The sequence below is a fragment of the Martes martes genome (assembly GCF_963455335.1).
Source record: "Martes martes genome assembly, chromosome: 2".
In the NCBI taxonomy this organism is placed as follows: domain Eukaryota; kingdom Metazoa; phylum Chordata; class Mammalia; order Carnivora; family Mustelidae; genus Martes; species Martes martes.
This window is the reverse complement of record NC_137889.1, coordinates 86,539,977-86,661,872: the sequence shown is the minus strand read 5'-3', so window position 1 is coordinate 86,661,872 and position 121,896 is coordinate 86,539,977. Positions and strand designations below refer to the sequence as shown.

Below are 121,896 nucleotides of genomic sequence, written 5' to 3'. Positions count from 1 at the left end.
AAAATTGAGTACTCTTTCTATTAAGAGGATATCACCTTTCAACACACACGTTCCCTCATAACAGACATATGGATCCCAGCCCTGAAGGTGTCACTGGAGACGCTGGCGATGGGATACAGATAAGACGCAATGCTTACATAGCTGTGGTCAGTTTGTAAACATTAGCTGAATGAACGAATGATTCTCCAGTGAGAAAATGGCACAACAGAGTCAAAATATGATTTGTTTCAATTTTATTTTCCTAGCTCAGTTTTCGTAAAAGATTCAGAGAACTTGACACAAATCATAAGTTATCTTCCACCCATATACAGTATATGTCCACTTTCTACTTTTTTCTTTTGCACTGAACAAGGTGATACTGTCTTTGTTCAAACCAAAGTCCCATGGAAGAGAGATGATAAATGAAACGAAAAGGGGGTGGGGAGTAATAGGTGTGGTCTTTTTATTCACAGACAGTAAATGTATATGTATCACCACGAGGGGAAAAGCACTGAGGAAACATTTGCATCCCACATATTCAAAAGTCAAGCAATTAGTACAAGTACAGTCCCTCCAAAAATAGCAAATTTGGAACAAGTAGCCATTACTGTGAAGGAAGTTCCCAGTCTTTTATTTTCCTTCCACCACATTCCCACACTGGAATTTAAGCTCTCTTCACAGCATGAATATAAAAATGATTGAAGTCAGGGTTTTATGGCAATCTTTTGCTAAAATATATTCTATTTTAATATACATGCTATAAAAGTACACTAAAAAGGTCAATCGTTAGAGCTCTGTTAAAATTAAGAATTTACTTTTTTACATATAGAATAATGTACACCCAACTCTAAAAGTATATTTGATGAAAGCTATTACTGTGACCCCCAAATATTTCTATCTTCATATTTTGTTTGTAATAGGATTGATTTTATAATACATGTATTCAGTAATGCTCTCTTATAATTCTGCATTGCAGTGCCTCACCAATCACTTTAAAGAAAGATGCGGAGGGAACCACGTATCCCCAAGCAGTTCTTATTGTGCAAATCACCAAGTTTTCAATGTAAGTTCCTGTGGCAAATTTTTCATCGTATTTTTTAACCTCTGCTAATCTAAATTCTTTTACGATCAGCATCTGGAGCTTTTAATGAGGCAAATATAAATGAGAGATGCTGAAAATCAAACCTGCAGGTAGCCTGACTCGAAAAGGAATCATTCCCTCCTGTAATAACATTTCCAGTGCCAATTCTAGGTTTTTACGGGACGGTCCGAAATAATGCTGACTGAACACATCCCGTGCAGGCGAACTGACTGCGTGCGTGCCAAACCGAGAACTCAGATCCCCGGTACGGAGTGTAACTAGATCTCCTGCAGTCCTGTAGCGCACAGATGAAGCTGCCAGTTACCGACTCACATCCACGGATCCTGGGCAGATCCATCATCTCTTATTCCAGGTACTGGAGGAGAACGGAAATAAAAAATAACTGAAATCTGTTTCTGATTTAAACAAAAATATTACTCTTTTCATTAGCAAAACAGTCTTGAAAATCTCTTTTTCTCCTCTCTGAACAGTTCGCCATGGAACACGAGGCCACGTCCCGAAGGCTCTGTGCGCCCCCCCCACCCCCCACCCCGTGCTCTACAGCAAATACGGTCACGGAGTGCACACAGGAAGTGCAGCTTATTTACAGTCACTGATGAGAATACACTTCTTATCTGGTTAAAGTGTCCAGTCCCACAGAGGAAAGGTTTGGCATTCGTGTGCTTTTGGTTCTTGATGAGAATCACTTCTGCTTGATTTTCATTCTTGGAAGAAAAAAATCATCAGCTGATGTCCTCAGATTTCATGACATGATGTACAAGAGGAAGGGAGCAAAGTCGAGCTGTTAGCAGGGAGTGGGCCTGGGCTTGAGTCTGCAGTCTGATCTTCCTCCTCACCAGGTGAGTGTCCCGAGGGCCAGCCCAGGGTGCCAGCAGGGAGGCCCCCCGGCACACAGGCCTACAGAGCCCCAGCTGGGGACGGGCCCCTCTAGCTCTCCGTCAGCCACCACCCCTGCTCACTAGCCCCTACACTGATCTTACGGGCTCGAGGCTGCAGAACTGATGGACACCAGTTCACTGGGGACCAAGGAAAAGCAGAGGATTCGACCAAGAGGTGGCCCAGGGCCTTCATCACCATCCTCGTTCTCCTGAGCTGTGATCGGCTGTGGAGAGAATCTGTGAAAGATGCCTAAATCGTGTCCTTCAGAGCAGAATTCTCCTTGTTTTTCTTGAACACTTTTTTTTTTTTTTTTTTTTTTTGCAACTGTCATGTTTTTCCAAATGATTTTATCAGGAGTCGAGTTTGATGTCTGCTCTTTTTGAACCTACCTAAAAATGGCATGTTTTCCCCTGGCAAATGATTACTTATTTCTTTGAAAAACGGACAAGATATTTTTTTTCTTTTTTGAATCCAACTCAGCCCTTCAGAAAGGATTTCAGACTGAGAGGAGGAAGTGCAGGAGAACTAACTTCCTATTGTGCCTTACACAAAAGATTTTGCTAAAATTAAGAGCAGCTCCAAGTACAAAAGTAAATATTTGTGCAAAGGGCACAATGCCAGATGCAATCCTAAGACATCCTCAATTTACTCTTTTTCCGTTTGACTCTTTAAAACACAAGTCTTTGACATTATGAAACCTAGCAAGTAGGGGGAAGGAGGTTAACATCAGAAAATACACTTTAGAAAAAGTACAGGATTTTTTTTTGCTGATAATTTGCTACTTATTTCATAACTTAGATCAAGTAAGTGTTAAATATTCACAGTAATTTCGAGAAGAGACATTCGTGTCATAAAACTTCAATCTATTGCATTTTCAACCAGTTTTCTGTGCAATTAGAAAATTTCATCGGTCAGTGCTTTCCTGTAGAACTCCTTATGGTTAGTTCTTCCCTTTCTGGATCCAGCTATACCTTCAAGGTGGGCTGTAGAATTCCTTTCTCAATCAGATGAGTCTTCAGGGTTTTATATATATTTAACTGCTGTTCCGGTTGAAGCACCAACAACTGCTGTAGCACTTTGCTGGGATTCGGACCCCTGATAACAAAGCAGAAAAGGCCAAGTTCATGCTATTTTGAGAGACCTAAAGGAAGCATATACCTCCAACTGAAAATAAATCATGCACGTAAGTATAGAGTAACCACGTTTACTGATCAAGCTCGCTTTAGTGCCCAATGTTAGTGTCCGAGGGACAAAAAGCCCCATAGATATTCGGCACCGAGAGGCATACAGTAGATTTGGGAAGAATGCACAAACACAAAATGCCCGAACAACAGTAGGCAATCTAGGGGGTGGAGATCTAAGTTCTACAAAACTTCTCAAAGGAGCGACCTGAGTTAGAGGTGGGGACAGGGAACGAATCCTGACTGGTCAAGACACAAGAACCATCCTTTAAGGAAGGGAGCAAAGTCCCAGTGAATGAAGATAAGCTATAGAGGACATGAAAATATACCTGAAATTTTTAGCTTCAGAGAAACTTCAAGAAGTGCCCCTAGGGTATTATGAATGTTCAGGAGACAGGACACAAATGTGCAGACCTGGCACTGAAGCCCCTACGCGGGATCTACAGTAGATGCCACAGCCTTTGTCCAAATAAAGTCTTCGGTGAACCCCAATATAGGAAACAAAAGTGGGTTTTTTCTAGTTGAAAGGAGGACGAAGAGGCGGACAGCCTGCCCTCCTCACCCACCTGACAGCAGTTCCAGTGGAGGGGAAGTGAGCCCGGGGAGAACCAAGGCAACAACGAGGCAGTGGTGTGGTGTGCTCCCCCTTCTCTCCCAGGAACGTCTCCTCCAACAGCCCCCCCTTACCTCCCCACCCCAGCCCTCTTCTTCCCACCCTTCCATGTTGCACTTGAATCAGAAAAGGTCCTAAACAGGACTCTAACCCTTTCCCTGCTCTGACACTCATATAGTCAGGGGTTCGTAACTCCACCCCCCCCACCGATTCTGGAACTCAACTCATTTACACCTGTGTGATCTTCTACAGTGCTATTTTGTCAAATTCAGAATGAACAGAATTCCAGTATCAATATATACGTATTGTTCTCTGCAATTTCTACAGTCCATCTGAATATGAAAAACAGATTATGGTTCACTTCTTGGAAAGAGACATTAGTAAAATCCAATGGAAAACAGCAAGACATAAATGATATATGGAGAAGGGCACCAAATTCTGAGAAGGACGCTTACACAGGTAACTAAATTTCTTAGAACTGTTCAGTTCAAATGGAATTCTAGGAAACAGAAAACCCAGTAACAAGGAAATGTCTGCTATTTAGGGATATCCCAACAAAAGGCTTTGATTAAACCAACCACACCACAGCACAGATCATCCATCCCCTGGGTCACCTTTGTGCACGAGGATCAGCTCCACTTCTGCCAGAAGTGCGGCCAGATGTCTCTCACTGCCACTATCTACTCAAGTCAGGGCACAGCTTGTCTTTGCTGAATCAAAAGATTCAGCAACTTCATAACAAACCCAGAGCAGGGACCCACAGAGGAAAGGAAGAGTATTGTAGCAAGTTCAGCTAAATACAAAATTATGTCAGCAGGTGCTCTCAGCAAGACGTACCCTGGCACTAGCCCTGTATTTCTATTAGTCTAAATAATTGCTTTCAAATGGTAGACAATGTAGCTCAGAATGACTTTTCTCTACTGAGAGAAGAAGTTAAAAAAAAAAAAAGTGATTTAATGCCCAGAAGCTGCCACCATCTGAAAACAGAGTTCAAAGGATTCATTAATTACTAATACTCTGATATATCAGGAACTGCCATATAAATGGATTAAACACTCCAATTAAAACAATAAAAGTTAGGGACACCTGGGTGGCCCAGATGGCTAAGTGTCTGTCTGCCTTTGGTTCAGGTCATGATCTCAGGGTCCTGCAATCTGAGGTCATGATCTCATCGGGCTCCCCGCTCAGTGGGGTATCTGCTTCTCCCTCTGCCTCTGCCCCTCCCCCCACTCATGTGCGCAGACGTGCGTGCCCTCTCTCTTGCGCGCTCTATCTCAAATAAATAAATAAAATCTTAAAAAGAAAGAGACAAATGTTGTCCTCTGGGTTATTTAAAAAAAAACTAAGATCAAGCTATATGCTTGTTAGAAGAGAAACACGCTTTAAATAAGGATAAAAGAATGCTAAAAATAAAAGGATTGACAAGCACTACATAAATAGTAACCAAAAGAAGGCTGATGCCATTATTCTAATATCCAACCAAATAGGCTTTAAGCAAATGGTATATAAAGATGGACGTTACAGAATGCTATTAGGAGTGATTCAACAGGGAGATAGGACAGTCCTGAATGTGTATATACCTAAAGCCACCACAGAATACATAGAGCAAAAATTGGCAGACTAGGAATAAGTAAATTGACAATCACAGTGGGGGAGGGGTGCCTGGGTGGCTCAGTCAGCTGAGCATCCAGCTCCCGATTTCAGCTCAGGTCATGATCTCAGGGTCATGGGGTTGGCCCTGAGTTGGGCTCCATGCTGGCTGTGGAGGCTGCCTGGGATTCTCCCTCTCCCTCTGCCCTCCCTGCTTGTGCTCTCTTGCTCTAAAATAAATAGATAAATGTTTAAAAAGAAATAAACAATCACAGTGGGATATTTTGACAAAGCTCTCTTCCTGAAAAGATGAAAAATGTAAACAAACAAACAACGAGTACAGAAGATGTAGCTAACACTCACAGCCCTCCATCCCCACCACGCAGATGCACACGTGCTCCACGGGCACACAGACACGTACTCAACAGACAAGATACTGGACACAAAACAAGTCTCTATAAACAGAAACTGAAATAATAAAGAGTATGCTTTCTGACCCTGTGGAATGAAGGCAAAAGTCAATAAAGGAAGGAGAATGAGGAAATCCATTTGTTTGGAAAGCCATCAACACACATCTAAATAACCCACATGCCAAAGCAGATATCATACTGGAAACCAGGAAGTATTTGTAACTGAGAATGAAAATGCAAACATAACATGTAAGGTGAGAGTAAAGCAGTACTTAAGAGGGAATTTATAGTCTTGGATGAACATTTCAGACAAGAAGGCTGAAAATCAATAAACTAAGCTTTATCTCAAGCAGCTCAAAAAGCAACAGCAAATTGTGTCTTAGAAAGATGAAGGAATGAAAGATGCAAGCAGACATCAATGAAACACGAAGTTAACAAAGCCAGAATTTGATTCTTTGAAAAGATTAACGAAATAAACTCCTAACAAACTGCTCAAGAAAAATAAAAATTAATACAAAATTCCAACATTGCTCTGGATGTATTTTTTTTTTAAAGATTTTATTTATTCATTTGACAGAGATCGCAAGTAGGCAGAGAGGCAGGCAGAGAGAGGAGGAAGCAGGCTCCCCGCCGAGCAGAGAGCCCGATGCGGGGCTCAATCCCAGGACCCTGGGATCATGACCCAAGCCGAAGGCAGAGGCTTTAACCCACTGAGCCACCCAGGCACCCCAACTCTGGATGTATTTTTAAAACATGTGCTTAGGGATCTACAAATATGAATTTCTAAATACTCTCTGAAGGAAATACATGTTTTCTGTGGTCAGCTACTCTGTAGAGACTGTGGAAAATGAAGTTAACGTGTGCTTGTGGTGGTTTGTTTTCATACCACAAACTAGCATTTTAGGGCAGATCCCAAACCTTATGGGTTTTTTTTAAATTTTTATTTTTTGAAGATTTTATTTATTTGACAGAGATCACAAGTAGGCAGAGAGGCAAGCAGAGAGAGAGAGAGAGAGAGAGAGAGAGAAAGAGGGAAGCAGGCTTCCTGCTGAGCAGAGAGCCCGATGTGGGGCTCGATCCCAGGACCCCGAGATCATGACCTGAGCCAAAGGCAGAAGCTTCAACCCACTGAGCCACCCAGGCGCCCCCAAACCTAATGGTTTAATAACAAGAATAAACCACCCTATGGAAAAAAGCAACACCCTCCATTCACCCCACTTCTCCATACCCCCCGACTCCCCCACCCTACCCCCGTACAACCATAATCCCCTGGCCTGCTTTATTTTTCTCCATGGCACTTACCACGAGCTAACAAACTAGATTGTTTTTTGTCCTTTTCTGCCCCTTCCCTCTCCAGCTCCCCAATAAGAACATAAGCTCTGAGGATAGGGACTTTGTTTTGTTCTTTGCTACATCCATGCCTGGAACATTCCCCAATACTTCACAGGCGCTCAAGCAATAGCTGGTGGACTGGATGAATTATTACACCCTCCTCCTTTTTACTTAGTATTCACTATCATTGTATACCACAGAAAATGAGAAATCTGATGAGTCTATTCAGTACCACCCACATTACCTAGATTTTACCTTGGTCCTATTAAATACCATGATATATACTATTACTTAAGTTATGCAAATGTGTGTAAAATAATTATAATTTAATCATTTCTTCTTAATCATATTTCTCAGGGCTACAATGTGACGCAAACTTCAGGGGCTGCCATTCCCTTTTTATATTATAAATTACCACAGACAGAAAAAGTAATTCGTTCAAACTAATGCCTATGGAAATGAGAACTCAAAGAAATCATCTTAATAAAACATTTTTAAAAATCTAAAAGTACCTTATAAAACTTGTGATGTACACGTGCACAAAAGTTGCCATCAAATACTGACAATCAAATCTGTCCATTATCCCGCCATGTCCAGGAATGGTGTTGGCAAAATCCTTCAGAAACAAACAAACATATGAGCAAATTTTCAAAAAATCACCTGCTATAAAACTCCTACCTGTAAATGTCTCTTGGCACCAGGGGCCTGAAGGAAACTACTACTGGATTTCCTCACTAAATGCAGACTTACTAGAGCACGTCTCGCAAGTTAAAACCACATCTTTCAAATACGTACCCACATTCAAATGATTAGCGAATTGACTAAAAGCAGTCAAGTAATACTAATTAAATATTAATTAAATCTAGTACTAACATTTTTAGTTGGTAAAGCTTTTTCTAAATCAAAAGTGCTACTGGCTATTATTAATCTGATACTGTTCTAGCTTACTTTTCTGTTTACCCAGAAATTATTTGAGGAGCTCTTTTTAGTGTTGTTGACAGATGTACAACCAGTTCTAACTCATGATAATCCTAATAGTTTTTACTCTGAAATAAATATTTTGCTACTATAATGTATATTCTTCTTTAAGTACTGGGGTAAAAGGAAAATCAAAATAGATCATGTGGGGCACATTAGTCCATTAAATGCCCAAGTGAAAGAAATGGTTAGTAAGTCTCTCAAGTGGACTCTCTAGATATACCCACTGTCTGGGTGCTAAGGTCATGGAAATGACGGAATGCTCTTCTAGCGTATGCAGGCGACCTATAAACATCTAAACGCAACAGCTATTATACCTTCATTTTGGACACTCAAAATAATCTATCATTCAAGAAGAAACCTCGCATTAGAGACTACTAAAGAAAATACCATCCTAAATGTAACATTTCTTTGTTTCAAACAATTACTGAAAAATTCTTTGGTTACTTTTTTACAATGCATTTCCTTCCTTCTCCTACCTACTCTCAGAAGCAACAAGAGAACCATAGTAACTCAATTCCACTCTGCCGTTTGCAGCCTCGACAGGACAGTCTTCATGGGCAGCTCTTGCTGGGGTTCACTGTGGGCACATGTTGTCTCCCCTAGTAGGTGGTGAGCAACTTGAGAACAGAGACATTTATACACTTCTGCATACTGCATTCCACCGAACATAGTGTCTTCTCCATCTTAAGCGCTCACCGAATGAGTTTTTTTTATTTCCCTGGCTTCTGTGGCCCTGTGTGATCTGGCCCCCACAATTTCTGCAGTCTGATCGCTGCCTCTCTACCACAGTCACAGTGTTCTCACTCCCCTTCAAACAGGCTAAGCTCCTCCTCTCCTTTGCACTCACTGGAACTCTCTTCCTTGGATTTTTCTATAGGACTCCTTCTCTTCTCAGGCCCCTGTTCAAATGCCACCTCCTCCAGAGAGTCCTGCCCTGTTCACCCCACTTTCAATAGCTATTCTCTGACTCCCAATGGCACAACAGCTGAGATAATAAATACATGTGACTTTCTGAGAATCCAAATTAAATGAAATATAGGGATAATTTTACGTATCATGAAAAGAGATCAGCAAACTGTCCCATAGTCCTGGTCTAGCCCACTGCCTGTTTTGTAAATAAAGTTTATTAAAACCCAGTCATGGCCATTCATTGACATACTGGCCACAGGGCTTTGCATTACAATGGCAGAGTTCAGAGTTGGGTAGCTGCAATAAGATTAATAAATGATTTCTTCCTTTACAGAAAGAGTTTACTGACCCCAGACCTAGTAGAATGGATGGTTATATCCAAAGGTTCTCCTGCTTGTCTCTTTAAGTGAGACTGTGGCACAACACATAAACTTCAGACAATTCATAGCTGGATTTTTGGAGGAGCACTTGAAGGACCAAGATTCTGCATTTGTCCCAACATTGACACATGCCAATTCTATAAATGTGACTGACATAACACTTTAAAATGTATTAACATGGCCTGTCCCAAATTTAACAAGAAAGAATATACTCAAGTCAGCCAGGATGCATTTCTCTGAAGCTGAAACAAATAGAATGTAAAAGTTTTTGCCCAGTGGCTTAATGTGGGAGACTAAGAGAGAACGAAATTACAACTATATTATATTCTCTACTTATATTCTCTAATAATAACAAAGATTCTAAACACATACCTTGATTTTGAATGCTCTTTTAAATCCACTGGCAAAGAAGCCTCCAAAAGGGCCAATCAAAGATGCAAATGTTGAAAGAGCAATGCTGTGTATCTGGAAAGGATACAAGCTCACTGTTTCCTAAAGAGAAAATAAAGGGGGAAGGGATTTAACTGCATTAAAATTGTATTTGAGCATGCCACCTACACTAAGAACCATGATATAAATATTAAATCAAACCATTATACCACATTTTTGGTAACTTCATAAACTTTCAGGATCACGGGAGAAAAATGTGTTGTAAGCTCTCATTCCCATCCTCTACTTAGCCAGTACTCTCCATTCCCCCTCTAAGCATACTGACAGCACCTGGCACACTAAAATCTTTCAATTGGCAGGATACTCTAGTTCATCTAGAAACTTCTACAACACTTGAGTTGTAGCTTTCCCAAGAACCAGTTGAGATAATTTCTGAATTTGTTTCTTACCAGAACTGTATAACTTTTGTATTTTATTTCACTTTAATTGTATATGACAAAATGAGGGAAAAGTTTGTCTTTTACTTAAAAAAAAAGACCATCAAACTGAGCATCAGCAAGACAGTCATAAAAGATTCAGGGAGGAGATAATAGAAATTGAGAATAATTCTCCATACAAATTATTTAGTAAATTCTTGGTTCTTGCTCAACTTTAAATAGACTGAAACTACAAACTGCAGACAGTACATAAATAGGTAGGCTTTAAAAAGATCATTCAGAACACCAATCTCTGGACCTGTTCTCAAAGCAAAGGCCTTGTCCCAGTCAAAGACTGGTAGTATCAAAAGGTTTTATAGCAGATAACAGATGGCTTGGACACTGAAAAAAATTCTTAGATTCAATGTATTGCATACTCGAGGAGAGAAATAATTTGTTGGTTAACCTCCTCCTCAAAAATTATCGGCTTTAGGGCGCCTGGGTGGCTCAGTGGGTTAAAGCCTCTGCCTTTGGCTCAGGTCATGATCCCAGGGTCCTGGGATCGAGTCCCGCATCAGGCGGGCTCTCTGCTCAGGGAGCCTGCTTCCTCCTCTCTCTCTGCCTGCCTCTCTGCCTACTTGCGATCTCTGTCAAATAAATAAATAAAATCTTTAAAAAAACAAACAAAAAATTATCGACTTTAGTTAAAAATATTTCAGACACACACAGGTACACAGCACACACATGCAACTATTTGATTCCTTACTTTAACCAACCACCCACCAGTCTTGATGACATAGATCAGCAGGGTTCTAATGGACAGCATGTCAACATCCTTCAGTGAGAGACCTCAAACATTACCTTCAAATGGCAATAGTATGCTTTTCAAAGGGAAACTGATTTTTTAGAAGTAGCAGCTTTCTGTACTATTAAAGGTCCCCTAAAAGTCAAGGAATCTTTGAGCTGTTGATTCCTTTTTAATTAAGCTTTAAATTGAGTCCATTCCTACCAGTTACAAGTGAAGCTCACTGTAACCCATTTGATTTGCAGAAATCTAAGGAATACTGAAAAATGTTTTCGAAACAAATACAAGATAAATTACCATCAATAATCATTCAAACCACTAGGTAAGTAAATTCCTAACAGACAGCTGGTTTGTGATAGTAATATTCATTTTATGTTCAAGAAAGGAAAATCACAAGGTGACAGAAGTTTAGTGCTACTTTTAAATGAACCTTAATCTTTGGGATACAGGATCCTTAACTATATTTATCTTACCCGTCTCAACACTGCCTTTAGAAAGGGAGGAAGTGAATAACTCTGAAGCCTGAAAAGTTCAGAGGGTTCACATTCTGTAACAAAGGAGTTAACATCGCTTCGGTATTCCACTGGGCAGACAAAGTACTGGTATTTGGATAACATGTAGGCAGCCTGAATAACAAAGAGTCCATGAAACAGTGAATGAAAATAATAATAATTATTTATATGCATATATATATATATATATATATATATATATATATATTCTATAAAAAACTTAAACTTGGGGCACCTGGGTGGCTCAGTGGGTTAAAGCCTCTGCCTTCGGCTCAGGTCATGATCCCAGAGTCCTGGGATCGAGCCCCACATCGGGCTCTCTGCTCAGCGGGTAGCCTGCTTCACCCCCAACCCCCACCTCTCTCTCTCTCTCTGCCTACTTGTAATCTCTATCAAATGAATAAATAAAATCTTAAAAAACAAAAACAAAAACAAAACAAACAACATTTTTGTATACTTATCTTTTATCCAGCCATTTTATTATAACCTTCGATTCTCACAAGACCTCTTTTAATAAAAACCTAAATTCTGTAACTGTACACTAATTTTTGAAACATTAACAATATCTGTTATGCATATCTAAAAGTAAATGTCAATTATTTTTAACAAACTTTTCCTACAAGTTGGGCTCACAGCAGTACCCACTAAGTGAACTAGCCGGTATGCATTAAGGAGGCAGAGTTCTTCAATATCATTTGCATTCTCTGCTTTACTCAAAGCCACTACTTGTCCCAGTAACTGGGTCCCCCTGAAGGCAGAACTGTTAGAAACTACCAAAACACAACAGCACAGAAATGGGTCTCAAGCCTAGCTGTTCATTAGAATCAGCTGGGGGAGTTAACTGACTTGGGATAGGGCTGGGACATAGACTTTATAAAAGATCCCCAGGTAATTCTGATATGAGGCCATGATCAGAGCTACTGGGGTACAAAATTGGTTCTGCTTAGTGGGTTTTAATAAATACATTATTAACATTTTGTGGTTCAGTTTTTTTAGGTTTAGAACAGATTAGTAAAATTTGCCATCATTTTCCAAAATGTAAATAAAAATCCCAGCAAAACTCACAATGAATCCAAACACGACTGTGGAAAAGAAACCTCCAATAAATCCTTCCCAAGTCTTTTTAGGCGACAACTAAAAAAAGGTGAAATAAATTGAAAAAAAGAGTTACTGCACTCAAAAAACACACAAATACACAGGCAAACTCTCTTCAGTGAATTCCCACAATACCTTATACATCTCTCCTTACTTTTTTCTTATTGGAATGGCTCTGCAACCCTTTTTCCTTCACTCCATGATCCTGATTTATTTGTGCAAATTTCTCTAGTAATATCTAACATATTAGACCTTCAAATATTTGACATACTGTGAATATATGTCTGTTTCTGTATAACCTCAACTTATTTTTTTCTCTCTCAAAGAACTATAAACTCTAGATTAAAATCATCATCCCATGACTTTAAAGCTTATGTAACCCCCCACAATAGCATAGTTCTTGCAATAAGGATGAGATGTACTCATTCCAAGTACATACGATCTGTATTGACCTACTACTGACAAAAAATAGAATATCACAAAACACGGACAATGCAGCACATCAGATTTTTGTATATTCCCCAAAATGCCATGCATATGACAGACCTCTTTCTGAAATGGCAAAACACTCCAGATACAGTATTTGCTCCACAAGTATTCACATATCCTTCTCCCTTTGGTCACAATCTATGTCTGTCTCCATGAAGAAAGGAGCATGTTGTGCTTCTAAGAATAGATACTGTTTCAGATTCCGGCTATTGTTTCTCAGTCAATGGGGCATTCAGGCAGAGAAATCTGGAGGAAAGTTTGGAAATCAGTGATGCAGGGGCAGGAGGAAAAGATTTGGGAGTGGACAGCACTAACTGCCTTATCCTATAAGATAAGGACTGATACACAGGGATCTGGTCATCAGAAGATCACTGATGACCTCTGTGATGACCCTTTCAGTGGATGGGTGAGGACAGAAGCCAAATAAATATCAGACAGAAGTTTATGCAGACAGCAACAGGTGACAGGCTAAACTACATGATCTCTTCATAGACCTCTCGTCTTAATGATGTTCATGAAAGGCCAAAGCCAACGACGTTGATAGAAACAGTTTCTTGATAACTCTGATAATTCTGCCACAGAGACGAGAGTGATACACACCATTTCCTAGGATAATTCAGTATTTCTGTCATGAAGTAGGAGCTGACTCAAATTCAAAAGTGACTGTTGATTATTTCAGAGAGAACTTAATCAGGAACCTGGGAGTCTCAGTCAGTTGGGCATCTGGCTCTTGATTTCGGCTGGGGTCATGATCTCACGGTCCTGGGATGAGCCCTGTGTCAGGCTCTGTGCTCAGCAGGGGAGTCTGCTTGGGGATTCTCTCTCCCCCTTCATTCTGCCTCTCCCCCCAACTTGTGTTTTCTCTCTTTCTCTCAAATAAATAAATCTTCAAAAAAAAAAAAAAGATAACTTATCATATTAAATTGATCTATATCAAACTGATTTAGAGGTTAACTTGTTTAATTATATATGGGTATATTATACAACTAATCCAGTCCTAAATTCACTAGAAATCTATGTTCAGAATCAGACAGTAACACTTCTACATCCATAACAACCTCTTTGAAGACTTCCTAAGCCAAAAACTTCTCATCTGATATAGAAGCCCTGAATATTTAATCACGTACTCTTATGCTGAAGCAGCTTTAGCAATGTTTAAATAAATAAATAAATAAATAAATATATATATATATATATATAGCTTGCTTGCCTGTATCCCTACAGCTCAGCCCGATGTTGTATGCTAGACTCCTATGTGGGGAAGAATTTATGGAAGATTTTCTTGAAGGATAAGCAGTCCATGCTTTCCTCTGGGAACACTTAAGCCTCTCTTGTATCATTCTGATCAAACAGGTTTTGTATCTGCACAACTGTCTCAGTCCCTCCAAACTGCCTTCATGTAGTAACATCAAAAGAGCCAATTAACATATTTGTGGGAATATTATTAAAGATTCTGCCAATACATGAATAGAGTGAATCCTATCTAAAGCCCTAACATGAAAAGTTTATTTAAAAGTAATTAGTTCTATGATTTTTCCATGAGGAATTGGTTTGTTTCTTCTCCAAAATGAGAACTGTATATACAACTTAATTCATTTCCTTCTTTGCCTCCACTGACTATAAGTAGAACCAAATCAAAGGCAAAACCACATGGTCTGCTCATGTGTATTTTTCTTTCCCTTATCTTAACATTTACTTATTACTTGCATTACCAGCATTTTATTGTAGGGCCTCAGAGGTGTTTTTTTTTGAAATGAGTTTAGGTGTAAAAGCTTTACAGATGGACATGAGTACGTGAAGATGTTTAAGTGTACCCTTTCAAAAAAATTGCTAAAGGAGCAGAGTCTAGGAAAGACTTGTTTGTAGGGTTGCTACAATGGAATGGAAGAAGGAAGACTTGCACTGTAGCTAATGGAAAGAAACCAGCCGAAAGATGAAATGAGCCTTCACAAGATGAAGGATAACTGATGGAGACAGATCCTTATTGAGCAGCCAAGAGACTATCTCACAAAGTATCCAGATGGAATTATTGGGAAATATGGCTCACTGCCCTACACTGTGGCTGTTAAATACAGCTATGGGAAAATCAAATCACCTCACAGATAAAAATGTACAACAGCACCAAATTGTTGGAAATTTTCTCCAGTGGCTCATCTTAAGGTTATGGTAATGGCTTGCTCAAGATGTTGTTCCATTACCTTAATTAATGGAGTCCTCCCAAAAAAAAATCCAAAAAGGTAAGCAGTTATGTCATTGCAAATAACACTTGATATTGGAACAAGGAACCTTAAAGAAAATCAGAAAAAAAGTCTATATGATTAAGTGGCAAACATTTATACAGGTTATGACTCACAAAGACCCAATGCAATAATCCTTTGGATTATACTGCAGACTCATCCAGAACATTTGCCAAAACACCAGTAGAAATGATATATATCAAGTAAATTTGCCCAGATCAGCTTAATGCAATTCAGCAGAGAAAAATCTATAAATAAACCAACATATCAGGAGAATATTGCTAAGGAAAATATTAAACAATCAATTTAATTTTAATATTAAGCAATCCATTTCTATAGCTATGGACTTTCAAATTTCAGTTTTATGAGGAACAAGTTATAACAGCACAAAGAATTAAAATAAGCAGTCTTTCAAAATGGAAAGGAGTCATTTGTTTAGACACAATATAATCTCATAAATTTATAACAAGCACTTAATACAAATTCTTTCTCAGGAAGAACTATCAATTTTAATTCTACCTTAGCCTATAGTTACATTAAACCCTGCTAATTTTATAGAACCTACTAATTTCAGTAACTGCCCCCTATCAATTAAAAGTTTGTATATGGAAGACAATCTCAAAATGATTCTGATCATTTTACACACACACACACACACACACACACATACACCTTGGTATTAAAAAAAAACAAGAACAAAACACAAAGCTATGAAGGATTTTATCTTGACAAAGACCTATTGACTATAAAAGATTTTAACTAATGGGTTTAAAAAGAATGTGGGGATAATATGGTCAGATTTCCTAAATCATTTTTCTCCACTCTGTTTTTAACTAATAATTTTTATAATTTTAAACTAATAAAAAATGCTTTCTGAATATTCAAGTCACTGCTAGACAGCAAGTAATTCCATCTGAAATCTGGACATTCCTGTATAAAGGCAGAATAGAACCCACCCAACTTTCATTCAGCACAGTGTTGGCTCACAAGCCAACTTTCACATTCTTTTGCATTCCACAAAAATAATATACTCTTTTTAAAGTCTATGTATGCTTTGTAAAAAGGCACAAAGGATGTAGTAACACCTGAAAATGTAATTAATTTTTGGAGCTTTTATGAGGACTTCCTGCATTTTATTTGGAAGCCGAAAAAGAAGGATTTTCAAGTTGTTAACAAAGTGTTTGTCTTCAGTTGTCAAAGAGTAAGCAAAACTCAGTAAGATATTTTAGTGAAAGAGCAACAACAAAGAGTACATTTTAGTAGAAATCTGTAAGACACTGCCCAACTGAAAGAGCTTTAAAAAGGCTAGGACATAAATACAAAGTAGCATAATGCTATCCCCTTACCATATCATGCCTTCAAACAGATTTTGGATGACAAGATGTGACTGAGTAACTGTTATCAGTAGAGTGACATGAGTCCATGCGAACTGTTAATAGCCCAACAACACAACAATTAGTGAGCACAGCTGATCAGTGCAGCCCTGGAGCAAGAGCAATTTTGAAACACAAATTTCTAGTGTGACTTTTGGTCAAAGTTTGTAAGATAGGGACATACAAAATAAACGCTGTTAGTAAATTATAGTCATTTGAGGGTCTACCGGAACCTTAAAACCATGAAGACATTTAACAAGTAATCTTAATTTAAACAAAAATGGAATGCTAACAATACTGGGAAACATTACTGAATTTAAAAACATATACAAAATATACAATAATCTTGAATCATTAGATGAAAACGATAACGAGAAATTTCTGCTGTTCTTACAGCATTTAGAGAGGACCATTTTGCTCTGGCTGAATTCTGCATTAAAAATGCTAAAAGGGCGCCTGGGTGGCTCAGTGGGTTAAAGCCTCTGCCTTCGGCTCAGGTCATGATCTCAGCGTCCTGGGATCGAGTCCCGCATCGGGCTCTCTGCTCAGCAGAGAGCCTGCTTACCCCTCTCTCTCTGCCTGCCTCTCTGCCTACTTGTGATTTCTCTCTCTGTGTGTCAAATAAATAAAAAAAATCTTTAAAAAAAAATGCTAAAAGATATTCTTTTTTCAGAGTTCACTATGGTAACTTTTCCCATAGAGAGTTATTTCTGCCTTCAGATAACTCAAACCAGCAGGGACCAGTTACCCTTAAACACCAGCATTCCATACTTGAAAGCTGGTCTTTACAGTACCATTCAATTTCAGAATTTCAAACCTGTGTGTTTCATCAAGTCCATCTAGCTGAGAGATGCCACTTTAGTAATTTTTTAGCATCACTTGTATGAGTAGAATGTGAATGGGAAAAAAAATACCTTAACGTTTCTATATTTGCCTCATAATTTTGACTGGAACTTATAAAATGTTCAAAATTGTTAAGATTTGGATTTATTCATAATAAACCTATTTCTCATTTTGGCAAATAATGAATGAGATTTTATAATATATTTGTTTTATTTTTATCTGCATAGAAGATCCAATTCTCTTTCCTCTTGGTTGCTTCAAAATGCATAAATGATTTTTTTCCAATAAAATTTATGTTTTCATAGGAGATTCTATTATTTCTAACTCGTCTTGATGGTTTCTAGATTTTCATGGATAATTTGACTCTCTTCAAGATTCCCCAAAATTAGAAATTTAAGAAATACTACAGTTTCTCAGTGATGATGCTCAGCAGAATGTCTCAATGTAGAAAAGCAAAGCATAAAGAATAGGAAATATATCCAAATCCAAAAAAAGCCTTATTATTACACGAATTCACAGATCTAAATACTATATTTTCCATTTTACATTCTTATAATTAGCTACCTTTTAAGAAAATAAGAAAAATTCATCATACACAGTGATAAATTTCATAAAATACTAAGCACAGTTCAATGATAAACTACATAAAACACCTTAGGGCAAAAAGAATTATGCAATTAACTGTGTGACTAACCACAGCTACCAGGAAAATATATATTCTGTTCTCCTTATGCTCAGCTAAGGACAAATAAAGATAGTTATTGTCCATGGAAAAATATCATAGATACTTTGAAATCAGTTAAAATTTTTAAATCTTCAAAAATTGTACAACTTAAACCTTTTGTATGTAACAGTCATCCAAAATTGAAATACCCCTCATATTTAGGCAAAACATCAACGAGCAGATTAGATCTTCTCACTATAGAAAAAAAAAAGCACATTTTTATTACATGTAGTTATGGTTAATACAGACCATATAAAACTGCAGACGATAATGTTTCTTCACCAAGCTCAGCACAAACATGCAGAAACCTGTTTAAGAACAAAAAACATGTGATTGTTGTGCAATCTGTTATAAAATATAAGATTCATGAGCTCAAATAAACCGATTTTCTGTACTACTTCGAGGTATACTTTAGCATTTACTCAAAGGCCACCTCTCCTACTCATAAAAAGCATTTTAAATTAAAGTTTTTTGAGTGAAATAATTTTGTGTTCTCCAAAATACCTAATATATTCTGTGGAATAAATTCAATAAACATCCCCTGCATTAATTATGTGAATTAGTCCCTTGCAAATATATGGACACAGAAAAACAGATCCTGAATTTCAGTTGAATGAAAGTTATTTGGTAAGAGAGAGAAAAAGGTTACCTACAAGGGAAAATCTATAAGACTATGAGCTGATTTTTCAGCAGGAACTTTGCAAGCCAGAATGGAGTGGCATGCCATATTCGAAGTACTGAAAGGAAAAAACCTACAGCCAAGAATACTCTATCTGGCAAGGTAATCATTTAAATTTGAAGGAATGGTAAAGAGTTTCCCAGATAAACAAAAGATAAATGAGTCTTAGAAGAAGATTAAAGGGACTTCTTTTTTTTTTTTTTTTTAAGATTTTATTTATTTGAGAGAGAGAGAGAGAGAGCATGAGAGGAGAGAGGTCAGCTGAAGAAGCAGACTCCCTGCCGAGCAGGGAGCCCAATGCGGGACTCAATCCTTGGACTCCAGGATCATGACCTGAGCTGAAGGCAGTAGCTTAACCAACTGAGCCACCCAGGCACCCCAAAGGGACTTCTTCAAGTAGAAAAGAAATGGCTATAAGTAGACGTAGAAAATTATGAATAAAAGACATGGGGCACTTGGGTGGCTCAGTCAGGTAAGCCTTGGACTCTTGATTTTGGCTCAGGTCATGAACTCAGGGTTGTGAGATCAAGTCCACACCAGGCTCCACGCTGGGTGTGGAGCCTAAGATTCTCTTTCTCCTTCTCCCATTGTCCCTTCCCCTGCTCACACCCTCTCTAATAAATAAATATAACTTTAAAAAAGAAAAAGAATGTAGGGGTGCCTGGGTGGCTCAGTTGGTTAAGTGTCTGCCTTCTGTTCAGGTCACGATCTCAGAATCCTGGGATCAAGGCATGTGTTGGGCTCCCTGCTCAGTGGTGGGCCAGGGGTGGGGGGGTGTCTGCTTTTCCCTCTGCCCCTCCCCCTCCATTTGTGCTCTCTCATGCACACACACACTCTCTCTCAATTAAATAAAACCTTTTTAAAAAAGTAAAATATGATCACATATATATAAAACATGGAGGCAGGAATAAAAAAAGGGGAGGAGGAAAAAGAAAAGTTTTTTTTTCCTTTTTCTTTTTTTTTTTAATAAGAATGTATTAGATCTTGAATGACCATTTAATTAACATAGACTGCTATTAACTTAGGATGTCATATACTAATCTCATACTAACCACAAACCTAAAACCTGTAATAGATAAACAAAAAATAAAGAGAGAGAACACCAAACCGAAGACTATAGAAACCTAACCTAACCTAAGACTATAGAAACTATAGAAATTTAAAAAAAAACACATTGAGACAAATGAAAATGAAAAAATAATGATCTAAAAACCTCTGGAACACAGTGAAAGCAGTTTAAGGAGAAAATATAGTGATATAGGCCTCCCTCAAGAAAGAAGAGCTCAAATAAACATCCTAACCTTACACCTCAAGGAACTAGAAAAAGAACAAGCAAAGCCAAGGTCAGTAGGAAAAAAAGGAAAAAAATAAAGATCAGAGCAGAAATAAAAGACATAGAAACTAAAAAACACAGCAGAAAAAAAAAATCAACAAAACCAAGAGCTGGTTCTTTGAAAAGATAAACAAAATTGATAAACCTTAGCCAAGACTACTATATTTTTCAAGAAAAGAGAAAAAACCCAAATAAAATCAGAAATAAGACAGTAGTAATAACTAAAACCACAGAAATACAAAGGATCATAAGAGACTATGATGAAAAATTATAAGCCAACAAACTGAGCAATCTAGAAGAAATGGATAAATTTCTAAAAACATACAATCTTCTAAAACTAAATCAGGAAGAAATAGGAAATCTGAAGAAACTGATTACAAGTAAAGAAACTGAGTCACTAATCAAAAACCACTAAAAGACTAAAGCCCTGGACTAGAAAGATTCACAGGTCAATTCTACCAAACATTCGTAGATGTCTAATTAATTAATACTTACTCTCCTCAAACAATTCCAAAAAAATAGAAGGAAAGCTTCCAAATATATTCTACAAAGCCAGCATTACCCTGATACTAAAACCAAAGATACCACAAAAAAAAAAAAAAAAAAAAAAACCCACCAGAAAATACAGGTCAATATTCCTGAACATAGATGCAAAAATCTTCATCAAAATATTAGCAAATCACATACAACAATACCCTAAAAAGATTATTCACCAGGATCAAGTGGGATTTATTCTGGAAATGCAAGCATGATTAAATATCCACAAATCAACCAATGTGATATACCACTATCAACAAAATGAAGTATAAAAATCATGGTCATCTGGGGCGCCTGGGTGGCTCAGTGGGTTAAGCCGCTGCCTTAGGCTCAGGTCATGATCTCAGGGTCCTGGGATCGAGTCCCATATCGGGCTCTCTGCTCAGCAGGAAGCCTGCTTCCCTCCCTCTCTCTCTTTGCCTGCCTCTCTGCTTACTTGTGATCTCTCTCTGTCAAATAAATAAATAAATAAATCTTTAAAAAAAAAAAAAATCATGGTCATCTCAATAGTTGCAAAGCATTTGACAAAATCCAATATCCACTAATGATTTAAAAAAAAAGTCTCAACAAAGTGAGGTTAGAATATGTATATATACACATATATTCTCATATACACACACAAAACCCACACTTAATAGCATATTCAATGATGAAAAACTGAGAACTTTCCTCTAAGATTAAGAATAAAACAGGATACCCACTCTCCTCATTTTTACTCAACACAGTACTGGAAGTCCAAGCCATAGCAATCAGATAAGAAAAAGAAATAAAAGGCATCCATATTGGTAAAAGTTAAACTGATGAGGACATGATATACAGAAAATTCTAAAAACACCACCAAAAAACTACTAGATGTAATAAATGAATTCAATAAAGTTACAGCATACAAAATTAATACCTAGAAATCAGCAGTGTTTCTACATACTAATAATGAGGTAGCACAAAGAGAAATTAAGAAACCAACATCATTTACAATTGTACCAGAAAGAATAACACTTAACCAAAAAGGTGAAAGACCTGGACTCTGAAAACTATAAAACATTAATGAAAATAAATTGAAGATGACACAAACAAACGGAAAGAAATTCCGTGTTCATGGATCATAATAATATTGTTAAAATGTCCCTATTACCCAAAACAATCTACAGATTCAATGCAATACCTATCAAAATACACACAGCATTTTTCATAGAATTAGAACAAATAATTTGTATGGAACCTCAAAAGATCCCAAATACCCAAAGCAATCTTGAGAGGATTAAAAAAAAAAAAAAAAAAAAAAAAAAGGTAGAGATATCACACTCCTGGGTTTCAAGATATACTACAAAACTGTAGTAGTCAAAACAGTATGGCGCAGACACAAAAACAAGACAAATAGATCAATGAAACAGAATAGAGACCCCATAAATAAACCGATGATTATACAGCCAATTAATGTATGACAAAGGAGGCAAGACTAAAATGGGGAAAAAGATAGTCATGTTAATAAATGGTGCTGGAAAAATGGGATAGCTACATGCAAAAGAAACTGGACCACTTCTTAACACCATACCATACACAAGAATAAACTCAAAATGGATTTAAGACCTAAATGTGAGACCTGAAACCATAAAAATCCTAGAAGAGAGTTCAAGCAGTAATTTGTCTGACATCAACCACATCAACATTTTTCTAGATGCATCTCCTAAGGCAAGGGAAACAAAAGCAAAAATAAACTATTGGAACTACCTCAAAATTAAAAGCTTTTGTATAGCAAAGAAAACCATCAACAAAACAGAAGGCAATCTACTAAATGGGAGAAGATATTTACAAATGATATATCCAATAAAGTATGAATATCCAAAATACATAAAGAACTTCTATAACTTAACACTAAAAAAACACAGTCTAATTTTAAAATGGGCAGAGGACCTGAATACACATTTTTCCAATAAAGACATACAGATGGTAAACATGAAAAGATGCTCAACATCACTAATCATCAGGGAAATGGAGGAAACAGTTGACAAAACCAAGAGACAACCAACAGAATGGGAGAAGATATTTGCAAATGACATATCAGATAAAGGGCTAGTATCCAAAAGCTATAAAGAACTTACCAAATGCAACACCCAAAGAACAAATGATCAAATCAAGAAATGGGCAAGAAGACATAAACAGACATTTCTGCAAAGAAGACATCCAAATGGCCAGCAGACACATGAAAAAGTGCTCCACATCACTTGGCATCAGGGAAATACAACTCAAAACCACAATGAGATACCACCTCACACCAGTCAGAATGGCTAAAATTAACAAGTCAGGAAATGACAGATGTTGGCAAGGATGTGGAGAAAGGGGAACCTTCCTACACTGTTGGTGGGAATGCAAGCTGGTGTAGCCACTTGGAAAAGAGTATGGAGGTTCCTCAAAAAGTTGAAGATATTCCCACACTGTTGGTGGGAATGCAAGCTGGTGTAGCCACTTGGAAAAGAGTATGGAGGTTCCTCAAAAAGTTGAAGATAGAGCTACCCTATGACCCAGCAATTGCACTACTGAGTTTCATCCCAAAGGTACAAATGTAGTGAGCTGAATGAGCACGTGCACCCCAATATTTATAGCAGCAATGTCCACAATAGCCAAACTATGGAAAAAGCCCAGATGTCCACTGACAGATGAATGGACAAAGAAGATGTGGTATATATACACAATGGAATGTTACTTGGCCATCAAAAACATGAAATCTTGCCATTTGCAACAACTTGGATGGAACTAGGGAGTATTGTGCGAAGTGAAATAAATCTATCAGGGAAAGACAATTATCATATGATCTCACTGGTATGTGGAATTTAAGAAACAAAACAAGATCATAGGGGAAGAGAGGAAAAAAATAAAACAAGACAAAATCAGAGAAGGAGGCAAACCATAAGAGACTCTTAATCATAGGAAGCAAACTGAGGGTTGCTGGAGGGGAGGGTAGTAGGGGGGAGGGGGTAACTGGGTGCTGGACATTAAGGAGGGCATGTGATGTAATGAGCACTGGATATTATATAAGACTGATGAATCACTGACCTCTACTTCTGAAACCAATAGCACATTATATATTAACTAATTAAATTTAAATTTTAAAAAATCAGGAAAATGGAAATCAAAACCATAATAAGATATCACCTCATACCCATTAAATGGCCAAAATTAAAAAGACAAGAAATAACAAGTGTTGGCAAGGATGTAGAGAAAAAGGAACCCTCATATACTGTTAATGGGAATATAAACTGTTACCACCACTGTGGAAAACAGTATGGAGGTTCCTCAAAAAATTAAAAAATAGACATACCACATGAATCAGTAATTCCACTACTGAGCATTTATCCAAACAAAGACACTAATTTGAGAAGATACATGCATCCTATGTTTATTGAGCATTATTTACAATAGCCAAGATATGGAAGCAACCTAAGTGTCCATCAAGAGACAAACAGATTAGGAAGATACAGTATATATATGCAATGGAATATTACTCAGCCATAAAAAGGATGAGATCTTGCCATTTACAACAACATGGAAAGACATAGAGTATTATGCTAAGTGAAATAAGTTAGACTGAGGAAGACAAATACCACATGATTTCACGCTTATGTGGAATCTAAAAACAACAAAACAGTAAATAAACAAAAAAACCCAGAACCAGACCTATAAATACAGAATAAACTGACAGTTGAAAGAAGGGAAGTGGTAGGAGAATGGGTAAAACGGGTGAAGGGGAGTGGGAGATACAGGCGCTCAGTTATGGAATGAGTAAGTCATGGGAATCAAAGGCAGAGCATAAGAAATACAGTCAACGATATAGTGTAACAGAAATGTATGGGGACAGATGGTAGCTACACTTGTGCTGAACATAGCATAATGTATAAACTTGTCAAATTACTATGTTGTACACCTGAAACTAATATAATGTTGTGTGTCAACTATACTAAAAAAGCACAAAGTATCATCATGAAAAACTTATTTGCTATATCAATCCATCAAATGTATGTACAGAATGTTTCAATCTCTACATAATATAAAAAGTAATAATTATAGGGCAGCTAACATCTACTGAACACTTATTATGTTCCGGGCTCTCGTCCAAGCATTTTACAAATATCAACTTATTTAATGCTTCCAATATCCCTATGATGTATATTTTTATCTTCATTTAACAGATGAAGAAAAAATACACAAAGGACTTTATTAATTAACTGAAAAATAAGGGCTAGGAAAGAGTTAAATCCTCAGATCTCATTGACTTTCAAGAGTCATGTGGTTCCATAAACCATTATCAGTAAGATTCAGGTTAAGAATGACTTGAAATTGGGGCACCTGGGTGGCTCAGTCATTAAGCAGCTGCCTTCAGCTCAGGTCATGATCCTGGGGTCCCGGGATGGAGCCCCACAGTGGGCTCCCTGCTCAGCAAGAAGCCTGCCTCTCCCTCTCCTATCCCCATCCCCCACTTATGTTCCCTTTCTCGCTGTCTCTCTCTCTCTGTCAAATAAATAAATAAAATCTTAAAAAAACAGAATGACTTAAAATTTCTCAGAACCATATTATAATAATTATAGTAAAATATAACACTCTAAATAATGTAAAAATTTACAAACAGCAAATGTTTATGTATTGTGTTTATGTGTATATCCCACAAATTTATTACAATGACATTTTACTAAATAAAAATTCTGCCTAATTGAAATTTAATAATCATATACAAAAATAATGGGAGGCAATTGGAAGCACTTTTGCCCCATATATCAGTAAACTTCTAAAGAGAAAAATTTGGGGGCACCTGGGTGGCTCAACTGGTTAAGCAACTACCTTTGGCTCACGTCATGATCTTGGAGTCCTGGGATTGAGTCCTACATTGGGCTCCCCACTCAGTGGGGAGTCTGCTTCTCCCTCTGAGTCTCTCCCCCCTCATGCGTTCTCTCACTCTCTCTCTCAAATAAATAAAATCTTTAAAAAAAAAAAGAGAAATATTCTTTTACAGAGGTAGATACTGCAAATGCATAAACTAAGCTTAATTTCAGATAAACAGGCACCCACTGTTCTATTCTGCAATATCATCACAGTGAGTTCTCCAAACAGAAAATGAATTGTCAGATAATCTATCCCATATGAAATAAGTACTAGATTTCATATATATAGGTAATATTTACCAAGGCAGTTCTACCCACCAGAGTAAGCAAGGTTGCTACTACACTGACCAGAGCAAAGAATCAACCAGCAACTTCCTTGAGCAACTTTTTGAAGTCTATTTTGAAATGTCAGTGAAAAGGATAATGACAAAAGAAGAGAATACATACTGGCTCCCAGGTCCTATCTCACCTCCTATTTGTCACCTACAGAGTAATCTGACTGATCTGTAAAAGAAATATGGGAACATTTTCAAGTGAAAGCACAACTGAAACCCGTATGTCACTTTCTTGAGACAAAGAAAGAACCTGGGAGGGGGTAGAGAATAAAACATGAAATTCATGGCTTTGAAATCACCAGTAGCATAAAAGTACTCTTTAAAAATCATTGCTTTTAAGTTTTTATTCTAGAGCAGGTAGACTTATTTCGTGGCTCAAAGAACAATGTAAATGTTTTAAGCCACTGGTTCATAGTTAGAGGTGAATGAATGTAAACTGGACTTCGTGCAGAGGCTGATGTGGTGAGAGCTAAGCAGAGACAAGACAGATGCCTCTGGAACTCCACTTCTACCCAAACGGACTCACAGACTGTCCCAACACAATCTTGGGAACTTCCCAACATCATTAGCTGTGATTATCTCCTCACAAATACTGCTTTCACATGTATGGTTTTCTCATTTTTGAAATCATATAATACCATTCACCCTTAAGCATTTCTTCAAACAAAATGACCACAGAATTATTTGGTATTTTCCTAATGGTGATTTTATCCAAGACAGTCTTGGCTACTCACTTTTACCTGATCCAATTACACTGTTAAATCACCAGTAACATGCAGCTTTTGGGGTGCTTTCATAAAGGATAGAATTGTCTGACTCCTGGATACATTAAGATAATACAATTTTCTGAATTTGGGAAGGGTATAAAGTGTTTTCCAAGAATATCTAAGAAATATTATTTTTAAAGAAAAACCATCTGAAAAACATAAATTTATTTTTCATTCACAACCCTATAGCTATGTGTATATTTTATGTTTAAATGTGTAAAAATATATTATACTATTTCAACAAATCTATGGAAAGAATAACTTTGTCCATTTGGATCCATAGTTTACTTTTTTCCTAATTAATAAAGAATCTCTGTATAGTTACATTTCCAATCAAAAATGGGATTTCTCAAGTATTATAAATGAAGTACTCACTTAAATGCTTCCCAACATACAGTTTTTAATATGTAACTAGGTGTAGTTGCTATTGCTTATCTCCATTTATGTACCCGGCCCTGCACCTGGTGCTGTCACACAAAGATGTGTACATCCTGTTGTCTAGTATATCAAAGAGTCCCCAGGGAGCTCGAAGATCCAGTCACCCAATAGACTAAAGAGAGGCAGATTAAAAAAGAACGAAAATGAATGAGATTTCTAAAGGAGTCAGGAGAAGTAAAGGAGAAAGAAGACATTCAAAAGTCCAAAAGATGGGACAGAGGGCATTTCAGGAAAATGGACAATCAAACAATATTTATTGTGTAAAGATACACAAGATACAAAAAATGAGTATGACAGGCATTTCCATTCAAGGAGCTCAAAATCAAGCTGAAGAGACAGAAAGCATAAATTAATGACGTTGTTTTAAAAATTTTCTGTTGGTGATTAACTAATTCAATAAACACATGTAGTCCTTATAAGGTTCAAGAAACAGACATTAAGGGGCACCTGAGTGGCTCAGTTGGTTAAGCATCTGCCTTGGGTCATGATCCCAGGGTCCTGGGATGGAGCCCCGCATCAGACTCCCTTGCTTCTCCCTCTCCCTCTGCTGCTCCCCTTGCTTGTGTTCTCTCTCTCTCAAATAAATAAATACAATCTTAAGAAAGAAAGAAAGAAAGAAAGAAACAGACAGACATTAAGAGGCACCCAGGATTAAAAACTGGAGCTTAATGACTCTTCATCAATCTTTCACATGGTTATATTTTTCAAAACATTTCAAATGTCAGGTTAAGTAAAATCAGACACACACTGCATTACGTGGCCCCTATTGTGACACTAGACTATGATGGAGTTGTTTTAAAAAAGTTTTAAGCGCATCTGGGTTGTGGAAATTGTCACACAAACCAACCATTATATTAGCTAAGATAAAGTTTTCTACTAATCTACGTGTTGAGTTTTTGTTTAAGATTTTATTTATTTATTTGAGAGAGCATGAGCAAGAGAACACAAGCAGTGGGGAGCAGCAGAGAAAGAGGGAGAAACCTGCTGGACAGGGAGCCTGACATGGGGTTCGATTCCAGGACCCCAGGATCATGACCTAAGCTGAAGGCAGACGCTTAACTGACTAGCCATCCAGGCACCCCTACATGATGAGTTTAAAGTGTAGAACAATGCTGGCACAGTGCACAGATTCTAATAGTTTTTACTCCAAAACTCTAAGTGGGTCTGGAGGTAGAGTCCTCCATGAACAGTTATTTGCGACATCTTTTTAAATATTTCACCAATATCCAGGATGTTTGGGGGTAAAATTCTTAATTATGCACTAACTTCAGTTAAATTTAATTTTATATATTCACTGATCTTCTCAAATTCAAAGTATTCAAGTCATACCTTCTCCTTAAGAGTTTTGTTTTTTATTATTTTTTAAAGATTTTATTTATTTATTTATTTAATAGAGAGAGAGCACAAGTGGGGGGAGTGGCAGGCAGAGGGGGAGGGAGAAGCAGGTTCCCTACTGAGTAAGGAGCACAATTTGGGACTTGATCCCAGGACCCTGAGATCATGGCCTGAGCCAAAGTCCAACACTTAACTGACTAAGCCACCCAGGTGTCCCACCTTAAGGGTCAAAAATCAAAATAGCCATGCAAACATACAAGCAAAAAACTACTAAAAATAACATTTATATCACTGGTCAGCTAAAGAGATGATAAGGTAATGATATTAAGAGTCAAACATCTTAAGCTTATTCACTCAATACTACTCATTTGTAATCACATGGCTGCTCTACTTCCCAAGGAGTCTCAAATCCAAAACACCAGGATCTTTTAAAAATATACCTAGACTCTAGAGAAAATGTTTGCCTTATTACTTTCAGTCTCACTGATTATCTCTTTGGTATCAGGCAAATTCATTTTACAACAAAATTATCCAAACATCAGAATGACTTTCTGGGTCTTTGTCAGTGAGTTGGTCTGCAATTCTCCTTTTTTATGGGGTCTTTGTCTGGTTTTGGGATCAAGGTAATGCTGGCCTCATAAAACGAGCTTGGAAGTTTTCCTTCCATTTCTATTTTTTGGAAAAGTTTCAGAATAGGTATTAAATCTTCATTATATGTTTGGCAGAATTCCCCCGGGAAGCCATCTGGCTCTGGGATCTTGTTTGTTGGGAAATTTGTAATTACTACTTCAATTTCCTTGCTGGTTATGGGTCTGTTCAGATTTTCTACTTCTTTTTGGTTCAGTTTTGGTAGTTTATACCTGTCTAGGAATGCATCCATTTCTTCCAGATTATCTAATTTGTTGATAGTTGCTCATTGTATGTTCTTATAATTGTTTGTATTTCTTTGGCATTGGTTGTGATCTCTCCTCTTTCATTCACAATTTTATTTGGGTCTTTTCTCCTTTCTTTGTGATAAGTCTGGCCAGAGGTCTATCAATTTTATTAATTCTTTCAAAGAACCAGCTCCTACTTTTATCAACCTGTTCTACTGTGCTTTTGGTTTCTACTTCATTGATTTCTGCTCTGATCTTTACTAATTTTCTTCTCCTGCTGGGTTTAGGCTTTATTTGCTGTTCTTTCTCCAGCTCCTTTAGATGTAGGGTTAGGTTGTGTACTTGAGACCTTTCTTGTTTCTTGAGAAAGGCTTGTATTGCTATATACTTTTCTCTCAGGACCGCCTTTGCTGTGTCCCACAGATTTTGAACAGTTGTGTTTTCATTTTCAATTGTTTCCATGAATATTTTATTTTTTTATTTTTAAATATTTTATTTTATTTATTTGACAGACAGAGATCACAAGTAGGCAGAGAGGCAGGCGGGGGGCGGGGGGCGGGGGGGGAAGCAGGCTCCCTGCTGAGAGCCCGATGTGGGGCTCGATCCCAGGACTCCAGGACCATGACCTGAGCTGAAGGCAGAGGCTTTAACCCACCGAGCCACCCAGGCACTCCATGTTTCCATGAATATTTTAAATTCTTCTTTAATTTCCTGGTTGACCCATTCGTTCTTTAGTAGGATGCTCTTTAGCCTCCATGTATTCGAGCTCTTTCCAACTTTCCTCTTGTGATCGAGTTCGAGTTTCAAACCATTGTGGTCCGAAAATATGCAGGGAATGATCCCTATCTTTTGGTACCAGTTGAGATCTGATTTGTGACCCAGGATGTGATCTATTCTGGAGAAGAATTTGTATTCTGTGCTCTCTCTCTAACAAATAAATAAAAAAATAAAATCTACATATAAAGTGTTGCTTTGGGATGGAATGTTCTGAATAAATCTGTGAAGTCATCTGGTCCAGCGTGTCATTTAAAGCTTTTATTTCCTTGTTGATCTTTTGCTGAGATAATCTGTTCATTTCAGTGAGGGGTGTGTTAAAGTCTCCTACTATTATCGTATTACTGTCGATGTGTTTGATTTTGTTATTAATTGGCTTACATCATCGGCTGCTCCCATTTTAGGAGCATAAATTAGTTATACCATCTCTTAACTTAAAATCCCCCAATGGTTTCTTGGGGATAAAATCCAAACCCTTCCTATGACATGTAAGCCTTCTAAAGATGTGGCTCCTGCCCCCCTTTCCAACCTTTAATGCCTGCTCCCAGAATGAACATGCAATCCTCCCTCATTTCCAAGCCTTGCACAGCCACTTCCTCTGCCTGGAATGCCCTTTCCCACTATCCATCTAGCAAATGCCTGCTTGTTCTTTACTTTTTGTGACACCTTCCATCTCTTCTCAAAGGTCTCCTACTATCTCCAGCAGAGCAGAGTTCTCCTCACCCTTCATGCACTTACAGGTCCTTCTTCACATTTCAGCAGTGCATGAAGGGACCCCCCATGTCCCACCAATTTGAAGACCCCAGAAAGCATGCTATCAGCCTTACTTCCCTCTCTGTCTTCAACACCATTCACAGTAACTAGCATTCGGAAAGCGCTCATATATTTGCCGAAAAAATGACACTGATGACTTGCAGTGAGCTTTTATGATTCCAATAACCTAAAATAACAAGTGGTAAGCTATTTCTATGACAGAAACTAGTCAGGAAAAAAAGAAGAACTATTGATTTTACTTTAAAAAATAGAGTCAGGAAGCTTAGCATATGAAGCAAACAATTACTAAAAATTAGAGTATATATCACATGTAAAATAAAACAAAGAAAATAAATTCCATTGTCTTTACCCACTCAGTGGGGCAGTCATTCTCAAATATTAGTAGTTAGCAAATCCCAAAGGGAAAGTAAGAACAGGAAATAGTAGTCACCTTATTTTCTCACATTCTACTTCCATTACTGCTGTATGCAAATCAATAAAGATGTAACTGCAGCTATGAAAAAATGAGATTTAGATGTGCTGAAATAAAAAGCATCCATAAATTGCATTAAGTGGGGAAAAAAAAATAAACAGGTACAGAATAGTCCATTCTCATTTGCATGAAAAAGAGGGTGAAGAGGGGGCGCCTGGGTGGCTCAGTGGGTTAAAGCCTCTGCCTTCGGCTCAGGTCATGATTCCAGGGTCCTGGGATCGAGCCCCGCATCGGGCTCTCTGCTCAGCGGGGAGCCTGCTTCCTCCTCTCTCTGCCTGCCTCTCTGCCTGCTTGTGATCCCTGTCTGTCAAATAAATAAAATCTTAAAAAAAAAAAAAAAAGAGGGTGGAGAGGATATAAACATATAATACTCAGAAATTCTCTGCAGTACTAGTAGCCAGCCCCTGTGGATTATAAATAAGGCTCTGAGGCAGGAGGGGGATTTCACTGAACACCCTATTTTAGTCCAAATTTTTACTATGGGCATGCATTAGGTTTTTATCTTTCATATCTAGTTAAAACAAACACAACCCACCTAAGGACTCCTGAAGCACTTGGCTTCTGGCACACTCCTTGTTCAGAACCCAGACATGGTGCTCTGAGACATCCAAGCCCCAAGGAGAGGCCAGACTTGTGTGTCTGGGTCAGCGGCTGGCACGGACTGCAGCCGGGAATGAGCCACCTCAGACATCCAGCTCACTCAAGACTTAAATGATGAGCACTACCTCCATCTGACTGCAATTGTAAGAGAGGCATGAAGTTAGAGCTGCCCAGTGAAGACAAGCCAATCCATAGGATCAGGAGAGAAAGAGAATAAATTGTTTTAAGTCAAGGGAAAAATAGAAAATCTAGTTAAGGATTTCTGCCTTGAAATGCAGGTTGATCACGTGCATTTATTTCTCTTCTGTCCTGACAGTCCACTAAATTAACATTAAAAGAAATTAAGGTGAGGGGATGCCTGGCTGGCTCAGTCAGTAGAGCATGTGACTCTTGATCTAGGGCTTGTGAGTTCAAGTCCCATGCTGGGTGTGGAAACTACTTGAAAAATAAATAAATAATTAAATAATTAAATAAAGGTGAAAACCCACAGAGTGAAAAAAAAAATACCTGAAGAAATGTCAAGGAAAAGAGAAGATGCATAGCTACAAAATTGGAAGTTGGAAAACAGGATAACTCCTAGTAGACCTGAGACATCAGGGATGAGTAGTATTTTCTAGAGAAAACTGAACAGAAAAGACTCAGTGGAAAGCCAGGGTACAGCCTAGACTCCTAGACTAGAGTACTAAGTAAAGGTCTACTAATAATGAGTGAAAACTCTAGCCAAAGCAGTCAACTGTGAGAATATTTTTAGAAATGTATGAACATAAAACATTTACCTTCCAAGAACATTTCACAGGAAACTATTGGCAGCCATGCTTCTACAAAATAAGGATGTCAACCCAGAAACTGGAAGATGAAGGATAGAAGAAATGAGGTGGCCAAATCAGGAGGATACTGAGGCATTGGGATACAAGCAGACAGTCCATGTGACAGGACTACAGAGTTTCTAGGACATAGGTCTCAAAGTAAAAAGGAAACGGACACACTGATTTGTGTGAACATTGGGAAAAAACTACCAATACACGCTGAAAAGACCCAGAAGAGAAATTAAGGATTCCTACATGGAAATTTATAGATGTGGAAAGGAGAAGGTGAAGCAGTTACTAAGTTCAGGAAAAACAAAAAGTTGTGTAAGAATAGAAATGCAATCACAGATACTATTTGGTTCTCCAGGAAGTGATATTTTAGGTATCTATTTAACAATGTCAACAATGACAATAACAGTGTGGAGAAGAAAGGTTGTAACAAGAAGTCAATAGGTAATGCCCAATATAAATTAAGAAATGGGCATATTGCTTAGAAAAATGGGGAAAAATCTGTAAGTAGTGGGGTGCAGGTTATTCTTTACATTGTGTTTTAGAACTGATTTTTTAAAGTAGACATATATTAATGCTATAAAAGATTTATACTTTCACTAATCATAATTTTGTTATTCAGCAATTATAAGATCATTTAATGCTACAACTGATTTATGTTGTCATTAATCATAACTGTTATTCAGCAATCACAAAATGATCTTATGAAATAAGGGTTTAGCAGCAGAAGCCAGTATAGGCACTTTTCTTGCTAATCATTGTTTTTAAAATTCAAAATACCAATACAGTCTTGTCAGTCTACATATAAAGTGAGAAGGTATTGAATTCTTCTCTCTTGTAATAGTAAATAATCCATCCCCAAATCTACCTTACTTAACAATGCAAATCAAACCCCTTGGTTGGATAAGTGTGGTAAACCACTTGAAGAAAAAAAATGTTACAAATGTGCTTTGATAAACACAGAATCAGAGTCAAGTGTTCTTGACTTGTCAAATTTTAGCTATTACCGGTTGTCATTAATCTCTCTATAATCACGATTCTTCTAAACTGATTCAGAATTAAAACCGAATGATTACCGAAAATGAGTAATTTCTTATGACCTTGAAAGAACAGAAATAGCTTTCAATATCTTTTCCCAAGAATGTACTTTATTTAGATGCATTAGTAGTAATATTTTAAAATATAGTAAGACTCAGAAAACTGGACTACACAAACACACACGCACACACACACGCAAAACCCCTGAATATAAAAAGAGGAAAACTCTTTAGAAAATATAGGTTCCTCCTACCCCAAAAACAATTCTCTGAAAATTACTACTAACATTTCAGATTGTGTTTCACTTTCTGACTTTCTAGATTCACAAACAAAATCAAAGCCAGAATATGAAGGCTTTATTAAAGCAGGAACACCATGAAGAACACAATTGAATAAAATGACATACTTCTAGAGGACCTGACGTACTCCCCCATACACTCTGTATTTCTGGTTTAATGGGAAATGGAAAAGAGTCACCAGTATTGTGTTCAGTTTCCAAAATTGTGCTGAGAAGAATTTATTTATTTAAAAACTCTTAGGAGCTAAAACAGTAACTATTAAGAGCTAAAGTGAAAAGTCAAAGTTCATATCCTCCTTTAAAATGAAAAATAGTGGGGGCACCTGGGTGGCTCAGTCGGTTAAGTGTCTGATTCTTGATTTTGGTTCAGGTCATGATCTCAGGGTGGAGAGATCAAGCCCTGAGCTGGGCTCCATGCTCAGTGGGGAGTCTGCTTGAGAGTCTCTCCTTCCCTCTCTCTCTCTGTCCTTCCCCCTGCTCTCTCTCCCTCTCTAAAATAAATACAATCTTTAAAAACAAAATCACAAAAACAGATGATAAAGTATACTATAAACAAATGTGTATATATACTTATATCTTTATAAATGCATACAAAGGATATATAACAAACCATGTCAGTAAAACTAAATACCCTGATTAATTCTATGAACACTATGAACACTATTTCCTAGGTACAAATAAAGCAATATATATGTAAAAATTTCTTTGTAAATTGTATCTGGTTAACAATCAATCGATATATTTAAGTTTCTTTACTACAATTTCCAAAGAAAATTTTGAAGTCTGTGGACTATTAAAGAACTATGTACTTTTATTAGTCACATGAGGGAGTAACTGCTGTTTAAAACCACAATGAGAGAAACACCTTTATACATGGGACAAATAAAAAGAGAAGCTGGGTTAAAAAGTAACAAATAAAGGATGTTGTGAATTTAAATCATAAGTAAAAATAGACATGTAAAATATGTAGCTATAAAATAAAAATATGTAGCTATAAAATAGCTACATACCAATACTATTTTCCTTACCTGCCAGATAGAGGGCAAATGATATAAATCTATGGTAGCGAATGAGGAACTGAAGTTGCTCTTCTCTTTGAACAAATGTAGCAAAATAATCAGCCACAGTCTCTCCATAGAAGAAGTAGTTTACACACAGTAGAAAGTACCTATATGATTTAAAAACAATTTTTTATATAATCTAATTTAAAAACAATTTTAATTTAAATTTAATTTATATTTAATTTAATTTAATTCAAAAACAATTAGCTTTTTAATATTTGAAGCCTTTTTTCCCTCTCAAACTCAACAAAACTATTCTCTACATTTTGACGATGACACAAAGATCAAAAACCAATTCAGTAGACAGTTTCAGGATATTTCATCAAAACATGTTTTTCTGCTTTTAGTCTTAATTTCAAATGTATCAGTTATCAAAAATTTACTGAATATAGCTCATGCCTCTACTTAGGTAAAAATCGTTTTCTTTTTTTTTTTCCCTTTACGTAAGGTCAAAGTCTAATGCCAGAGACAGATAACTGGGAAACAACATAAAAAATACTACACATACACAAACACACATGTTCTTTCTCTCACAGACATACACAAAGGCACACACACATCCACATATACACACACACACATCCAGTACTGTTTATGATGAAAATTCACTCCCAACTACTCACAGCTCTAAAGCTTTTTAAAAGTGGAGATCCTATGCCAAATTCCCACTGCCCTAAGGAAGATCAACTGGGAAAGCAGGAAGAGGTAATCCAACCTCTGACCTCACTCTTCACTGCCCTGTCCACACTGGTGTCTTTCTCTCTCTCCTCCATGCTCCAGATGGACTTCAGAGGCACAGTGATGCTTAAGAGGTAAAGCAGCAGGTAAAAATCTCTAAGAGAAACTTCTTAAAACTGCATAAATCATCTGTCCCTCCACTCAGCTCTGGTATGCCCTTTCCACCCAGGGAAAGGTTGAACCCATGACATTTTGGTGATGGCAGCTAGTGTGAGCCAGGAAAAAAAAAAAAAAAAAGACTGAGAAACACTGCCTCAGAGTTCCTCTGTGCTCATCCTTTGAAGGGCAGAGTCCCTGGTGGCTGGGAGAGCAGAGGGAAAAAGGAGCAATTTCTCTTCTACATGTCATGGATGGAATCTGACCCCACTGTTTTCAAAGTAAAGAATGTTCATTTCTTATCAGCTGCATTACCATGTTCTACTCTTCTACAACGGAAACGGTCTTTGACTCCACTGTAAGGCTATCAAGGCCTACTCTAGCCCACCAGCCCAACTTTTTGCCCAGTTCCCTCAGGAGAGCTAGGAATGTCTCTCCATATGCCGCACGTGTCTCTTCAGTTCCCCATCTAGAACCCCATCTAGAAGTTGCTGGATGCAGCTTCGCCAATGCAGAACACACTTCTCTATCCAAAACTTGTCTTTATTTCAAGTGATAGTTTCTCACCTTCTCCTCTCTGTAAAGATTTCTACAATCACTGGAGCCCATCCCGACCTGACTTTTTTTCCCCTACACTGAGAATCAATCAATCCCACCTGGTTTAGCATTTAATTATTCTCCAACTGCTTACTCTACCTAATGTTTCCCATAATTTTGCCCTTCATGAAAAAACATGTTATAAGGAAAAATTAACTATCACCAAAACTAAGAAACTATTTTTTGACCCCTCTAAAGCCCAAAAGTGATATATTTGTTTTCTTAAGACACTGGACCCTCTGGCTGATACTAATCAAATAACTATATTCAAAGGCATGGCCAGTTAGGTCAATTATGAGCAACCATACTAACATGTTTCCTGGTCAAGGTCTTGATAACTAAAAATTATACCTGAAAAGTTGTAAAAAGATATAGAAAGCTTTAAATATTTATAAAAAACTTTAAATATTAAAATCACATGACTTTTTTTAAAACGAATTTTTACATGCATTTAAACCTATACAATATTTTATGGGCTGGTAATTGCCAGTGCTACTTACAAGGCTGCCTTACATGGCCCCCTCAGAGGGTCTTACTCTTCCCTCTGACTACCCTTCATGTAGGGTATCTTGGGGCCACGGCCTGAAGACAAGATCAAACCAGGAACAACAAAGGTAGTAGTCATCTCTCTTCTCACTGCCCTGCCCAACCCTCACGGCCTACCTCCCTGTAGAGGTACTCATCCTGGGCTTTCCTCCCCTTCAACAAATCACTAATCACTCAAAAAACAGAACAGGAAACCCACAACTATTTTCATATTTCATCTTTGTAGAGATAATCTAAGTGTGAGGTCTCATGTCAACCAAGGCAAACTAAAGCAAAAAAGATCACACATATTTCTAACATTTTACAAAATGTAACTTTATTAAAATTATAATTATAAATGGTATAAAAAGTGTCAAATATAATGTTTTTTAAAGAGGATAATAGTATATACATACATATGTGTGTATATATATATGTATATTTATACAGATAAAAAGTATCTCTACAAAGTATCTCTACAAAGACTTAAAGATGAGATATGAAAATAGTTGTGTTGGGATGGGAGACTTAAAGGTGATTTTCTTCTTTTCAAAATCTAATGCATTATTTTTCTCTTCCTCCAAAAATCAATCTACATGGTCAACCATGTGGTACTGACTGATCAGGATGCTTCTTTTACAAACTGTAGAAAAGAGTCATATTTTCATATCTGAAACAGTATTAAATTACTTACCAGCTTAATGTTCTAAACCATGGCAGGTCATAAGAGCGATAGACTCTATAACCTATAGTGATAATTTCATGGAAGCATTTCACTTGGATGCCTAGAACCTGAAACCAAGAGAACACGTTAACATACATCACTTAGTGTTTACATTTGTGCTTCATCATTTAATATGCACTTTGTTATCAAATGTATTTTAAAAATCTTTAGCCTACCCATTTTTAATTATTCTAAATGTCGGCAGTAGAAATTGAAGAGTCTATGCTTCTAAGATCAAGTGATATTTTAAAGGGGTAAGCAAATCAGTGTTTTATCCAAAAAGTGAGAGCCCCTTCCTGGGGTAGGAGGTGGTGCTGTAGCTTAAAGTTTGAGGGATACAGTCTGGTTGGTCACAGGCTAGGCTTTATCCCTCATTACTACTTCATTTCTTGGGTTCGTCCTTCCTGCGATGGATGATCTTTTTGTCCATTTTGTTTCTTCAGTTACCCCAGGAAAATGATCATATGTGCAAGTTTGCTTATATATACTTATTTTTAGCCATACATCCTGGTATCCTTTCCAAGGATAAAGATGCTGTCAGAACAAATGACTAAAACATCTTTCCCCTGCCACCCAGCAGGGTTTAGGCATGGTTTTTTCATTCTCCCAGCTGTGCCAACTCTCATATAGCCAGGTGCATATATCTCTCATCAATCCAAGGGGTGCTCCATTGGCAGATCATAAAACAGCCTTCTACATTTGCAGCCACTTCAGCCAGTCACTGATTCTATACAGTTTTGTTTGCATAGTGTCCTATGTACATTCATAATAAATGGGTTAATATTTATGAATCTTTTTTTGGTGGTCTACTTAGTAGTCCTTCAAACTGTTGTATCCACCAACTGGAGTACAGGTAATCCCTGAGGATGGAGCATCGCAGTCAATGCTTGGCTTAAGTCAATTCTAACACTCAAAGAGCAAGTGGCAAGTTGAACACTTATTACCACGAACCAAGAGATTAAAATCTTTGTGAATAAAGCAGACTATTTCAGCCTCTAGAGAGTATACCCAAGGGCTTGATTTTGTATAGCTCTAGAGCTAAGAATGGATTTTGTATTTTTAAAACAAAACCCAAACATGATGTGACAGAGAAATATGTGGTTCCTTAGCCTAAAATATTTTTACCTGTTTCTTTACCTAAAAAGCTTACCAAACTCTGCTCAAGAAAATACTTTCGTATCTCTTTTATTTTTTACTTTTTTAGATTTTGTTTATTTGATGGACAGAGACACAGCGAGAGAGGGAACACAAGTAGGGGGAATGGGAGTGGAGAAGCAGGCTCCCTGCTGAGCAGGGAGCCTGATCCAGGACTCGACCCTAGGACCCCGGGACTTGACCCCAGGACCCCAGGACCATGACCTGAGCCAAAGGCAGACGCTTAACGACTGAGCCATCCAGGGGCCCCTACTTTGGTATTTTTTTTAAAGCTCTTCATAAATTAGCTTTCCCAAAGCTACTGGTCAGGATGTTCTTAGCTTGTGTTTACATGTCCAATCATATACTTAAAGTAATTGTGTCCCCTCAGCCACATGATGAGAAAATATTAGGCCAAACTACTATAAATAGGTTTTTTAAGAAAAAGTCATTACTGCTTTATAACATAAAGACAAGAAGAAATTCGAATAGTGCCTTTCAAATAAGCTTTGAATATAATGTCAAAAGTCATTTTCTAAAATAATTACAGAATGAGGACAATGCTAGATGTTAAAATAAAATGGCAAGTCCATGCTATTTATAGAACAAAGGGCTTTTAAAATATCAGATGCACTGATGCAATTTCTATTTGCTAAATGAACACATTTGCTCAAGAACAACCATTAGCACTACACACGGTGTTTTACTGCGGGGGGAGAAAGCTACTTTTAATAGCACACATATAAGTTTATATGATTGTCAATTACAGTTTGCAAGTAGAATCAATACAGAGCTGTTGGGAAAACAGAAAACGGGGGATTCAAAACAACAAAGCTGGGGCACCTGGGTGGCTCAGTGGGTTAAAGCCGCTGCCTTCGGCTCAGGTCATGATCCCAGGGTTCTGGGATTGAGCCCCGCATCTGGCTCTCTGCTCAGCAGGGAGCCTGCTTCCCCCTCTCTCTTCCTGCCTCTCTGCCTACTTGTGATCTCTGTCCATCAAGTAAATAAATAAAATCTTCAAAACATCAAAGCTAAAGTCCTTAAAATATGTGTGTATCTTCCAGGCTTGGTGATTACACAGAAACTCATATTCTAGGTCATCAATACTGGTAGCAATGCACACTGGTAGGACTTTGTTGGCCCGACAAATGTGTTAAGAGCCTTAAAACGGCAACCAATATGAAAATGCCTGCTAGTTATTGAGGATTCAGAGAAATAATACAGGACATCTGTCTTCAGAGGGCTAGTCTGTCAGGGAGGACACAAGTAGTTACAACACCACATGGAAGTAGGCACATGCAGGTAAGCACGGCCAGACTGAACACCTGTGGCGGGCATTGGGGACAGGCTGCAGTCGGGACAGAGGAAAAGGATACACAGAATCACAAATACAGGAGAGCATGAGGCATGCTAGGGAACTACAAATAGTTCAGAGCAGCTGAGACACAGGGGTGAGAAGCAGAGAGAGGAAAGCCTGGTTACAGAATCACAGCAAACAGTATGAAGGACTACACGAAGGAGTTCATCCTGATCACTAAAGGCCATGATCAGATATATGTGCTGGGAATAAGAGAGGTGGAAAGAATGGACTTGAGAGGCAGCAAGAGTAAAGACAGGAAGGCAGGCAAGATACTACGACCCTGTCAAGTGCAGATGATCCTTTAACTGGGCCACTGGCAGAGGGGGGTAGTATAAAGAGTAAGACATCAAGGAGAGAGAACTGGCTGGATCTGGTGGTCGAGAAAAATGGGGAGGTAAGGGTGACAGGGAAACATGGAGTAAGAGCAGGGGAGGTTTTGGGAAAAGTAGACAGATTTATGCAGAATGACTGGGAACGGAACAGAAGTTCAGATTTGGATATGCTGAGTCTGAACTATGTTATTATGGGTTATCCAAATTAAAGTGCCTATTTTCACTTTGGGAATCTATTCAAAGAAAATAATGCTGCATAGGAAAAGGTTTTACGTTCTAATATGTTCAGGATAGTGTTATTCACCATAAAGAGAAACCAAAATAGAGCCTGAATGTCTGAAAATAATACAGTAGTTCATAACTTATGATGCATTCCATTCCACTGAATCCATGAATGTTTTAAACTTGACTGGGGGTTGGTGCCTGGGTAGCTATCGGTTAAGGGTCTGACTCTTGGTTTCCATTCATGTTATAATTTCATTGTCATGGGACAGAGCTCCACATCTGGCTCCAAGCTGAGTGAGGAGTGTGCTTCAGATTCTCTCTCCCTCCCCTCTGCTCCTTGGCACATATGCATGTTCTTTTTTTTTTTTAAGTTTTTTTAAAAGATTTTATTTATTTATTTGGCAGAGATCACAAGTAGGTGGAGAGGCAGACAAAGAGAGAGGAGGAAGCAGGCTCCCTGCTGAGCAGAGACCCCCCCCCCCCACCGATGAAGGGCTCTATCCCAGGACCCCGGAATCATGACCTGAGCCAAAAGCAGAGGCTTTAACCCACTGAGCCACCCAGGCGCCCCCATGCTCTCTCTTTTAAAGATGTTATTTATTTATTTGAGAGAGAGAGAGTGCACATGAGAAGGTGGGGGAGGGGCAGAGGGAGAAGCAAACTGCCCACAGAGCAGGGAGCCTGATGTGGGGCTTGATTCCAAGGACCCGAGATCATGACCTGAAACAAGGGCAGATGCTTAAATGACTGAGCTGCCCAGGTGCCCCTAAAAAAAAAAAATTCTTTTTAAATTAAACTGATGGTTGTAAAGATGGTGGAAAAACACAAAACACTGATATAATATTTAGTTTAAAAAGCAGGATACAGGGGCACCTGGGTGGCTCAGAGGGTTAAGCCTCTGCCTTTGGCTCAGGTCATGATCTCAGGGTCCTGGGATCGAGCCCCGCATCGGGCTCTCTGCTCATCAGGGAGCCTGCTCACCCCCGCTTCTGCCTGCCTCTCTGTCTACTTGTGATTTGTCTGTCAAATAAAAAGCAGGATACAAAAGTCTAATCACTTTAGAATTACAACTATAAATTTTAAAACATAAAAAAGAGATAAAAGAAAATATATCAAATAGCAGTATTAATTGGGTGTTGGCAGCTGATTACAGGGTTAGGGGTGATCTTCAAAAAATTATCAATTTCCCAAAGTAATTTTAACACTCTTGTATAACTCTTGCATGTGAAAAAATAAACTATTTAAAGCTAAATTATATAATGTGAATTAAAACTTATAGGAGTTTCCAAGAAGATGAGGGAGGAACCTCTTATACTATCTGCCTTTAAATCAAAATATACTTTAGTACCTCCATCACTTAGAAAGTATGACTGCAAGCCATGAATGCAACAACTAAAAATCTATTTTAAGTAGAAGGCTGAACATCTTATCATTCATCTTATGTTAAGAACATCTTATTATTCATAATTCCTATTAGGATTTCCATCTTAGAGTAGTAGCTATCATTTCCTAGAAATAAGTTTTTTGTGTTTTTTTAAAGATTTTATTTATTTGTTTAAGAGAGAGAGAATGAGCATGAGAGCAGGAGAAGCAGACTCCCCGCCGAGCATGGAGCCCGATGTGGGACTCGAACATGACCTGAGCTGAAGGCAGTCGCTTAACCAACTGAGCCACCCAGGCACCCTAGAAATAACTTTTTAATAAAACTCTCTTGAATTAGTCATTTTTGAGTGCTGATATTGTAGGGCAAATGCAAGCTAGGTACGATGCATCCTTCTCAAAACATAAATGACCTAGTTAGGGATATGAAAGTAAGTAGGACTTTAAAGCACATAAAAGTAATAGCGATTGAGTGCCAACAATGTGTGCATATGTCTATGTCCACCTACATTTCCTTAACAGGAGTATCATAAATGGGACATAGGTACATGTGCACGTGCACATCTGTGCGTGCCTGTGTGTGCGTGCAGGACAGTAACCTAAATAAAAGCCGAAGTTCAAATCCACTTTCATTAGTCCTTAATATTCTTTGCTGATTGAGCTCACCAATGAAAGGAAGAACTTGTAATAAAATGGTATTTTCCTTTCATAGGAGAGAAAAGGAACAAGAAAGCCCAAGCACTTTAGGTATGCTTATGATTCTCTTTTTAAAAAATTAGAATCCAAATATGTAAGGATGTCTTTAGAGGTGTTTTGAATTTCCTCACAAATGAGTGGTTAAAAATTAGCCTTTATCCACAAATTCTGGCCCAAGTTACCACACCAAACAGTTTAGTGTGGAGAACGGTGGAACTTACTCACAGGAAGCCCACCAAACTGGCCCGAGTCCGTGTACTAAGGATACTTGTGTCCTTCAATAACTTAGCTCAAAAACACCTTCTAAAGGGGAATAATGTAAGTGATCCCCAATATTTTCAATGGCTCCCCAGTGCTTTACAAATAAATCCCAAACTTCTTCACATAGTATTGCAGGGCCCTCCAGAATCTGATCCCCAATTAGTTCTCCAAGTTCGAAGCCCCTGTGTTCCAAGAAAAGGGCATTGTTCAGCTCTTCCTGACTCATCTAGCCATTCAGACCTTTGCTCACAGCGCTCACTCCACCCTGATCTACCTCAGGTCAGCTGAAAGGTCCCCTCCTCCACAAAGCCTTACAGAGCTGTCTGCTATCACCCCATCCCTCATCCCCCGACCCACCACTCAGCACACAGCACTGAAAAGTGCTCTGCACACACTCACTCCTGAAAGGCCCAAATTCTGAGGCCAGTGGCTCGCCCTCCGTGGGTTCACACTGAACTAGGAGTGGGCTCTCCCCGGGAGTCTCACCCGGACAATGGTCACACCGGCCTATCTGGCTTTTAGGCTCAACATCTTCTGCCCTCACATTAAAGTGTCCTATCCATTTTCCATTGTTTCTTTGTAAGAAAAATTTCTCTGTGATGTCAACAAACAGAACAGAGAGAGTGATTGCTTACTCACCGCTGTTACCTTGAGATCCCCAAGGAAGTACAAAATTAATGAGGGGACAAAAAGAAAGTGAAAGGTCTTTATGGTACTAATAAGAGCTGCTTTAAATGCTTTTAGGAGTTGATGGGATTTTTCCCCACTCATTTCTAATTTCACCTCAGAACTTAACCATTCTTTTACAGACTGAAAGGAAAACCACATCGTACTGCCCATGTTTATCACTATGGACAGGACTGAGCACGAAGGGAGCAGACAGGTCAGAGAGGTAAGAATCTACGTGGGCAAGAGCAGCCAGAGAGCAGGGTGGTGGGTGCGACACAGGCTAAACTAGTGGGGAACCATGATGAAAAAGAAACAGCAGAAAAGAAGGACACACGCATCTGGGGAAGAGCAGACTCTCCCTGTGCCCTGCTGAACACACTCAGCACCCAGACATGCTGGATGAACCTGGTGAACAAGCACCTTTCTCCTTCTCACTACCACCACTTTGGGCTTCAGAAGTTTCATGCTTCTTTGGATATCGAGGCTTTTATAGATGCGAGTCCTCTGCTGTGACACCCTGCCCCCAAGCTCCCCTCTCACCTCACCTGCTCAAGCTTCAAAGTGCAGCACCTGTGCAGGGCAGAACACCTCTGGAAAGCTTCCTGGCTCCCCCCTTGCTCTCACAGCATCTTATTCTTTTTTTTCAAATGCTTATTGCAGTTTGTAACTATAGATCTGATCTGTTCTTAAAAGTGTAGACAGCAAACTCCCTGAGGGAAGAGACGAGTGTGCTTTTCTCCGCACCCCATATCATACCCCAGAATTAGGGCAACGCCTGGCACATAGCAGGCACTCTGGAAGCATGTGCTAAATGAATGACTTAAAAGCTTAAAATATCTGTTTGGCAGCGGGACTTGTTAGAGTCCCCATACACAACAAAATCCCAAGTGCCCAGAATGGCTTCTGCTTGCCTCTCCAGTCTCATCCCTAGGTACCTCCAATGCACAGCTTGCAAATCCGCCAACAAACCACATTCTCTCATTACCCCCATGTCTTGTTTCTGATGTCCCCACCTTGGAATGCCCTCTCCCATCCAGTCCCTTCTTCAGGACTCAACGTTGGCATCCCCTCTTCTGGAAGTCCTCCTTGTTCTATGTCAGGCTGATTAGATACATTTTTTACTGTGCTCAACCAACACATTCTATGACAGCACTCACCCACTTATTTACTATACTATTTATTCATATGGTTACTTCTGTGTCTCTGCCATTAGATTGAGTTCTTTGAAGTGAGGGCTCTGGCTAGGAGTCCTACATGATAAAGTCATGTGTGTGTGAACTCATTAGCAGTATCTAATGCTTGGCAAAATGTATTTATTATGCATAACCTGATCTCTGCTGAGTGAGCACACTGAATGGCTACTTTGCAAACAAAAAAAATTGGTCCAGCTCATTTCATGAACTAGAAGATGCTTGAAAGAATGAAATTCACTGTTACCAAACCTTGAACTACCTACTTTTTATGACAGGCTCAAATTACTTCAATCATATCTGTGCTGAAAAACAAAGCAAGAGATACTCAGGGAAATGTGAAATACTTACAAGAAGCATCAGCATAAATGATCCCATATAGATGATCAGGAAAAACAATGAAATCATAGTTAGAGTAAGAATTCCACGAATCCACCAGTTTTTCCACCTACAAAGAAAATGTTTATAAAGTTAGTATTTAATGTATTCTTTCTTACAGCTTTTTGTGTGGTTTTAGCATTACCAGACTTACATGGATTTTCCCTAATTCTACTTTAAGAAACCCTTAATTCACCTTATATTATAACCACAAAAACAAAAACCGAACAAACAGCATTTGTTCACTTACTCAGAGCTAAATTAAGTGTAAAAATTATGTTAGCCAAAGAAAGAAACGAATTTTCGTTCAGTGTGATTAATCACTAGGGTGACTGATGAATCACTAGGCTAGGCACTGAGATGGTCAATGTGGATATGTGCACATCCCACCAGGGCATTCAGAACGGAAGAAGGCAGGTGCAAAAGTCCTCTGAAAAGATGCACTATCCTTTAGGGTGGTAGGAAAAAAAAATAATGATTTTATTAAGGCGGTTTAAACAGATAACACAGACTTCTAATGAGAAAAATTAAAGAAAGGTTAATGCAGAAGTGAAACTGCAGAACACAGCGATTTCAATGAAATGAAAAAGACACAAGAAAGTCAGTCACTGAGGTCAAGACCAGACTGACGGTTACTTCCTTCTAATGCTCAGAGTGTGCTGCTGGCTTGCCTCACTTAGGGACACGGGCCTTAAGTAGGAGAGTGTTTCCTCACCCTTGGGCCTTCGCTTGTTCCTTAGAGGGGAACTTCTCTGCTATATGCCCTGCCAGGCTGAGACTGATCTCCCTTGGTCCTCTGGCTGCCAGGAAGGGCTGGGGTTTTGCCCAGTGGCCCTCTCTCCACACCCAGGAGATCACCCTTTATTCCCAGCATACTTTACAAATGTCACTCTTTCTGTGGCCATGTCAGGAAAAATGTCAGCAGCTACAGTGTTAAACTGAAAGGATGCTAATAATACCTATATATGGATGATATTTCTGAATCTAAAATTTCTTCCCCCTGGTTTTACTCATTCTACACTGAACTCACAGTAAAGTTTTTCTTTAAGACCTCTCTGATTTCTATTAATTCAAATGACAGCATTGAAATTATGTTACAAGAGATCTGGGTTCATCTTAACATATAGTAACACACACACACACACACACACACACACACAATATACACTGTGTTCTAAGCACATGCCTTCATTCTCCTGTCTACAAAAAGAAATATTTGCTGACTTCATCCATTTATCAAATACTGATAATTTGCATTCAAGATCTAAAATGCCAACAAGTTAAGTCGAAACGCTTTCATCTAGCTTCCCAGGTTTTTCAAGAGGTGGTCAAATTGTATTTACCTGACTTTATTTCCCTCTACTGTGTAACAAACTACATAGACTCATAAATTTCTCATGAGACCGTAAGTTTTAGGACTGAACTGAAGTGAGAGGAGAGTCAAAACATGCTATGGCTGAAAGGTTCCATTTAGTTTTATAGACATAACTCTTTGTGGATTAATGAATAGACTGGGAACTGGGCTAGGTCACAGAGCTAGTCAGAGGTAAATAAAGGACCAAAAGCCAGTCTCCTGATAATAATCCTTCCCTGTTTGCATGAAACCCAGAAGCATATTTAGCTCTCCTTTAAAACTGATCCTCAGACTCGGAATTGTTCAGAACCTACAGAAGAGGACACTACTTAAGTGTCAGAAATCAGTGCCCAGGCGGATGTTGCCAAGGTCCATGTATACCTTTTTGTTAGATGCCTGGCTTTGAACTTCAGAGGATGGTAGCTGCTGAGAACCAGAGATCTTAAACAGAAAACCTACTTTCTTCATATCATCTAAAAATTCCATGGTAACTGAAAACCTGAGCCCTCAAGGAACATATCCTATCTGGTTATCTTTTATATGGCTTTTCTCCCCTCCCAGAAAAATTCCCCTCCCCTAACAAGGGTCAAAGACTTAATTCCCTTAATTATTCTAACGGATTCCCCAAATCTCCTAAGAATACCTAATACAAAGTTAAGTACATAAAAGAACATACTTAAACATAACATATATATCCACTGATGCAGTAACTGAAAGTCATCTTTTAAGAGAAAACCACTAGATTCAAAACAGAGCATGATATGGGGGATAAAAAACACTGTTACTAAAAACCAGAGGATAGCCTGATTCTGAATTCAAAATTCTTGATTTCTTTTACCATGCTATCATGACCACATAATAAAAGTCTTAATTTTGAGTCCAAGTCATCACCTCATGATTGTTTTGAGAAAAGGAACTCAGAATCAGTAAAGGAGAACTGCATTCAAGTCTCATGTCTCCAGGACCTATGTGAGTTAGAAATGAGATTTCTAAAAAGCATGTAATTAAGCAGTAGCCTTAAAAGTGATTATCCAAAGTGGTCATACACTTATTGCTCAAATTGTTCATGAGATGTATCAACATGGTACTACAAACATCAAGTGGTTTTTATTTCAAAAGTAATGACAAGGTTTTAAAAAAAATTATCTTCCTAGTGGCACAAACATCATGAGTCAAGAATTTGGGTTGGCAAGGCAGTTCACCTGAGCCAAGAACTGGTATACAGAGATACTCGCCAAGAATGAACAAGAATTTTATGGGCCATCTGGCAAAGAGAAGTTTTGAGAAAATCCATCTATCAGCCTTTGGAGGAATTGGACAGGAAGTATGTAAGCTCCCGAGAGAAGGAAAATGCATGATACAATATAAGAGCACTGAGTATGAGGCTATGTCTGGATATCTCCTTGGCTTCTCAACCTGTGTTAATAACATTTTGAGCCAGAGAATTCTTTGTCACAAAGAACTGTTTTGTGTACTGTAGGATGGTCAATATCCTCCCTGGTCTCTCCCCGCTGCATGCCAGCTGCACTATCTCTCTTGACCACCTACAATGTCTCAAATGCCACAAATGATCAAATGCCACATGTCCACTGGTGCGGTCTGGGGAGGTGAGGGCACTTTCCCTGGATGAGAACTACTAACCTAGACTGATAACTGAAGAAGAGCTTCACTAACAGACAGAACCAGACTTAACTGGTTAATGACAATTCATTCCCACAGACCCACACACAAAGATCACAAAACAGACTGGGATAATTTTCCAAGTAACTGAAAACCTTCAGGCCCCTTCCAATTTCAACAACTTATGCTCTGTTAGATATTATATATTAAAGACTTAAAAATGAGCATAAATCTTAACTTAGCTACAAAGAAAAATGTTTAATACATTTATTATTTAGTTGTTTTTAATCATGAAAATTTGGAAACCAGCTAAATGCCCAGCAAAAACCATTTAGTTGAGTAAACTGAACTACGGTCATACAAAGGAACATACCATGCAGTCATTAAAAATATTTAAGTATACTTAATGATGTTGTTCCTAAAACCACAGAATGAAAATGTAAATAGAAAGGTAGGAAACAGTATAATGTTATTTTTTATATTATACACCCCCCCACATATTTATACACAATGCACAAGGAAAAAAAGTTTCAAACAGTAGCTATCAGAATACTATAAATATCGGAGACAAGATGGCGGGGAAGTAGGAGGAGGCGCCTTTTCAACCTGTACCCTAAAGTGAGCTGATTACCTACCAAAGAACTCCGATCACCCATGAAATCAGCCTGAGATCAGAATTATACACGTCTGGATCTCTACGGGGGGGCAGAAGACGCCAGTGGGCAGGTAAAGTGGAGTGGGAACGTCGGACTGATATCGGAAGATAAACAAAAGGGGGAGGGAGCCACCAGAGGCGACCGATTGGAAAGTCTACAAAGTCTTGTTGAAAGCACTCAAAAGAGCAAAGGATCGCGCGGGGAAATTGTGGGAATCGGGGCGGCTAGGGACAGGGGCTTAAGTCCCCAGACCCAGGACAGCCTCCCCTGGCGCTGAGCCAGAGAGAGTGCGGCAGAGAAACCTGGTCTTTGTCCCTGAGCCGCCAGTGCACCCGAGAACGGGTGGAGTCCGGCTCCCGTGAGGGGCTGGGAGCCACACCAGTCAGCAGAACGCGCACCTTACTGGAGATGCACGCGTGCCTCACCCTCCCCTGAGAGAGGTACACGAACGCCCAGCCTGGTGTTCTCGGACCCACGCCGCGATAGAGCCGATAGAGCCGATAGAGCTGGAGGCGCCGCGCCCCAAACCCTCCCCTGAGAGAGGTGCGCGCAAGCCCGGCGTTCTTAGCCCCAGCCAGCGGGAAAATCTCAGTGTGCGATCGCTGCTTGGAACCTCTCTGGCGGTCTGGAGCTGCCCAGACAGCCACAGCTGCCTTGGTTTTGCGTACAAGCAGGAGATCCCGAGTCCCCAGGGACCGCGACTCAGAACCTGCTCTGCCAGCGGCCCAGCGGCTGCAGCACCTGCAGGGGAGCAGACTGAGGCTTCTCTCTGAGAGGGAGGTTGGGGTGCAGTTTTCTTTCCTCTAAACCTCCAAAAACCATCAAAAGCTGTCAAGGCGAGAAAAAGAAGTGAACAAACATAAAAACCTCCAGAGAACAAAAACCTGAAAAAACTGTTTTTCTCAGAGCCCACCCCCTTGAGGGGGTTGGGAGGACTTAACTCAGGGAAGATCATTGACTGAAAACCCACGTGGCAGCCCCCTCCCCCAGAAAACAAATCAGGAAAGAAAAAAAAAAAAGACTACAAGAGAACAACCACCACTACTTCATAGATACAACTTTTATTTTTAATTCTTTCCCACTATTCTGGTTCATTCTTTTTTCTTTCTTTATATAGATAATTTTTTAACCTATTTACCATCACAGTGAGATGTCCAGTACATCAAATTCCATGATAAACTTCTAACCTGAATTTTTTGATACATACACATATGTTTTTCTTTTGCTTTTCTATTTTCTTAATTTTTAAAAAAATTTTTAATTTAGTTTAGTCCAGTTTATTCCTTTTTTATTTTTATTTTCTAGTATTCATATAGAGTTAAACTTCAAGGTAACCCCCTTTCTCCAAGCAATGCTACCCCTATAGGTGAACCAATTTTTAATCCCCCTTTTTCTTAGGAAAGTTGAGTCCTTTAACAAAGATATCAAGATACATCCAGGAAGAATCAAAATAACCTTCCTCGCCCACACCGAGAATCTATAACCATGCTCCCATCTTTTTCTTCTGCCAGTGTCTCTGTGTATTTATGTTTGTCCTGATAGTATATAAATATTATACTTGGGGTTCTTCTTGACAAGGCTCCTCCTTTTTTTGCTTATATATATATATTTTTTTTCTCTCGTCATATACTTTTATCAGTCTTTTTGTTTGTATACGTCATAAATCTTACCCTGGGGCCCATTTGGGCTGAACCTTCTCTTTTATCTTCCCCTTTTTTCCTGTCTCTCTCTCTCCCTCTTTTTTCTTTTTCTTTTCTTTTTTCTCTCGTTTGGGCGGGGAATCCTGAGTGCTCAGAAGCGTTCCAGGGTGCACCTTGACTGCACCACGGTCGATACATCCAGCTACATCTGTCCAGTCATCTCTCACCAAAATGACTAGGAGGAGGAATCCCCAACAGAAGAAAAATACAGAGGATGGGCCTTCTGCAACAGAGCTAACGGCTATCAACATAGACAATATGTCAGAAAGAGAATTCAGGCTAACAATTATCCAGGCAATAGCTAGGTTGGAGAAAGCCATGGATGACCAAACAGAATTGATTAGGGCAGAATTGAAAGCAACCAGGGAGGATGTTCATAATGTTAGGGCAGAGCTGAAGGCCACCAGGGATGAGGTTCACAACACTCTCAATGAGTTCCAATCTAATCTAAATTCTCTAAAAGCTAGGGTAACTGAGACAGAAGATAGAATTAGTGATCTGGAGGACAAACAGATAGAGAGAAAGGATCAGGAGGAAGCCTGGAACAAACAGCTTAGAAGCCACGAAAACAGAATCAGGGAAATAAATGATGCCATGAAACGTTCCAACGTCAGAATTATTGGAATCCCTGAAGGGGAGGAGAAAGAAAGAAGTCTAGAAGATATAGTGGAACAAGTTTTTCATGAAAATTTTCCCAATCTTGCAAATGGAACAAGTGTTCATGTACTAGAAGTAGAAAGGTCCCCCCCCAAGATTATAAATTCAAAAAAAACATCCAGGCACCTCATAGTAAAATTGAGGAATCATAATTGTAGATACAATCTCTTGAAAGCCGCTAGGACAAAGAAGCTCCTTACATACAGAGGAAAGCCCATCAGAATAACGTCAGACCTGTCCACAGAGACCTGGCAAGCCAGAAAGGGCTGGCAAGATATATTCAGGGCACTAAATGAGAAGAACATGCAGCCAAGAATACTTTATCCAGCAAGACTGACATTCAAAATGGATGGAGAGATAAAGAGTTTCCAAGACCGGCAAGGCTTAAAAGACTATGCAACCACCAAACACTGCAGGAAATATTAAGGGGGTTCTATAAAAGAGGAAAAATCCTAAGAATAGCATTGAACAGAAATATAGAGACAATCGACAGAAAGAAAGACTTCAAAGATAACACAATGTCAATAAAAACGTATCTCTCAATAATCACTCTCAATGTGAATGGCCTAAATGCACCCATAAAACGACACAGGGTTGCAGATTGGATAAAACGACAGGACCCATCCATATGTTGTCTACAAGAGACCCATTTTGAACCTAAAGATACACCCAGACTGAAAGTGAAGGGATGGAGAAGCATCTTTCATGCCAATGGGCCTCAAAAGAAGGCCGGGGTAGCGATTCTCGTATCAGATAAATTAGATTTTAAACTAAAGACGGTAGTCAGAGATACAGAAGGACACTACATCATTCTTAAAGGGACTATCCACCAAGATGATCTAACAATTGTAAATATCTATGCCCCCAATATGGGAGCAGCCAATTACATAAGAAAACTATTAATCAAGATAAAGAGTCATATTGATATGAATACATTAATAGTAGGAGATCTTAACACGCCTCTCTCAGAAATAGGCAGATCATCAAAGCAGAAAATCAATAAAGAAATAAGAGCATTGAATGACACATTGGACCAGATGGACCTCATAGATATATACAGAACATTCCACCCTAAAACAACAGAATACTCATTCTTCTCAAGTGCACATGGAACCTTCTCCAGAATAGACCACATACTGGGTCACAAATCAGGGCTCAACTAATACCAAAAGACTGAGATTATTCCCTGCATATTCTCAGATCACAATGCTTTGAAACTGGAGCTCAATCACAAGGAAAAGTTCAGAAGGAACTCAAATACCTGGAAGCTAAAGACCACCTTGCTTAAGAATGCTTGGATCAACCAGGAGATCAAAGAAGAACTTAAACAATTTATGGAAACCAATGAGAACGAAGACACTTCACTCCAAAACCTATGGGATACAGCAAAGGCGGTCCTAAGGGGGAAATTCATAGCCATCCAAGCCTCCCTCAAAAAAATTGAAAAATCCAGAATACACCAGCTGTCTCTACACCTTAAAGAACTAGAGAATCAACAACAAATCAAACCAACTCCACACATAAGAAGGGAAATAATCAAGATTAGAGCAGAGATCAACAAGGTAGAAACCAGAGATACAGTAGAACGTATCAACGAAACTAGAAGCTGGTTTTTTGAAAGAATCAATAAGATCGATAAACCACTGGCCACACTAATCCAAAAGAAAAGAGAGAAAGCCCAAATTAATAAAATTATGAATGAAAAGGGAGAGATCACAACTAACACCAAGGAAGTAGAAACAACCATCAGAAGCTATTATCAACAGTTATATGCCAATAAGCTAAGCAACCTAGATGAAATGGATGCATTCCTGGAAAACTACAAACTCCCAAAATTGAACCAGGAAGAAACTGACAACCTGAATAGACCGATATCGAGTAACGAGATTGAAGCAGTGATCAAAAACCTCCCAAAAAACAAGAGCCCAGGACCTGACGGATTCCCTGGGGAATTCTATCAAACTTTCAAAGAAGAAATAACACCTATTCTCCTGAAGCTGTTTCAAAAAACTGAAGCAGAAGGAAAACTTCCAGACTCTTTTTATGAAGCCAGCATTACCCTGATCCCCAAACCAGGCAAAGACCCTACCAAAAAGGAGAATTTCAGACCGATATCACTGATGAATATGGATGCTAAGATTCTCAACAAGATCCTAGCAAACAGGATCCAATAGCACATTAAAAAGATTATCCACCATGACCAGGTGGGATTCATCCCTGGGTTACAAGGATGGTTCAACATTCGCAAATCAATCAATGTGATAGAACAAATCAATAAGAGAAGAGAGAAGAACCACATGATCCTCTCCATTGATGCAGAAAAAGCTTTTGACAAAATCCAGCATCCGTTCCTGATTAAAACGCTTCAAAGTATAGGGATAGAGGGAACATTCCTGAACTTCATCAAATCTATCTATGAAAAACCCACAGCAAATATCATCCTCAATGGGAAAAAGCTTGCAGCCTTCCCATTGAGATCAGGAACACGACAAGGATGCCCACTCTCACCACTCTTGTTCAACATAGTATTAGAAGTCCTAGCAACAGCAATCAGACAACAAAGAGAAATAAAAGGTATCCAAATTGGCAAGGAAGAAGTCAAACTCTCTCTCTTCGCAGATGACATGATTCTTTATATGGAAAACCCGAAAGACTCCACCCCCAAACTACTAGAACTCATACAGCAATTCAGTAATGTAGCAGGATACAAAGTCAATGTCCAGAAATCAGTGGCTTTCTTATCCACTAACAATGAAAATACAGAAAGGCAAATTAGAGAATCGATTCCATTTACTATAGCACCAAAAACCATAAGATACCTCGGAATAAACCTAACCAAAGAGGTTAAAGATCTGTACTCGAGGAACTACAGAACACTCCTAAAAGAAATTGAAGAAGACACAAAAAGATGGAAGACCATTCCATGCTCTTGGATCGGAAGAATAAACATCGTTAAAATGTCTATACTGCCCAGAGCAATCTATACTTTTAATGCCATTCCGATCAAAATTCCACCAGTATTTTTCAAAGAGCTGGAGCAAATAATACTAAAATTTGTATGGAATCAGAAGAGACCCCGAATTGCTAAGGAAATGTTGAAAAACAAAAATAAAACTGGTGGCATCACGTTACCTGATTTCAAGCTTTACTACAAAGCTGTGATCACCAAGACAGCATGGTACTGGCATAAAAACAGACACATGGACCAGTGGAACAGAGTAGAGAGCCCAGATATGGACCCTCAACTCTATGGTCAAATAATCTTTGACAAAACAGGAAAAAATATCCAGTGGAAAAAAGACAGTCTCTTCAATAAATGATGCTGGGAAAACTGGACAGCTATATGTAGAAGAATGAAACTTGACCATTCTCTTACACCATACACAAAGATAAACTCGAAATGGATAAAAGACCTCAACATGAGACAGGAATCCATCAGAATCCTCGAGGAGAACATACGGAGTAACCTCTTTGATATCAGCCACAGCAACTTCTTTCAAGATATGTCTCCAAAGGCAAAGGAAACAAAGGCAAAGATGAACTTTTGGGACTTCATCAAGATCAAAAGCTTCTGCATAGCAAAAGAAACAGTCATCAAAACAAAGAGGCAACCCACGGAATGGGAGAAGATATTTGCAAATGACAGTACAGATAAAAGGTTGATATCCAGGATCTATAAAGAACTCCTCAAACTCAACACACACAAAACAGATAATCATATTAAAAAATGGGCAGAAGATATGAACAGACACTTCTCCAATGAAGACATACAAATGGCTACCAGACACATGAAAAAATGTTCATCATCACTAGCCATCAGGGAGATTCAAATCAAAACCACACTGAGATACCACCTTACACCAGTTAGAATGGCCAAAATTAGCAAGACAGGAAACAACGTGTGTTGGAGAGGATGTGGAGAAAGGGGAACCCTCTTGCACTGTTGGTGGGAATGCAAGTTGGTGCAGCCACTTTGGAGAACAGTGTGGAGATTCCTCTAGAAATTAAAAATAGAGCTTCCCTATGACCCTGCAATTGCACTACTGGGTATTTACCCCAAAGATACAGATGTAGTGAAAAGAAGGGCCATCTGTACCCCAATGTTTATAGCAGCAATGGCCACGGTCGCCAAACTGTGGAAAGAACCAAGATGCCTTTCAACGGATGAATGGATAAGGAAGATGTGGTCCATATACACTATGGAGTATTATGCCTCCATCAGAAAGGACGAATACCCAACTTTTGTAGCAACATGGACAGGACTGGAAGAGATTATGCTGAGTGAAATAAGTCAAACAGAGAAAGTCAAGTATCATATGGTTTCACTTATTGGTGGAGCATAACAAATAATATAGAGGACAAGGGTAGATGGAGAGGAGAAGGGAGTTGAGGGAAATTGGAAGGGGAGGTGAACCATGAGAGACTATGGACTCTGAAAAACAACCTGAGGGTTTTGAAGGGGCGGGGTGGGAGGGTGGGGGAACCAGGTGGTGGGTATTAGGGAGGGCACAGATTGCATGGAGCACTGGGTGTGGTGAAAAAACAATGAATACTGTTACGCTGAAAATAAATAAAAAATTTAATTTAAAAAAAAAAAGTTAAAAAAAAAAAGAATACTATAAATATCAATGTTTGTGGGGGAGGATTACAGGAGTTCCCCCTCCCCATTCATGTACTTTTTAAATGTAATTAGTATTTTTAATCCCATACATCTACAACTTCTAAATCATTGGAAGACAGACCATTTTGGGTATTAGTTTAAAAAGAGCCTAAAATAAGATAGATTTTGAAACATTTGTGTAGCCCTTAGGGAAAAGTTTGAGAAGACTGAAACTGGTTATATTATTATTTATTGTTCATTTTTAAAAGCCAAGTCTTTTATAAACAGAGCACAATACCTAGGGTCACAATGTGGTTCTATCACTTACTAAATGCATGACCCCTGACACAGAACATTTCTGCACCTCAATTTCCTCATTTGTAAAACAGGCTTATATAATTGAACCTGTGCTACAGGGTTGCTGTGAGAACAATCAACACGTGTGAAGCATCTGGAGTAGTGCCCAGCACACAGCACATGCTCAATAAATATCAGATGCTATGATTTGCTATTATTCCTTTATACTGGGGGGGAACCTCATTATTAGGGAAAATCTACTATAAATAACACACAGGAATCCAGCATCATTCTTATGTAACATTAATATAAAAAAATTTCAGACCTGAGATAGACCTGATAAGATTTTAAAGCAAACGTACATCTGTGAATGAGGTCAGAAAAACTAAGATCAAGACCTATTAAAATAATAATCATGTTTTTGGTAATGAACAGCAAAAAGTTGTTCTATTAGTTAAAAAATATGAAAACTTCTGTTTGAAATAATTTATTCTAATATGGTTATCTGCTAGGAATTAAAAACAGAAAAACTTACAATACATTTATTAGATATGACTAACCAGTGTTTTTTGTTATGACCTATGGGGTAGTAAAATCAACTTAGTAAGTCACATCCAGCATTTTTGTTCAATAATATAGAATATCAAACAAAAGAAATCAGAGGGTATCATGCACAGTAATACAAGAACTGCTTCATAATATTTTTGCAACAGTTAAAATACACATTTGTGTGTCTCTTGGGATGTGGTGTACATTTATCTCCTACTGTGTGTCAAAGTCAAAAAAGTTGGAAAAACACTGTTCTATACCAACATTTAAGATTTCACACATTGATCTGGATAAAAGCTTGTATTTATTTTGCTTTTATAAATTTCATAGCTCATATTAGTGAAGCATACGATGGAGGGCAATATAAGAGTAGCTCAAATTTGGTGGTGGCCAAACATTCAAAACCAACGCAAAGATAAACTGGTAAATAAAGGGCTGCAGAGTTTTGGCTGATAATTTTAAACTTAGTTTAAAGAAAAAAATGACCTATTTCCATCTGGCATTTGAAAAACAGGGAACAGAGAACACGGAATTTTCTTTTTTAGATGTTCCGATACCAGAAAAGGTAACCTGATGTGGTGAATGGATTACTCACTGGAGAAATGTGACAAATTAGGGCAAGAATCCCAGGTCTGCATCTTCCTAGCTCTGTAACCTTCCCCAGTTAACCTCTCAGATTTGGTTTTTTCATACTTCACAAGACTGTAAGGGCTAAATGAAAGAAAGTACATCAAGCATTTAGTACCACACCTCACATACGTTGAAAAAGTATAAGCCTTCCTTTCACAGTTCCAAAACTTAGAAAAAGTGAGATTTATGACATCAACCAGCATAACTTCACAACTTCTCTTGAGCACCCATTACAGTCATCTTCCTCCCATCATACCTTGAAGATAAACCAGATAGAGCTTTCTTGAGGATCTCAGGGGTTCTATCCGAAGATAGTGGAATTTCAGGAATATCAGAATCTGTTCTGGAATCCAAGTCTCCATATCTGTCATCAATATCTGTTTCCTAAAATTAAAGAAAAAGGAAAATCACTTTGCAAAATTGAAAAAGAAAAAAGGACATGCTTGTCAATGCATGTGTTTATTGCTCAGTGTGTCAAACCTCAGTTGTGTAACTTGAAACAAAGAAACAACTATTAAGTTATCTTGAATAACCAAGCACTGTTGTACTTCCCTGTTAGGAAAGTTTGATGATACTTGCTAAAATCTATCAATATAAAGGATTAATTTAAACAAAAGACACAAATAGAAACTTCCTGTAGTATCTAAATCAGAAATTTATCAACAAGAATCAAATGTTTGTTGTTTTGCTACTTAATGGGGAGAACATGGGGTTAATTCCATGTAAATTCTGACCAACTGTGCACAATCCCTTTTTTATCTGATTACAATCAAAGCATCAACAACAAAAGCAGATTCTTACACTGGCACAGCATTATATATATATGTATATATGTACTTTCACTTCCCTCATTCTTATTAGATCCTCCAGAGACAATCTCAGTGAAGCAGGTCAGACAGATATTATCATCTCTGTTTTATTGATAAGTAATTAGGATCAAAAGCATTTGCTTTGATGGTAGTATTTTTCACCATAAAGTGAGTTAAAACCTAAATTGCCTTCTAAGAGTACATGCATAGGAGCTGTGTGTATATACTGGGGCCTTTAGACAAAGTGGTGACTGTGGAATTTCCAGGGATAGAGTGGCCAAGGAATTTTAAGAACACAGCTGCCTGGGGCACTTGGGTGGCTCCGTTGGTAAGTGTCTACCTTCGGCTCAGGTCGTGATCTCAGGCTTCTTGTTCAGTGGGGAGCCTGCTTCTCCCTCTCCCTCTGCCTGCCACTCCCCCTGCTTGTGCTCTCTCTCTCTGTGTCAAATAAATAAAATCTTAGGAAAACAAAAACAAAAACGAAACAGAGCTGCCTGATGTTGTTTTAAAGTTGTTTGTTCTGCCGTAAGGTGTCTCTACTCCTATGTCTTTCCTTCTCCTAAATTCACCCCCACCCCAAGCAAACTTGAGTAAAGAGTGCTACACATACATGTGCTTTGGGAGAGTGGTTTACAGATGGGTAAACTGAGGCAAAGGGGGCTGAACTGGGGAGGATGAAAACATAGGTGAATATAAGTAGAAGGAGCACTGAGCAGAACACTGGGCCAGAAGTGATCCTAGGAATGAGAATGCCTAGGAATTCAGAATGTTCAGGAATTTCAAACCCAGCTCCGTCCCTATGGGCAACAAAATTTTGGTAAATTTCATTACCTCTTTTACCTGTTTCTTCAACTATAAAATAAAAGCATTTAATATAATGCTGAGGCCTAAGTCAAAGAAGTAGTAAGCTATGATTATGATTGAACCAAGTCTTCCAATTCCTCATTAAGTAGCTCACCAAATAAAATTTTAGCCTTGGGGGAGTATTTTTAGTTTTCATAAAGCAGTAATAAACTTTCATTTACTAACTATAACTTTCTTATTAAACAATTATTAAATTAAATGTGTCATTAAACCAAATATGACAAATGAAATAGACATGCTGAATTCCCACTGTGACAGAGTCAGCTGTCCCCAAAGCAGCTTAAACAGAGAAAGATGCTGACTAATAAACCACCAGACAAAACATCCCCTGAAAATCTCAGAGCACCTGCTGTCAGTCTGACTTGCCAGCATGTCTTTGACATCCAGAACAATGGAACACATGACTCCCCCCCCCCCCTTTTTTCTGCTACTCTTCTTTAACCTTCAGTAACCCAGTGTTGCTGGCATGGTGTGAGCAGTAGTAGAGATGGTGACTAATGGACACGGCTCCCTAAGGCAATGTCACCATGTTGCCCAAAGAGCATGACTAGGAACCACAAGTTGCTGGCACTAATTTCACTTCTATTCTATTAGCGTGATGAAATGCAAATTACTTAACCCTTTGGTTAAGAAACTCAGCCTTTGGTTTCCCCATAAAACAAAAGCATTGCACTGGAACACAAACTGCGCTCCTCCAAACACTAAAGCTCTCAGCAAGCCACTTGAAATTCTACTTGGCAATAATGGTGATGTGCCACAACCCCCCTCTCATGCACATGTTCTCCAAACAGCTGCTCTGCTTTTATTTTTATTATTTAAACTTCTGATTTCTATTTTACATACCTTAGAGAAACACTTAAGATTTAACTAGGCTTCTTCAATTCCATTCTAGTAACTAACGAATAAAAGATAATTCTGAAATAATGACATTTTACAGCAACGTTACTCAATACTGCAGTGAATAGCAGAGACTCTCAGGTTTCTCTGTTTCTTGTATGGATCCTCTGTTACAAAGATACCAGAACTGGCAAGGAAAATGAGTGTGATTGGAGATTCCAGGAAAGAAGGAACTAGTACTACAATGATCAACTACAGCCATGAAGCAGAACATAAAATGTTTAAGAACACCAAATTAGGGGCTTCTTCTCAAGCCTGTAATATAAAGATGACAATCCTCCACTTTTCTTCTTATGCCCTGTTCTCTTCCAGCCCCACACTAGGTGATTCCATGGTAGCTTGCCTCTTCATCTCTCTGTGAACTCAACAATTCCCAATAGAACTGCATCTCTAGCTTCCATTTCCGGGTGTGTGGGCTTTCCATGAACATCACCTGAAATCCAACATAAGCAAACCAACCTATCGTTTCCACACCAAACCTGCTGCCTGTTCTGTATTCCCTACTCAGGTGAAAACACCACCACCAAAACAGTTCAACAATTAACTCAGGTTTGAAACTTGGCTATTAACATCTGCAATTCCTTGTACCAAAACTCATTCAGTTGGGCCAAGCCTGTCATTCATCTTTCCCCTCCCTCTCCATCCTCCATCCTCACCCACTGTTCTATCCTTTCTGAGCATCACCCTCTCTCACGCAGCTTATCCCCCTGCCCTCTCTAATCCATTCTTTTTAAAGATGTACTTATTTGAGAGAGAGAGAGAGCACTTGCATGGGCACGGGCAAGGGCAGAGGGACAGGGAGAATCTCTCTCTTTTTTTTTTTTTTTAAGATTTTATATATTTGAAAGAGAGAGGGAGAGTAAGCATGAGAGAGAGTGAGAGAGAGAGAGAAAACCAGCAGGAGGAGAGGTGGAGGGAGAAGCAGGCTCCCCAATGAGAAGGGAGCCGAATGCAGAATTCCACCCCAGGAGCCCATCATGACCTGAGCTGAAGGCAGCTGCTTAACCAACTGAGCCACCCAGGCACCCCGAGAGGGAGAATGTCAAGCAGACTCCTTGCAGAGCGTGGAGCTCAGTCCTACGACCCTGAGATCATGACCTGAGCTGAAAGCAAGCATCGGATGCTTAATCAACTGAGCCACCCAGGCATCCCTCTAATTCATTTTCAACATAAAAAGTATCTTTATTAATTGCAAATCTGATTTACCACTTTACCGCCTAAAAATTACCAGGATAAAGTCAAACTACTTAGCATTGTTTTTACTGTTTTTCACATGAGACCCTGCTCTTCCAGCCACTGTTTGATGACTCCCCAGTTTTCACACATAGAGAGCGCCATCCTCTCTTGAATCCGTATGTTTGTTCTATGTACAAAGTACAACTTGTACACTTTCTCTCTTGGTCTCATCCCAGTTCCAATCTTCTCTTCCCCATTTCTCAAACCTAGCTACTGCCCACTCATCCTCTGACCTCAGCTTCAAGGTCGTTTCCTTTGGAAATGTCTTCCCTGACCCCCAGCTCCAGGTTAGCTGCTCTTCAACTGTGTTCCCACAATCCCCCTAATTCTTACCTATTAGTTTATATTAAAGTTATTTGTTTGGTTATTTTCATTTTCCAGAAGTCCACAGGCTTTGTGAGAAGAAAAAAATACCATTCACTGGCCGCCCTCTTAAATCCCAAGAGGCCAGCAGAGGAACTTGGCCCCATGGCTGACATAATAGGAAGTTCTCATCTGTTCTTGCTAGCTGAGTCTTGGTCAAGTTACCTCATGTGGGACCTCAGATGCACTTATTTATGTAAAATGAAGGCTTCTGACCACAAAGGACTACTATTTTCCAAATATTAAATTTTAATGAATTTAATTTAATTGAATTTTAATGTCTAGGAAATGATGGCTGAAAGTTGAAGAAATGAATTTCTTTATTACCCTGAAATTTAATTTCTATAGTAAAAGTAAACTTAGAAAATAAGAGCAAAACACTTTAAAAACATTGATTTAAGTCTTTGCTAAATTTTTGGCTCATTCTGATTTCCCCCAATGACACCCAATTTCATTATACATTAAAATCATACTTCTTACGTTTTCATTCATATGGGTGTTAAGTTCCAAATCAGAAGTAAAGATCCCTGAAGGCAAAATCCATGGGATAATACAAAAAACTTAGAAATCTGAGAAGTTCTATTCAAAGGTAAAATATTACTATCACCACAAATTTGCATTCTATCTGAAATCATAATTAGTGCTGGGCTCTCCATCGGGCTAAGGGCTAAGAGAATAATGCTTTTAGCTCTTCTTGCCTTTTGGAAGGAAGAACAATTTACATGCACTAAGGGTGATTAAACCTGTCCTTGGATATTTTCTGCAATGTGTGAACCTTGACTGGATCTTGGTTTGAAGGGAAAGGGCAGAGGAAGAGGGGAATCTCAAATATACACTTGGCAGCAATACGAAAATATGAATATGGACTGTAAATAAGAAAGTTAATTTTTTTAGATAATGACAATGGTATTGTGGTTACAAAGGAGACTGTCTTTAGGAGATACATGATTCTTTTTTTTTTTTAGATTTTATTTATTTATTTGACAGGCAGAGGTCACAAGTAGGCAGAGAGGCAGGCAGAGAGAGAGAGGAGGAAGCAGGCTCCCCGCTGAGCAGAGAGCCCCATGCAGGGCTCGATCCCAGGACCCTGAGATCATGACCTGAGCCGAAGGCAGAGGCTTTAACCCACTGAGCCACCCAGGCGCCCCTAGGAGATACATGATTTAATATTAGAAGTGAAGAGCGACAAGTTTTTCAACTTATTTTCAAATAGTTCATTAACCAAATATTAGCATATGTATATATGGGAAGATAAAGCAAATCTGGCAAAATCTTAACAATTGTTTAGTCTAAGTGCTGAGTATACAGATAATCACCATACTAGCCTTTTAACTTTTCTACAGTAGAAACTTTTTTTTTCACTGAAATAATCATTTATTTTTAAAAAAAATATCATTAAGCACAGTAGAAACTTTTATAATAAAAAGCTAGGAAGGGGCGCCTGGGTGGTTCAGAGCGTTAAAGCCTCGGCCTTCAGCTCGGGTCATGATCCCGGGGTCCTGGTATCGAGCCCCACGTTGGGCTCTCTGCTCGGTGGGGAGCCTGCTTCCCCCTCTCGCTGTCTTTGCCTGCTTCTGCCTACTTGTGATCTCTGTCAAATAAATAAATAAAATCTTTTTTAAAAATTTAAAAAAAAAAGCTAGGAAAAATTCAAAACTAAAAAATACACTGTTTGGAGATACAAATATGTTGTGAACCTATCAAGAGAAGGAAATACTGAATATAAAATTCAAGCCATAATTACCTAGGTGCCTAAGGGGTTCCTTATAATCATGATCCTTTTGTACCAATTCTATATTTATCAATAACAATATAAATTATTATAAGTAGTACCACCACGTGCAAAATTCCAGGGGGCACCATTTACATTAAACCTTATGTGAATGGCGCCCCAGGGCTGTTCAAAGACAACACAGAAACAGTTCAAGTACAGACACAGTAAGTGGGTGAAAAGAAAAGCCAAAAACTTGAAAGAGACATAATTCAAAATTTGTTTTCCAGATCTGGATTTTTGTATTTCGGGGTAAAATGTAAAGCCTCAGATGGGTTTAATAAACATTTGCTGCCCCACCACACTACACTATTTTCAAATAACCTGCTTGGAAAAGAAAGGTGGCACTGAGCCCAATCTTAACTGCCAGGGTTTGGTCCCACCTGGTCCAGACAGACGTTGAGGTCAGGCTGGCTTCATCAGCCTTACACGCAGCTCTTCAATAGCTGGCTATAGGCACTGGCAAACAAAGGGAACTAAGAGCATAACCAGGAAACAGAAGGGCAACACCACTTTCCTAGCCACCAAGTTAGCACAAAGGAGCTTTAAATTCCCATTGCTATGAGCACGTCGTGCTGCCCTAGACTCTTGTTTCTCCCATTCTGTGCACTCCAATTTTATATTTAAAAGAAAGCTTACAGGGATGCCTGGGTGGCTCAGTTGGTTAAGCCGCTGCCTTTGTCTCAGGTCATGATCCCAGCGTCCTGGGATCGAGTCCCACATCAGGCTCCTTGCTCAGCAGGGAGCCTGCTTCTCCCTCTGCCTCTGCCTGCCTCTCTGTCTGCCTGTGCTCACTCTCTCTGACAAATAAATAAATAAAATCTTTAAAAAAAAAAAGAAAAAATAAAAGAAAGCTTACAGAGTGGATAGTTCTGAGTCTTAAGCAAACAAATGTTCAATGACATGATATGAAAAATAACTCTGACCTCTCCCTATGGATGAGAAAATTAGTAAACACTTAGATACCTAAACTTGGCCTGTGATCAATAATCAATTGGTCACTAATGAAATTAGTTCCTCTTCTGGAGTCACTTCAAAATGTGGTATCATTCTGATCAAACAGGTTCTGAAACTTCCCCAACTAAATGAATCAAAGTATAAACACTTATAAAATTAAAATGAAGAATTTCTTCTCCTAACGAATCACAAAATAAGTGAATAAGAAACTATTTTGGGGGGCAGCTGGGTAGCTCTGTAGGTTAAGCGTCTGCCTTTAGCTCAGGTCATGATGCCAGGGTCCTGGGATCAAGTCCCATGTCTTGCTCCCAGGAGGGAGTCTGCTTCTCCCTCTCCTTCTGCCTGCCAGTTCCCCTACTTGTGCTCACTCTCTCTGTGTCAAATAAATAAATAAAATATTAAAAAAAAAACAAACTATTTTAGGTTTTTTACTATTGTTCTGAGAGAGTGCAATGCACGCACACACAAGTCAGGGAGGTAGGGGCAGAGAGAGAAGAGAGAGAATCTTTTTTTTTTTTTTTAATAGGAATTTTTCAGCTTAGCAGATTTTTTTTTTTTTTAAGATTTTATTTATTTGACAGAGAGAAATCAGAGCTAGGCAGAGAGGCAGGCAGAGAGCGGGGGGAAGCAGGCTCCCCGCTGAGCAGAGAGCCCGATGTGGGGCTAGATCCCAGGACCCCGAGATCATGACCCGAGCCGAAGGCAGAGGCTTAAACCACTAAGCCACCCAGGCGCCCCAAGAGAGAGAATCTTAGGCAGGATCCATGCCCAGGGCAGAGTCTGATGTGGGGCTCAAACTCAAGACCCTGAGATCATGACTGGAGCCAAAATCAAGAGTCTGATGCTTAACTGACTGAGCCACCCAGGGGCCCCTAGAAACTATTTTGTTTGATTTGAATCCAGGTGCTTAAAATCACAGATTTAAAGGTTTTCAGCTAAAAGGTTCTAACCAAATTCAGAAGAGCCAAATTAGTTTTTAAAAAATCAAACAAAGTGGTAATAGTAACAAAAAGTTCCTTAGTAAATTTTAATTAATTTTATAAATTTAGGGCCACATAATTTTCTCCTTTACATTTTTTTTTTTTTACTCAGAAAATTTAGGGTAAATCCCAGTTTTTTTTTTTTTTAAAGATTTTATTTATTTATTTGACAGAGATCACAAGTAGGCAGAGAGGCAGGCAGAGAGAGAGGAGGAAGCAGGCTCCCTGCTGAGCAGAGAGCCCAATGCGGGGGATCGATCCCCAGACCCTGGGATCACGACCCGAGCCAAAGGCAGAGGCTTTAACCCACTGAGCCACCCAGATGCCCTGGTAAATCCCAGTTCTTAATACATGTGACCCTGGGAAAAGAATTTAGGTTTCCTCAGGTGTACACCAAGATTATCTCCCTTGTCTATACACAATTGTTAAGAGATTCAAATTGGCATTATATAAAAGTGAATATTTTGCAAACTATAAATTACTTTATTACCTTTATTCCATACAGTTAAAGTCCACAGTCCAAGAAATTATGATATATTCTACTATTAGTTATTGAGCAACAAACAAATCTCAGCCTCACCTCTTTTCTCAAAGGTACAAAAAAAGCCACAAAAAAAAGATGACAGTTAATCAGAACCTCAAACATAATAGGCATCCAACAAGTATTTACTGAATGCAGAGAAGCAATGCAAGCTTCACGAAACATGTCTGTATACAATTTCTTAAATGACCTATTTTCCTTATAGTGACTTGAAACCTGTATTTTTTTTTAAAGACATTCCTCACCACAGAGGAAAGAAAAACAGAAAAAAAAAACACCTTTGTTTTTAGCCGTGCTATGCATGAAGAAACATGTGAAGTTCTATTTTACAAAAAGGCATATACGTAAACATAAAGGATAATTATACTTTACATGTATACAACATACTTCTTCTGTATGAGATAATTTTCCAGGGTACTACTTTAAACTGTCCCACTTTCCCCTAGTACATTTATGACAAACAAAATATTGTTTGCATCAAAAAGTTCCATTATAGTACACATCCAAAGCCTGATGCGGCTGATGATATCATATGATAAATTTTCTCAAAATATTAAGAAAATCAACTGTTTTAAGACGAAAGATCACAAACAGTAAGTAAAAACTCACATGGGGACACCAGGATTTTCTTTAGATGTCCCAAGAATAATATAAAGCATAATTTAAAGACAGGAGAAGAAACTACCCACCCTCACCTCCAAAAGTTTACTGCCTACATTAGCATGATTTTAAAATGTGACTGTCTATATTAGCAGAACTGTACTATTTCTGGACACTCGATCTGGAAATCAGATCTTCTGAAATACACAGCAACTCTTTAAGGGGAAGCATCAACAAATAAATTTCTTTCTAAGATTCTCTGAACTTTTGCCTTAAAATCATTACATGACTCCTGCCACCAATCCCAAACTGTTAGTTGTGATCTTTACTCAATCCTAAATAAGTCCTTGCATTGAAAGACCTGCCTCAAGCCAAACTTCCAACTCTCACTAAAATCTAACCCTGCCTTTCCCACTCCAAGACTCAGCCACTGCTCTGTTAAGGTGCTGTTCTCCCTCAATGCAGGAAGTCATAAACTCACCTTTGTCTTATCAATTGGTTGGTTGGTGACATTTGGGGAGCCAGCATTCAAAAAATGTTGTTAAATAAAATGAATATGCTGCAAATGACAAAAGAATCATGGAAAATTACTTAGGTGGTAATATTGACTAATAACTGATCAACAATTGGGGAGTATTAGTCTAAAAAGTATTCTAGATGTCTATATCTAAATATTAGAATTTATTAATGGCCTAGATTTAAATGAAAAAATAAAAAAGAAAATGTTTATTACACTTAGAGTTGATACGAAGACAATCCACAGAGAAGTGTGCCAAAATGCAGAATTTATAGAAACACAAGTTCCAAAACTAAAAGTTTGTTTTAAAAAATATTAAAGTTATTTATGGAAGAAACTACACACATCTGAAATGGGGAAGGACAGAAATTAACTGACCAGACTGTTTCACCCTCAACCTCACAACCCCAAATCTGTATTGAAGTAGCAGCCTCATATAAGCATACCAGGGACCCTGTCCCACAGCACACTATTCCACATGCACCCCCTTTACTAGCCCAGATTCCATGTGCACCCCCCCTTCTCTCCTACCTTTGGTCCAGGAAATCAGGTCTTAGCTTGACTTCCAACTGCTCAACCCCTCTCAATCTATCCAGAGCTTTAGGAACCCACTCTGGCCTTAAGTCCACTTTCCCATCTACCCTAACTTGTGGTCTGGCCTTGCTGATTTATTTGTCCGTTCTTTTGGCATTCTTGACCTGGCATTTCCAGGCTGAAATCACACCTAGTGCCTTTTTAAGCTATTAAATGGTGGCTACTCCTAACACTCATAGCTGCTGTGAGGAACAAGTCAAGTAAGATGTTACCAAGAGCAGACAGCCCCAAGATGAGCTACTTTGACACGAAGATTATTTTGAATTAAAAGCAATCAAAACCCAGCAGACTCAAGAAAAGCTCTTTATCTACCCCCTCCTCAGTTGCCTGAATAGAATTTAGATCAAGGACCTACTCCAGGTAGAGAGCTATCACCATAGATAACTATATTACACTATGAACTAAGTCTGATAGGGAGGAATCTAGCTACGCCTGTTTGATCAAAGTCCTCCGTGTCCCACTATTTCTCAGTGGCCCAGCAAACATTTTGTTTATTGAACATTTACTCTTTCTCACCTTTCTGTAAAATTGCCTTCCTTCCCTCCAAATCCCAGATCCCTACCCCCTCTCTCCTTATATACTATATATACCCCTTTCTCCTTCTGTACAATATATAACTCATGTTGCTCATCTTTAGAATTTTCATGTCTAGGAGGCGCCTGGGTGGCTCAGTGGGTTAAAGCCCCTGCCTTTGGCTCAGGTCATGATCCTAGGGTCTTGGGATCGAGACCCTCATAGGGCTCTCTGCTCAGCAGGGAGCCTGCTTCCTCCTCTCTCTCTGCCTGCCTTTCTGCCTACTTGTGATCTCTGTCAAATAAATAAATAAAATCTGAAAAAAAAAAAAAGAATTTCCATGTCTATCTCAATTTCCTATACATATAAAATTAAAGTTTATTTTGTCCTGTTAATCTGTCTTATGTCAATTTCATTCTTAGTTCAACTAGGAAGACTTTGAAGGGCAGAGGAAAGTCTTCCTCCTCGATAATGTAAAAGTACTCTGTGAACTTTAAATCACTCTATAAGCATCAACTACTATGACCAATACTGCTACTGAGTTAAGAACTATGCTAATTTGCAACATAACAAATTCATGTTATTTTAGTTGAATTGAATCTTCACTGCATAATAATTCTATTAGTTGCCTCTTGGTCCCTTCATATCACACTTCCTAAAATAATACTCCAAACAGGTCCCAGTCCGAGATGACTTCTAATTCCAGCTCTGTTGCTTGCTCTAGGTCATTCTGGGCAATAACAATCACACTCTAGACCAAGTTTATTATTTTCAAATACATATATATATGTGTGTGTGTGTATATATTTTTTATTTAATACAGTTAATATTTAATATATAAATATATACATAAAGATTGGGTTGAACTAAATTATTTCTAAGATCCCTTGGAGCTCTGTGGTTTTGCTCTTCAAAATGTTTCTATATCCACCTTCGTTTCCTTCTTTCCTTTCCTTAGATACCCTCATCTTCTGTACTCTCCACACCATGTCTATTTCCTTTTTCCCAGGTCTGCCCATCCTCTTCAGCATCTTCACTCTCACTTGACTTCTTTCACTCAAATACCTATCTTCCCTTCCTTGCAAAAGGAAATTTTCACTTGAACATCCTCTCTAGCTGCTATCATGAACTCACTCCCCTTCACTGCCACTTCCTGACAGTAATGACCAGTACTTCACCTCACATTGTTCAACCTAAAACCTGGCTTCTACTATGATCTTTCCCCACTCAGTGTTCTATGCCTCACCTTTATTCCTAAATACTATTGATGATATTCTCTAAGCAATCCCTCTTCCTTTAGTTCACAGGACCTTGTTATCTTGGTTCCTTCCCTACATCTACAACTCTGCTTCCTACATGGGCACCTCTCAAGGTTTGGTCTTCAGTTTTCTCCCTTCTCTATTCTAATCAAAGGTTGACATTTCCAGACCTGATCTTTCATCTCAATTTCCAACACCACCTTGAATCAACTCTCATTTTAGAGAATGACAAACCCTGCCCAGCCCAATTCACTCATGCTCACTATCAACCTGCAAAACCACCCAAAATTTTTGCTTCTTCCCTTAAAACCTCTTAAGTTATGGATCAAAGTGTGCCTGCCAGCAGGCTCTTCCTGTTTTACTCTTACTCTGATCACCCTAGTCTAGGTCCCAAAACCATTATCTAAAATACACATTCTCTCTCAACCCTTATTTCCCTGCCCCGACCAGATCCAGTCCAAGCCCTCATCATTTCCTGTCTATACAGTTGGGATACACTCCTATCTGGTTTCTTTGCAGCAGGTATCTCCCCCTTTCAACACTTTCTCCTGACTGCTGCTAGAGTGATAGGCTAATGCCTCTGCAAAAAACACTCCAGCAGCTAGCCAGGGTCCATAAAATAAAGCTAACCTCCTTCACAAGACTTCCAATCTCCCAACCTCACCTCCCAAACATACACAGTTTATGCTCCAGTATTATCAAGCTAATTTCAGTTCCCTGTGCCTAGAGTGCTGACTCAAGAAACAGTTCCTCATGTCCTTTGCCTAGAATGTCCTGCCCCAACTCTTGCACACCTGATGAGTCCCCAAGCATCTTTTCATGCCAAGCTCAACCCTCACCACCTCTTTAAAGCTTTTGCTGTTGTCTCCAATGTAGAGTCCAAATATGCCTCTATGCTAACAGTGAGCCTTGTTCAGACTTCTAATAAATCTAACTCATATGTCTGCTGGGAGGTTCCTTGAGGGACTAGTCCTGTGATCTTTCAAGTATTACTCCAGCATTTAACAACTGGAAACATTCCCCTGCAGGTAAGACTGACTTTTTCACTGGCTAATCTCCAGAGCACAAAGCCTTCTCCCAGCATGTCTCCAGGTCTGAAGAATGAAAATGTCATTAACAACACTATTATAAAAAGACCACAAAGTGACATAGGACTGTACTATAGCAGCAGAATATAATATACCTCCTCCACTTCATTAATTCCCTAAGAGTTCTGCCTTTACTTCTACTTGAACAGAGAAGGGACTTAAATAGTTTAAATGGACCAAATATTAACCAGCTTCTGATGTGCAAACTGATTTTAAAACAGCCCTTGACCTGGAAATACAGGTGCATTCAAATATACACCCTGATAAGAAAGGACAGATAGGGGATAGAGTTCAATGTCTCAGAGCTTGCCCAGTCAAGAGTTCCTTGTGATAAACTTTCTTGTGTGCAGCAATATATTAGTTTGAAAATGCTCATCATTGTCTAAGGAATCTTAACAGACTGGGTTACATATAGCAACATCTACTCTCAGAAAACAAAATCCAGCTGGGTACACATTAATGAAAACAAACAGTGCAGTATTTATAAATAAATATGCAGTGAGGTAACCCGGTCACAGATAGCTAGAAACAACAGTTCTAATGAGTTAAATCAAACCACAGTAGTTTCCATTTTAAATACATTAGGGTGTTAAGTAAATTCATTCAAAAGTTACTTTATGCATGACTTCCTGAACATGTTTTCTCTTATTAAAAGCTTGTTAGCTTCTGCTGGTTAAGGAAGTCAACATGGGGAAGCTGATATTTCCTTGATTCTAAACTATATCAGTGCTAAAACAAAACAAATCCCAACCTAATTAATTCTATTTTTGGTCTAGTTTCCAAGGCAGTTTTCACAAAGACTATTCTCAGCCTACTGTTTCTAGCTTTGTAACACCAACCTCCAGTAACTGGAAACTGTTATACTTTGTGTAATTCCTTGACACATATGTTCTATCACAGATTCTCATTTTATTCCTCCTGCTATCAAGGGTAGAAAGTAAAAGGATCTGTCATCCCACTGATTCTAAAGTTTCATTCCTAAAATCACTGTACATTTATTATTTCATGATATCCTGTGAGGTTCCTATTGGGGCTTTGAAACTTGGGTTACATCAAGTTCATCAACATCAAGTTGCAGGTGGAACGCTCCCCAAATCAGAATTGCCAGTGAGTTTCAGCAACAGTACAAACCAGAAGAAAGGGTATCAGGAAACACCTACTTCCAAAAGGCCATTCACTTGACCTTGGATAATCCACTTCACTTCTGTAACTCAAACTGCAAGACTTGCTTCTAAAAAACAAGGCTTCTAGGAACAGTTTAAGAGCTTTGAGCTTCTAAAATATAATGGAATTGTATAAACAGATTTTATGAAACAATCTATTCTCTGGCCCAATTTCATAAACCATCTAGTTTAAAAGTTCATTAAAGTGCTTTGTTTTCCCAAAATCCCAATTTTGACCGCTGTATTATGGAATAATCTGAACTCTGCCTCTTCTTCTACCTTTAAATAGAATGGGAGTTAGAAGTTCTCATGAATCACCAAGCCAGGTCAAATGAAATCCACAACAGACAGAAAAAATGCACTGTCTTGGACTCGAAGGAAGCTGTAGGATTACAACTGTGTCACGTGTATGATACTCTAAACAGCGCTCCCCCCGCCCCCCCCCACCACCCCAGCCAAATGTATCATACGCGGACAGGGCAGAGAAAACGAAAACGTGCCGATGCGGGATCAAGCCCAACAAGCCAAGCTTCCAGCGTCAGGATCCCATGACATGTTAGAAATGAAGGTGCATGTCTTAATTTTAGTCCTTCTAACTTTGTTCCTCTGCGGAGGTGTTAGGTGGCAGCTCCTAGGGTGGCAGGTTCCTTTCTGATTCTCCTGTCCGTCTCGGACGCCGGGAAGGGGAACCGGAATGGGAAGAAACTAAATTGTAATCAAGTTGAATCATCCAGCTATGCTGGGCAGCGGTCGTGGTCATCCCGGGAAACGCACTATCTCTGGTGCCCGGGTTCGCAACCCCACTTAAGGAGGAAATAATGCCAGGCCCGAGGAAGGCGCAGCGGGCAGTCTGCAGCCTCAGCAGGCATTCCTCGGGCCCCACCCTAGCTCCCAAGTGTCCCGGCCCAAACCAGCACCTAGCTGGGGCGCAGGTGTGCGCCTCTCGCGGCTTCACTTACTTTGTCACTGGTACTCTCGGTTTCGTGGTCGCCGCCGGCCGCCTCTCCCTCGCGGGGTGGCGGCGCCACCGCTCCCCCGGGGCCGGGACAGCCTCCCCGGTGCCTCAGCTCCAACATCTCCCGCTCCCGCGCGGCCGTGGCGGCCTCCTCCAGCGCCCCGAAACCCGAGCTGCGCGCGGGGTCGCACTGGCTGGCTACTCTGGCCCCCTGGCAACCGCGCACTCGACGTCCGGCAGAGCCGCGGCCACTAACACGCCCCCACCATGGAGGCGCCGCCGCCGCGCCGGGTCACCCCCAAAACGGCATCAACGAGCGAGCGCTCGAGGCCGCCTCCGGCGAGCGCGGCGGCGGAAGGGCGAGCGCCAGCGCCGGGGTCGGCTCGGGGTGCGGGGCAGGCTCGGGGCACCCCGCCCGAGCGGAGAAGGCGGGGACGCGGCGGGGCTCGGCCGCCGGTTGCCAGGTGAGCGTCTCCACGCAGAGGCCCAGGTGGGAGGAGGAGAAGGGGCGGGGAGGGAAGGAGGAAGCGTGACCTGCTTTAGCGCTTCACCGGGCGCCCGCCGCCTCTGCCCAGGCACTCCCCGCCCCGCCTGCGGACTCCGGAGTCGGCTGGTCCCGGCCCCCCTACACCTTTCTCTAGGCTCCTGCCTCCCGCAGCCAGGTCACGCGCCGCAGGCCCCGCCCCGGCCCACCCCTCTGCGCTGCACTGCGGTTCCCACAGCCCCGCCTCCCTCTCGGAGGGGTGACGTCACGAACCCCCCCCACAGCTCCACCCCCGTCTCTGCACGCACACAGGTGGGGGCCTTGAGAAAAGGTGGGAGCGGCGCGGGCTGGAGAAAAGGGGAGGAGCGGGGGGGTGGGCCGAGCGCGGAGCTTAGCGGTGAAGTTGAGAGCTTGTGGACTCGTCCCGGGGGAGCCAGAAGGCTGGAAGAACTGCGGAAAGACGCCTGGTAAATATTGACAGCATTATGCACTACCACCCCCTTCAGATGACTCCACGGCCGCATCAGCTTGGTCCACCGCGGCGTGCCGGAGCTTCAGAGGCGTCCAGAAGCAGAAACTTGTCTGGCAGGCTGGACTCGTTGACTTCGCAGGGTTCTAGCCCAGTGTCATTATCTTGAAAATAGATTTGGAGAGATGCATTTACCCCACTGAGTGTCCTGGGATGGGTTGGTCAATTTCAGTCACAAACCCAAGCTCTGTCTCCTAGAAACTCGAGTACTGGATCTCACAAAACTCACTGCCTAGGGTCCAAAGAGAGAACCCAGACCCTAAAATGCCGCGGGGTGCAGTTACCAACCAGCTAATCTCTAATCAGTCGTGGACCTTGGGATGCTAAAGTTGGAACAGGGAGGGCACAAGATCCGAACTAATTCCATTCCAAATCCTGTTATAAGGTGATTAGTTTTCTTGACATGTATCCACCACCTGGTCATTGTTGATAGACTGACAAATCAGGAGTGGGGTTGGGGGAAGTAGGGGGAAACAGGCCCTCGCACAAACGGAACAACGTTCAGGAAGACGCCCTTAAGAGAAATAAATCAATAAATCAAATTTCTCAAGGTCATTACTAACACATTGAAAATAAGTAAGATTACCAACACATTGTTCTGAAAATTTAATAACAAACAAAACTGAAGAGTCACAATAGGATGCATTAAAAAGCCAAAGCACAGAGACATCATTTTGTTTCACCAAAATAAATCTTCAAAGCTGAGTTCAGATTGGGTCATCGTATTTTCAAAAGGATATAGAGAAATCAGATTCATGGGAGGAGTAACAAAAATGATAAAATATACGAAAACAGTCCTTTGAGTGATGGTCATGGTGTGGTTTTCTTTAAGGAACAGAACACTATGGGGTGACTAGTTAGCAATTGTCCTCCATGTCTTTGGAGGACCAGACATAAAGGACTTCCTGCTTGTCAAGTACATAAGGTTGAAGAGGCTGCCGAAGGCAGTAGTGAAGTTTCTATCTCAAGCTCCTTCACCCAACTCAGCAAAAGGGGGCATTAGAAGTGCTCCACTTGTCCATTCTAGCCTTCGTGGACGTTCAGAAGCCTGAGTTCTAGTGTCCTGATGCCACTCATTGGCTTGAATTAGTCAGTAAGCCTCAATGTCCTCAGCTATAACATGGATACTAGGGAGGATGGCCTCTGTGGTCCCTTCCAGCTCATACGTGATTCTGCAACTAAAGTCTCACTTTTTCAGAACCCAGTCCTTCCTTTCCCCCATGCCTCAAGAAAGGGATACGTAGCATAGCAAGGTACCCGAAGGGTTTCTTTCTTCCCCTTTTCCTAGTCAACCTGAAAGCTCCTTTGACTTTCTTCTCCTTTTGCTGCAGGTGGAAAAGAGAGTGAGAGAAGTAGCAGGATGAAACCACAGAGGACAAAAGTGCATGAAAGGAGAAATAGTACTCCCTGACCTAGGAAAAGTGGGACCAGTTCAGAGACTGCCAAAATAGACTGGTTTACTATGTTACCTCACCCTTCCTTAAGCTTGGCCTACTTCCTGGATTTCAGCTGGGATAATCATTTCTTTGTCTTCTTCGTTATAGTTACTGCCACTCATCGAGTGATGGCACTGAGTCCAGACAGCAAGAACCATAGTTTATTCATCTTCAGGCCAAGCCATTGCCACAGTATTGGCCCCCATCCCCATATAGTTAATGCATTTGTTGAAGAAGTGAATGAAGAAATGAATGAGTGGGAAAGGTATAGCATAACCAGGGAAAGGCATATGGTATTTGTGGTTTTGTAATGAAAAGATTTTTTTTAGACTTAGATAGGTACTCACTTGTCTTTTATCACTTTATAGGAAAAGAGAAAGATTGATTTTAATACGTATTAAAAGGGGGGCCCAGTAATGACTTGCACATTTTACTGAAGATATATTATGACACAGTCAACCACAAATGGCCTTCCTGAGCTCTATGTTCTCAGATTTTCTTGGTGTCTTTTTTTTCTTTTCTTTTCTTTCTTTTTTTTTTTTTTTTTGACACACAATGCTACATTCGTTTCAGGTGTGCCTTTTTTGTGTTATCTTTCATTTTTCTTCATTTGAGGAGCTTGTGTTGGGTGACACAAATCTGGCATGTAATGGTTTCTAATTCCTCACCTGTTAGTTTTATGAGAGTTTCATCTGGTAAATGGCATCATGTAAACCCCTAGCGCATGCATGGACTAATCACAAAGGAGACACTTTGCCAATACTTCTTGGTTGGTTTATAGATTTTCTACTTTAGTGATATTGGAATGATTTATAACCCTTCACAAGGGATTGGCGGAGACAAAAGAGGGAGAATACTAACATTATTATTTATACAGTTTTTATTTTAGTTTGATTTTACACAAAGATGGACAGACCTTTCCTGGAGTGGTAAATGGATGAAATGGAGAGAACTGTTACCATTGTCTTCCTTGAGAATCCTCAGAATGTTCCCAGACTTACAAACATTCTCTTCTGTTGTGGGAATTTGAGCTCCTTTCCATATTGGAGCCTCCAAAGCTCCTGACTGGAATGTCCCCAACTTGCCAGGGGAAGAAGAAATCTTCCTCAGTCAAGCATCATTTCCAGTTGCTTGGATAGCCATGTTATAGCTTTCCTCACCTGACCTGTCTTTCTCTGTTGCCCTCTGTCAGTTTGTAAGTTGGAGGTAGGAATTTCTGACACAGGCCTCCCAGAGAAACATTCTGTGGGAAATTCTTGAAGGGAAATTTATGTTTACATTCTTACTTTTAATGAAATGACACAGGAGATCAATGGTATACCACCAAATATTACAGCGACTGAGCATCAGAGGAGCGAGTGCAGAGGTGTAGTTAGAAGCACAGCCATGGATTCTAGTCATACCTCTGCCATCTTCTAGCTGTCACCCAGTTCACTGTGTGGAACATGTATCCATATGCTAACTGACATGACTATTCAAAGTCTAAGTAATAACTCTTCATGCAATACTTCACAGAGCACTTTTACGTACATTATTTGTTCTATTCAACAACCAATGAGGTAGGCAGGACAATTATTATTACTCCCACTTTACAAGGAAAAAACACCTGAGGTTCAGTATGTAAACTGCCCGGGTTTTGGATTGAAAGGTAGGTTTCTATACTTTAAATTCTACCAGGTCCACCCTGTACTGCAAATAGGTAGTAGCAGAAACAAATAACTTCTAAGAGAGGGCATCTTATTTCAACAGCTAAGCCCAAGACTCCTGGAACCAACCTGAGTTCAAATCCCAGCTCTGCCCCCTACTGGTCTGTGTCATCAGTTAAGTCTCTTAATCCCCTTGTGCTTCAGTGTCCTCGGTGTATAAAATGAGAATAAGGGTTATAGTATTTTTCTCCTAGAATACTTCTGAAGATGACATTGGTTAATATATGTGAAATACTTAGAACTGCACATTCTCATCGTTGAAGACACGAATGTTATCTGTGATCACTATTTATATTATTAAAAAGCTACATTTCTCAAGAACAGTGTTCAACTTCTAAACTTACTGAAGCTTCAACTCCCCCAGAATACTTTAAGCAGACAGGATATACTGGCATTGCTTTGGTGAGGTGGGTAAAAATTATAAAATGGAGTAGAGCAACTTTGCAAATAACTACACAGAAATCATCAGCTTATCACATTAATTAATTTTTGCTTTATCCTTCAGTGGTAGTAGGATTAATGAAATCAGCAGTCCCAATGGTTAACTGGAATCGAGATATCCAGAGATATCAGTCAATGTTCTTCGTTGCGAGTCTGGCTGATGCAGGCAGACAAGGAATTTACTGAAAGAATAGGAAGCTCACGGAACTGTTGGGAAAGCTAAAGAACCCACACAGAAAACTGGTAGAAACAAAAGATGCTAAGCAGCAGCCAGGACTAGAGTCTAAGCCATACCCCAGACCAGCCAACTGGGGTCCCCAGTGTTGGACCCACTGAGACAGGCCACCATCACTTGCACCATCTCTGTGGGGGTGGCAGCCACTAGAGGCCATATTTGCCACAACTGGCTTTTTCTCACTTAGCTTTTACTTCACAAACTCTATTTACTTATACTTTTTAAAAAATATACTTTAACAGTGGGGATCATTTTCTTGTAAGATGCAATAATAATGAACAAAGAAACCAAGAGACAGACAAGAAAACAGACTCTTAAATACTGAGAACAAACTGGTGGTTGCCAGAGGGGAGGTGGGTGGGGGGAGGGGTGAGATAGGTGAAGGGGATTAGGAGGTACAAACTTCCTGTTGTAAAATAAGTAAGATAATGGAGATGAAAAATACAGCATAGGGAATATTGTCAATAAGATTGTAATAATGTTGTCTGGTGACAGATGGTAACTACGCTTATTGTGCTGAGCACTGAGTAATGTATAGAATTATTGAGTCATTATGTTATACACCTAAAACAAATATAATACTTTATGTTAATTATACTTCAGTAGAAAAAAGGAAAAAATAATTTGAAAAGATGCAATAATAGCCTTAAGATCTCTTTGTAAAAAAATCCTTACTGATTGGAGAAATAAAAGCTATAGCTCATATCTGTTGGAAGACCTAACAAATGTCATATTTCTTCTAAGACTCCCTTTTTATTTACATTTCAAACCCTCTGAAATCATACAAATCTTGTCTTCTAGTCTACAACTGTGTCTTACAGTTGATGTGGTAAGAAAACTTTGTGTCGTATTTGAATTGGCCATTTTATTTGTCTTAGAAGCACATGAAATAATGGTGCATTTAAAAAATGATGGTTTACATAAGAGACTCTTAATCTCATAAAAAACTGAGGCTTGCTGCGGGGGAGGGAGTTAGAAAGAGGGTGGTTGGGTTACGGACATTGGGGAGGGTATGGGCTATAGTAAGTGCTGTGAAATGTCTAAGCCTGATGATTCACAGACCTGTACCCCTGGGGCAAATAATACATTATATGTTAATTTAAAAAATAAAATATAAATAGATAAATAAATAAAAATGATGGTTTAATTGTGTCAGTGAAATATAGCTTGGCTATCGTTGGTTAGGAAGATCACATATCTGGGATTTTCCAGATAGTCCTAATTACATGCATCTTTTTTCTTTTCAGTAAAGGGCATTTGTTCAATATATAACTATAATATTATTAGGGTTTCAAAAACTTGAAAAATGTTTTCACATTTATATCTTAGAGCAAAACAAACAAACAAATTAAAACCCAAAACACCTTTTGCTAAACTAATTTTTTTGTGGCCTAATTTTTGGTTTGGAAAATATCAGCACACATGTTTAAAAAGTTATTTCATAAGTGAATCTGTTTGAGCCTGGCACATGAAAAAAGACCTTTTTTCCCCTAAGATTTTATTTATTTATTTGAAAGAGAGAGAGCATGAACAGTAGGGAGGAGCAGAAGAAGAGGGAGGAGTGGACTCCCCACTGAGCCTGGGGCCCGTTGTGGGGGCCCAAACCCAGGACCCTGAGATCAGGACCTGAGCCAAAGGCAGACCCTTAACTCACTGAGCCACCAAGGCTCCCCTGAAAAAAGACTTTTAATGTTAGATGTATCTCTGGTAATATCTATTGTCTATATTTACAGTTTGGTCTACTAAAAATATTTTTATCATATTTTAAAAGATTTTATTTGTTCCCAAATTAATATTAATACCCCAGTTTATTGCAAAGACTAAATTAATCTCATCCATCTCCTTAACAACAAGTGATGCCTTGATCAATGAGCATTTCATGCATTTTTTCTTGTGTTTAAATGTATGAGAACAGAAAGGGATTGGAGCCTCTCGACAGTTGGGAAGAGCTTAGAATAGGAGATTGGTGAGCATATCTGGGTGGGCCAGAAGAGGTTGTTAACGTAAGATGCTTAAGAAAGACCTAATACTGCAGTGTGGTTTTTTATTCTTGTCAACAAACCTGGCTTTAGCAACATATCATTCAGACTATAAATACTGTACAGTCGTGTTTAGGGAACAAGTGCCAAAATGACTTAAACTGGGTTTTGCCAAATTATTTCCAGCATTTTTGAGGAGATAAGTAGTGCAATAAAAAACTTTGTGCAAGGACACTGAACTTTTCATAAGGCAAAACTTGCATTTCATAAGGCAAAACTTGATTGCCTTACTTGCAGTCCAAATGACAACTTTGTCATTTGGCAACTGTGTCAAAAGAATGTATGAATAGTGTCAATCTCCATATATATGGATTAAAGAAATTATTTAGAATTATGGAATCATTGACATAGGTTAGAAAAGAGATTCGTAAGTGTTTCAAAACATCAAGACAATAGACGATTTTAACCTAACGGTGTCAGGAAAAATTGACAATGTTTGGAAGGAGCAAAAGAGATTCTTAGCTGTCCTTGCAGTGGATGTTGGCATTGCCTAGCAGGTCCACTGGGGGTTATCTGATACCATAGAGAGATGCACATTTGTTGTCTTAGTCATCTCAGGCTGCTGTAACAAAAATATCACAGACTGGGTGGCTCACAGAGAACAGAAATTTATTCCTCACAGTTCGAGAGGTTAGATGTCTAAGATCAGGGTGTCAGCTTGGTCGAGTTCTTTTACGGGCCCCCTCTCAGGTTGCAGACTGCTGACTTCTCAGATCCTCACTTGGCAGAGAGCAGAGAGAGGAAACTAACTGTCTAATGAGTCTTATAAGTTACCAGTCCCATTCATGAGGACCCTATCCCCCGCAGCCTCATCTAATCCTCATCACCTCCCAAAGGCCTCACCTCCTAAGACCATCACATTGGAGCATAGATTGTCAACATATGATTTTGGGAGGCAACATTTAGTCTATAGCAATTGCTTAATGACTTAAGCTATTTTATAACTCTGTAGGGATGAAAGTTGATTTGTGGAAAACTAATAATCATGGATGTAGCTCTTGCTCATGACAGTGGAAGTGAATCTTATCTGATAGGGAGTATAAGTTATTTTAAGTCAAAATCTCATTTGATTTTAATCTTTCTGGCTCCATCATTAATAAATACATTGAAATCTTTGACATGTGTCCATTTCATATTTTTACGAGATTCATGATTCATGATTTTTAGAAATTATACTTCAGCAGCAATAATAATGCATATCTGTTTTCATTCCATAGATATTCATCTGTTTATGCAACAAATATTTATTGTGTTCCTACAATGTCAATATACTGTGCTAGGCACTTTATGGGATTCAGAGATAAGAACCAGCTGAAATTCTTTTTTTTTTAATTATGTCATGTTAGTCACCATACAGTACATCATTAGTTTTTTGTTTTTTGTTTTTTTAATTTTCAGCGTAATAGTATTCGTTGTTTTTTGCACCACACCCAGTGCTCCATGCAATACGTGCCCTCCCTAATGCCCACCACCTGGTTCCCCCAACCTCCCACCCCCCGCCCCTTCAAAACCCTCAGGTTGTTTTTCAGAGTCCATAGTCTCTCACGGTTCACCTCCCCTTCCAATTTCCCTCAACTCCCTTCTCTTCATCTCCCCATGTCCTCCATGTTATTTGTTATGCTCCACAAATAAGCGAAACCATATGATAATTGACTCTCTCTGCTTGACTTATTTCACTCAGCATAATCTCTTCCAGTCCCATCCATGTTGCTGCAAAAGTTGGGTATTCATCCTTTCTGATGGAGGCATAATACTCCATAGTGTATATGGATCACATCTTCCTTATCCATTGGTCTGTTGAAGGGCATCTTGGTTCTTTCCACAGTTTGGTGACCATGGCCATTGCTACTATAAACATTGGGGTACAGATGGCCCTTCTTTTCACTACATCTGTATCTTTGTGGTAAATACCCAGTAGTGCAATTGTAGGGTCATAGGGAAGCTCTATTTTTAATTTCTTGAGGAATCTCCACACTGTTCTCCAAAGTGGCTGCACCAACTTGCATTCCCACCAACAGTGTAAGAGGGTTCCCCTTTCTCCACATCCTCTCCAACACACGTTGTTTCCTGTCTTGCTAATTTTGGCCATTCTAACTGGTGTAAGGTGGTATCTCAATGTGGTTTTAATTTGAATCTCCCTGATGGCTAGTGATGATGAACATTTTTTCATGTGTCTGGTAGCCATTTGTATGTCTCCATTGGAGAAGTGTCTGTTCATATCTTCTGCCCATTTTTTGATATGATTATTTGTTTTTTGTGTGTTGAGTTTGAGGAGTTCTTTATAGATACTGGATATCAACTTTTTGTCTGTACTGTCATTTGCAAATAACTTCTCCCATTCCGTGGGTTGCCTCTTTGTTTTGTTGACTGTTTCCTTTGCTGTGCAGAAGCTTTTGATCTTGATGAAGACCCCAAATTGCTAAGGAAATGTTGAAAAACAAAAATAAAACTGGCGGCACCACGTTACCTGATTTCAAGCTTTACTACAAAGCTGTGATCACCAAGACAGTATGGTACTGGCATAAAAACAGACACATAGACCAGTGGAACAGAGTAGAGAGCCCAGATATGGACCCTCAACTCTACGGTCAAATAATCTTCGACAAAACAGGAAAAAAATATCCCGTGGAAAAAAGATAGTCTCTTCAATAAATGGTGCTGGGAAAACTGGACAGCTATATGTAGAAGAATGAAACTCGACCATTCTCTTACACCATACACAAAGATAAACTCAAAATGGATAAAAGGCCTCAATGTGAGACAGGAATCCATCAGAATCCTAGAGGAGAACATAGGCAGTAACCTCTTCGATATCACCCACAGCAACTTCTTTCAAGATATGTCTCCAAAGGTAAAGGAAACAAAAGCGAAAATGAACTTTTGGGACATCATTAGTTTTTGATGTAATGTTCCATGATAGATTATTTGTGTATAACACCGAGTGCTCATTACAACACGTGCCCTCTGAATATGTGGATTTGTTTTTTATTATATATGTACACACACATCCATTTACAAATGATGCATGAATATATACTCAAAGTTAAAAAGTTAAACAGTCGATATTATTTAGAGTATATAGTAACATATAGTCTTCTTTCCTTCTTAAAAATATACTACTTTTTCTGGAAATAACCACTATTTAACTGTTTGCTGGACTTCCTTGCAGATATACACACATAGAAACAGAAATATATTCATTATATGTTATATACATATATGTGTGCTATATACTATTCTGTAACATTCTTTTTAATTTAGTAGGCCTTGGAGCATATTATTTAATAAAATGCCAACTATCAGGATTGGGAATGAGACTGAAAATGGGCCTCGGAAACCAGCCTATTAAAGAATTAACTTTATCCCATTACATCTCCACCTCACCCTTGTGCACAGAATGCTTGGCAAATATCAAAGAATTTTTTCTAAAGATAATGGAGTGGTCCAAGGGGGGAAAATCTCTCCACTGCCTGCATCTCATCCAGTTCTCAAAGCAAACAAATTCCCTTTGTTGACCAGCTCCTCTCACAGGCAGCATCAAGTCTGATATTTCTGGCTTGTTCTTTAATATGAAGGGGGAGAAAGGCATGAGACATTTAAAGAAAGCATGCTACAAAATAAAGATATAGATATTTACGCAGTAACAATTACCTCCTGGCAAAGGTAGTTTAAAAACTGGAAGAGGAATTTGAAATAAGAACTGAGTGCTATTTCACTGACACAAACTCTTTGGGTTCCTGGACCCAATTCTGATGTCAGGGGATCCCCCCTCCCCTGCCCAACACCAAGCAGACAGGATGTCAGAGAATTCAACCCAATTCTGACACAATCTACCCAGAGATAGCACCAATTTCCTCAGGTTAAGGGCTCAGTCCCACAAGACTGCCCCAACCCCCCACTTCAGACACCAGTCTCAAGCCCCAGGCTGCTACCTGTGCTTCCAACCAGCCTGCTACAGACTGGGGGTTCTAGCAATCTCCTCCTTGGACTTCAGCTGCCAGCTGTAAGTCCAGGTTGTTACCTTGTGCTTCTGACCAATTAGCTATAAATCAGAGGTTCCCAGGACCTCCTCTTTTGGTTCTTTCAGTTTGCTAGAATGGTTAACAGAACTCAGGGAAATACTTACTATTTATTGGTTTACTAAAGGATATGATTAAGGGTACCAATCAAGAGCCAGATGAAGAGATACGTAAGGTATGGTACGGTAGAAGGGTTCAGCACTTTCACGCTCTCTTCAGGCACACCACTCTCCCTGCAACTCTACCTGCTCACCATCTGAGAAGCTCCCTGAACCCAGTCCTTTTAGGTTTTTATGGAGGCTTCATGACACAATCAAGATTGACTAAGTCATTGGCCACCGGCTGATTCTACCTCCAGCTCCTCTCCCCTCCCTGCAGGTCAGGGTGGGTGAAGCTGAAAGGTCCAAACTTCTAATCACATGGTTGGTCCTCCTGGCAACTAGCTCCCATTCTTCACAGGAATCCAAAAACCACCTTCATTAGTAACAAGACATCCATGTCGCCTTTATGATTTCGGAAATATGGAAGAAGACCAAATATATCTGAAATATATAGAAATATATATATTTCTCAGAAAGCATTATATCACAGCTTTTGTAAAAAGGGGGAAAAAGAATAAAAAAGAGTTCTCGGAAAATATGATTGTGAAAAGAAACCGTTCAATAGTAGATAAATAAAACCAGTAGGATATATGTCTCTAGAAATAGATTTATTATTAATTATTGGCTCATGGGATTATGGAGTCCAAAGACCCCAGTATCTACTGTCTGAAAGCCAGAGGCCTAGGAATGCCAGGTGGTATAGTTCCAGTTCAAACCCCAAACCTGAGAATCAGGGGAGCCAATGGTGTAAGTTTCAATCTGAGTCCAAAAGCCCAAGAACCAGGGACCAAAGGTGTAAATTCCCACCCCAGTCTGAAGGCCTAGGAACCCAGGGTACCAATATCCAAGAGCAGGAACAGATGGATGTCCTAGTTCAAGCAAGAGCATGAATTCACCTTCTGCCACCTTTTTGTTCTGTCAGCCTGCAAAGGATTAGATGATGCCTATCCATTGACGAGTGTTGTTTTTACTCTGTAGATTCAAATACTGATCTATTCTGAGAACACCCTTACAGACACACCTAGTAATAAGGTTTTCCCATTATTGGGAAATCCAGGCATCCCTTCACCCAGGCAAGCTGACACACATAGCTAACCATCACAATGGCACAGCCAGGATCCAATCCAGGTTCCGCTCTTGAACAGAAGAGCTTCTCAGAAAACTTCTGTTTTCTCTCGGAGTTCATCTTTGGCTACTTTTCGCTGCAGAGGTCTCCTTAGACTTCCGCTGTCCCATCTCCTCCTCCGCGTCATCCACCCCATTCTCATCCTTTTCATGAAGGACAGTTTAACTTTATCTCAGCTCTCTCAATTGTGCTTCCTATTCCTTCTATTCCAAATGTGCAAAAGCCTTTATCCTGAAAATGACAAGCAAAAGATACTCCCATTACCAATCAATATCTACCCTCCTGAGAAGGGCAGAGGGAATGTGTGCAAGAGGCTGGAGTGGGGGGAGGGGAGCAGGGAGTGGGTGGAGATACAGATTTTTAAATAATAACTAATTTTGTTTTCCTGTCAGATGTATCTTTGTAAAGATGGTAGTTTTCTTTTTTGTTTTTGTTTTTAAATTACATTTTTTAAAAGATTTTATTTATTTATTTGACAGACAGAGATCACAAGGAGGCAGAGAGGCAGGCAGAGAGCCTGATGTGGGGCTCCATCCCAGGAACCTGAGCTGAAGGTAGAGGCTTTAACCCACTGAGCCACCCAGGCGCCCCAAATTACATTTATTAGTTACAAATAAATTAAAAATTTAAAAGTATATCATGAAAATATGGCATAATAGTAACAGAAAAGTAAAAGCATAAGCTATGTTCTAGAAGATGATTTCAATACATATAATCAAAAGAGAATTTGGAGGCAGAATTTAAAAAGACTGCCTATAAATCATTACAATAAAGATTAACAACTCAATAAGAAAACATGACAAGATATCTAAACTTAAAAAGAAATTAAAATGTCTAACAAACATGTAAAAATATGCTCAGCCTAACAAGCAATCAAAAAATGCAAATTAAAACCAGAATAAGATACAATTTTGCACCTTATTAGATGGGTAAAAACAAACAAAAACCCTGAAGATACCAAGTGTTGGAGAGGAGGTTGAACATTAAGAGAAATCATACTCTTAGTAGTGGGAATACCTATTGATAAACCACATAGGAGATTGTTATGGACTGACTGTTTTCCTCCAAATTCATATGTTGTAGGTCCAATCCCCAGTGTGATGGGATCCGGAGGTGGGCCCTTTGGGAACTAAATAGGTTAGAGGTTGTTTTCTTTTTATCAGGGAGTTTGATTTCTCTTTTCCTGATATTTGCTAGGTGGCTCAATGCTTTGGTGATCAAGTGGACATGAGGGAGGATAGAAATGGACGTGTCGAAGGTGACTCCAAAGTTTTTACCTTGAAGACCACTGGAGAATGACAGTGTTTGCCAAAGGCAGGGAAATCAAAAAGAGCTGCAACTTCCTCTGCAGCCCCAGTGAAAATTAGCAGTGGGTGGGAGCTGGGAATTTTACCTGGACATGCTTGTTTTGAGATGATAGTAATACTCTGAAGTAACAACGTTGAGGTTACGGGAGTTGGATGGGACTGTGCTGTAAGTGAGAGAACACGGACTGATGGTAAAAGACATAGGAGTTACCAGCATGGAGGAGGGGGTTGGTGGGGAGAGACTGGGTAAGTGTGCAAAAGGCTTATGGACTTTGGCAGCGAAAAGGAAAGCATACGGACAGAGGGCAGCAAGCAAACAGAGCATGAAGATGTAAGAACAGAATCAGAATGTTAAACCATTGTGGATGCCAAAAAAGAAAAACATTCTACAAGAACAACAATAGCTAACACATATAAAGACTTAATAACAGCATGCGTTATAAGAAATATAATATTAGAAATAAGCCAGTCAGAGAAAAATAAATACCACATGATTTCACACATATGTGGAATTTAAGAAAAACGCAAACCAGCAAAGGAAAAAAAGGGAAAGAGAGAGACAAGGCAAGAAACAGACCTTTAACTGTAGAGAACAGACTGATGGTCACCAGTGGGGGTTGGGTTCAACAGGCGATGGGGATTAAAGAGTGCACTTGGGATGAGCACGGGGGTGGTACGGAAGTGCTGAATTTCTCTACTGTACACCTGAAATGAATAGGACATGGTGTGTTAACTACACTGGAATTAGAATAAAATAAAAAAATAATAACATCCATTATTTCAGTGAAAATTCTCAATAACCATATGACCAATGTATTGTTACGTTATCCCTCTCCTCACTGATGAGGAAACTGACTTACGATAGTGAAATAATTTATTGAGAGTCACATAGCTGGTAATCAAATCCAGATTAGGGGAAGCCAAGGATCCCAGCCCTTTAAGGTGTACTCTGGAGGATACAATTGAGAATCCAGAGTTTCTATACAATTGTATAATCCTCCTTGTGTACAAGGCTCAGGGATGTGCCTTGTACATGCTTACTCTCACACACTCAGCAGACCTGCTTTTCCCAAATAAATTGTAGATAGGTGTTCATAACTCACCCTAGACTACACAGTTGTTAAATAGTGGTGTTGGGATTGGAACTCTACCTGTCTATTCCAGAGTTTATTTAAAAAAAAAAAATCTTAAAAGGAGAAAATGAGCCATTATTCCATGTTAGTGGTTAAATATATTCCTTGAAACTAAACTTTGAAAGCCACAGCCTCAACCTCTGTCAAGTGGCTCTTACCCTCCTGCCCTGCATTGCCTCTACCTTGCAGGCTCAGCCTCTGAGAAAATCACATCTTGTCCATATCGTGGTCTCCTGCTACCTTTTGTCCCTTTTCTCCTTCTCAGCCACCACAGAGAACTTGATATTTCTGAAGGATCCAATAGTCTTGGTTGGACAGATTTTAGTTGCAAGGAGAAAATAGCTGACCGCCCTAATGTGACAAAATGTTAATCATGAAGGTATTATTTTCTTTTCTCCTTCTCCATTTCTTTTCTTTTCGACTGAAGCCAAGACAAATATTAAATATCTTCCACTCCCTCTGAGGCTAGTATTCTCCCCCCACCCTCATGAACGGATAGAGGAGTAGTGGCTAAAATAAAAAGGTTTGTGTTTATTATGAGCAGAAAGTAGGATCACCAGATTTAGCAAATAAAAATGCAGGATGCCCAGTTGGATTTGAATTTCAGGTAGGCAACAATTTGTTTCTTTTTAATATAAGTATGTCCCATGTAGTGTTTGAAACATACTTATACTAAAAGTCAATATTCACTGTGGATCTGAAATTGAAATTTAACTAAGCATCCTGTATTTTATTTGGTAACTATACCAGACTATGAGTTCAGATCATCTTTTTTTCTCACTTGACAATTCAGATTAATTCAACCCAGCAAGTCATTGCACAAAATGGGAAATGGTACAAAATGTTGCCTCTGAGATTCTGTTCCATTTGAATTCACTTGGAGATATTTATAAACCACACTTCCTGAGTACTCTGATACTGTGGACAAAAGGAGACAGGACGCCCACATTCCCCAGGGAATGGAGCATGACATGTAGCTAAACTGAATTTTATTTGTGTAAGTTCAGTCTGGGTGTCTCATGGCTATCTGGGTTCACACTGAATTTGAGCATTCACTGGCTAAATCTATCCAATTGAAAATTAGGGTCAACTCTGTGATTTTCAAATTTATTTAAACCAAGTAAATGACTACTCAAAGTCCTCCCAAAGCCTCTCCTCTTTAATTTTAAACACCTGCTTGAAGGCTTGAGGTAAACTAATTGTCTACTAGGTTATTCATTTTCTCACTTCCCATAGTACTCCACTAACTTCAGGTCCCTTTTCTTCTCTATGAAACCACTGGAGATATCTACTTAGAAACAAACATTTCTTTGTCACTCATTGATTCAGCCAACAAGGATTTGTTGTGAGCTTGCTGTGGATACAGCTGTGAAGAATGACAGCTGATCTTCATTTGTGCCATCCACTGCTCTGAGTGTTTTCCACGTCAGTCATCCTACTCTCACAGCATTCGGAGTAGGTCCTTTAATAATCATCATCCATGGGGCGCCTGAGTGGCTCAGTGGGTTAAAGCCTCTGCCTTCGGCTCAGGTCATGATCTCAGGGTCCTGGGATCGAGCCCCGCATCGGGCTCTCTGCTCAGCAGGGAGCTTGCTTCCCTTCCTCTCTCTCTGCCTGCCTCTCTGCCTACTTGTGATCTCTGTCAAATAAATAAAATCTTTAAAAAAAAAATAATCATCATCCATGGGGTGTCTGGGTGGCTCAAATGGTGAAGCCTCTGCCTTCGGCTCAGGTCATGATCTCAGGGTCCTGGGATTGAGCCCTGCAACAGTCTCCCTGGTCAGTGGGGAGCCTGCTTGTCCTTCTCCCTCTGCCTGCTTGTGCTCTCTCTCTGTCAAATGAATAAATGAAATCTCTTAAAAAAAAAGTCATCACCCATTTTACAGAGGGGTGATCTGTAAAATCACCCTTCTGGATATGTAAAGAAAGGTTAAATAATTCACCAGGGTCACATTCGCAGATAGTATCAATGGTAGGATGAAACTCCTTGTGCTCTCTTGCTCTTTCTGTCAAATACATAAATAAAATCTTCAAAATAGAATAGAATAGAATAGAATAGAATGGAGTTGGGAGGCCAGAAAGGGGGAGTGCTCACATCCTACCACTCCTTGTAGCCCTTTGTAGTTCCAACAGGAAGAGACATACTTTGCAGTCTTACTACCCCAGCAACAGAAGGAAGATTTTCTCCTTGCCTGGCAACTGCTCAGCCAATGAGAGATAGTCCCAGCCCAGCCAATGAAAAGTCCTCATGCGTCAAACTCCCAGTTCTGGCCAATGGACTCTATGGACTCTATGTTTATAACAGCCACGCTGTTACCACCAGCCCTCTCCTCTATTAAAGAGCAGTCCTGGCCTTTGTTTCCTGGATTTGCCTATGAATTATGGGAAAGCTTGCATATCCCTAATTGCTTGCAATTCCTCTGCTGTTCCCAAATAAACACATTTTGCTGGTAAAATAACTAGCTGTTTTACTTTTTGGTCAATAGCTTCCAAGACCCAGCTCTGGTTAAGGCCGTGTCTTTCTGCGGTCAGGAGCATCTCCCAGGAAGACCGTCCTGTTTTGTAATTCTGGCTCTTTTACTTCCCAACATGTGGCTTTGGGCAAGCTATTTAATCTCCATAAGCCTGTTTTCTCATCTGTAAAATTGAGTGAAGGATACTGTAGAACTCACAGGTTTGTCCCACCAATACTTCCTCTTTACCCTAGTATTTAAGACTTGGTACTGTTCTAATTAGCAATTTTACACAGGCATTCTAATTACAGAATACCATTGGCTCAGCTGGACAGGTTTAAAAAAAAAAGAGAGAGAGGAAGGTGTTATTTTAATTATAGCTAGTAGGATGTTACCCTTTAAACATGTTATTCCTGTTTTCACAGGCTGCTCATGGTGCTGCAAGTAATTTGCTGCTGTGAAAAATTCCTTAAGCACGAACAGTATCTCTTTCCAAGAGTAAGTTAAAAGCAGATAATGACAGCCTAATTTCAAACTCATTTCCAATATATTTGTCAGCAAAAGTGTTCTTTGTGTTCTTCTTCTTGAGTCTTGCAATACAAGGAAAAGACTGAACCCAGAGTATCAGCTTTCTGTGTGAGGGAGAAACAAAAAAAAGAATTATAGGACTCTGGAGTTCCCACTTCTCCTACCCTGCTGCCTTCTTCAGACACACCCAGAAACAATCCTAAAGATCATTATCTAAACTAAGAACCAAAGCCCACAAATCAGCGGCCTTGTGAATAATGAGATGAAAAGAACACTAATAGCCTAAGGGTTATTTATCTCATTGTTGTTAGGATGATTACTTTGATTTTTTTTTCCTGCCCAAACTGGAGTGAATTTTATGGGGTTTTGGTTGGTTGGTTTATTAACTCTTACCCTTTCAAATGGTTATTCTTTCCTCAGGATTTGGATTTTTCCAAGGCCCTGCTTTAAACTTTAAATTACTGTTGATATTTTGACATATTCCTGTCTAGTCATCTATGGAAATACACACATGCACATACAAATATATGTATCTCTGAATACACTGCATTTTAATCTTTTTTTTCTTCACTTAATAGTATATCATAAGCATTTTCCTAAGCAGAACTCTTAAGGATTGGACTACACAGGAGTTTTTCTCTTGATTTTCCCTTTCTATGAAGTGGACCTTCAAACAGCTGGCATGATATCGCCGCATCACATCTGTGGCCGCGGTGGCCGTGGGACCCATCTGCCCTTGCTGGTTTCCCAGTGTATCCATTACACTGCATCCTAAGTAGTGCTTTAAGTCTCTCAACCTCAAGTCTGGACAATCTAGCTCTTCAATCCTTCTTTCCTTGGTCACCCATGCCTACGCCCTTCACTGGTTGCACCCTTTTATAGTGTGTTTTCCAGACCTTCTTGGAGATGAGAAAATGGAGGGGAAAATGCTGGCCAATTTTCTTCTTTCATAATGCTAAGGTCCCACAGCCCAGGTATAATTGGCAGTTATGCACATAGCTTTGAAGCAGTCCAAGGTCTATTCCAGTGCTGGATACTGTCATTAGTTTACATGTGCCTAAGCTGAGCTTCAGAGAGGGTACAGATAAAAGATTTGCTAAAGACTTAATAGCTAGTAAGCAGCAAAGCTATGCTTTGAACACAGGTCTATTTTATGCTAAAGTTTTCTTCTTGCCACAACGACGATCTGACTCCCAATATATGGTGATATTTTGGAGCGCTATCAAGTTGGTTCACTGACTTCATCAAGTCAGTGAATCCAAGGGTCCTTCTTATATTATTTTATTTATTTTTGAATACTACACATCATTCTGCGTCTTTTCTTTTTTTGTTTAACAATACACCTTGGAGCTCCTTGTATATGAGGACATATCAATGAGCGTTATAATTTTAATGTCAGAGTACCATTCCATTTTCCATTGTACAGTATTTCTTGTGATTCTTTGTTGTGAATGACAGAATTTCCCTCTGGATGATTTAAACAGAAGAGAATTTGTGGAAGACTATTGCGCAGCTGAACAAATCTCTGGGTCTATCAGAGAGCCAGGCTCTGTAGCTCTGCAGCCAGCAACACAGCCCCTAAAAGTCTTCTGGGAATCCTGTGCATGGTAGGCCTTGCTGACTGATGGACTTCATTACTGCATGATCAAGTATTGAATACCGATATCCTTTCCCCCTCCCCACCCTTGATTTGATTGATTTCCCCAAAGAGAAATCCTTCAATCATCAGCCTACAGATTTAAGTCTGCCTCTCATGTTCTAGAAGCTGCATGGAGGTTGATGGTGGAGGGGAGCACATTTGGAAGTCTCACTTTTGAGGATGTGGATTTCCGTACTTGCTTTCAGTTCAGTCCCTTCCCACTGCTTTCCCTTGTGTCTAGGGTCTCCAAGCCCAGGGACTCCAGGGTTCAAAGAGAATCGACCTGTCTTCTGCCAGAGTGGGGGATGGTACTAGCCAGGCTACACAGGTGTGGGTGAGGATCTTGAACTCCTTATATCTGCTCCTTATGTAGCATCTCAATAAATCCTCCAGTTTTTCGCCCTGCTCCCAACTTCCCATCTGCAGGCAGGAGTGGTGTTACCTTGTCTTTAAAGTGGCCGTGATAATAGGCAGAGTTGCCTTGTATGAGAAATACCTTACTTTGTATTGGCTTTTCTCCCTGGTAACAATTCAGTTTCGGCTTTCTCTGGGCTGCTACCTTAGTTATTATTCATCTATTTACTTCCCGGTTTCCAAATTTTGTTGACATTTCATCTGCTTTCTTCTTGTTTCCATTTCCTTTTTTTCTTTTACTTCCCACTATCTTTTGGCTTTATATCTTTTTATATTCCCTTCCTGTAGTTTCAGTAGAGTCTTGGTAGGTAGTGGTGATAAACACGGTGTTAAGTGTATGATGTGTAAATGGAGATCCTTATTGCAATAAGACCTATAATAATATTTATCTAAAAGAAGATCCCCAGCCCTGCCCTTTGTTAGCAGGTGATATTTTTGTAACAGTTTTAAACATATCATGTGAAGTTACTTAGCTCATCCCTGAGGAAGCTCGGGTCACTGACTTCAGCATTCCACGAGTGTTGGCCAAGTTGTGCCTCATAATAGCTTACTTGAGTGGTAAATGAGAACTCATAAAGAGATATCCTGGTGCCAAGAAAATATAGTAATAAAACCATGGGTTTTACTTACGTCTTAAAACTGATTAAAGAGTCATAAGACAACTTAGACACTATTTCATAGTGTTCTATTTTTTCTCCCTTAGAATTTTTGTAAATTATTCACTTTGTTAGTACAGTAGTCATGATATTTTTCAATTTTTGTAAACAGATTTTGTTTAGAAGTTTTGGAAAAAATTTAATTTGGAGATTGAAAAAGATGGGCATACTGAGAATTTAGAGAAAAACCATCCAAAAATGTTTAGACATAAAAGGAAAAAAAATCTAAAAGCAAGATACAGTAAAATAATTCACATTATTAGCTTAGGTGCCTCAATATAAATTGAAGTTATTTTGAGATTTCTGTTTTTAGCTATTATTGCATAATGAGGAAAATGGTGAGGACTTTTGAGACCTTCTGTTATAATGAGTACCTAATATGCTTGGTTCAATCTGTCTCAACTCCTTGAAGTTAACTTGGCTTGATGAGATGGTTTGATATCTGGGATTTGTTTCGAAATAACCCAGGGGAGGGAGTGAAGGGAAGTGTGTGGGAGTATGGATTAAACAAGATTGGCTAAGTGTTGATAATTACTGAAACCTGGTCTAATGGATTCAATTTATTCTTCCTAATTTTGTATTTTTGAAAAAAAATTATAATAAAATCATAAAAAAGAAAAAATTACTTTAAAAAAAAGACCTTAACATATGAGGAAATGTGAATGGAGGAAAACAAAAAGTGTTCCTAACCAAAAAAAAAAAGAAAGAAAGAAAAAGTATTGCGCTATGATTATGTTTGCACAAACAGTGAAATTGTGTGTTCAATAAATTTTAAGAAAACATGGTCGTAATCCTACTGGAAATAATTTGAAAATTTAAATGAACTTCTCTGTAGTTTTATACTGTGCATAAAGAATGCAAAATAGAACAAGCTTTTGGCTTTAAGAACTTCAGTAGGTCCTGCAGACAATGAAGTTGAGACAGGTTCTTTAGTTCACTGAAAATATGAAGCACAGTTTCATGTGTTCAGTGGGGCTCAGAGAAAGATTGGAAAGTTTAACCTAATGTAGTCCTTGAACTCTTTTTTTCATGAAGCATGCATAACACTTTTGAGAGAGACACGGGCGGCCACAATTTTGTTATCGTTATTGTTTTTGTTTTTATAATCTGGGGGACAAATTGAGGAAAAATAGGATGAAAGTGAGATGAGAAATTATAATTAATCTTTTAGAAGAGGATAAATGTTAAGTTTGTAGATTATATCCTTATTTATTAATTCCGAAATAATTAGATGTCTTTAAGGTCTGTATTGTTAGTGAGGCAGAAGGGCATTTGCTGTCTGGAATAAAGCTGTACTGATGCTATTAAAAAAAAAAAAGACCTTAGGTTTTTTTTTTTGTTTCTTTTTTTAAGATTTTATTTATTTATTTGACAGACAGGGATCACAAGCAGGCAGAGGCAGGTGGGGAGGGGGGAGGGGGGAAGCAGTCTCCCAGCTGTGCAGAGAGCCCAATGCGGGGCTTGATCCAAGGACCCTGAGATAGCGACCTGAGCTGAAGGCAGAGTTTTAATCCTCTGAGCCACCCAGGTGCCCCAAGACCTTAGTTTTTAAGAGCAGTTTTGGAACAAAGAAAATTGGGCAGAAAGTACAGAGAAGGGGTGCCTGAGTGGTTCAGTTGGTTAAGCTTCTGACTTCTGATTCTCAGCTCAGGTCTTTGTTGTGAGTTCAAGCCCTGCATTGGGCTCCGCACTGGGCATGAAACCTGCTTAAAGTAAATAAATGAAAGTGTAGAGAATCCCCATATATGCCTTGTCACCACCCCATAGCCCCTAACACAGCCATCCCCACTATCCACATCCCAGCCCAGAGTGGTACATTTGTTACCATCAACGAACCTACATTGACAGATGATTATCACCCAAAGTTCATAGTTTATGCTAGGATTCACTCTTGGTGTATGTTCCATGGGTCTGGACAAATGTATAATGACGTGTATTCACCATTACAGTATCATGCTGACTCCTGACAACCACTGATGTTTTATCATCTGCATAGTTTTGCCTTTTCCAAAACATCATATAATTGGAATTAAAAATCACTACTTTTTAAAAATCACTACTCAAAATTAAAATCGTATATTGTCATATAAATTTATTTATATAAAAATGAAAAGAATATAAATATAACACAATTTTTTTAAATTTAAAAACCTGGGGCTCCTGGGTGGCCATTAAGCAGGCTGGCTTGGCTCAGAGTCCTGGTCCTATTCACCACTCAGCGGGGAGTCTGCTTTTCCTTTTCACTCCCTCTTGGCCCCCCCCAACTCATGCACACATGCTCTCCCTCTCTCTCTCAAATAAATAAATAAAATCTTTTAAAATAAAATCAAACTTAAAAACCTGGATTTCCCACAAAAGCATGAATGAGGAATATGCAAAAGTCATTCCAGAAACTATTGTCCCATCACAGGAATGAATACACACCTATCTCCTGCTTGTCCACTTGAATCTGTTGCTTCGCTTCGCTTCGCTTCGCTTCGCTTCTCTTCTCTTCTCTTCTCTTCTCTTCTCTTCTCTTCTCTTCTCTTCTCTTCTCTTCTTTTCTCTTTTCTTTTTCTTCCCTTCCCTTCCCTTCCCTTCTCTTCCCTTCCCTTCCCTTCCCTTCTTGTGTTCCAAGATGCCTACTGATAATTCTCTTAGACTCCTTTGGATTGGAGACTTGATGTGGGCTTGTTTTTCTGGCTTGACCTTAACCCTTTCCATAAGCCACCAGATTCTGTGACTGACCCAGTTAAAGTCCTTGCTCAGCTGTCCTGACAGAAGATTAGACACCAGGCTTAGAAATAAGCCAGGCTATACTATTCTTTGCTAAATAAAAGCCCTGTTTGCTGGTTTTATATTTATTGTGGTGAATAATACACTAATAATAAAAAACATCTTTTTAATATTAACTTATATGCCTTAACTAATTTCATTCTCAGAACAACCTTTACAAGGTTGGTTTTAATACTCTCCCCATTTTGTGGATGAGGACACTGAGGCAACAGAAGTTAAATAAATAGGTCAAGTTTGCTCTGTTGATAAACGGTTTATAAACTCTGGGCTAGAGGGGGGCACCTAGGTGGCTCAGTCGGTAAAGTGTCCGACTCTTGATTTTGGCTCAGGTCATGATCTCAGGGTCCTGAGGAGGAACCCTGAGTCAGGCTCTGAGATCAACAGGGAGTCTGCTTCAGGATTTTCTCTCTCCCTCTGGCCCCCACCCCCACCCTCTCTCTCTCAAATAAATAAGTAAATCTTTAAAAATAAAAATAAAATTAAAATAAATAAACTCTGGACTGGGAATTTGGAGGCCATTTTGTTTTTGCCTCTGCTGTGAATCAGCTATATAACTTTAATAACCTCATAAACTCCCTTCAGAAGCCATGGTGCTGGACTAGGAATAGGTTATCTTCTGGGTCCTGTGCAGCTGTGTGGTTCTCTGTGTGCTGGTCACTCAAAAGGAGACACCTCAAAAGGAAACATGCCAGTCTTCAGCTGAGCTCTTTTAAAGTTTTGCTTTTAGTTGATTTTTTGACTAAATGAAATGTGTCCAAGTAGTGTATATTGCTTTGCTTCTTGTCTTTCATTCTTGCATCCCCAAAAGGTTCTTCAAAGTATGATTTATAACTGAGTGGCTGGGGCAGTTTGTTCTCATGCAATGGTTTCTTTCTCTAAGATTTCAGGAGCATAATGCAATGTATAATTCATCAGGTATCTTTACTTTTAATGCAAACATCTATCTGGAATACTCATCAGTTACTCAGCAATTCTCCACTCAGCTTTTGTTACGCTTTTGAGGCAAAACAAAAGACCCAAAGAAGCAAATTTGCACCTCCAGTGGCCGGCATCCAAGATGGACCCCACTTCTTCCCTCTTCATGCCTTTATCTCTTTTCCTCTCACATTTTGCCAAGTGGTCTGTGTGACCAATAGCACATGGCAGAAATGATGTTATATCACTTCCAAGGTTGGGTTATAAAAGGCATGGTGGCAACCATCTTGGTTGCTCTCCCTAATTTTTTGTGGATCATTTGCTCTGGGGGAAGCTGGCTGCTGTGTCAGGAGCACCTGTGGAGAAGATCATCGTGGGCAGAACTGAACGCTCCTCCTTGAGGTGACCATAGCCTTCACTGACATCTTGACTGCAACCTCACAAGGGACCCTGAGCCAATCTATCCAGCTAAACTGCATCTAAATTTTGGGGTAATTTGTTATGCAGCAACAGGAAATTAATTTTACAGACGAAAAAGCTGAGGTACTGAAAAGTTGAGTGAGTTCTTCAAGAACTCTTAGCAAGCAAGTGGTTTTGCTAAGGAAAGATCATAGTTGCATTTTCTTCTCATTTTAACATCACTTACCATGGGCACTTTTCTCGGTCACTTTAAGTAGGCTTTTTAGTTGGATTAATGACATGAAAAAGACTCTTGTTGTACATTTAATTTGTAAAATCATTCATTTTTTCTTGAACAATGAAGAACTGAAGTGTTTTTAAGTTCCTTACAATTTTTCTTAAAGATTTTATTTATTCATTAATTTGAGAGAGTGTGTGCATGTGGGCTGGGGAGCAGCAGAGGGAGAGAATCTCAAGCAGACTCCCTCCTGAGTGCAGAGCTTGTCCCACGACCTTGAGATCATGACCTGAGCCAAAACCAAGAGTCAGACACTTAACTGACTGAGCCACCCAGACACCCCAAGTTCCTTACAGTTTTAACTATTCTAAAAGAATAATTACATAAGAATTACAAAAAAGGAAGGTAAATTTAAAGTGACTTTGGTGTATATCACACACGGTGCCTGATTACCAGAGTGACAAGGTGTGCTCAGCGTAGTCCTGCTTTTTGCCAATCGTACAGCGTAATTATTAATAGTGCTCCCTTAAATTCTCAAAAGTAGACTGTGAATTACATACTCAGTGTGGGCTGACCAAGTCAACAAATTAGTAATTGCTTGTCTCCTACAACATCAGCTCCTATTTCAACCAGAGCTACCTGCTTGGCCCTTTAAGGCTTCGGCTCATTCATGTCCATTCTCAGATTGGCTCTGGCCAGGTCAGGCCATCCTCAGTGAATCCTTTAGCTCAGATCAAGCAGCACTCTTGGCGCCCATTCCCCACTGGTACAGAGAAAAGACTTTGCCGTCAAACAGGTCTGCTCTTAAACCACTGCTCCATGACCTACTGGATCTGGGATCAGGTTGAATTACTTAGATTAGGCTGTCCAGTAGCACTTCTGCAATAATGGAAATGTTCTATAATTTGGCACTGGCCAATACAGTAACTACTACCCACAGGTGGCTATTGAGTACTTGCAGTGGGGCTCGTATGAATGAAGAACTTGATTTTTAGTCTTCTTTCATTTAATTTGAAAATAAATAGCCACATGTGGCTAGTGGCTACCCATGCTGGACAGTGTAAAAACTGTTTGAGCTTCAGTTTCCTCTCTTAAGAAATAGAGATGACACCTACTTTTCAAGGTTGCAAAATGCTTCACATGTAATTGGTACCCAAATTACCACTATGTTTACATGCGCGAATTCTTCTCTAGATTCTGTTCTCCAGTTGCCCACGCTTGGCTCTATGCCCTGACACCTCCTTCTTCCCCATTGTCCCCATAGGCAATCAGTCACTTTCCAGTGTTGCCACACCTTCTGAAAATGCATTAAGTGTCCCTTATCTCCCATCTAGTGCCACCAGCCTGGCCCAAGCTACCTTCATAGCTGGTTGATTTTGTCTTAAAGAGTCCATCTGTTTCACTCTTCTCTCCTCCCTGTCATTCATGACACCCAAGCCTGAGACATATTTTAAAAGATACAAATATTATAATTTCCCTACTTAAGTCCTTCAGTGGTTTCTCAATTGTTAAGGAGAGATAAAGACCAAGACTCTTCCTGAGACCTAAAAGCTGGGTAAGATCCCACTTCACCTGCCTCTCCAGCTGTCCTTCCCCCTCATCCTCCAACCACACCAGCCTCCTTGCTGATCAAGTACACCAAATCCTTCATGCCTCAGGCCTTTGGCACATACTGTTCTTTTTGTCTGGACAGCTCTCAGTCCTGCCTCTCCTTGTGTAATTAACTCCTATCTATTATTAACACCTCTACTCGGAAATATCTCCTTCTTGGGGAAATGGCTGGCTCAGTCTGTGGAGCATGAGACTCTTGAACTCAGAGTTGTGAGTTGAGCCCCACACTGGGTATAGAGATTACTTAAAAATAAAATCTTATTTAAAAAGATTATCTCCATCTCAAGAAACACACTCTCCTGGCACCCTAAATTAGGAGGGAGTCAATTCTCATTGCATCTTCCCTTGTCCCTTCGAGATGCTTATCATAGACTGAAATTCTATATTTATTAATGGGATTTCTTTCTTTTTTTTTTTTTTTTTAAACAACAAACACCCAGGCCTCACTGCAAGCTCTAGGAGCACAGGCTTGTATTCTTAGCACCTGATACAACACCTGGCTCATAGCAGATGTTCAATATGTATTTGTTAAGTGAAGGTGTAGGACCATGGAAAATGATAGATTTTGCAGTAGGAAAACTAAACCTGCAGGTAGGACAATAGCAAAATAGGACACATACACAAAAGCAAAGAGGGGGAAAGAAAGAGAAAAGGAAAGAGAAGAAGGCTGGCAGGGAGGGTGAGGGAAGGAGGAAAAGAAAGAGAGAGAAAAATTTGGTTTCAAACTGTTGCTTCAGAAAAGTCTAGAAATAACCTATTCAGTATTAACAAGTGTAAGTTTTGTGTTTTTGTGGTTTAGAGAGAATTACACTGGGAGTGGACAAGCAATTTTTCAGTGCATAGGGTTTCTAATGTTCATAATGTGGCCCTAGTTATGACTGATTTTTGAAAATTTATATGCATCTTTCAAATAAGAAAAGGAACTATATTACTTAAAAAAATTTTGTTTTAAAGATTAGGTTAAAAGACATTACTTGTATTGATAAATATTTTCAAATCAAGCATCAATTTATGATTTAGACAGCATGAAAAACAGAAGATTACACTAAAATTGCACTGGATATATCCATAATATCTTTTTATTCTTACTTTCAGCACATTAGATTGAAGTAATCAGAAATCAACATTGAGCATGTGCTAATTTATGAAATAAATCCATTTTGTACCAAAGGTATACATATACAATCAGGAAAAAAGTTTGAACAAAAGCAATATTGAAAACCTTTGACATACTGGATTTGAGCATTACAGCTTTGATAAGTATGTGAAAATAGGAAGGAGCATCATTGGATGGCTAAGTCTGAAATTTTCAAAATAGAAAAACAAAACCACACATATTCAGGAAGAGATTGATATCTTATTGTGTGTAAATGCATCAATATTATTTTAAAATCATACTAGAAGAACAACACTAATTAGAGATGTCTTTAGATAGGGGTGTGTGGGTGTCTCAGTAGGTTGAGCATCTGACTCTTGGTATTGGCTCAGATCATAATCTCAGGATCATGATCTCAAAATAAATCCACCTTGGTCTCCCTGTCAGTGCCAAGTCTGCCTGGGTTTCTTTCTCCCTCTCCCCCTGCCTCTCTCCTGCACTTGCCTGCATGCATTCTCATTCTCTTTCTCTGAAATTTAAAAAAAAAAAAAAATCTTAAGAAAAAAAAAAGAAAATGTCCTTAGACAAACGTATGTAAAAAAATCTTTAAGGCTAGGGGCACCTGGGTGGCTCAGTGGGTTAAGCTGCTGCCTTCGGCTCAGGTCATGATCTCAGGTCCTGGAATCGAGCCCGGCATTGGGCTCTTTGCTCAGCAGGGAGTTCGCTTCTCTTTCTCTCTGCCTGCCTCTCTGCCTACTTGTGATCTTTCTCTGTCAAATACATAAATAAAATACTAAAAAAAAAACAAAAAAAAACTTAAAAAAAATCTTTAAGGCTAGATAATAGGTGAAATAGAAACCCTCCCCCCACAGCAGAGAAAGAAAAGTATGCAGAAATTCTTTTTTTTTTTTTTTAAATTTTATTTATTTATCTGACTGGCAGAGATCACAAGTAGGCAGAGAGGCAGGCAGAGAGAGAGGAAGGGAAGCAGGCTCCCCGCGGAGCATAGAGCCCGATGCGGGGCTCGATCCCAGGACTCTGGGATCATGACCCGAGCCGAAGGCAGAGGCTTTAACCCACTGAGCCACCCAGGCGCCCCAGTATGCAGAAATTCTTAAAAGGAACTGATACTTGCCTGTCATATATAGAATGCTTCAAATAAATTTTAGGTGACTATGTAAATAGTTTGATCATAGTTTAATTAGTTAAGGAAAATTATTTTAAGGCCAGTTGGTCTGATCCTAAGCTGGGAGTGCTGATGACGTTGGGGAAGAAGGGCAGTATTTAGAAGGCCAAAAAAGCAGGACTTGGCAACCACTTTGGTGTACGAAAGTGACACACACAAAAAGTCATTGACTGTCAGATTTTTTAACTGAACACCCTTGTGGGTGGTGATCCAGCTTGGGCTGAGAGGGTGGGGCTCAGAGGAGGGTACACATGAGGGCAGAAATGAATTCATTTCGGAGCCTACTGAGTTTGAAGTGCCTCTCAAATAGCAAGATATGCCCGTTTGACAGTTAAAAGTATAGAATTCAGGAGAAAATTGGGGGAGGTGATGCAAAATTAAGGATTTATTTATATATAAGTGAAATCTGATGCCATGGGAGTAACAACAACAAAACCTTCCAAGGGTATTAGAATACCCAATTGGCATCCAATGATGCCAATGTTCAATATATTCAAGTCTTGCTCCTCAGAACATGGCCCACAGACCAGTGTGAAAGCCAGCCTCCAAGACAGTCGCCACTCCAGGTGTTCATGACCTTGTGTAGTCCCCTTCCACGACAAACAGGGCTGACTTATGTAACCAGCAGGATGTTGTGTAAATGACAGATTGCCACTTCTAAGGAGAGTTCATGAAGGATGTTGTGGCTTCTTGTTTGCCCTCTGGAATCATTAACTGCAGGAAGTCAGCTGCCATGTGTGAGGACACTAGGGCTACACAGGGATCGGGAACTGAGGGCTCCTCCCACCAGTCATGTGAGCTACCTTTGCAGCACAAATCTTCCAGCCCCACCTTGAGCTTTACGTAACTACAGCTGTTGCCAACATCTGGCCTACAACCTCCTATGAGATCTTGATCCAGACCCATCCAGCTCCTGGGACTCGGGACCCATCAGAAGCTGTGTAAAGTAATACCTTTGCTGCATTAGGCTGCTGACTTTTCGAGTAATGCACTCACAGCCATCCATAACTAATACAATCTACATCCAAGTTGTAATCTGAAAGCCTGTTGAAATGCAGACTCTCAGTCCTCAGGACACATCTAATGAATTCAAATCCGCATTTTAGCTCCACGGCTTTTATACACTTCAAGATTGAGAAGCTCTGAAAGAGACTAAAAAGGGCAAGAATGCTTGGGGCAGTACAGGACGGAGGGAGACGGGCTGCCATCGAAAAGTGGGGCAGAGATAATGGGGTGGCAGAGGAAGAGTTGCTACAGAAGGTGGAGGGACATCTGGAGAAATAAAATAATGAAGAGAAAGAACTGATGAGGAAGACAAGGGAGAAAGGTTTTAAGAAGACAGAACATAGCAGCCTTAAGATGATACAGAGAGACTGAGTGGGAGAAGAAATAGACGATGGCCAGGAAGGTTGCGGTTATGCTTTTTTAAAAATGTTCTTATATTTTAGAGATAGACACTGAAATATTTAAGGATGAAATGACATCATGTCTGGGATTTGCTTCAAAATCTGTGAGAGGGGAGGGAACGGGGGTTTGGATGAGACCCGCTTGTCCGTGAATTGATAATTGTTGAAACTGGGGGATGGGTACATGGGACAAATAGCACATTATACTCCTGGGTCTATTTAATTATGTTTGAAATTTCTCACATTAAAAAGCTCTAAAATGCCATAAAATTGCTTTGGGACATTATGGGGGAGATTATGAGCGACTTTTGTCAGAGTAAATTTATTGGAGTTTTAGCGCAGGAGCCAGACAGCAGCGTGCTGAATGAAAGACAAGAGATGAGGAGGGCGACTGGGGATTATTCCTTTCAGAAGTCTGATTTTAAAAGAAAGGTGAGAGAGTAAAGCTTCAAGGGAAGGGAAAGTTAATGCGAATTTGTTAGACTGAGAGAGTGCACCAAAGGCTCTCTAAAAAATAAAAAATAAAGGAAAAAATCCAATTGTTACGACTGCACAACAGCCATCAACATCCACCTCAAGGCTCTGAGTCTCCCCGTTGCTATTCTTTAGCTTTGTTTGAAAATTGTAGAATTTCTTCGAATTGCCTTAAGGCTCTCCAAATTTGTGGTTGATCCAATTACCAGAACTGCAGTTAAGGCAAATGCTTCCATCAACAGCTGTGGATAGTGCTATGAATAGCACTCAAGTGGTGAAGGCATTGCCTGAGCTGAGAATTTAAGGGTTGTTTAATGAAATCTCAAGAAATGAGTGGCCCAAATCCAGTGGTACCAGCTTGTGGTTGTCATGAGGATTAAGGAACATGAATAACAGTGCTCAGCAAGTGTTCCTTTTGTTTCCTTCATTATTTTCCATTTTCTAAAATGTGTTCGAAGGACAGCAATCCTCAAGGATGTTAGCGAGTGTCACAACAACAAAACTTGTTCCATAGACAAATACATTACAAATACATTTGGGACACTTTGGGCTGACAGTTGAATACCCATTCTTATTGCAGAGCTTCTTAAAATTATTTGCAAGTGCTTTGTGAATTTCCAAGAATATACAGTCATTTTTAAAATTTCTTCTTCTTCTTTTTTTTAAAGATTTTATCTATCTGTCAGATAGAGTAGAGAGTGAGCCCCAAGCAGGGGAAGCAGCAGGCAGAGAGAGAAGCTGACTTCTCACTGAGCAGGGAGGCTAGTGTGGGATTTGATCCCAGGACCCTGGGATCATGACGTGAGTGGAAGGTAGACACTTAACGGACCGAGCCATGCAGGCGTCCCAGAAAATACAACCATTTCCAACTGTTTTAGCCCTAGAATTTTTTTGGAAAGGAGTTTCTCAGGACTGTGGTACCTTAGAACCTACTTTGGGAAGTAATTGCACTAAATCATGTGATCTACATAATCATCACACTTAAATATTTGAATGCATTTAAACATTTATTGCCAGCAACATTTCCTTATGAAGATGTGCTCACTTTTGCTTTTCTGGTTTTATCAGTTACATTCTGAACAATGACATGCATCTTCCATGAGTCATTCATAAAGATCTGTGAGGATACCAAATTCCCGTCAACTCTATCATAATGGGAAGTTTGTTGTTGTCATTGCTATTTTGTTTGTTGTTAGTATCCCAATCTCCCATAGAATCTTAGGAGACAGTTTTCTGCAGCAGTTAAGAATATCAGCTCTGGAATCTGATAACCAATATAGATTTAGAACCAGATGCGAGACTTGGCAAATCTCTTGGAAAACGCTGAGCCTCAGTGTTCTCATCAATAAAATGGGGGTAAAGTATAGTGATATATCTTACACAGTTGACCCTTGAACAACATGGGTTTGAACTGTGTGAATCCACTTACATGTGGATTTTTAGAAATAAATACATACAGTACTATAAATGTATTTTCTCTTCCTTATGATTTTCTTAATAACATCAATAACATTTACTTTTTTCTAGCTTACTTTAAGGTTAAGAATATAGTATACAGCGGGGGCCTGGGTGGCTAAGTTGTTAAGTGTCTGCCTTTGGCTCAGGTCACGATCCTAGGGTCCTGGGATTGAGCCCTGCATCAGGCTCCCAGCTCAGTGGGAAGCCTGCTTCTACCTTTCCCACTCCCCCTGCTTGCGTTCCGTCTCTTGCTGTGTCTCTCTCTGTCAAATAAATAAGATCTAAAAAAAAAAAAAAAAAAGATTATAATATATAATACATATAACATACAAGATATGTGTTAATTGATGGTTTATGTTATGGATAAGGCTTTTGGTCAACAATTGGCTATTTATTAGTAGTTCAGTTTGGGGGGAGTCAAAATGTAGATTTTTGATTGTACAGGATGCTCCTAACCCCATGTTGCTCAAGGGTCAGCTGTATTTTGATCTCTCTATATTTTTTATATACACTTTAGTTAGCCATCTAGTAAATTATATTTTATTAATACCATCTTATAGGTTTAGCTCTGTTTCCTTTATAAAGTCTTTTATAGGTATTATTAAAGAGAAGATGAGAGTCTTAAACCGAGAGAGCCTTACCAGCCTACGATGAAGAAAGACCCAGCTGCTAAGATTAAGTGAGCAGATATGAGCCTCTCCTTAATGACTGGCCAGCCTCCTAGGAACAGGGGTTGAGATTGGGACCTGTTTGGAGAAATGTCAAGAGTAGATAAAGCTAAAAGACATATGTCACATGTCCATGGGAGCCTGCCAAGGGTTAAGTGGGAGAAACAAAAGCTGTCATCAGGTGATAGGGACAATGGTGATGATGGGGGAGAGGTGGCAGTCAGAGATGGAACCTGAGGCTAATTTGTATCAGGGTTCCAAATATGTCACCCCCAAACATGCCATTTTGGCATATTGACTATTTTGAATTAAAGGTACTTGAGAAATAGCCTGTGCGAGAAGTATGCTCTAAAATGCAGCAGATAAATCTCCCACATGAAAGGTACCCTTCCTGTGCCAGGAGGTTTGAAGACATCCTTATCACCAGATTCTGGGAATGTAGGGCTAAGAAGGCTACAAAACCAAACATTGTTACTTCCTTGCCATTCTACTAACCCTAGCCCAAAACCCTTTGTCTTGTCAATTCTTCACAAATCTATTGTTTCTTTGTCTAAAAGGTATGAAACCTTCCTGCTCTGACCACTAATTTGAGTCTCATACCTCCAGTCTCATCCTTGAACGGGGCTCCTGTATGTTAATAATGTGTGTACATAATTATATTTGTTTTTCTTCTGTTAATCTTTTTACTACAGGAAAATCTCGGCCAAGAACCTAAAAGGGAAAATTGCTTTTCTTCCCTTACACTTGAATATACTCAAGAAACAAAGCAGAAGCAATTTGGGAAAGTTCAAACTTCTGCTATAAATAGGGCTGAGTCACCCTGAGCTCCCTCTTCCTGTGGGCTGGCTGCATGGTTTAGCCCGGGGTTAAAGCCTTATGTCACAACTGGAGGGTGCCTCAACTGGTCTGATATCTGTGTGGTTGCCCAATTCGTTACAGATATGTGAGCTGCTTAGAGAGTTCCTAATTCCTTCTTGGCTCATTCCTTTCTCCTTCCCACATGCCTACTTCTCAGTATTATTTGCAAACCCTTTACTATTTGTATTAGTTAGAGTTCTCCAGAGAAAGAGAATCAATAGGATAGACATATCTATCTATCTGTCTATCTATCTATCTATCCATCCATCTATTTAATCAACAGGGAAAAAGATGGAGATTTATTTTAAGACATTGGCTCATGGGCTTATGTGATTATAGGCCTGGCAAGTCCTAAGTCTGCAGGGTTGGCTGGCAGGCTGGAGACCAGGGGAGGGGTTGATGCTGCCATTTCAAGTGCAAAAGTAATCAGCTGGCAGAATTCCCTTTTCTTGGGGAGAGGTGAGTTTTCTTCACCTGATTGGATAAGGCGCATCCATGGATAGAGAATAATCTTCTTTATGCAGAGTCCACTGATTTAAATGTTCATTTCATCTAAAAAATACCTTCACGGAAACATCTAGAATAACACTCAACCAAATATCTGGGTACCATGAATAACATTCAACCAAATATCTGGGTACCAAGTTGACATAAAATTAATCACCATGCTATTCTTTCTTCTTTCACCAAAAGTCAGTTCACATATTAAAAAGAGAAGTAGTTGGTTCTTGGAAACTTGAAACTCATTGTAGAGATATGTATTAATTTTTATGCTCTCATTATTGGGCTCTCACATTAGCATGGCCTAATTTCTACTACCAGGAATAGGATGTGTGCTGTGCTAATGGGAAATGATATATTTAGTGTTTTGTAGGATCATTCTTTAATGTCTGTGTCCCTTTTGTTGGATGAGAGCCCACATGGAGTAGCTGGATGAAAGTGTCCTTTCTGCTTACCCCTGCATTAGGAATAAAAGAGAGAAAATATGTGTGTGCTAAGGGAAAAAAATCCATTATTTTGCAGTTATTTATAGTATTATAATCAATATAATAACTTTCAAGTATCTTTTAGTTATTAAGCTCTGCAGAAGATAAAAGTAATTCCATATCAGCGGAAGCCAGTGACTTCTCCTATGTTGGGTTCAATTCTAGTTGTGTTTTAACTGATGCATAAAACTTTATATAAATACATTATGCTTAGCAGATAAATAATATTTTTTGAATTAGAGTAATTTAAATCAATTCACTGTCTCAATACTGCAATCAATTTAGCTTCTGTAATATGTGAAGTAGCCATATTTAGTTTACAGAATAGTATAATGATATGAAACCAAATTTTTAAAGCATCTTGACATTTCTTTTTGTTGATATGTGGGAAAAGATAACATTTTCAAGTCAACCTATTTATTACCATGGGATATTAAGAGAATGATAGACAATATAGATTCCTTTTTAAAAAAATAGATTTTATTGGGGCGCCTGGGTGGCTCAGCGGGTTAAAGCCTCTGCCTTCGGCTCAGGTCATGATCCCAGGGTCTTGGGATCGAGCCCCATGTCGGGCTCTCTGCTCAGCAGGGAGCCTGCTTCCTCCTCTCTCTCTCTCTGCCTGCTTCTCTGCCTACTTGTGATTTCTGACTGTCAAATAAATAAATAAAATCTTAAAAAAAAATCTGATTGACTTTATAAAAAAAAATAGATTTTATTTATCTATTTGACAGAGAGAGATGCAGTGAGAGAGGGAACTGAAGCAGGGGGAATGGGAGAGGGAGGAGGCTCCCCGCCGAGTAGGGAGCCCAATGCAGGGTTCAATCCCAGGACTCTGGGATCAGGACCCAAGCCAAAGGGATATGCCCAATGACTGAGCCACCCAGGTGCCCTGACAATATAGATTTCTTAAAGGTAGAGACCAAAGCTCCTATTTACCCAGACAAGAGGAATTAACATGATATGTTAGCTTAACTGATGAAGAAAAGTTGGTTATTGTTTCAGGGGTGAACTTGGGAACATCTGGTCAACTCCAGTTAGAAACAGCTGACTATGGACTCTGAAAAACAACCTGAGGGTTTTGATGGGGCAGGGGGTGGGAGGTTGGGGGAGACAGGTGGTGGGTATTAAGGAGGGCATGTATTGCATGGAGCACTGGGTGTGGTGCAAAAACAATGAATACTGACTGTTACGCTGAAAAGAAATAATTAAAAAAAAAAAAAAAAAGGAAAGAAACAGCTATACTGATGCCCTGTGGGTTCCTTTAGCAACAAGAAGAGAAAGTGACCATGGAAATGGGGCATTTTAAAAATCAATGCATTCCCACTAACTTTGTAAGAGGGTTCCCCTTTGTCCACATCTTTGCCAAAGTCTGTTGTTTCCTGAGGTGTTAATTTTAGCCATTCTGACCAGTGTGAGGTGATACCTCATTGTGGTTTTGGTTTGTATTTCCTTGATGCCGAGTGATGTTGAGCACATTTTCATGTGTCTGTTGGCCATTTGGATGTCTTCTTTGGAGAAATATCTTCATGTCTTCTGTCCATTTCTTGACTGGATTTTTTGGTTTTTGCGTATTTAGTTTGGTACATTATACATATACTTTATCAGTGAAGACTTTAGCAAATATCTTCTCCCATTCTGTCAGTTGTCTGTTGGTTCTATCGACTGTTTCTTTTGCTGTGCAAAAGCTTTTTACCTTGCTACTGAAAGTATAGACCCTAGACCTACAGCATCAGCCTCACCTGAGAGCATAGAGATTTGCTGAATTACAATCTTAAATTTAACTACGTTCCCAAGTGATTCAGATGCACATTACAGTTGGGAGAATCAATAGCTTAATCAAGAGAATATTTCATTATTTCACAGAACTGGAAGGTCATTGCAGCTTCCCAGGCAGCTTCTCTGTATTTTTCTTAGCTTCCACTCATGTTCCAAAAAAGGCCGCCATAGCTCTGGACATCGTGTCTTCACATTACTTTGTTCACAGACAGGAAGGACAATTTCTCTTGGTGTCTCTTTTTTGACAAAGAGAAAAATATTTCACAAAAACCCCTACCAAACCTCTTTTGGTGTTATTGGCTCCTGCCTGGTGATTCCATTAGCAGGGAGGATGAAATTGTCAAAATTGGCTAAGACTAATCAACATTCACTCTGAGGCTAAACTAAGATCAGCTTTCCTGGGCACAAAATCATACAGGGGCTCTTCTACTGAGAAAGGGGTGGGAAGAGCAGGGTACCAGATGGGCATCAGCAGTGACTGCCAAAGTATTGCTGCTTTCTGATTCTCTATCCAGACATGTCTTCAAAGACCTGTCATGAGACTTTGAAATGATATACAGGAATCCACTTCTGTGATCATGACTGTAATTGAAATGTCAAATAAAAGTCTCCTTAAGGGGAGGAGTCAAGATGGCGGAGAAGTAGCAGGCTGAGACGACATCGGGTAGCAGGAGATCAGCTAGATAGCTTATCTAACCATTGTGAACACCTACAAATCCAATGGGAAATCGAAGAGAAGAAGAGCAACAATTCCAGAAACAGAAAATCGATCACTTTCTGAAAGGTAGGACCTGCGGAGAAGTGAATCCAAAGCGACGGGAAGATAGGCCCCGGGGGGAGGGGCCGGCTCCCGGCAAGCGGCGGAGCGACGGAGCACAAAATCGGGACTTTTAAAAGTCGGCTCCACTGGGAGACATCGCTCCAGAGGCTAAACCGGGGGGAAACCCAGGTGGGGTCAGCATAACCCCAGGTCCTGCCGGGTCACAGAAGGACTGGGTGTGTTTGAGTGCCGCAGAGCTCTCAGGTATTGGGGAAGCCGGCTACAGCAACAAAGCCGAGGAGTGAGCTCTAAGCCCGGGGTTACCTTGTGCCGGTCGCAGGCTGGGTGGGCTCGGAGCGCGGCCGGAGGCTGCGGAGACTGAAGCGACCCGGCGCTTTTCTCCAGCTCCAGCAATTGACTGCTTTCCTCAAGGTGCGACCACAGGCCAGGGAGGCGGGGCGGTTGGGCGCTTTGCTCTGAGAGCGCACTGAGGAGCAGAACCCCAAGCTCTGGTCTCCTCCGGACCAAGAGATTGGGAGGCCGCCATCTTCATTCCCGTCCTCCGGAACTCTACGGAAAGCGCTCAGGGAACAAAAGCTCCCGAAAGCAAACCCGAGCGGATTACTTAGCCCGGCCCCTGGCAAGGGCGGTGCAATTCTGCCTTTGGCAAAGACACTTGAGAATCACTACAACAGGCCCCTCCCCCAGAAGATCAACAAGAAACCCATCCAAAACCAACTTCAGTCACCAAGAACAGCGGAATTCCACAGCAGGAGAAAGCAAATCCTACCTCGACAAAATGACAAGGCAGAAAAACTCACCTCAAAAAAAAGAACAAGAGGCCGTACCAAAGGCTGGAGACCTAATCAATACGGAGATTGGTAACATGACAGATCTAGAGTTCAGAATGACAACTCTCAAGGTTCTAGCCGGGCTCGAAAAAGGCATAGAAGATATTAGAGAAACCCTCTCCAGAGAGATAAAAGCCCTTTCTGGAGAAATAAAAGAATCTAACCAAGTTGAAATAAAAAAAGCTATTAATGAGGTGCAATCAAAAATGGAAGCTCTCACTGCTAGGATAAATGAGGCAGAAGAAAGAATTAGTGACATAGAAGACCAAATGACAGAGAATAAAGAAGCTGAGCAAAAGAGAGACAAACAAATACTGGACCACGAGGAGAGAATTCGAGAGATAAGCGACACCATAAGACGACACAACATGAGAATAATTGGGATTCCAGAAGAAGAAGAAAGAGAGAGGGGAGCAGAAGGTATATTGGAGACAATTATTGGAGAGAATTTCCCTACTATGGCAAAGGGAACAAACATCAAAATCCAGGAGATGCTAAGAACGCCCCTCAAAATCAATAAAAATAGGCCCACACCTCGTCACCTGATAGTAAAATTTACAAGTCTTTAGCGACAAAGAGAAAATCCTGAAAGCAGCCCGGGAAAAGAAGTCTGTAACATACAAGGGTAAAAACATTAGATTGGCAGCGGACCTATCCACAGAGACCTGGCAGGCCAGAAAGAACTGGCATGATATATTCAGAGCACTAAACGAGAAAAACATGCAGCCAAGAATACTATATCCGGCTAGGCTATCATTGAAAATAGAAGGAGAGATAAAGAGCTTCCAGGACAAACAAAAGCTGAAAGAATTTGCAAACACCAAACCAGCTCTACAGGAAATATTGAAAGGGGTCCTCTAAGCAAAGGGAGACCCTAAAAGTAGTAGATCAGAAAGAAACAGAGACAGTAATAGTCACCTTACAGGCAATACAATGGCAATAAATTCATATCTCTCAATAGTTACCCTGAATGTTAATGGGCTAAATGCCCCAATCAAAAGACACAGGGTATCAGAATGGATAAAAAAACAAAACCCATCAATATGCTGCCTACAAGAAACTCATTTTAGACCCGAAGACACCTCCAGATTTAAAGTGAGGGGGTGGAAAACAATGTACCATGCTAATGGACGTCAGAAGAAAGCTGGGGTGGCAATCCTTATATCAGATCAATTAGATTTTAAGCCAAAGACTATATATAATAAGAGATGAGGAAGGACACTATATCATACTCAAAGGGTCTGTCCAACAAGAAGACCTAACAATCTTAAATATCTATGCCCCTAACATGGGAGTAGCCAACTATATAAACCAATTAATAACAAAATCAAAGAAATACATCGACAGTAATACAATAATAACAGGGGACTTTAACACTCCCCTCACTGAAATGGACAGATCATCTAAGCAAAAGATCAATAAGGAAATAAAGGCCTTAAATGACACACTGGACCAGATGGACATCACAGATCTATTCAGAACATTCCATCCCAAAGCAACTGAATATACATTCTTCTCTAGTGCACATGGAACATTCTCCAGAATAGACCACATCCTGGGTCATAAATCAGGTCTCAATCGGTACCAAAAGATTGAGATCATTCCCTGCATATTTTCAGACCACAATGCTCTGAAGCTAGAACTCAATCACAAGAGGAAATTTGGAAAGAATGCAAATACATGGAGACTAAACAGCATCCTTCTAAAAAATGAATGGGTCAACCAGGAAATTAAAGAAGAATTGAAAAAATTCATGGAAACAAATGATAATGAAAACACAACAGCTCAAAATTTGTGGGACACAACAAAGGCAGTCCTGAGAGGAAAATATATAGTGGTGCAAGCCTTTCTCAAGAAACAAGAAAGGTCTCAAATACACAACCTAACCCTACACCTAAAAGAGCTGGAGAGAGAACAACAAAGAAAACCTAAACCCAGCAGGAGAAGAAAAATCATAAAGATCAGAGCAGAAATCAATGAAATAGAAACTAAAAAAACAATAGAACAAATCAACAAAACTAGGAGCTGGTTCTTTGAAAGAATTAATAAGATTGATAAGCCCCTGGCCAGACTTATACAAAAGAAAAGAGAAAGGACGCAAATAAATAAAATCATGAATGAAAGAGGAGAGATCACAACCAACACCAAAGAAATACAAACAATTATAAGAACATACTACAAGCAACTCTACGCCAACAAATTTGACAATCTGGAAGAAATGGATACATTTCTAGAGACGTATAAACTACCACAACTGAACCAGGAAGAAATAGATAACCTGAACAGACCCATAACCAGTAAGGAGATTGAAACAGTCATCAAAAATCTCCAAACAAACAAAAGTCCAGGACCAGACGGCTTCCCAGGGGAATTCTACCAAACATTTAAAGAAGAATTAATTCCTATTCTCCTGAAACTGTTCCAAAAAATAGAAATGGAAGGAAAACTTCCAAACTCATTCTATGAGGCCAGCATCACCTTGATCCCAAAACCAGACAAGGATCCCACCAAAAAAGAGAATTACAGACCAATATCTTTGATGAACACAGATGCGAAAATTCTCACCAAAATACTGGCCAATAGGATCCAACAGTACATTAAAAGGATTATTCACCAAGACCAAGTGGGATTTATTCCAGGGCTGCAAGTTTGGTTCAACATCCGCAAATCCATCAATGTGATACAATACATTAATAAAAGAAAGTAAGAACCATATGATACTCTCAATAGATGCTGAAAAAGCGTTTGACAAAGTGCAGCATCCCTTCCTGATTAAAACTCTTCAAAGTGTAGGGATAGAGGGCACATACCTCAATATTATCAAAGCCATCTATGAAAAACCCACCGCAAATATCATTCTCAATGGAGAAAAACTGAAAGCTTTTCCGCTAAGGTCAGGAACACGGCAGGGATGTCCGTTATCACCACTGCTGTTCAACATAGTTATAGAAGTCCTAGCCTCAGCAATCAGACAACAAAAAGAAATTAAAGGCATCCAAATTGGCAAAGAAGAAGTCAAACTATCACTCTTTGTGGATGATATGATACTATATGTGGAAAACCCAAAAGGCTCCACTCCAAAACTGCTAGAACTTATACAGGAATTCAGTAAAGTGTCAGGATATAAAGTCAATGCACAGAAATCAGTCGCATTTCTTTACACTAACAACAAGACAGAAGAAAGAGAAATTGAGGAGTCAGTCCCATTTACAATCGTACCCAAAACCATAAGATACCTAGGAATAAATCTAACCAAAGAGGCAAAGAATCTATACTCAGAAAACTATAAAGTACTCACGAAAGAAATTGAGGAAGACACAAAGAAATGGAAAAATATTCCATGCTCATGGATTGGAAGAACAAATATTGTGAAAATGTCTATTCTACCTAAAGCAATCTACACATTTAATGCAATCCCTATCAAAATCCCATCCATCTTTTTTAAAGAAATAGAACAAATAATCCTAAAACTTATATGGAACCAGAAAAGACCTTGAATAGCCAAAGGAATATTGAAAAAGAAAGCCAAAGTCGGTGGCATCACAATTCCCGATTTCAAGCTCTATTACAAAGCTGTCATCATCAAGACAGTATGGCACTGGCACAAAAACAGTCATATAGACCAATGGAACAGAATAGAGAGCCCAGAAATAGACCCTCAACTCTATGGTCAACTAATCTTCGACAAAGCAGGAAAGAATATCCAATGGAAAAAAGACAGCCTCTTCAACAAATGGTGCTGGGAAAATTGGACAGCCACATGCAGAAAAATGAAATTGGACTATTTCCTTACACCACACACGAAAATAGACTCAAAATGGATGAAGGACCTCAATGTGAGAAAGGAATCCATCAAAATCCTTGAGGAGAATGCAGGCAGCAACCTCTTTGACCTCAACCGCAGCAACTTCTTCCTAGGAACATCGCCAAAGGCAACAGAAGCAAGGGCAAAAATGAACTATTGGGATTTCATCAAGATCAAAAGCTTTTGCACAGCAAAGGAAACAGTGAACAAAACCAAAAGACAACTGACAGAATGGGAGAAGATATTTGCAAACGACATATCAGATAAAGGGCTAGTATCCAAAATCTATAAAGAGCTTAGCAAACTCAATACCCAAAGAACAAATAATCCAATCAAGAAATGCGCAGAGGACATGAACAGACATTTCTGCAAAGACGACGTCCAGATGGCCAACAGACACATGAAAAAATGCTCCACATCACTCGGCATCAGGGAAATACAAATCAAAACCACAATGAGAAACCACCTCACACCAGTCAGAATGGCTAAAATTAACAAGTCAAGAAATGACAGATGCTGGCGAGGATGCGGAGAGAGGGGAACCCTCCTACACTGCTGGTGGGAATGCAAGCTGGTGCAACCACTCTGGAAAACAGTGTGGAGGTTCCTCAAAAAACTGAAAATAGAGCTACCCTACGACCCAGCAATTGCACTACTGGGTATATATCCTAAAGATACAAACGTGGTACTCCGAAGGGGCACGTGCACCCGAATGTTTATAGCAGCAATGTCCACAATAGCCAAACTGTGGAAAGAGCCTAGAGTCCATCAACAGATGAATGGATAAAGAAGAGGTGGTATATATACACAATGGAATACTATGCAGCCATCAAAAGACATGAAATCTTGCCATTTGTGACGACGTGGATGGAACTAGAGGGTATCATGCTTAGTGAAATAAGTCAATCGGAGAAAGACAACTATCATATAATCTCTTTGATATGAGGAAGTGGAGATGCAAGGCGGGGGGGGGGTTGGGGGGAGGTAGGAAAAGAAAAAATGAAAAGATGGGATCGGGAGGGAGACAAACCATAAAAGACTCAATCTCAAAAAACAGACTGAGGGTTGCTGGGGGGAGGGGGGATGGGAGAGGGTGGTGGGGAAATGGACAATGGGGAGGGTATGTGCTATGATGAGTGCTGTGAAATGTGTAAACCTGGCGATTCACAGACCTGTACCCCCAGGGATAAAAATACATTACATGTTTATTAAAAAAAAAAAAAAAAGTCTCCTTAAGACTACTAAAAAAAAAAAAAAAATCAGTGCAAATTCCTGGGCCCCATTGCAGATCCATCCAATCAGAATCTCAGGGGGAGGCTGGCAATCTATTGTTTGAAGACTCACTAGGTCAGGTACCCCTGAACTTGAACAGTTTCTCCAGTTGCTACATCTGATCTAGCTCACTGAGGTGTTAATGTGTGGTTCTCTAAAATAACAATTGGAATAACAATAACAATGATATAATAATAATAGCAACAACATAACAATAGCCAAATACCTTTCTAGTGTTTACCATGAGCCAGATACTCGTCCAAAACTTTACATATGTTAACTCATTGAACCTTCCTAGCCACTTTATTACCTCAGATTTTCAGATGTATAAACGGAGGCACAAAATGATTAAGTAATTTGTCCAAGACAGACACAGTTACTATAGAGCATCTGGACAGAGGCCATCAGGCTCTCGAGTCTGTTACTAAAATAAGGGTTCTATGATCAAATATTTTTTGGAAATTCTGCTCTTTTTTAAAATTTATAATATGTTAGTGCAAAATTTTGAGAGGACTTTCTGTAAATAATGCTGCTCAATATCAAATTATCTAATACAGTTCATAAATTTATCTCTGGAACCCTTTTCTGTATACTGTTTATTAACATCTTGAGGAATTTGTGTTCTGAGGGACACCATCTGGAAAACAATAATATAGACACAAGGTGTCTTGTTACTCTTGATTATGTTCTCTCTCTCTCTCTCTCTCTCTGTCTCCCTTTTTAGATAGTCTGATGAAGACCTGAAATCCGGAGACTTTGACCGCAGCTCAGGCTATCTCCTCTGCCGGCTCTATCACCCTGACTGATGATTCAGTACTGTAGACCTTGGTTTCCTCATGTAAAATGAGAAGCCTGGACCGATTGCCAAGCCCCCTTCCAGCACACAAATGTTTGAATCTGTGATTTTCGCTGGGAAGCTCCAGGAACGATGTTAAATGGAACCACTTATTTTCACTAAGAAGAATGGAGTTTAATTTTTGCAGGAGGAACTTAGGTCAGTTTTAAGAAAAACTTTCTGAACATAAGGATTATATTACTTTGTAATATTTACCATGAAATGTTCTTATAATAAGACTAATAGCGACAATGGCAACAGTAACCAAATAAGTAGTCAGGCTGCCACAGTTTACAAAGTTCTTTTACCTCTCTCTACCTACTGTATTTGGCATTTCCCCAGGGAGAGATTACGATCATGTCCATTTTAAAGATGAATAACTACAAAATTCAGTGAGATTAAATGACTTGCTCAGGAACAAGAGCCAGTAGATAGGTGAGCTGTTTCAATCCATTGCTTTTAACTCCAAATCCCAGAGTCTTTCAAGATGGTCGCATGAGTTTTGGTTTACATGGTGACTGATACCCTACTGATCAGGCTAGATGGCCACCCATTTGGCAGAGTTTGAAGGTAGACCTTTTGGAATACATGCACGATATTTTGGTTTCAGGGAAGTCCTGATATTCTTCAAGAATGTTCTTTTGCTTTTTTTTTTTTTTCCCATGGATTTCTTTTCTTTTCCAATAAAGGCATAGGTACAGTTAAATACTGTATAGAGCACAAAACAATTCAAAGAGCAGTGTCTATTAAGGTGTTAGGATTCTAGCCATAGTTATAATGGTAATGATGTTTGTATTTGTGAGAAATTCTTGTCATCATCACCATCATTGTCAAGCCCTCTTTTCTCTTTGTTAGCTCTAGCTAGGGTATTTCAATGCCATTTTTCTGGATTATCTCTCACCACTATATCTCTACAAGTTGAGTGATACTATTTTACCTATTAAAAACTAGGCCCAGGACACTTGTGTGGCTCAGTTGGTTAAATGTCTGCCTTTTGCTCAGGTGATGATCGCAGGGTCCTGGGCTCTCTGCGCAGTGGGGAAGTCTGCTGCTCTCTCCCTCTGCCTCTCCCATGGCTTGTGCTCTTTCTTACTCACTCTTTCTCAAATAAATAAATAAATCCTTAAAAAACAAAACAAATTAGGCCTGACATTTGAGTATGCATATTAGTAAGTCTTCTTGGACAGGTGTTTGGACAGGTGTTTTTAAAAATATTTATTTATTTATTTATTTATTTATTTGAGAGAGAGAGAAAGAGAGACAGCACGAGTGGGAGGCACAGAGGGAGAGGGAGAGGGAGAATCTCAAACAGACTCCATGCTGAGTATGGAGCCCAATGCAGGGCTCAACCCCAGGACCCCGAGATCATGACCTGAGCTGAAACCAAGAGTCAGATGTTTAAGTGACTGCACAACCTAGCAGACACTTCAGAAATTTTACATTTTTATATGAAACAAAAGTAGAGAAAATTCTATAATGAACATGCATGTACTTATCTGACCTTAACAATTCTCAGCTCACAGTCAGTTTTCCTGAATTTATCTCCTAACCCCCTGCTCTGCCACTCCCCATCTTGCAAAACACTAGACATTGTACTATTTATTTCAGAACATATTTTGATAATAAACTTTTCCTGTTATTTTAGTTAGACATATCAGTGGGGGGAAATGAGAAGAATTGAAAACATACTAAATTTTTAGCTAGAAGGGTTAAAACAAAATGATTTTTAAAGAATAGTCAATTGACACCACTTTTTAAAAAAATTTTTATTTATTTTTTAAATTTCTTTTCAGTGTTCCAGAATTCATTGTTTATGCACCACACCCAGTGCTCCACGCAATACATGCCCTCCATAATACCCACCACCAGGCTCACCCAACCTCCCACCCACCCCCATCCCTCCAAAACCCTCAGATTGTTCTTCAGAGTCCATAGTCTCTCATGGTTCATCTCCCTCTCCAATTTCCCCCAGCTCCCTTCTCCTCTCTATCTCCCTGAGTCCTCCGTTTTATTCCTTATGCTCCACTAATAAGCAAAACTATATGATAATTGACTTTCTCCGCTTGACTTATTTCACTCAGCATAATCTCCTCCAGTCCCGTCCATGTTGATACAAAAGTTGGGTATTCATCCTTTCTGATGGAGGCATAATACTCCATAGTATATATGGACCACATCTTCCTTATCCATTCGTCCGTTGAAGGGCATCTTGGTTCTTTCCACAGTTTGGCGACGGTGGCCATTGCTGCTATGAACATTGGGATATAGATGGCCCTTCTTTTCTCTACATCTGTATCTTTGGGGTAAATACCCAGTAGTGCAATTGCAGGGTCATAGGGAAGCTCTATTTTTAATTTCTTAAGGAATCTCCACACTGCTTTCCAAAGTGGCTGTACCAACTAGCATTCCCACCAACAATATAAGAGGGTTCCCCTTTCTCCACATCCTCTCCAACACACATTGTTTTCTGTCTTAATTTTGGCCATTCTAACTGGTGTAAGGTGGTATCTCAATGTGGTTTTGATTTGAATCTCCCTGATGGCTAGTGATGATGAACATTTTTTTCATGTTTTACACCACTTTTCATGACAAAAAAAAAACACAAAAACAAACAAATAAAAATCTATCTCTTTTTGGAATGAGGTAAAATAACATAATCAGACATTAGTAACCTCCTTTTGCAGAATGCTAATTAATTCACAAAACACTATCAAATGCACTTCACATTTGATACATAAACATATCTGTGAAATAAGTAGGTTCTTACCATTTTAAAGGTAATGGATAAGGCTCAGAAATGAGTACTCTAATGTGTCTTAGTCTGTTTGGGCTGCTATAACAAAATAACATAGACTGGGCACCTTATAAGCAACAGAAATTTGTTTCTCATGTTTCTGGAGGCTAGAAGTCTGAGATCAGGATGCCGGTCAGGTGGGAGCCCTCTTCTGGGCTGCAGACTTCTCATTGTGTCCTCAAATGGTTGAGGGGCAAACATGTTCTCTGGCCCTCTTATAAATACACTAATTCCATTCACTGGGGCCCCACCCTCCTAACCTAATCATGTTCCAAAAGCCCCACCTCCTGACACCATCATCTTGGAGGTTAAGATGTCAATAAATGAATTTTACTCATTTCATTTCATTTCATTTCATTTATTTATTTATTTATTGGCAAAGACATCCAGACCCCACTACAATGTCAAGCAACCTGTCAGTGTCAGGACTTGAAACTTAAACTAATTTAAATTCCAGTTTCACTCCCCACCTACCCTCCCAGTATACATTGCAAATGCAATCTCAACAAAGGACCACATTTATATACAGCCTTTCTTTTTAGCAATCTTTGGTGTAAATGACAGAATGTCAACTCTAATAAGGTTGTGCAAAAGGGGAAATTAAAGGTTTAGGAAGCAGGAAGGGGCCAGGGTAGGTCATGCTCAGATACTGCACAGTCCAGATGCTCAGGCAGAAGTCTATCTCTTGCTATGCCTTGGCTCTGCTCTCTTTTGCTCTGATCCCATATGCCAACAGGTTCTTCCTTTGGTGGCAAAGATGGCCACCACTAATTCCAGGCTTACATTCTAGCAGTTACCAACTCTAGCAGAGAGAGATTTACATTTATTGGCCTCAACTGGATCAAAGGCCCACCTTTGGAATGGGTATGGGGTTAGCCCCATCTGTACTATGCTCATTGCTAATGAGGAGAAGGTGCATCTAGAAAGGGACATTTGAGGGCTGGTACTAGTAAAAATGGGGAGTGCTGGGCAGAGAAAAGATTGTTCAAAACTCAGAGAAAAATGACAAAATGATGGAAATTATGAAAGTTTTAAGTGGGACAGGTGGAAGAAATCTAATCTTTTAGTAAGAGGAATTTCAGAAAGGATGACATAATCACCACAGAAGCACTAATCAAAGAAGATAAATTTCTTGATCCGAAGACCCCAATTTGAAAATTAAGAGCACATATCATGTACCAGGCAAATTATTTGCAAAATCAACATGCCTGAATGTATTCTGACAGAATTAGAAACTTTTAAAATAAATTTTATTTATTTGTCAGAGAGAGAGGAGAGAAAGAGAGCGAGCAAGCGCACAAGCAGGGGGAGCGGTAGGCAGAGGGAGAAGCAGGCTGAGCATGGAGCCCAGTGCGGGACTCAATCTCAGGACCCTGGGATCTTGACCTGAGCCAAAGACAGATGCTTAACCGACTGAGCCACCCAAGTGTCCCAACAGAATTGAAAATGTTAATGATAAAGAAGAAATCCTACAAGAATCTAGGAAAATTTTTATCCACAAAGAAATGGCAACATGAGGGAGGCCTCAGCCTTCTTCTCTGCCGCATCTAGTATTGGAAAGAATCTCAGCCTTGTTCCTCCCAGAGAGCAGAGCCAGAGACAAGAGTTTGAGTGCAGACAGCTGAGGTGGGGCCCGGGTAGGGCTACATTGAGTGATTTACTTGACAGTCATTTTCTTTTCTTCTAGTACCATGGGTTTGATTCAGGTTGGCACATGGCCCAGGTTGGTTGTATTGATTCGGTCCCCCTGCAGTCTGAGCTCTGACTGGTTGACACAAAGCTGGGAAAACTGACCCACATCCAACCCAGAGGCAGTGCTCTACAGAGCATCCTCTTTCCTGCCTCCCAGAGCCTGGAGCTGTGAGGGGTTTGGAGTCGCCTTCTGTTTGTTCAGCTTTTCCTTTGTCTCTGGGAGCTACCAAAGGCCTGTTTCAATTCCTTCTTTGTCCAATTTAGGCAGAACTCAGTCTATTGGTTGTAAGAACGCTGATTAACTACTACTGTACAGTGGCCTGCTTTACTCCAACTGCTCTAACTTTCATGCAATTGCAACCAAAACTTCATTTGGAGATAATAAATAGGCCGGTGACAGAATCTATAACATAAAAGGAGTTGGCATTATTGAAGGGTATACCATGAATAAACAGGGAAAATAATAGTATATATTAGGAAAATTGGCAATTTGGAAGAAAAAACCCTATTTGGTTTCCATGCCTAATACCATGTATTGAAATAAATTAAAAAAATAAAATTCAGGGGCACCTGGATGGCTCAGTCATTAAGCATCTGCCCTCAGCTCAGGTCATGATCCCAGGGTCTTTGGATAGGGTCCCACATTGGGCTCCCTCTTCAGTGGGAAGCCTGCTGCTCCCTCTCCCATGCCCCCTGCTTGAATTCCCTCTCTCGTTGTGTATCTCTCTGTCAAATAAATAAATAAAATCTTTAAAAAAATAAAATTCAGGGGCACCTGGGTGGCTCAGTGGGTTAAAGCCTCTGCCTTCGGCTCAGGTCATGATCTCAGGGTCCTGGGATCAAGCCCCGCATTGGGCTCTCTGCTCAGCAGGGAGCCTGCTTCCCCCTCTCTGTCTGCTTCTCTGCCTGCTTGTGATCTCTGTCTGTCAAATAAATAAATAAAATCTTTAAAAAAATGTTCTTTAAAAAAAATTCAAATGGATTAAAGAATTAAAGCTTGGAAGAGGAAAAACACACGGAAGTCATATGAAAGCTGAAAAATCTTGAGTGGCTACCTTACTGATCTCTGCATCAAACA

At 39.6% G+C, this 121,896-nt stretch overlaps 1 protein-coding gene across 1 annotated transcript; it reads right to left on the bottom strand.

Annotated features, from left to right (window-relative positions):
- Nucleotides 1-240: 240 nt before the first annotated feature.
- CDS1 (CDP-diacylglycerol synthase 1) lies at nucleotides 241-73,008 on the bottom strand. The gene is made up of 14 exons (XM_080795503.1): nucleotides 72,722-73,008; nucleotides 57,867-57,994; nucleotides 45,521-45,617; nucleotides 37,893-37,990; nucleotides 35,210-35,349; nucleotides 18,490-18,548; nucleotides 16,647-16,729; nucleotides 15,262-15,349; nucleotides 12,545-12,613; nucleotides 11,441-11,593; nucleotides 9,729-9,848; nucleotides 7,599-7,702; nucleotides 2,932-3,055; nucleotides 241-1,436 (listed from the first exon to the last, which is right to left on the bottom strand). The coding sequence occupies exons 1-14, from the start codon at nucleotides 72,836-72,838 to the stop codon at nucleotides 1,425-1,427; spliced, it is 1,392 nt and encodes a 463-aa protein (XP_080651629.1). The 5' UTR covers nucleotides 72,839-73,008; the 3' UTR covers nucleotides 241-1,424.
- Between the last annotated feature and the right edge of the window lie 48,888 nt (nucleotides 73,009-121,896).

What these genes read in the sequence shown, in the direction of transcription:
- CDS1 (XM_080795503.1), bottom strand. Translation starts at nt 72,838, where the DNA reads ATGTTGGAGCTGAGGCACCGGGGAGGCTGTCCCGGCCCCGGGGGAGCG. An exon ending in TGGTTTAGAACATTAAGCTG is followed by an intron (nt 35,350 to 37,892) that starts GTAAGTAATTTA and finishes TAAATCATATAG; the next exon opens with GTACTTTCTACTGTGTGTAA. An exon ending in AAAGAGCATTCAAAATCAAG is followed by an intron (nt 7,703 to 9,728) that starts GTATGTGTTTAG and finishes TTGTTTCTGAAG; the next exon opens with GATTTTGCCAACACCATTCC.